This window comes from Lepisma saccharinum, chromosome 8, assembly GCF_977018435.1.
Source record: "Lepisma saccharinum chromosome 8, izLepSacc3.1, whole genome shotgun sequence".
Classification (NCBI taxonomy): Eukaryota; Metazoa; Arthropoda; class Insecta; order Zygentoma; family Lepismatidae; genus Lepisma; species Lepisma saccharinum.
Genome location: NC_139236.1, coordinates 89548519 through 89692697, shown reverse-complemented (window position 1 = coordinate 89692697; position 144179 = coordinate 89548519). Strand labels below are relative to the sequence as shown.

General features: G+C 37.1%; 1 protein-coding gene across 1 annotated transcript; it reads left to right on the top strand.

The window, feature by feature from the left end:
* The first annotated feature begins 57993 nt into the window (after positions 1-57993).
* LOC145991290 (transcription factor grauzone-like) lies at positions 57994-123377 on the top strand. The gene is made up of 7 exons (XM_083127280.1): positions 57994-58267; positions 59562-59783; positions 61929-62401; positions 63509-63712; positions 64843-65259; positions 70361-70550; positions 113183-123377. Exons 1-7 carry the CDS (start codon positions 58133-58135, stop codon positions 113330-113332), a joined length of 1791 nt encoding a protein of 596 aa, XP_082983406.1. The 5' UTR covers positions 57994-58132; the 3' UTR covers positions 113333-123377.
* Positions 123378-144179: the final 20802 nt, after the last annotated feature.

The following is a 144179-nucleotide window of genomic DNA, read 5'->3' as shown; positions in this document are numbered from 1 at the left end:
CTTGAATATACTAGTTGCTGCTTATGAGAAAATTAACCCTCCCCTCGATAATATTAGTAAGTATAAGTACCGCAGATTCGATAACTTAAAAAAAAAGAAGAAGAAAAGAAAAAAAGCCGCGACATAACGCCAGCAGAGACATCTAGCGATATGGACGAAACTGATCAAAGCAAGAAGAGAAAAATTCCTTTCATTATATTCCATCCGCTAGCGCCTCCAAACGGCATCCCCTTGATTTAAATAATACCGTTCCCCATCCAGAAACAAACATCGTCTGGAGATAATGATATAGACTTGTCTCCATAGCAACGTCATAACATTTTTACGGATGCTTTTATAATCATTAGAGTGAACCTATCGTCAACCTCTACAAAATTCTAATCGTAAAAATCACTCAGTTTGGTTTGATATTGTAATAAAGCCAGTTATTAGCGGACGGCGAAGTTGAAACTTGTATCTCTTCAGTTCTCTTTCATCAATTTAATACGAAGTTATGAACATCCGACAATAAAATTTCCACATTCAAATGTTTACTGAAAAGTCCAACCCTTCTCTTCCCTCCCCAGACGGTATAAATGAATAGGGATTAGTCCACAGAGCTTTCCCAGGGGCATTTTAACGAAGATAGTTAATCTGTTAATTTCATTACAATGATGAGGCAATTTACACACGGCTAGGCCTTTATCTTCAATTTAAGACCCATGAAAATGAGGAGAGTTTTTTCTGAAACCTTGACAATTTCCATTCTTCCGTCCACATTTGCATTTAATTCAACTCTTTTTCTATAAAACCAGTCTTACGCGCTACAGAAGGATTGAGAAATTCAACGTGTCCGGTGTGTATCATACGTTTGGTTAAGAAAATGGCCTGATGTTCTTTTGGAGAGTTTCCGGTAAACTGTTCGACAGTGCTCATATCTTTCAGTTTTCACAGCTATAACTTAGTTAAGGCATACCTGGTTATTTGCACGAGGGTTGTTCAGTAAGTAACGCGACGCATTCCTTCACACTGGAGGTTTTGTTGCTTTATTTATCGTCTCTCAAATTTTGTCATCACAGCCAATGGCGATCACAGAAAAGGAAGGATTATGGACGTTATGTTCTACTATTGTGACCCAACTTTCAGGAGAAAAGAATGTCGTACACGTCAAAATACGATGTAGCAATGTCTCCCTTTTTAAAAGTTAATGACCAAATTATTCGGACTACTTCAGAGTATACTACACGCACTAGCGTACGCAAGATTTTTTTTTTCGAAAGGGGATGGAATTGTAAAGGTGGACACTACGTAGCTGCATTCAGCGGGAGATACAGAATAAAATATTTCGTAATTAGCACTTTTAATTATCATTTCCAATGTTGTTCAAAGACAAAACGATAGAGGGGGGTCATTTTCAGGGGGGTTACATTTAGCACTTTGGTTCTTCCGAGTTCTCTACTGCATTCATTTGAAAATATTTTTTTGCTCGAAATTTTTCGGAGGGGGCTGTTAGCCCCATCAACTCCCCCTGCGTACTCCAGTGACTACACACACTACGAAAATCATAACGTCTGGCCACTCTGCTGAAGTTCAAGACTCCCGAGATTCTGTTGGGTTTGCCTTATCGCACAACGCGAGGACAACCTTGCGTCCTGACGTCAGATGAGGAATGCGTACGTTGTTAGATTACGTCTATGTTTGGTTCTCTTAGCATAAATACACTGTAAATGTGTTATAAATGTGTTATTTATGCTAAGAGAACTAAACCTACCAAGCCAAGCCTAACCTAACAACTAACATTAGCCTAACAATGAAAGTGTTCCGTAGTGACGTCAGACGCAAGGTCGTCCTCGAGTTGTGTCGATAAGGGAGACCCAATTATTCTGTTGCCTTTCTTGTAAATCACAGTTGCAGTATACACCTCAGATAAATTCTCTAAGTTACAAGTTGAAATAACCATTACAAAACTTTGAACTGAAGTTAAATAATGGAAGAACAAGTTCATATCCATAGCATATTCGCATCGCAATTCATTTTAGCTACCGCTTACCCTAATATTTTTCCCGCCAAGTTCCCATACACGGTGCACACTTGACACCCTTCAACCTGTACTGTGCTGACACCTGTCGGGTTCCTAACAAATTACTCACAAGATAAATTATTGACGAGGTAGATTGAAAGCGGTGCGTGATCTTTTTTGCCAGCGATCGATCCTACACCACAGGGGTCCCTAAATTTCAGCTCGCGAGATAACTTTAATTAAAAATAGGTAATTAAAAGTTGCTTGGGTGTTACTATTGATGTTTCGTATCAAACTGCTCTCTCTTCTTTTCCTCCTCTTACAATCGCCTCCCTTCATCCGAAGCTCTTGTTTCCTTTTTCGTGTTCTTTTGTTGTGGATGATTAAATAGGGGGCGCTGTTGGATAGTTATCCTGAGGGTAATTTTCTTCAATACAAAGCAGGCATCCAGGAAGAAAGCTCAAAGCTTCAGTCAAGAAATTTTCCTGATAAAATTGCGCAAGATTACGATTCACACGTTGAAAGTTGTTTCGGTTATGTGAAATTTACACACTTCACATTTGAAACCCTTGGTTCTAATGCCTAAATTATATGCTTTTATTTTATAATGTAAATAAGCGCAAAAGTAGTATTATTTTATCTATGTTAACTGCAAATTAACAAGGTCCTTTCCTTAATACATAAAAGATGTATCCTCCGAAGAATTTGTCAATATGCTTTTGTTCTCTGTAATTATTAAAGATAGTATCATGTTTACACCCTAGAATCTAGTAAGTAATTTGGCCTTACAAAATGGCCGTTAGAATAAGTTTATTTCTCAAAAAGTCAGTAATCTAGCACAACATATGAATTTTTTGAACGCCCGAAGCATACGGCGACGATAGATTCACACAATAAGATCAACCAATACCGTTGAACTTTAGGCACAAATAACAAGAATGGTACACTTACCACGCATTGGGCGAATACGACGCCCTTGACATCTACCGAGTGGTGACAAATTCCAAACAACATAATATTTTTTTGAAGATGCAATTCGACTATCATTAAAACTATTATGCGTTTTAAAATCTTCTATGAAACAACTGCGATTAATCAATCCATGTGAACAACTATAGCATTCCAATAAAATATAATGTGCAAAAGTTTAGTAATCGTTGGTGGCGTCAACTGACGAGAAGAATAAAAATGCAACATCTACGTTCGCTTTTATGGTTCAACTGAAACACTCAGTTATAGATGAAGAAAATGTGGTGCAACATGACGAAACAAATTATATGTGTATAGATAACCAAACCGTAGTAGAAAGAAATGTTTATTATTTAATACAGAACACAGCAAAATCCGCAATAATGACGATAATTGTTTTGATGAAAAGATTCTCTCGGGCTATCGACCAGGTGAGTTGTGGAAAAGATTCCAAGCTTTCGAGAGCTAACGTCACTCATCTTCAAGGTAGAAGTGAAGATGAAGATGAGTGACGTTAGCTCTCGAAAGCTTGGAATCTTTTCCACAACTCACCTGGTCGATAGCCCGAGAGAATCTTTTCATCATTCGTCGCCAGGAAAGCTTCAAGACTTAGGCCTACTTCATAATTATTTTATGCAACATAATATAAATTTACAACACAACATGGGCACACATTTTACTTGCAACTTACACATTTATTCACGTGGACTTTATCATAAGAATTCAGTTTATTTCTTGCATTACTGTTGTAAAAATCGTAAATTAGTTTAGAGATGTTAATGACGCATAACAAAAAAATCTCTAGAAAGCTACGCGTTTCAATTATAGAGTACGTATTTTCCATTTCACTGGTATAATTGACCTCTAGTGATTCTACATAGTAGACAGACTACCTACGTACAATTCTGTTGTTAATTGTTGAATATTAAATAAACGATTTCGTAATTGAAATTTGCTTGAACCTTTCACGTTGTTATAACTATTGATAATTTTGTTGAGAACAAAGAGCTTTACATGACTCATGAATAGCTAAACTTGTTTTCGGATCAAATCGAAACCGGTTTGACAGGTTTCCTGTACTTTTTCGAAACGCATTGCAACCTTCCAACAATATTCACCAACACCACCAATCCATTATTGTGGTTCCTGGCTGGTACTCCAATACGTCCACCACCCACGCGATGGTGCAGTGCAGCAATAATATCTTAATGGGTGCTCGCTTAGTGCGGGAGGCGCATATCAATAAGTTGCTAAGTGACCAATTCTAGTTCGTTTCCGAGCAATTAATCCCGTAACCAAGTTAATCAAGGTCCACTTGTGTTTCTACGTGTTCGTTTCATGTCCAATTGAAACCCAATTTGGTAAAATAATTGCTCGCTATTCGGAGGTGTTGCAGGCGGGAATTAGAATATTCGTGGGTGAAAGCGTGCTCGTTTAAAATTGACAGCTTTTATACGTTCCCCGTCACTGTTGGGGTTTTACGATAAAACTGTCAGAATATAGCGTAAATGTATAATGGAATTGTCAGCTCTTGAGTGCGAATGCAGAAATAGCATTGGTTCTGATTCAGATCACCGAATAATCGGTCAGTCTTGGTGTTATATAATGTTTGTCTACGTAAGTAGGAAAAGGGTACACGCTTTACGAGGTAACATCATGTCATTAATCTATAATTGTTGAATAAAACTCGCACAATTCGAATTGGCTTTTAAACTATATATAAGATACGAAAAATCTAGAGTAGTGCTACAGAAGTTATAAGCCTGAGAAACAGAATATTGAGTGTACTTACCAACACTGGACCAGTAGCAGTGCTGGATCATGAGTGTCTGGCCATACTGCAACAGTCCTGATAAATGATAAATGTAATCAAAATCTGAGGATTCAACTACAATCCATTGGTCTAAAAATAGACGTTTTTACCACCTTCCCTACCACTGCCTGAATTTGAAATTCTGGCATTGTATTAATTTTGCTTAAATATTGTTTATTTATTTGTCCCTTATATATTATAGAAGGCAATGTGTTGCCATTGAAATGAAGTTGAATGCCTGACATAAAATTGCATGTGTAGTACGTACAGTCACGCACACTTCTGGGTTGTAACGACTCCATTTACTTTAAATAGTATCGTACAACCAAGAAGTGCCCGAGGTTGTACAAGGGAAGTGTGTCTACCCTGCGCCTTAGGGACAATCATATCGATATTTAAAAGAAAATAGTTGCGAGGTCCATTTTCAGGACCGTAAATTTAATACTAACAATAAAGGGTGTGAAGGAGATTCAATGTAACATGTCTAATCCCTAAACCAAGTACGTATGCTAATAGTTCGAAAAGAACTGTAAAAAAAGTGATCAAAATTACTTTTTACGTTCATCATTCTGTCCACAGACCATATTTACTTTCTGACGCGAAACTTGGGTTTGATAACATTTTGGAAACAAACTTTGTGTATAATAAAGCAAAATGGGTTCTCTTGCGGAAAGAAAGTCTCGACGGTGTATAAAAGCAAGCGTTCATTCGATTCGTCACGCCTTATGGAAGCGCTGGTTGCACTTGCATTAAAAAAAAACACGCAGAGAAAGAAAGAGTGAACGAGCCGTGATAACAGGCTCGGCCTATCTACAAAGAGATTTGATAATATCATTTTGAAGAGCTACATTCCACTGGGAGCTTGCCATCTCTGTTCCCTGTACATTACCTAAAACAGTTCCATTGTTATTTGCTACTCTTCTTAACGATGTTAAACCATTTTGTCGATCCTTGTTTGCGGGACCAACTTTGTTCATTAGAACGTGGAAAATAGTTCCAAAAAGTTTCCACTATCTGATAAAGCACACTTAACATCTCGTAATTCTGTCAATTAATCAGAGCTCTTGGAAACATTGAAAGTAACTGACTTGCATTAAATATATTTTCACTTCGAACAACCGTAGATCAAATGTAAATACAATCATATGGGTAGAGAAACGTATATTTGGTGAAAAAATATAAGCAGACTTACAACAAGAAGTATAATTCAACATCTATAACGCGATAATCTTGTCTTTCCAGCAATGCTTGCATTTTTCTGGGAAAATTTATAATGACGTTTTGTCGGACGTGCAACTAAAGACAATGCACAGTTTACATAATAGGCTCGTTATTATGTTATCTGACGACTGTGTGCATTTGTGTACAAAATTTCTCCTAAGTATAAGCAAAGTGTCTGTATATACACAGTTGTGACAAATATTTAATCTGTATTTCTTCAAAGAGACTGGTCGAAGTCAACTCTTGGATAATATTGTACGGTAAACACAATGATAATTAATTAGTGAGAATATGTAATCAATATATCATCCTCGAATTAACTTAAGAGGTGTTGATATTGCCGTACAAAATGGCACCGTGACTAGATTCATTCTTCTGTTATAACAGTCATCTATCTGGCCGAATGTAAGATATCGTTGGCACCACAGACATCTAGTTTCAGATCGGAAAGGGGGGTTTAATAAAACTGCACATCTTATTTGCGCAGAGCAAGTGACTCTCGTGGTGAAAGCTTCGGATTACTTGGGATTCGAACAGTGCATACAGTCTCCTCGCAAAATAGAAGTTTTATCTTTCTCTGGGCAATATCTTGGTATTGTATTCTACAGTATGTGACAATTTGTAGATCTTGATAAATATTGTTATTGCAGTCAATTACTGTTGACTAATGGTAAGAGGATATTTTTTTCCGAGCTTGCACTAGAAGTGTTATTATTGATTGATTGATTTTACTTCGCTTTCCTGCCACTTTTGGCCAATCCAATGAGGATTGGAGATGAAATTGATGAAGGGACACTCACAAAGAACACCCATGAACAGGTTTGTATTCGAACCCCAAATTAGAATTAATGAATGAACAGTGCATCCAAAGTATGAGTAGATATTTTATATTTTTGTCGTCAATTTCTCTGTATTGTGTTCTTCAGTGTGTGACACTTTGCAAGATCTTGGTAAATATAGTTGTTGCCGCTGCAGTGGACAAATTGCTTTTTCTTAGAGAAGACTTCGCCATTCCTTTCACATGCAAATCTCCTTGAAAGTACCAAAGCTTAATTTTCGTGCAGTAAGACATTGAAACTGTGGCTCTTACTGTCAAGCGAAGTGTGGAAGTCCAGCAAGAAGTTGCTACAATACAATTACGGCGCGTGGCAGAAAAACCGAAAGATTCCACAGCCCCGCACGAGATTTAACATCTGACCTACTTCCGCTGGGGACTGAAAAACACAATGTGCACCACCCGTGAGACAGCAGCTGCTCCTTAAATCTTGTGTTTTTTACCCTGGCATCTTTCGGGCCTCGAAGCGAGGCTCATCAACTTCAGATTTACTGCATCCGCGCCTTTCCGCCTTATTACATACGTCACGAGACGAGATATATTACAGCGCGGTATGACGTCATCTCAGCGCTGAACCAGTAACAAAGGCCTTCCGTACGGAATGAGGATCTACAACCCGCATAACAATGTGCCCTTTCAGCCATAAAGATGTTGCACTTCGCACAAGTAGTCTTGCTTCCACGAAACCTCCTTGGATGAAAGCAAAATTTTATAACAGGATTAAATCTGGACAAGAGCTTCTTATGCACGATAACGATTTTTACTTTTGGATTAAGTATTGTTATGTTTTTACGTACTGTGTTCAAAATAACAATGGATTTTCTTTAGCAGCGAAAATTAACGTTGGAAAAAAGTGTTATTTTTTCACGACGCCTTTCTAGTTCTTTGGGTTAACTGCGATGATGAATAAGATAAAATAGATCAAAGAACACAATGAAATACCCACCCGACCTCCGTGACGGAGTGGTTAACTCAGCGCTCTACGACGTCAGAGGTCCCGAGTTCGAATCCCGGCCTAGGCATGGGTGTTTCATCAATTCCATTATATCACTCATCATCGTTGTGATTATCCAAAAGAGAAAGAAAAGCGACGTAAAATAACCCAATTCAATCAACAATGAAACATCCGTACCGAGGGGACGTATGAAAATTAGGCAGTAACTACATGTTGCAACTTGCAATACAAATAACAGTATCCATTTTGGTTTATGAAAGTAGGACACTGAACTTTAGTACCAAATTTTGAATTATTTATCTTGAGAAACCTGAAAGTGTGTAAAGCCAATACAAACTAGAAAATAATATTCGAAGAATTACCACCTCACGACTGTAACTGGGAAACGCCGTAATGATTATATAAAAACAGCACCTCAAATCTGTTCGCAAAAGCTCTTAATCATCTTGCACACTCGAACGAAATAAATATTATCCTCGCTTATTGAAATGGACAGTCATAATTCACCCAGACTTTCAAAGAAAAATAAGCCGTTGTCCAACCTGTCTGCAACAGACATTGCCATAGAAAATTCGGCAAGGATCAGACATTCATAATATAGTACAGTGAGGTGCGGAAATGTTACCAATAAAATTGTCTATCACTGTGCTCATTCATTTTTCTCGTTTAATCTGAGTAGCGGCGATTGGGAGGCAAGGACAAGTAACTTTTCTTCAAAGACAAACGCGTAGCATCAAAAGAGACCATAGTGCCGGCCAAGAAGTGGCAAAAAGTTGAGGGGGGAGGGGCAACTGACCTCACCTCCTCTAATCGCCGCCACTGGCTTGTATGGATGTAGAGGTTGACAAATGCTTCGTTAGCGTTATGTACGGTATTTAATCTGTGCCAAAGAGACGTTACCTGAATCCTTGTTTCCAACTACTTTAATCGACAGTGGCGCAACCACAGCAAAGGGGGGGGCATTGCCCCTCCCCAGCCTTGGACGGAAATTAGTTCTAGGGAGGGGGGCAAACATAGACGGCTAAGTGTACCTGCAGGGTGCAATTACCGCCCACAACTTCAAATTTTATGCAAATAAAAACAATATTCGTACAATTTTCTTGCTCGCTTCCCTGGCAATTCCTTCCTTTCTTTGTCTTATCAAGTTCAGGACGGTTGTATGGGGAGCGGTGGGAGTCGGCCCTGGGCACCGAACGATCTAAATGAAAATAAGTTGTAAAATTGATTGATCGATTTGTGGCTTCAAGTCCGCTTTACGCACAGAAAGGCTAATCGGGACTAGACGCAGAGTTTAAAGTATGACCCGAACCACTGTGCCTCCACCGGGTATCGAACCTGTGACCCCTTGATCACCAGGCGACAATGTTACCACTACACCATCGGGGAGGCACAAAAGTTGTAAAAGAGAGAATGCATTGGCGTCCCAAGAAATTATTTGCGCCTGGAAAAACGAGGATATTTAGCCCCGAAATATGACCACGGAACGCCAAAATATTCTTGCTCGCTTCGCTCGCAGCTTGTGTTCATTGTTCTTTGTAATGCATTGTGAATTCCCAGACAAAGGTTTGAAGTAATTCGATCAATATGAAGTAGCCTGGATGTTGAGCTGTCTTGTTTAAAATCACAAGATAAAAGAGACTTAGGAAGTCAGAGTTGAAATTTCACTTGGTTTAGGACCACGCTATAACCCTAGTATAGAATTGTCCTGTTAAATTTGAATCCTACCATAAGAACTTGAATCGTAAATGAGAAAGGGAAGCGAGCGATACTACGATCCAACTTTTAGGAAATTCATTTTCTGATACGGAAAAGTGCTTTCAAATGGGCACTCCAAACTATTTAGCACAGGCTAAGGATGCTTCCTATGCCCTTCATGTAATTGTAACACCACTGACGTATCCAATTACATCTGACCTACATTTGTGGTTAACTACTAGGGACGTTCAATATATAAGTTTCCCTGTGCTATAAAATATTATATAAAGCAATGCCATTAAAACGAAGCACATGCTTGACAAGCGCCATCCTTCGTCTACAAGGAACAACAATCGATTCGTTATCAGACGTGAAGGCGCATGCGCTCAAGGGCGAAAAGTAAATGCTTGTTCGGAAAACGCGGGCTCGCGTCATAAGGAATTCAGAAGCATGGATGCTAAGGATGTTCTTATGGAATTTTTGGAACGAGGAAGAACAATTAATGCTAACCGTTATTGTCAAACATTGGATAAACTGAAAAACGCAATTCGACATAAGCGACCAGGTCTCCTGTCAGCTGGTGTCATTCTTCTTGACGATAACGCACGCCCCCACTCAGCAGTGCAAACACAACACAAAATTGAAGAATTGGGGTGGAAACGGCTGCCCCACCCTCCATACAGCCCCGATTTAGCGCCGAGTGATTTCCATCTTTCTCCGGTGTTAAAGTCTGAATTGCAAGGTTACCGTTTCGAAACAGATGAAGAAGTGAAGCGTAATGTGAGAATAGTGCTCAAAGCCAGTGCCCTGATTTTCTTGCAAAGGGTATGGACAAATTGGTGCAACGGTGGGACAAATGCCTGAATCTCTATGGGGATTATGTGGAGAAGTGAGGAAGGATCCTCCTACACATGTATGTATAGTTTTCTAATTTATCTTAAAAATAAAAAAAAATTACAGCATACGGAAACTTACATATTGAACGACCCACGGATTAAAACATGGTTACCAGTACTGGACTATGTTCCCTGTTGTTTGAAATTAATAAACCTATCAAACGGGAAGTCACTCGACACTCGTTCACAGATTTCTCCTGAGCAGCCTTTTCATGCAGTGACATTGATAATTCGAATAATGTATTATCAGTTTTAACAATATATGCCTGTAACAGATTCGCATTGTGTATAATAAGTGATCCTGTATTCCCTGTCCGTCCCTGCTTCTTACGTCCATGCTCGCAGTGCAGTAGACAGCGAGGGTCATCGGTTGCCCGCCCGCTGTTGAACTACGCTGGGTGCTGATGGATACCAGAAAGCTTTCTCTTCAGATTGGCGAGGGGTTGGTTCCCGACAACAGCTGCGCGGGGCGGGAGTCGGCGGGTATTTCTTACCATTAGGCCGGGCGGGTCCTGGGCGGGCAATGGATTACATTTGCAGACCTCTATTGTATAGCTATTACGACGAATCAAGCTTAAACTCAAATTATACGTCAAGGAAACTAATATTTCCTCTTTCGGATTGTCATTTAATGTAAAAAAAATATATAAGCTACACTAAATTGCAAATGAGATGTCGATCGTTGAAACTACAGCGCATTGAATAACGTAGTGTGGAAAACGACCCAAGAAACTAGTTCCCCAGACGGATGATAAACATAGATGGCAGTGCGATCAATGTCGGTGCTAATTTTCTTATGAAAGTAATGCGGCTTTGTTAGTTTCTGGAATATATTATGTAGATTTGTTTGTCTTGAAATGCGGTACGTGAATTGATGGAAACAGTTATATTTGTGGAGTGATTTGCAGTCACGAAACGGCATTAATTTGGAAAGAAAAGTAAAATAAAATTAATAAATAAATAGCATGCGTAACAAGAAGAAACATCGCAAGGTGATTCCGGACGTAAGGTGTTGGATTGTGTACTAGATTTTTATTTTTCTATGTTATTAGAATATAAATAGTATCCTGAGAGATATTTCATACCGAGGCGACAAACCACAAGTGTCGCTTGGAAGCGAGCAGTCCGTAATCAATGCAGCCTTTCGAACCGTAGGGACACAAGCTCTGACTGCACAGTTTCCTCAAGGAGATTGCGCACCAAAGCGACACGCGACAAACGATACGAGGATTTCACACCAAAGCTACACGGGTCCTTCGGTTCAAGGCAACTTTCATACCGAAGCTACACATGTTGCTTGGAAACGAGCCAATCAGGAGCAACATTTCACATCGTAGCGGCATGACGGGAAGCACAGACCAGCGTTCGGTTGGTAAAATCCTCAAGCGATAATTGTCGCGTGCCGCTTGTCGCTTTGGTGCGCAATCTCCCTAAAGCAATATAATCATTGCATCGCCCATGCGCGAACAACAAACCACGGCAACATGTTGCAAGCTATTGAGGAAATGGCCCAGTTTGAGCGACGCACAAGCGACAAAGCGACACGTGTGGCTTATCGTGTCGCCTAGATCTGTTGTTGTAATGTGCGGTTTATCGTGTCGCCTATCTGTTGTTCGCACAATTAGCAGCGAACGCTTGCCAATAGACTGAAGGCACCATGTCGCTTGTCACTTAGTTGGGAACTCCACCTGTAGCGCGTCGCTTCGGTCTGAGCACCCTTCCTTTAAGGAGCTTTCCAACCGAAGTAACAAGTATTTATTTATTTATTTACCAGAGAATTCCAAATACAGCTTTGGCCATTTTACATTGGAATGTAATAAGAATGGAAATAACAAAAAATAACAATGTAAGTAACAATAAATAATAATAACATAAACTAAAATACCTAATTTTTCCCCTTCATACTTCGCGTTTGTGCATACATACATTTGAGATAAAGTGGATTACATGTTGTTACACAGTAGCTTTTTAAAACGTGACTGGTTTACAAAAATATTAACTTGGTTTGGTAGGGTGTTGTATTGGCCGCGAATACGCCATATGAACGTATCGTTTGCTGTTAGAACCCTCATGTGCAATGAATGCTATTTTACAGTCTGGAAGTGTGTCACTAGTGTGACAGTGTGAACATCATGTGTCGCTTGTCCCATTGGTTTGAAAGTTTCCTTACACTCATGTCGATGGCACTAAGAAAGTGTTGTGGGGTTCCCCTTGTCGTTTCATGCAATCATCATTATCATCATCGCCGCGACTAGTTTAAAGCGGAAGAAAAGAGACAGTAAAAATCAAAAATACAAATGCTTCAGTGTGTATATCTTTAAAAGAAATGATGATGATAATAATAATGAACCTAATTCATACACAAACATTTAGTTGCCAAGAACATTCCACGCGTATTTTTTCTCCCGTATTATTAACGAAAGTATGACTTTAACAGGACGTGATCGACTGTCTAGAATGTTCGTTAATATCTTCGCGACAACTGTACCAAATATCATAGCAATTATCACCTTCATAGAAATGCTTCATGTAAAAGAATCAGACGTTGCAGCGAAAACTCCATTTACTTTCATTATAAGCAGACGAATACCAAGCACCGGGATCAACACCAGCGCCTCTAGCGGTATCCTTTCTGAGTGGAACCTGCCAGAGAGGCCAAAACCGTCCGTTTTCCACACTACATTATTCAAGGCACTGTAGTTGAAACCAACCTTATGAATTCTATGTAAAGTGAGAACTGGATATTAGTATTAAGCAGTTACTATAACTTCTTTTATCTATCGCCCTGCCAACTGGAGGAGTATTTCAAATTAAACATTTATTTTTGTGTGGCGAGAATATAGAGTTTTCCATCCATGGGAATCCACGCTGCAATTTTTTTTTAACATTCTGTAGCTGCTACGTCATCATTTTCACTTCCAGGAGTGCAGTGCGCCCCTAACAAAGCCAGTGAAGTGTACTAACGTGCAGCCGACGAGGGGTAGAAGTCCCTCGCCACCCTCAGATCAAAAGATCACACTCGACTCATTTCTTGCCGAGCAAACACAGCCATCAATAAAAAGTAGGCAATAATAGAGTAAAGAAAGTTATAAGGGGTGTGAAACGAGGGATGGAAAATGTAAGGAATGATTGGAATTCTCGACACTTCAGGTTGTGATTTGACGTATGGAGGGGGTTGTTAACTCAAATAATGAACCTTCCTGTGCTAAGGCATCTTTCTGTAATGTATGTGTTGTTAGATTGACTCTCGTGCACCAAGGATGGAACACTCGATTCTATTCTATTAACGGTCCAGTGGGATCCATGATTATTGCCGTGCAAATTGTCCATGACTATTATCATTATTTTTTTATCTTACATCCTATGTGTTTTTAAGAGATGGATTTCTATGTATGCTGGTGCAGAAGTTGTCAACAGCTTGTTTTGAGTTTTGCATTGATTCTTGAAGCTCTTATTGGGTCAAATAAAGTGCACGAACATGGTGATGGACAATTTGCACGGTAATACTCATGGATCCCATCGTACAAACGTTGAAACGCTTACGCTACAACAGATGGCGGGTGAATCGATTAAACGAATTATAATTATTTGATTCAAGGGTCAGATTTGGTATACTCAGTAGGCCTATATGTCAAATCACAAACCCTGACACCTTCTGTAAACAAAACTACCTGCATGCAGAAAGCATTGCAAACTCATAGAAGTAAAATAATCCACACGAAAATCCAGCGTTGTTACAGGATTCATTACGTAAGGTAAAACAATGGCAAATTTGTAGTATGGGATACCTTGCCGCAAATGACGTCTCACTTTAAACCGAATGCTCTTTCTTTTTTTAATTATTGCTTCACCTTTATGGTTAACTCTTTGCACCAGTAATCATTTCCCATAAATTTGGCTTCTTTCTTTGAATATATTTTACTTGCATTTCTTTAGACATAATGATATAACATGGTAATGTATATTTCTAAGGATGATATAGATAGGAGTGTATTTGAAATTTGTTTGTACATTTCATGTAAATTGTATCTTATATAAATAAAAGGTGTCGGGAAAAATGCGCCCGGGAAAATTGCGCTCTCGCAATAAAAGTGGGAAAAATGCGCCCTCTCAAGAGTAACCACAATCAAAAGTGGGAAAAATGCGCCCAGCACACACAACCTTCACCAACATTATAATATGTTGATTAAAACAACCTTTACGCAGCTTCCCCTCACACTTAACACAGGCTTGGGACTGTCAGGAAAGAGATTTTTTTAAAAGTACAGTAAAAATATTCATTTTTCTGGCGTGTTTAGAAGCTGGAGATGATGTCCGTTGTCATATTTTTTTTAAAATTTTACTTTTGTAATTTTTATTTTATTTCATTAAAGTTTTTATTTACATTTGTATTTCCATTTCTTGTGACCTCCGTTGACGATCTTTTACTCCATTTTTTGGGTGTACGCCAGACTTCTCAGGCACTTGGTAAGGTCCTTGGGTGTGCTTGTTTTGTACGTACAGTATGTAAAATTTTGCTAATCTGTTCATCTAGTTTTATGTACGTTCGTTTCCTCTTCGTTCCTTCCAAACCGATGCTAGCCCTGTCATATTTGTATCCGCTGTTCCGCTTCCTGCTTCAGCGTCTTCAGAAGGGTGTAGAAGTTGGAATGAAGTCGAACTTTCTCTTGCAGCTTATTGTTCCACCCTTCGACAGCATTGTTCGTGCGGTGCTTTGCATCTCCACAGTGCCTCACATCAACTGGTAGATTTGGATTTTGCAGCCATTGTTGCACAAAGTAGTCAAGAAACGCTGTCAGTTTCTCTCCTGCTGGCTTGTCGTGTGTGCTGGGCGCATTTTTCCCACTTTCTAATGTGGTTACTCTTGGGAGGGCGCATTTTTCCCACTTTTATTGCGAGAGCGCATTTTTCCCGGGCGCATTTTTCCCTGATTCAAATAAAATATATAATGGGCATAAACAGCCATATGCATTGCTGTAAGTCCAATAAATATATTGATGATGATCAAAACAAGACAAAAAGTTCGTAAATTTATTGCGGTTGGAAACTTTGACAAGCATCCTAATAACGATTTTTGTTCCGCCAAATATAGTGCACTTCGTAAAATAACTTGGTGACATGGCAAGGCAAGATAAGTGTGAACATTTTGTAGTAATATAACTTTCAATGAGCTTAGAGATTTGTGTACATAATGATATTTTATAGCATTGGTTATTTTCTAAAAATAATCATGTGAACAGCAAGGAAGTAGTGCAACTTAGTAATATTGCCTGACTTAGCCTTAGAAAAATAACATGCCGAGTTCTATGCGTGAGGGAAAGTCTCCGTGTTCTCCCAGCTTGTTTTCAAAACACCAGCAAGGACAGCCTTTGCAAAGGGGCGAGAAACAGATTCTACTCAATATTTATGTAACGTTCTGTCAGTAGTATCCTGAGAAACCAGTAAATGAAGTGGTTAAGTTGGTATCCCAGTGCAGTGGTGTGTCAGTGTCTGCAGTTTTAAGGGTTATGAAAGAGAGAATGAACGGGAAAGTAACAATGTATGCGGCTGCATATTCGTCTGATGTTTTGAGAACGGGTTCTCACATTCAGAGGCTCTTATATAAAATGAATAGGTGCGGCGAACTATGAGTGTAACAGCAGATGATTGCGGTCATGGATCAGCTGACGCGGAATGATACATCGAATCGGTGAGACCGTTTGTTTACAGAAGGTCTCGGGGATGGTGATTTAGACCTTAGGTCAAAAAGCGTCAAAATTGCAATTTCTTGATATAATTGGATCTTATCCACCATTTTATTTCTCTACATTACTATTTTGTCTGAGAAGAGTTCTGCTGTAAGTGCTAAGTCTACTACAAATTGCTCTGGCAATAAATGAAACACTAAAGTTTTGTTCCTAAAAAATTAAGGCTGAAACCATCGGGTGCAGAGGGAATTGGTTGTTATAAACTCTCATTGGTGCAGCTTTAAAATAAAGTCGCTGTAGTAAGTTGCGGGTACGATCCCAAGCCTGGATATTCCCTGTGATCGTCTCTTTATTAACTTGACAGACAACTGTTTGTCATGCATGTTGGGAGATCTTGTCTATCTCATTTTACCATTCCTCTGACCAGATACAACTTTTGATACAAATGTTTTCAGCTTTTTGCAAAGAGCAGGCCTTTTACACTGCTGCTGAGAAAGTTTTTGGTCTCTTCTTTCCCTTTTAATGTATTGTGTATGTCCTGTGCAGGCCCCTTTAAACTTGCACTCAACCTTTCCAAAGGCGCTATTTACACCCCTTTTTTAAACATTAAGGTAAGGGTTTTAGATAAGATGATTTTTCTTCGTATACATAGAAGCGTGCAAAATGGCCATGAATGCCCATGCTCCCAAAATGTTTAATTAATTCATTTAATGTAATTATCAGGGTGCGAAATCCTGAGAGGGACAGGGGGGAGTCCCCCACCAACAATCTTGACCTCAAAATTCCCCCCACCAAAAATTTCCCGGGGGAAGAGTTTTTCTTGTAACAACAAAATACGAACCAATTGGTATTTACTTGTTATGTACTTTACTAAGGATAATATGGAAAAAACACAAAAAAGTGAGTGAAATGCTCTCTCTCTCGTTCAAGAGATTATTACTCTGTCTACACCAATAACAATATGCGTGCAATAAAAGAAGAATGCAAGTCAATCAAACACAATTATAAATTATAATAGTTTTGTATTAATACAAAAACTAAAGTAAAGCTTGTACATAACAAAACTATTTCGTAATTTATTGACATCTTTAACCAGATAGTAAAGGAATCAATTTGCTACTTTCCATATATTTGATATATATATAAAAGTAACGAATTAATTACTTTATGTGTAATTAATAATCATGTTTTTAAAAGTATTTAGTAATTAATTGACTTTTATATTTAATAACATTATAAATACCCATATCATAATAATTTATGTATGTGTGTGTGTGTGTAGCCTATATATATATATATGTGTGTGTGTGTGTGTGTGTGTGTGTGTATATATGGGGTGTAGATTAAGATCATCTCCCCCCCCCCATCAGTTTTCAATGATTTCGCACCCTGCTCAAGTTCACCGTTGCGAATGGTCTAAACAGGCAGAAAAGCGACATAAAATACGAAAATACACAAAACCTGGAATCAAGTCTTACGGTCAACCTCCAATTACAATTCCTCGGCACGCCACTGCATACAACTGATATTTTAGCCATTAAAATTTAGCGGTTCCCCCCTGAAATACTCCATCCTGGTCTGGAACATTGAACCAACAGTAATACTGCAACAAGCCACGATCCAAGTTGGTCGTTTCGTATTAATTCTCGTTCGTACCGAACAGAGCAGAAATACATAAAACTGGAAGCAAGCAATAAACCGCGCCAAATCCGAGTTAATGAGACGGTGGCCCATCCTTTGTTTATTGATCTAATTACGATGCCGCACAAAAGGGCTTTCCCATCTTCGATCAAGCTATAACAACGGATTTCATATCTCCACCCGACATCGATGTCGTTTACTGACAAGTCCCCCCTCAAAATCCCTCGCAAAACAAGGAAATTTTTGTCCTTTCTGTGTCTGAAGAGGAAGATCTAGAATTCAGCTCAAAACGGCACCCAAGCAGTCATTTACGAGCAATTCTACATCACAACACGAAGGTATCGTTTTTTTGAAAGTTTACACAATTACCACATAGCTGATCGATTAGTAACAATTCTTAGTAATGTCTACTCATTGAAGTGTCGTTTCGACGCTACGAACACTAATTTTATCCTTAATATATGCATCCTCGCAGAACGGAATCATGGGTGCCACTGACAGTATTTGTTTCCCGTCAGAAAACGTTTAAAAAGCAATAATAATAATAATAATGTTATGAACACAAATTCATGCCAGCAGGCCAGTGGTGCCTTTACGCGTAAACAACGATAGTCTACATTCTACACGCAGATGACGTAATCTATGTCAACAACATGGCGAAAGATGATAACTTAGCAAAGGGCGACGTGGAAGTAAAACAAAATTATATTGCGTACAAGTTGCTGATGTGTGAGAACTTTTCATGCTCTTCCATCCAAATTGGAACAATTTCTCATCTAGGAAAAACCTAACATATGAAATATTCTAGTGTTTTTGGGGAAAAGACTAATTTCGTCGCATGACTGCCATCTGTTGGCTTTTTTGCATACTATTTATCTTCTTCCATAGATGATGATAGAAGAGAAGAGAAATTTTGTTGTGAATAGGATTCTTGTCAGTTCGTTGAGAAACAATATAGTTGAAAATGTCACTTTCCTTTCATGAAAGCCTTGAAAATTAATTTTAATGCACTTTAGATTGCCTACGTAGTCTATGTAAACTACAACCCAATGTAATCTACGCGTAGATTACGTGCAGTGACGTGCACTGAGGAGTAGCTAGTCTAGCAGAGATAGATCAATCAATCTCACATCTCGAATTATATTCAAATCACAATATTTATTGTCTTGTTAAAGCCACCACAGCTCGTACGCAACACTTTCGTTTCAACACGCCTCTCGTCCATCGGTGTTCTCCGCGGGCAAAGCTGGCTGGATACCCTAGCTCGCTCTTCTTGCGCCAGACCAGTTTTCAGGTAGAAACGGCCGGCCCAAGGAAAAGGAAAATTTCTACCTCTACCTCTCTTGTCCCCTCGCCCCCCGCTGCAATGGTTGAAAGCCCAGGCTTTCAGGTCCCCCAGTCTATCTCCTATAGGACAGATAGGGGATTGGTTTTTCATAGATTTTTTTGTAAATCCTGTAAAGAACTCAGGGTAAAATTTTCTGCAGTACTTATGTTCTCTATATTTACACAACCTTTTACACGTTGTACAATATGTGCGTATGTATAATATGGGATGTAGTTTTATTATTTATGAAATGGGAACGTGTTATATGCAGACAATGATGTTATGCTTTCTTTCTTTTTTCTTTTACAAATATGGAATATATAATGATTAAATTACAAATATATGCTCAGGCTCTATCTGACTCTCGTTTTAGTAGTGTTTTATTTAAATATACTACTCTTGGTCTCTAACAGTCATAAATACGGATGTATTTATTTGGGCAAGAGAACGCGTGTTCATATTGTTGTTGGTTTGGTTTATTTTACTTCGCTTTTCTGCCACATTTGGTTATCGCGAAAATGAGGATTGAGTGATAATATGATGAAATTGGTTAAGGGACCTCATATGAACAATCCAGGCCAGGATTCGAACCCGTGATGAGTGTGCATTCTTGTCCTATGTGTTGCAGTGAATAATGAAATAATTTGGAATAAAAAATGTATCTCAGAACTCAAAAAGTCAAATGAATATCATTGAAGAAACTACAAAAAAGTGTGTTGTGTTTTGTTACCTGTCACCAAATCAACCAAGCGTGGGGGACTGGTTATCATAGCGCGCTACGACACCAGGATTTCCGGGTTCGAACCCCGACCCAGGCATGGGCGTTCCCTGTGCTCGTCCCTTCATCAATTTCATCGTATCTTCGCAATTAACCAAATGTGACAAAAAAGCGACGCTAAGTAACAAAAATGAAATCAAATCATTGATTGATTGCTCAATTTGGTTCATTTTACTTCGCTTTTCCGCCACCTTTGGTACAACAAAATAGATGAAGGAACACACACAAAGAACACAAATGGCCAATCCGAGATTCGAACCCAGAATCTCTGGCTTAGAGTCCAATCAAATAGTTTTTTACTTTCGAATGTGGGTGGGGTTACGTGTACTTTTTTCTAGTACTCATTCATAATTTTGCAATCTTTTCCTGTTATTGACATTCTTATTTTTTGTAGGAATACTGGTCCTAAAAGGGGGGGTTACCCACACCAACCCCCCTCCCCTTGAGCACGCCACTGACTGCTACCCCAAGTGTCGACGTCACCGCACGTCACTGATTACGTGTAGACAACGCATGTAGACGTAAACTTATAGTGTACGGCACATCACTGCAGCAGAATCATCCACAAGTTCCTCTGTTCGGGCTTACTTCCCCCCTCTCTCAAAATACAAAAGTACGTATATTTCTTTTGCTATCTATCGCCCTTTAAAATATCTTTGGTTAAACGCGAAGATTAAGTCTTTATCTTTCTCATTTTCAGAAGGAATACACACTATGGTGTAAGGGGAAATCATTTTTCTCAAAATTCAGAAACGGGCATGCTCAAAATATGCCTTACAACACAAAAAATTTCAACTCTATTATACGTTATTCCTTCCGGCTTCAATTTTCATTGAGAGATTCAGAGACAATTGGTTATGGAACCACACACAACAGAACACATGTTTTTCTACAGTTTTACGGACAACGAAGTTAGTAATAAACAACGTATATTGATACACTTATAGGTTTAATTGTATCATCTGCAAATACGCTGTTTAAAGAAACAAACTGCGGGAGTACTAAGTGAGGTGAGTATACCCATAGTCTGATGATGTGTCCGCTGTCGAACACTAGAGTAGTGAGCTGTCAATAACTTCGAACATCATATTTTTTTTCCTTTTTTCCAAAGAAAATAAATTTGTTGAGAATTTTTTGCCACTTTTGAAAAATTATTTTAATTATTGACCTTTTGAAGCTGTCATTCTTATTAATATAAACAGAAATTTATTCGATAGGGTGGCTCGCACATATCTGAGCACCAGGAGACAAGAGAAAGGGAATTTGACAGCTTTCAACGCCTACAGATACTCTTATTCAATGCCATAAAACGAACACTTCCTTATGTGGACCAGAATGCACTTAGCACTGACGAAAATTTCATTAATGACAAATCAATGTACAGGAGATCTACGCAGAGAAGATCGGGGAAATATGATACATGCTCTCCCATCAAATTTTGGGTTTTGCGAAGAATGTGAGGCTTGCATATCATGTAGAATTGCTCATCAATAACGGTATAGTTCAGTTTTGGATTGAATGGGCCCGCCCTTCAGAAAAGCTGGGAGACTAAAACAATAGACTGGAGCACAAGTGTCGCCGCCTGGTGGCAATTATGATACGTAACCCAGCGTAGGGCGACTGCGGTTGTTACGATGGCTACAATAACGAGTAATGGTATTTCCAATAATGAGTTCGAAACGTTTCCCTTGCATTAAAATCCGCGCAGGGGCACGCACCACGCGTGGGGGGATGCAAGGAATGGGGTTGTAACAAGCTTCATCCGGAGCTATCGTTTCAAAAGGCCCAGGACTTGGCTATGTGCGACGTCAGGAGCGGGGCGGAGTCGCTCAGAATGTGGAGATTAGAGGCAGCAATGCTTCATTGAAACCAGACACCGTTCGTTCTAGAAAAACGCATTCTTTTTCTTCCCCCTCTTGTAATTCGAGTGGTTTTGTGGAATTCGCCCCCTCACCCCCTGTGTGTGCGTTTTGGAACATCGCCTTCAAAGTCGTTAAAATACTTTTGCACCCTACGAAAATTCAATCAGTGGACCTGAATTGCTGTTTTTTCTAACCATTCTCTTTTTACGGTTTCGCTGTACTCTACGAGCCATTCACGTGACTAGCGAAGGGGGTGGGGTTCTGGACCGTGCTTACTGTCCAACTGACCCCAAGAGTGAGATTTTTTCATTTACAGATTTTTTAAGGTTTTTCAATTGACATGTACACAATAATTGGTACATTACGAATCGATCAATTTGGACACCCCTGAAAATGTCTGATGCTAAGGAGCAATCACTAATTTGTGTAACGATGACTTTTTAGCATTAAAAATTGCATTCGTTGAGGACTTTTCGTAGGACGAAAATTACTTTAAATTTTAATCCAGGCACCAGGGCCTCGTTAACCTTTAAAAATGCAGCATCCACAGTGCAGTGCGTGGAAGAGAATTTAACAGTTAAGTGCTTCGATAATTTGCACTTGGTTAAGGTTAGGTAGCTTTTCTGCTCCTCTTTCTTAATCGTGACGACGAAAATGACAAACTAAATTATGGAGCCGTGACTCAAACCAAGGGTTTATCCAGAATTTTACATCACGAGGGTAATGTAAATTTAGTGAAAATAACCATACATTTGGCACTTGTGAAAAGAAAATAGGGTGTGTAGTTGTGGCATAGTACATGACTGACTCAAACCCTTAACCTTCGATGACGAGAGCGTGAGTCGGCCACTCAACGTGCTAGACCACAGACTTTACGACTACCTTCCGAAAAGGTCATGGATGTACAGTGGCGGCGATTGGGTTCCAAAACTCGGGGGGCAAGGACAGTTTTCCCTTGGTAAACAAGGTTTAGCATAATTGGGGGACAAAAGTGTGGGGGAGGGGGGCAAATGTTCGCCACGCCCCCCTAACTGCTGCCACTGTGCATGTACTATCATTACCTAATCTACCAACCTTGCTTACAACCCGACAACATTGGCCACTACGTTATCGCGAACTCAAATATTTTTTTTTCTACTTCATGTACTGGAGGCAGGCCTTCAGCTAATTTATTACATCAGTAATATATCTTATCAAAAAGTTTTAGCGCCTAACTGTTATTACACCTGATATACCGATAGTTAAGATGGACAGAAACACGAAACTGCTTTATAAACCTGTATTTCACCCTTCCTCTTGAGCATAACGTTTTATTCACTACAGCCACGAAAGCCAAGAGCAGCGGGGTTGATAATAATTCGATGTCTCCTCACAAGATGTCGCCCTACGTTCGTGTCTTACACTGCCATCTTCAGGAGAAAAGGGGAACTCAGAGCAATATCTTGGGCTTGCGAAAATGATAGTAAATTACGGATGCACGAACTCGAGTTACGACAACGTATGTTGTTGCAAAGGAAGGAAAGAAAACCAGTGGCGTAGCGGCCGCCCGCAACTCCCCTTCTGTCTGTGCTCCTGAAATTTCACATAATTTCAGAAATTCAACAGATAGTGTTGCTTGTGAATAATAAATCTATTTACGAAACAGTTGTGGACCACAATGACACAATTAAAAATCTAAGTTCTTTGAAGTGAGCAGTAATGATGAAAGACCCAGTAGCGGCAATAAGGGGGGAGGGTCCTGGGTGTGGCAGTGCCCCCCACTTTTTGCCACTCTTGCCCTCGCACTATGCCAAATTTTATCTATAAAGGGAAAGTCAAGTGTCCTTGCCCTCCCCCTCCCAATTTCGGAACCAATTCACCGCCACTGAAAAGACCCCATCGTTTTCTCATTCTTGTCGGTGAACTTAGAATACGCATCAACAGAGTTTCGTGTACTGTGCGAGTTAATGGGCACCGCAAATAACATCACGACTCTATTTATTTATTATTATTATTTTATGCGGGATATGGTCGAGATTATTCCCAATACCATAAGCATGGGCGTACTGGTTCAGACACAGAGACCCGGCCAACTTGACATGTGGCTACCCTCCGAAGCGCCCTATTAAATTATTTGTTCGCAGATGGACATCAATAGGAAAAATCCTTCATCTCTAGGCACGTATCTAGAAATACATTTCGGGGGGTCCGACTAAGTGTCTCAAGTAGTATTAGCAATAATAGTAATATAATTAGAATAATTATATTAAATTAAATTTAAATAATATTAATTAAATATTAAATTAATTAATATTGTATTATTATTACCCGAGTAGGTAAAATGATAAAAGAATATATATACACAACAGCATGTATTCATTATCTACATTACGTGTAAAGATCGCCAAAAATCTGTATGAAAACAACTGCCCTGGCAAGGAAATTAATGTCAAATAGATAAAGAATTTATTGAACGACAAAAAAGGAGTTAGATCCAATTGTAATGGGAAAAATAGTTGTACGGTGATATTTTTTAAGTTCCGATTACAATTGACGAAAAGAAAAAGTTGCTGATTAATATTTCATGCAAATTATCACAAGTAGTAGTGTGCATAAATCTTTGGAACTCTCCTTCAAAGGTGTATGAGCAAAATTCCTTCTCTTCTAATAATTTCAGCGGAAATAAATAACTATCGATTATACAAATGCAAAACAATTATACACTGCTGGACAAAATAAACCGGACACTTGCATTTTTTTGTGATAACGCATAAATTCTGATTTGAAGACTAACTAAATGTTGCAGAAATTATTGTAAATAAGAAAACCTGAATATATTCAACAGAAAACAAATTAAAATTAATGACTTAGTGGCGTGCCTATGATTTTCAAAGGGGAGGGTACTTTTCCACTTTTTTAGTAATTGCAAATCAGATGTCAAATATTAAGGTGTCCGTGTTTTTATGTCCAGCAGTATATTTTATTTAATTTTAGTTATTTGTAAGGTTTTCGGTGGGTCCGAATTTCCATGGACTCCCCCTAAATAATTCCTTGTTCATCTCGTACTTTTATAGCTACACTGTTGAAAACCTACAAACTGTAAATTGGACACAGTTATGACTTTAGTTGGAGGATTCGGTTGCTCAGCCAGTCGATGCCTTAATGCTACACAAGAAACAATTAAACTTGCTAATTCTTGAACAACTTCGAGCAACATCAAATAGCAAAATTTCGATAATGACCTTTCCAGATTTCCAAAGAATATAAAGTTTAACATAAATAGGCTAATAAGGACTGTATCTACTTGATATTTTCAGGTCGATAATGTTAATAGACGATTAATATGTGCCAACAGCTTTGGGCCTAGTTATGCAAATTTTGCATTAAATAACAGGACATTCGTGTGTGCTGTTCTAAAATCGAATATTTCCCATGCCTTCACATTATACCTAAGTATCAAGGACGTATTTAGGAGGGTGTCCGGACACTACCCCGAAAGACTTACCAAGAAGTAAAAGTAAATAATCAAAATATTGTTTAGCATTTGTTATATAATCGATGGTTTTTTCCGCTGAACTTATTGGAAGGCAAGGAATTTGGCTCATACGGCTTTGAAGGGTTCCAAAAGATTTATGCACACAACTAATGATAATATCCATAAAATATTAATCAGAAACTTTACTTTTCGTTAATTGGATCTAACTCCTTGTTTGGTAATCAATAAATATTGAATTATTTTTCTATTTGACATGAAATTCCTTGCCAGGGCAGTTGTTTTTATGCAAATCTTGGCGATCTTAACTACACGTAAGCTAGATAACTTACATATTTAATATTTTAATTTAATTAAATATAATTATTATAATTATTTATTATTATTATTATTATTGTTATTATTATTGCAACACTTGGTTGGACCCCCGAAATGTATTTCTAGGTGCAGTAGTATGTTTGTTTATATATATGGGAAGCTGAATTTGTACCCCCCCCCAAATGAAAAACGTTCCTGCGCCACTGTCGATGTACGTCTGTTAACACATACTGCGGAGTTTTAGCGATTACTTAAGGTTTTGTTCAATATATGCTTTCGTGGTTAGGTTAGGTTTGGTTCCCTTAGCTATAAAATAAAGTCCCTAAATGCATTCTACTAAGGTTCCGATTTACTTCTACATTCATTCCCACGCTTCTACGATATTTACTGTCGCTTGTCGACGGAGCATGTCTTGTCCATGAGAAGGTAATTTTCAAGGTTTTTTTTCAACATAAATAACTTTTTTCGAGTCCAAACAGTGCTTATTACTTTAAGGAAGGTTCAAATTTCGTTGACAATGATTTCCAGAATTCTACGATAATTAGTCTTTGTGCTAGGAGAAATCATAAAACAATCGGAACCGGTACCCTTTCAAGACATGGAACCCATTAATAAAAGACACATCTGATATCAAGTGCTAAATAAAACGGCACATTTGTTCACTGTAACAGATCTTCGTGAGCTAAAACAAAAAGGAAAAAAAAAAACGTTCATAAGCAACATCATAAAACATGCAAATTTTCCACTTTCTAGAGGAGGTACAGCGGGTGAAGGGTACTAAAGTGAGATGGGAATCGAACCCGGGACACCTTAATTACAATCTGATAGCGCCAACTACTGTTCTACCATTTCTCAGAACTTGAACGTAACGAACATTGTATAAAATAGAATAAGTTCACCTACTAATACAAGTAGCTAAGTGTGCTACTTAACGTACTTGTTTTAATGACAGACATAGTAATGTAGGCTGCTACAGTGCAAGGCAAAGAAAAACTATTACTCTATACACAGAGATCAAGAGTCGACGTGCACACTGTAGGTCCAATCCCGATTAACCTTTCTGTGCATAAAGTGGACTTAAAACCACAAATCAATCTACGTGCATAAATTTTCATTAGCAGGACACAGTGAACGAACTGTTTAAAACTGTAGAATTTGACATATTCACAAATACACATGGCAATGAAGAAAAAATACAAGCGAATAACTTAGTGTAAATATTGTGTATATATATATATATATATATATATATATATTATTTTCTTGTATGCATAGAAAATTATGTTCAACATAACTGAGAAATTTATCCTGTGCTGACCTAATAAATAATAGTAATACGGTTCACCTTTTTTTCGCTGTCTTTACGCCATCTTGGTCAAGCACGTTGAATTGTCGACTCGGTTTGCAAGTCGTGCCTTGTTTTGTGAGTGTCTTTTCATTATCATCTAAATCTTATTAATCCTCGTCGTCGCAATTAGCCTAAATGAGCAGAAAAGCGGGACGTAAATGTAGAAAAAATATACACCTCAGCTTGTCGATAAAGATGAATGAAAACCTGGTGAAACTGATGAAGGGGCAAAAAACACACACGGAAATTGCGTTCATACTTTGTAAATTTGTGCAACTTTGAACTTACCCCGATTTTTCATGGAACACAGGCTCGATAGTAATATCACTACTGAACTTCTTGTTTCTCATGTTAGTCTCTTCATTTTCTTCCACAATGGACACAATATCAAGGAATAATCCAGTCACCATTCGAGAAAAACACACAAAACAATCAAAACTGCACTTGACCACGTTTGAAGTTCCCCTCCTGCTCAGCTCACAGCTGCAGCAACTCGCACGGCTTGTTCGCTACACGGCGCAGCAGCGTTGACAACCTTGCAATCAGAAAAAGCGCTAATGAAACTCCTAAATTCTGCAAAATGCTACTAAATTGTGCTACGATCTATTATTATTATTATCATTATAATAGTAGTTTCAAGTTTAATTTATGCATCTATTTTGGAGTTGTGAGCTTGCGTTATTTATTATTTGTTACAGTTAAACAATATTGTCAATTTCTCCATGACATTAATTGTAATGTTTTAAACAATTAAATGGATTCAATATAGTGTTTGAAAAAGTTAAAGAAAATTCTGATACTAAACGTCCCGTAATGAAATTAGGCGGGTGGCAGAAGTTCGCGCTGTTGCTGTCTCGTGGTTTTCTATCTCTTAAAAAGACTTCCTTTAGTCAACAACATACTTTATTATCACAAGACCTCTTCAAGCAATCTGGCTGCTCTCTCCGATCCACACCTTCACCCTCAGCCATCTTTCTCTGACAGTGCTGCCAGTTCCCCCCGACTCAAGGCACTGTAGATTACACATATGTTACATCTTCCCCTTTACAATAATTCCTTATACACAAATTACTAAACATAATCATGAAGTCTGACTGGCTGTTTTACAGTTCGACCAGACCTGGTTACATACATATTTTTACTGCTGTTTGTTTCAGTCTCAGTTCCACTTTTTACAGAGTTTGGAGATTCTACTGACGTTCTGACATTACAAGGTTCATATGTTGGACACACTACAGATGTCTTGATATGACAAGGTTCATCATCTAAGACATTTTTAAAAATTGGAGCATTGTTAGATTTTCTTAAATGTACCTTATTTCTTCTAAGCAATTGATTGTTTTCATCTCTAACCATGTATGACCTTGGAGAATCATGACTTGCAACTACCTGACCTGGTACCCACACCTTATTCCTCTGAATTAAACAGTTTTCACCAGGCTTAAACTTAGGTCTTTCATGAGCTGACTTATTATAGTAACTCCTAGATTTATCCTGTTTTTCCTTTAGTACTTTTTTTACATTCAACTGTACTTCCGGATTTAATAATTCTTTATGAATAGGCAACCTAGTTCTTACTCTTCGACTCATCAACATCTGAGCTGGTGTTATATCTAAACCAGCTACAGGAGAATTCCTGTACTCTAGAAGAGCTAACAACACATCACTGTTTTGTTCATTACATTTTTTTAACAATGACTTAGCAATTCCTACAGCTTTCTCAGCAAGTCCATTTGATTGCGGATACCTGGGACTGCTGGTTATAAAATTAAAATCCCATTGTTTTGCAAATTTTTTACACTCTAATGATCCAAAAGGCATATTATCACCAACTACAACTTGTGGAATCCCATGAGTTACAAATATAGACTTCAGTTTATCTATTATTTCTGTCGATGTTTTAGACTTTAGTGGCCTAATTTCCAACCACTTAGAGTAATAATCCATAACTACTAGATAAGATCTACCTCCATACTCACAAATATCTACCCCTAACCTTTCAAATGGCAATTCTGGAATAGTATGCGAGATTAATGGTTCTTTACAATTTGACCTCTGATGTTTTTCACATACTCTACAATTTTGGACTAAATTTTGAATATCTGTTGCTAGCCCTGGCCAATATACCACTTTTCTTGCTTTCAGTTTAGTTTTAGCAATGCCAAAATGACCTTCATGCAGTAACATTAGAACCTTTTCTCTTAAGTTTAATGGTACAACTACTTTATGTCCCAAAAACACTAATCCACCTTCTACATGAATATCACTACGTAACTTGTAGTACACTTTTACTTCATCTGGCACATATTTCTTTTCCACTGGCCAACCATTTGTATGGTACTCCATTATTTTACAAAGAACTGGATCTTTTTTGGTGTGTTCACAAAATTCTTGTTTTCGTGATTCACTGATTTGCAAATGGTTGGTTACACTATGGACAACTTCTGCTAAGAATGGATCACTCTGTACTTTGTCCTTTATGAACGACCTAGACAACAAGTCTGCAATGTGCATATTTACACCTGGAATATACACCACATTCAGATTATACTTCAACAATCTCACCTTCATCCTTTGTAACCTATTTGACATAACATTTGCTACATATTTCTGCATTATAGAGACTAATGGCTTATGATCTGTATGAATTTCAGTTTGCCTACCATAAATGTAATAATGAAACTTTTCTACTGCAAACACAATTGCTAACATTTCTTTTTCTATTTGAGCATATGACTTTTCAGTCTCTGTTAGACTACGAGAAGCATACGCTACTGGTCTACCTTCTTGCAATAAGCAACACCCTAGCCCTTCACTAGAGGCATCGCACTGAATGACAACTTTCCTTTTGTCATTAAACACGGCTAGCACTGGAGTTGTAGACACCTTGTCTTTTAACTTCCGTAATGCTTGACTATGATGAGGTAACCATTGCCAATGAACTTTATCTTTAAGAAGTTCTCGTAGTGGAGCTGTTACAGTAGACATACCTGATATAAACTTACTTAAGTAATTCACCATACCTAGAATTCTTTGTAATTCTTTCCTACCTCGGGGTTCCTCAATGCTGATAATGGCTTTGACTTGTTCTTGATCTGCCTTTATACCTTCTTTGCAAAACACATGACCCACATACTTCACTTCACTGACCTTGTATTGTACTTTTGCTGGATTGAATTTTATATTCAACTTTCTAGCTCTATCTAACACTTGTTGCAATATTATATCATGCTCAGTCTCACTTTTTGCAGCGATTAACAAATCATCAAAGTATATACTTACACCTGAAATATCACCAAAATTCTTTTCATTGATTTTCTGAAAAACCTCCGGTGCTATTGACAAACCAAATGCCAATCTAGTAAACCTGTAGCACCCAAAAGGAGTATTGAAGGTACACAATTTACTTGAATCTTCATCTAACTCTACATGGTAAAATCCATCTTTCAAATCAAGTACTGAATAAAGTGACTTGTTACTTAGCCTTGCACTTAACTCTTCCACTGTTGGTATTAACACAAAGTTTCTTTTAATGGCCTTATTCAAATCCTGAGGATCTAAACACAACCTTAGTGAGCCATTTGGTTTTTCAATAATTACTAAATTACTGACCCATGCTTGAGGATTCTCCTCTTTAACTATTATACCTTGTTTTTCCAACACTTCTAAGCTGTTCTAAAACATCGACAGAAATAATAGATAAACTGAAGTCTATATTTGTAACTCATGGGATTCCACATTTTTTACTTGTTTCACTTTACACCCAACTGCAAAATGATTATACCCATTACACTTTTTACAACGCTTACCAAATGCTGGGCATGCTGCTTTTTTATGCTTATAACCACACCTCTTGCACTGATATACTTCCTCTTCATTTTTCTTATTCCTGTTCGTCTTATTCTGGTACGACTTATGAGGATTTACCACACCTCCTACTGGACGAGTTTCTTCTTCCTTATGGGCTTTCACGACCATCACAGCATTCATACCTGGATTCCTATTCTGAATCGTGGTTGCTTGTTGCTTGCTTCTTTCTGCTGAACGTCCCATTTCCACAGCTTTTTCGAGTGACAAGTCTCCCTCTCGTAACATTCTTTCTTGTAGGCTTCTGTGATGAACACCCAAAACTATACGATCTCGGACCACGCTATCTGCTTGGTCACCAAAATTACACGACTTTACCAGTTTTTTGAGATCAGTTACAAAATTATCGAAGAACTCTCCTTCACTTTGTACACGAGAGTTGAAAACATACCTCTCCACCACAGTATTTTTTCTCGGATTTGCGTAATTTTCATATGCTAGCAAAACGTGTTCATAATTACTCTTGGACTCTTCCGACAAACTAAAAGTACTCAACAAGTCAACAGCCTCCTCACCTATTACATTAAGTAATATGGCAACTTTTACGTCACTAGACTTCGTGTTATGCCCTGCCGCTTTCATATATATTTCGAAGTTCTGTCGAAAGCGACGCCAGTTTTCACTTAGATTACCCGAAAGCTGCAATTCCTTGGGAATCTTGGCCGATTCCATGACGGCGAACAAAATTCACACGTAGGCACTCAACTCACCCGTTCTTCCGCCTGTCTGAAGCCCGAGTTTTATTTTCGGTTCGCAACATTTCCACACGACTGCGCCATGTCTCGTGGTCTTCTATCTCTTAAAAAGACTTCCTTTAGTCAACAACATACTTTATTATCACAAGACCTCTACAAGCAATCTGGCTGCTCTCTCCGATCCACACCTTCACCCTCAGCCATCTTTCTCTGACAGTGCTGCCAGTTCCCCCCGACTCAAGGCACTGTAGATTACACATATGTTACAGTTGCCACGTCGGAGAACAGCCCGGTGTGTTCGGAGGTTTAAGAGAATGATAGATCTCGTTGTAGAGATGGCTTTTTGTAATCCATGTGATGCAAACTGATAGTATTTGCTCGAAAGGTCAGGGATGACACAAAAGTGTCCCGGAGAGAGGTCGGTCTGTCGCTGGAACTAGGCAACACAGCCCGGTTGACGTTGCCACACAGTGCGCTGGAACCAGCGACTTTTGTCCCACTGCTTTGCTTTTCCCACACGTGGCACCAGCGCAATTCTGCCCAGTCGCCTATTTTCATGACCGTGCGTTTTGTAACGCCGGCCGGCTTTGTTTTATTTTCGACCCCAACTTTCTACAGATTTCCATTAATAAAATGTTTCTGCTGAACTAACTAAAGGAGGATAAAGAAAAGATTAAGAGAAGATCATGGACCAGGGGGTGGCTGGGATAACTTGCCCCCGGATCTGCATACTTGAAACATATTTATCATTATCATTATGCCAAATCCAGGGGACAAGATTCCAACGAAGTTCAAACTGTGCTAGGGTTAGCACCATTATGCTAGGGTTTGCATCCCTGCGGCGCAGGGAGTTGGTGAATGATCACATGACTGGACAAGTCGGTTTCCTTAGCTCTGTGGCACGTAGACAGGTCACGTGACGTCCGTAGAGGTGCTCTTATCACACAGGTGTCTTATCGTGAACTGACCATGGGTCGCGAGATTGAGTTGTTTTGTTTACATATTGACTTCACTTCCTTGTCACTTTTGGATAATCGCGATTATAAAACACAGTTTAAACAGCTAAAAAAAAAATGGTGACAATATTTTCGGAGTAGATTCAGGCCCGTAGCTAGAGGGGGGCAAGGGGGGCAACTGCCCCCCCCTGAGAGCCTGCTTTGCCCCCCCCCTGTGAAGTATACAGAACACAATCCAACCTGGTATTCTCACTAATCTTTACAATTATATCCTGTATTACTGCAGCAACTTAACATAGACACTTATTGATTTTGTGATTTAATTAAGTATGTGGGATTCCTAATAATGTCATACTAGGATTGGGGGGCGGGGGGCGGGGAATCCCTGCCTGATTCAGACTTCGGGAAATTATTTCGTAATTTTCAGTATCTAGAACAGTTATGACATTTTGAGAAGTCTTATATTAAAGGTCCCTAATGTGTTTGAATGTTTTTCTTGGATGTGTTGCTATGAAGTTTGAACTACTTAATTTTTTGTTTCCCAAGTCTACCATTTGGTAATAGTGATTCATGCAGTAGAGAGAGGGAATGGATATTAATTTTTTGTTACTTAGCGTTGCTTTTCTGCCACTTCTAGCTAATCGCGACAATGAGTGATGACGTGAAATTGATGAAGAGGCACTCACAAACAGTGCCGCAACCACAGGGGGCAGGGGGCATTGTCCCCCCAACCTTGAACGGAAGTCCATTCTAGGGGGGCAAACATTTAAGTAAAAAAAACAAGACTATTAGCAGAATCTAAGATTAGTAGGACAAATGGATATTCAAGATGGAATTAGTTTTTTCTTCCAGACGGGCAAGGGAACTTGCAGGGGAGGGACACAGAGGGTCAATTGCCCCCATTGGTTTCAAATTTTCGTAAAATTTTCTTGCTCGCTTCGCTCGCAATATCTGCTATTGTTTTAGTCCAAGTTCAGAGCCATAGCTATGGGGCCAAAACGGTCTAAATGAAATAAAAAATGTGTTAAAGAAAGTGCCATGGTGCCCTGTGAAATTATTTGCACCCTAATAAGTTAATATGTTTTCAGTTTGAAAAATTTGGATCTAAAAATGTTCTTGCTCTCATCGATCCCAATATGATTGATTTCTATAATGAATTCTAAATTACCCGAGAGAGAAGTAAGATCAAATATGTAGCTACTTCAGACTGTTGCTGATAAATAGTTTTGTTTCAAATGCACGAATAATTCTTTTGAGGAAAAAGAGACAAAATTTGTATTATTTTTACTGTTGATTTGTTATGAGGCGGATAAGTTAATTATGTAATGTATTTAATGTATTCTCATAAATAATATACTGTATATATTAAAGAAACTTTGAATGCATACACAATTTAGCGTTAACATGTTGCATACTTATGTATTTTCTTATTTTACGTCGTACCATGTTGCATGAATAAAATATATGTTTTACATGAAAGTAATACATGTTATATGTACAAATAGGATTATGTTCATCATGCATTTTGTGTCTTTCAAAAATACAGTTGTGTGCTTGTTTTCCAGTATTAGCTAATGTGAAATTGAACGTGTTGGAAAAATATTTTCAAATCATTTGTTCCATCACAAATGCTTTAGCACCGACTTCTAACCCCTTCTTGGGCGATTTTTAATAACATCTTTGATGCTATTATTATTACTACTACTACCACCACTATATTAAAATTATTATTATTTGCATGCTTGTCCTGGTACTGGCCCCCCTCCAGACAAAAAAATCTTGGTTGCGTCCACTGGCGTACGCAGGATTTTTTTTTCTGGAGGGGCTGGAATTGTATAGGTGGATGCTTTCAGTGACGCAAACTTATAGGGGTCCGTGGTAACATATTTCACCTAAGAATTTGTCGTGTTATTATTATTATATTTGTTATTGTTATATATTTTCGTATTAAAATCAATAAATAATATTTTTAATGTTTAATGGAAGGCCTGTGTTGCTGCAGCCATGAACCTTCGGGTTTAAGAAGGCTAGAGAGTTAGTTAGTTAGTAAATAATATTTTTAAAATAGCGAGTATGGTGCGTATTAATATCATAATACGTAAAGGTAAAGGTAAAGTGTTCCCCTGTGCATAGCACCACGCCATGAAGGCGTATAGGGGGTGTGGGAGTAACGCCCCACACTTTCTTGATCCGGTCGTGAGTGGGGGTGATGTGATCAGCATCACGCCCCTGACCGCCTTTACCCCCCAGGGTTTCCCCCAGGTACCCATGTTATTCGACGCTGGGTGGGCGCCGGGGCCGCTTTCACCGTTAGAAAAGTTCCCGGATTTGAACCGGCCGGGGATCGAACCCGGGACCTTTAGCATGGTAGTCAGACGCGTGAATAATACGTGGAAGGTAGAATTTGAGATTTTTGAAACTTATAAGAATCCAATGTTTTTCAAAATTTGGCATCCCTGACTGCTTTCTAGTGGGCGGCATACACAATAAGATATATCGTATATTTACAACTTTCCACTCTCAAAAATGTCACCTGGGGATAATTTTATAGGGCTTGAATTTACCACTCTGGTTTTTCCAGAGTTTATGATGCTTTTACTTGAAAATGTCAATTTTTCAAAATTTATGAGGGGGCTGTAGCGTACGCCAGTGGTTGCGCCTCTCCTCACAAAGAACACTCATGCCCAGGCTCGAAACTGGGACCCTTGGCTTCGTAGTGCGTTGTGTAACCATCCCACCCTAGAGGTTGGATGGTGAAAGATGTAGGACAGCTTAGTTAGTATCAAACTTGATGAAAATGTGATAGTGTTTCACATTTATTATTTTGGTTAAAAAGCGACAAAATTTGTAGTTGGATTCTCATTAGATTCCTTTGTGCGTAAAAATCTTGCATACTGGAAACTAGAGGGAAACATTATGAAGCACGATTTGTAAAAAGCTCCCTTAATCAGCTCTACAGAGAAACTCAAAGCTGTTGGTACATATTAATCGTCTATAAACATTATCGACCTGTAAATATCAAGTAGATACAGTCCCGACTAGACTTTATCTTTGTATTCTTTGGCAGCCCGGAAAGATCATTCTCGAAATACTGTTATTTGATGTTGCTCGAACTTTTTTTGTTCGTTGGAGTTTCAAGATATCATCCCTTTCCTGTTACTTATAGCTTTTGGGGGAGGGGGGCAAGTTCACCCTGCTATATCTGCCAATGCGACACAATATATTAAAAATTTGCCCCCTCTGTGATTGACTTTGCCCCCCCCCCCCTACTAAGAATTCCTAGCTACGGGCCTGAGTAGATTCTGAAGAATATATCGACATCAGTGACGCGAACGAAATCGAAAAACATTGGGCGGGGTGCAAGGACGTATTTATGGGAGTCCAGGGGGCCCGGACCCCCAGAAAGACTTTCCAAGTAATGAAAATATACATGTTGTCATTTATTGCATAATCGATGGTTATAATTTCCTCTGAACTTATTGGAAGGCAAATTGGAATCATGGAGCTTCGAAGGACAGTAGCAGGCACGTAGCCAGGATTTTTTATTTCGGGCGTGGCTCATCCCTTATCAGCAGGGGCGGTCCGTGACTTTTACAGCAAGGGAAGCACATTCGTAAGAAATTTTAAATATTATTATTATTATTAATTAACGCCTCCTTTATGAATTCTTCTACCACTAGATTGTAGAATTCATCTTCTGTATTTTCAATTCAGTTTTAGCAACTTCTTCTCAATTACTGTCCTTGGGTATTTCCACATTAACTGTGAATTCGGTGAAATTATGAAAAATATCGTTCAGCACTAGCACTAGACACGGAAATTGTTTAAACCAACGAACTTAACTTGAACAATTCAAAAAAGGTTTTTGTACTCTCACCGAGATATATTAATCTGAGGAATAAGCGACACTTAGTTCACTTCTGTGACAAGCCATGTCAAATGTTGACCATAACTCAATTTCAAATAATAGAAAGTGTCTTCAGGAAAACTTTTTTTTTTAGTTATTGAACCGCGCTGATTTGGTCAACTGTTAAGTATGATTTTTAAATCTATGTGTTTCATACAAATTCCAGAAATAACGCACATGAAATTCACTGGGATAACTGACAACACAAAATTTGCTGTAAATAAAGAGAAAAAATATTGCAAAATATTTTTTACGCGGATTTAGTTCGAAAGAAACTGATGGCCGCGTGCACCAACGCCGATTATTTCGAAGTTCAGATGAACGAGATCAATTTTAATCCACTCTAAATGAACTTGGTTTAAAGATTTGCATTGCACCAACGAAAAACGACGTTCACGAGATTCCGTTCAAATGATCCGAGATTAATTTGTAAGGCTATACCTGATTGGTTGGCTAAAACGAATGGCAATCAAGAACACCACCGAGTACTGGGATGTGTTCAAGTACCAACGTGTAGGAGAAGAAAGTAATTCGGGCCGCAAACTTATCTGAATTTGAGAAATGTACTGATCAACCTTGTCGACGAGTACAAGGATGTAGTAGGGTGTAAAGAAATAATAATCTTAAAAAAGAACTGACGGCACAAGACAAAAGGATAAGGAGAAAGCATGGAACCTTCTTCTACGGGACTTCAATGCCTTACGAAATGCATTCGCGAGAGAACAGCGTACGCTGAACCTCGCCCACTCAATAAAGATATTTTACTATTATTATTACTGTATTGTGGTAAGTATTTGAATTTTTCATTTCTTAATTCTTATATATTTATATTGTCGTGTCGTGTAAATAGCCAGTAACATGTATTTTCGTAAATTTATACAATCGTATTTCCAACACCATGTAGCAATATCGTAACATTGCTCTGTTCTAATTTACCTTGCACTTGCACATATTTTGTGTTCTGGGATAGGAAGTACAGTATTTCGACTTTGCATCACAGAACCGCAAATTATTATTATTATTTTGGCAGTTTTTAGTTTACATAGTTCTCGAATTATTAGCATTGTACATCCAACATCTCTAGCGTTTGCACGCCCTCGATATCACTTTCCGCTTTTTTTATATTAAAAAACAACTGCCTGCAGTCGAAGCGTCAGTATCGTGAACCAGGATCAGACACCAAAACGGTCGCGAATGGCCGATCACAAGATAAACTCGTATTGATGTTCCTAGATCGCGATCAAGTGTTGAACCGTCTTCGTGCAATGGAATTTTACAGTGATCCTTTCCCGATCCGAGTTTAAAATTTGATCTTCGTTCGTGCACACGGCCATGAGAGTCTGGAATGAGTAGCGGTCATTCGTTCCCCATGCCGAAGACAGAGCCGAAGATCCACGAAGAATGCCGAATGCTCCCATTCCCTTTGCCGAGGGTGAGCGACACGGACACTTATGGTCACAGATTAGCTTATGGTCGTCTGCTGACACATGTCTCGCGGTTTTTACAACAGCCCTTAGAAGTATATATGCGACTACCTAAGAAAAGTTTGAATGGAAATGTAAAAATAAATTGACGACATAAAGACAGTAAGGGAATGACTCATTCCCTTCATTCCATGGAATAACGCGCATGCTTATCAGTACAGGCGTCACCAGAAATATTTGTAGAGGGGGGTAGGTCAATGATAAAACTTGATTGGTATAATTAATAATAATTTTTATTACTACGGTTATAATTGTCATTTTACAATAATAACTACTATAAGTTATTAAAAATTAACCAATTTTTAATCCAATTGTGTTATTATTATTATATAAATGGAGACTTTCCTACTCGATCCGCCGTATGAGTGAATATCCAACACAAGTGTTGTTCATTATTTTCTTACATTTTGTGCAGTTAGTGTACTGACATTCATAGTTATTGCATTTTGTTATTAACTTTTGCACATTCCGTTAAAAAAAATGGCTTTAAAAAATAGGGCCAAATTTTACTCATAAAGTGTAGCTATATTAGTAGTATTGATCCGCGCCAAGGACTGTTTGTGCCCACGGGCGTTTATTATTCGCAATTTATTCGCATGTACTTATAACTAATTTGCACGTACTTAGAACTAATTCGCATGTACTTAGAATTCATTTGCATGTACTTAGAGTACTTTACATTTATGTATTTGCATGTTTATAACTTTTTATTAATATATAATTATTTATTTTATGAAAAATATGTATATAGAAGGTAATTAGAGGTACTAAACGCTATGCATATGGTTTTATATTCATTACTGCAAAGTATGTAACGTATGAAACTATAATAATTAATGTTTATAGTATTGAAAATAAGTTTTCTATGGTTTATGAACCGCTATAAACGGAGGTAATGGGTGTAGGTACAGGTCCAATTACGATTGGGGACGGTCCCGGTACTCGAACCCGCGATATGTAATATTATTAATTAGTACTATGCAGTAATTTCATCATGTTATGAAACACGGTGGTGCAACACGCTAGACAGAATACTGTCTCAGAATTTCGACTCCGCTCTGATGCCAGACAGAGAGAATGAATTAATATTCCACGCAGGTAGAGGAGAAAGGAATTTTGGGGGGAAGCGCGTTCAAGGTCAAATGACGTCACAACGTCAGAACAAAGAAGGAACCTGATTGACCAATCAGAGAACGCGTCGGTAGGTTTTCAGAACCGGTTTTTTCAAGGTTAACCACTATGCAATAACAGGGGAAAGCTATGCAATACTGTAGGGCAGGGGAGGGATTCAACCAGACAACAAAGAATGTCTGGAAATGCACAGCAAGGGTCAAATCTCTGAAGCTATGCGTCGCTTGTAGAACCGGTTTCCGCCGCCAATTAATATTCCGCTCAGGTTTGCCTCCAAGGCACAGGACGCTTTAGCGCAGGTTTTTTTTATCTGTACTATGAAGAAGGGAGAGCTATTAGGGACGGGGCCTACAGTTTTCACCATTTGCTTTTATCACGGGGTATCGAACCTAGGACCCTTTGATTATTGATTTAGGTAGTAAATGTATGTTACTGTGTGCTATTTAACTTAATTTTGAGTTTATTTTTTACCAAACTTTGACTTTATGTCAAATCTTTTACAAGTTTTTATGTATTTTTACCAAAATAACACTATTTATACTATTCAGGCAACATTTTTTATTAAATTCTGGACTCGCAAAGATATTTTTACAACTTTTTAACTTATTATTTTACAATTTTATGTTAATTTTTTACCAAAATAACACTATTTATACTATTCAGGCAACATTTTTTATTAAATCTTGGACTCGCAAAGATATTTTTTCAACTTTTAACTTATTATTTTACAACTTTATATTAATTTTTTACCAAAATAACAATATTTGTACTATTCAAGCAACATTTTTTATTAAATTTTGCACTCACAAAAAACATTTTTCAATTTTTAACTTATTATTTTACAACTTTATGTTAATTTTTACCAAAATAACACTATTTGTACTATTCAGGCAAAATTTTTTATTAAATTTTGCACTCACAAAAAACATTTTTCAATTTTTAACTTATTATTTTACAACTTTATGTTAATTTTTACCAAAATAACACTATTTGTACTATTCAGGCAAAATTTTTTATTAAATTTTGCACTCACAAAGACATTTTTCAACTTTTAACTTATTATTTTGCAAATTTATATTAATTTTTTACCAAAATAACAATATTTGTACTATTCAAGCAACATTTTTTATTAAATTTTGCACTCACAAAAAACATTTTTCAATTTTTTAACTTATTATTTTACAACTTTATGTTAATTTTTACCAAAATAACACTATTTGTACTATTCAGGCAACATTTTTTTATTAAATTTTGTACTCAGAAAGATATTTCTACAACTTTTTAACTTATTATTTTACAAGTTTATACCTATTTTTGACCTAAATAACACTATTTACACTATTCATTAAAGGCTTTTAGTTACATTTTCGGCACACAAAGTGTGTGTTCTCAACTTTTATTTGTTTATTTCTCAAGTTTAGCCTAATATTTACTCAGATAGCACGATTTGATCGTGTCTTTTATTACATTTTGGACACACACACACACACACACACACACACACACACACACACACCCCCCCCCCCCACACACACACACACACACAGAGAGAGAGAGAGAGAGAGAGAGAGAGAGAGAGAGAGAGAGAGATTTTTCCAAGTTTACAGGATTATTCTCCAAGTTTACTCAAATAACACAATTTAAATGTCTTTTGAATTATATTTTGTACACATGAAGTGTGTTTCGTCAAGTTTTACCCTTTTATTTTACAAGTTTAGGCTTAATATTACTCAAATAACACAATTTAATCCAGTCAGGAAGGATTTTTTATTATATTTTGGATGCACAAAGAGAGGTTTTCAACTTTTTTATTGATTTTTTGCAGGGTATGTATTAATTTTTATTTATTTTGTTTTGTATCATATATACATTTACAAATTTTTAACTTAGAGTTTAATATTTATTTAATTTTTTCAAAAACACAAAAGAAAAAGTACTTTTAGCTAAAATGTAAGCCACAGAATATATTATTATTATTATTATTATTAGGGTTTACTGATTTCCACTATGCTATTTTTGGTTCTGTATTTCTATATGTATTTCTTTAGGTCAGGTTACGCCTGCTACGTAGGAAAGTTTGTTTATTTTAGAGTTTGCTGAGTATTTTGTTACTCTTATACTAGGTAAAGTTTTCTAAATATACCAGGTAGGGCTCCATCCATATACTTTTGTTTTTGCTATTTTGGAGATGATGCGATCAGCACCACTCTCCATCTGCTTTTTATTTTATGTACCCAATATTATTTTGAGGCTTAGTGAATTCTAGAGCCTATTTATGCAGGAGAGAGGAGAGAGGATTTGAAAATTTTGATCTCAGATAACCCACAACTATTTGTCAGAGTATTTTAAAGGATATTTTATACTTATTATGTGCCACTAGAATATCAAAGCTGGCTTAATTTTTATGTCTGTAACGCATTTATTGTATTTCTAGCTAAGGTTTACTGGATAAAGTACACGAAATGTTTATCATTTCGACTATTTGCTTTTATACGAGGGCAATTTTTTAGTGTAACGAAAATTATTGTGTGTCTATGAGGTCTGAAACCCCTTTACCGAGGGTCCATATTTGGACGCTTACCAACATTGTTTCTTTTTTAAAAAAAATATATATAACCATTTATCAATATATTCTCAATTCACAGGACAAGACGAAGTTCATAGACGACTGACTATATGGACCATAGGTCCACTTGCTAAATTTTTTACTATTCTAGAAGAATTATTTAGCTTTATAGCCTTTTTCAAGGTATTTTTGAAGTATTACTGGCTTCTTTGGGTGCATCAACACTTGGGTTATTTCCATTTGGTTTATTATACGAGGCCACAATCACTATTTGAACACTGAAATTCTCTGATTGAAACTAAAACCTTAGGCTGTAACTAGAGACTTAGCATGTATATCGACAATTTATAGGACAACACGAACCTTACAAAGGATTATAGGTGATGTAGGCCCACACGCCAGAGCTTTGTTAATCTGCAAGAAGCATTTACAGCTAATATTACGAGGAAATGAGGTTGATTTTTTACTGTTTCACAAGAATGCTATTTTTTATACACCCAATATTTGCTTTTCAAGTAACTACATGTACCAGAAGCAATTACAGGCCAACTCTAACTAGACTTCGACTTATTCTATATCAGGTGCTAAATTTATAAAGAACTATTTGTATATTTCTGAGGAAGTACGCAAAAGCAGATTACCCGATTAAAGTATCTGAAAAACATATTTTTCTATGGAAGTATATTTTTATTGACTGGATTATTTAACAGATCAAACAGGAAGACTGCAAAATTCATTAAATGTAGTTCTATAGTATAGGTGGTTTCAGAGATATAAAAAGAACAAATATAAGATTTCGCTTTTTTTTTTGCTTCTGAGGCTAATCGCGACGCTAAAGGTAAATGGCCAGGAAATGTAACGGAGGAGAAACAATCCCAAAAGTTATGGGCTGCATGTTAGTTAATACCACAGAGATATTACAGTAGGTGTAGGTTCTTCCACCAGAACATTTCTATCATAATAATACTGGTTATGCTGTACTGTTAGCTAAAGATGCTGATATTTGAGAAACTTAAAAGCTTACTCACGACTTACTGTTGCACAAGATCCGATGACAAAATTTAAAAATTGTTATCGTCCAGACAGGGACTCGAACCCTGGACAGATAGATTAAAAGCCTAACGCTATACCAACTAAGCTATCTGGGCACAAGGTATTCTTTTTTTGAAAAGTTAGTTATTTTAAGAAATATATTGAAACACTTGAGAACACTTTTGGTCTTTTTCGACAGAGAAGGAGACAACATTTCTAAATTTTTACAGACTGGGTGTATTTTTCCACTATAGAGGCCTTCACTATATGTAATTCGAAACGCTAAAGTTCAGCTAGCTTCCAAAATTGAGGTAAAGATTGTGTTTGACGAGATTAACAAGTTACAATTATATCCAGTTACGGACAAATAAAGCTAAAACTCTCAGATTTACTGTACTAGCAAAGTTTAGTAACATTTTCTTCACTTTAGTACAAATACCAAAGAAATAGGTATATTTTATTTATAATTTGACAAAATGTACTAGTATTTAATTTACAAAGTTAGGTAAAAAGCAGTATTTTTAAAAAATATTGTTACTGCCTTCAAATTTTATGTTATTTAGCCACTAACAACTGATTTACACTGTTTGGCATTTTTAAATAGGAAAAGAAGGAATTATTTGTTTATTATTTTTACTTTATATTTATATTTATTTAAGAAAACAATTCTACAGTTTAACTTAATTTTAACAAATTGTTACTAATTTATATATCAAAGTTATGTTATTTAGAGTGTATGAAGGCGTATAAAGTTAATATTTGTACTTATCAGTTCAACTAACAATTATATTTTACACACAAAAGATGATGTTTACAGTTAAATTACTTGAATCAGAGAATAATATTTTACAGTAATTGATTCATTCAGCACTAGTCAGTACTTTTATGCATCAGAAAGTTTTCTTAATTTTCTATTACGCATGCTATTTTGGGCTATTCTTAAAATGTATTTCTAAGACAAACTGGTTTAATTTTCTGCTTATAATGCAAAGTTGACATAGTTTTCGCACAATGCATTGTACATTTGTTATATTCTCTACTTACAATCCAAATATTATGCTTATTTAATGTATAACTAACTAACTCTCTAGCCTTCTTAAACCCGAAGGTTCATGGCTGCAGCAACACATGCCTTTCATCTGTCCCTGTCCTGAGCAAGATCTATATACTCCTTTCCTTCCCCACCAATTTCCTTTAGGTCCATCTCTACATTATCCCTCCATCTTTGTTTTGGTCTTCCTATTGATCTTTTACCATCAGGTTTCCCAACAAGAATCCTGTATACTCTTCTTTCCTCTCCCATTCGTACCACATGATCTACACACCTAAGTCTTCTTGATTTAATCATTCTAATAATATCTGGACATGAATACAAATTATGTACTTCTAATTTATGTAACCTTCTCCACTCATTTGTCTCCTCATCTGTTTTAGGCCCAAATATTTTCCTAAGGATCTTATTTTCAAATAGTCTCAATTTGTGTTCCTTTTTCAATCTAGGGGACCAGGTTTATTTACTGTATTTAACTTTTATTTTTTTGTAATTAACAAAAATTAAAAGCTTATACTGTAGTTATTATATCTTTTTCTATCAGTACACGCAGACAAACACATGTGTACACACTTTTATGTAAATAGATATGCCTTTTTCAATATTTTAGTATGAAGATTGCACTTTAGCTATTTAAGCAAGGGTAGGAAAGGTAGGATTTCTGAGAATTTGTTGCAGGATTTTGTTGTCCAAGTATAGATGAGAACTGAGCTGGGAGACTGTTTTGAACCTTTTCATGAGAGTTTGCATGTGAACTGTATGCAAACTGAGCACTATTGACTGTGCATGCTTCTAAGTTTTGCTGTTATTTTACATCAAGTCTCTGAGACTGTAGACAGTTTTCCCATTTCAAGTAGTTTTTATTGATTGTATTTGTATATGTTTTGGGGACTTAGCAGTTTTATGTTATGAGGCACTTTGTTGTAGAATATTTTTACATGATTGTTTTGAGATATTGAGTGTCTGCTGTTTTACTTGTAATTATTTTCCTTCTTGTGTTGTGTATTTGACTATATTTTGTCCAAGTTCGTAGTATTTAGAATAATTGTTATTGACTTGTGGATGTAGGGAGTAATAATCCTTTGCAAGATGCCCTATACTTTAGTCTGAATATTATTCTTAGTGTTCACTTTTGAAGCCTTAGTATTCTGGTAGTATTATTAATGTAGAGGTAAATTAGGCTGAAACGTAGGCATTTTTTCTGATAAATTATACTCACTTAGTTGTTTCAGCAGGTAGAAGTTGCATGATGGTTTACTGCTGATGATGTTCATTTGCTCTTCTTATGTACTACGTATGATGTAGCTTACTTGAGTAACTGGAATTTTCTACTGAAAAAAGGATTGCTTGTATATTTTATTCCTATGTTGTTGAGTTTGTCCATAAGCAAGCCATGTTTTTACTCAATCCTATGCCTTGGAAGAATCTAGATATATTGTGTTTGCAGTTTTATGTTTCTCTATAACTTAATTTTAACAAATTGTTACTAATTTATATATCAAAGTTATGTTATTTAGAGTGCATAAAGGCGTATAAAGTTAATATTTGTACTTATCAGTTCAACTAACAATTATATTTTACACACAAAAGATACAGTTAAATTACTTGAATCAGAGAATAATATTTTACAGTAATTGATTCATTCAGCACTAGTCAGTACTTTTATGCATCAGAAAGTTTTCTTAATTTTCTATTACGCATGCTATTTTGGGCTATTCTTAAAATGTATTTCTAGGGCAAACTGGTTTCATTTTCTGCTTATAATGCAAAGTTGATAGTTTTCGCACAATGCATTGTACATTTGTTATATTCTCTACGTACAATCCAAATATTATGCTTATTTAATGTATAACTAACTAACTCTCTACCCTTCTTAAACCCGAAGTTTCATGGCTGCAGCAACACATGCCTTTCATCTGTCCCTGTCCTGAGCAAGATCTATATACTCCTTTCCTTCCCCACCAATTTCCTTTAGGTCCATCTCTACATTATCCCTCCATCTTTGTTTTGGTCTTCCTATTGATCTTTTACCATCAGGTTTCCCAACAAGAATCCTGTATACTCTTCTTTCCTCTCCCATTCGTACCACATGATCTACACACCTAAGTCTTCTTGATTTAATCATTCTAATAATATCTGGACATGAATACAAATTATGTACTTCTAATTTATGTAACCTTCTCCACTCATTTGTCTCCTCATCTGTTTTAGGCCCAAATATTTTCCTAAGGATCTTATTTTCAAATAGTCTCAATTTGTGTTCCTTTTTCAATCTAGGGGACCAGGTTTATTTACTGTATTTAACTTTTATTTTTTTGTAATTAACAAAAATTAAAAGCTTATACTGTAGTTATTATATCTTTTTCTATCAGTACACGCAGACAAACACATGTGTACACACTTTTATGTAAATAGATATGCCTTTTTCAATATTTTAGTATGAAGATTGCACTTTAGCTATTTAAGCAAGGGTAGGAAAGGTAGGATTTCTGAGAATTTGTTGTAGGATTTTGTTGTCCAAGTATAGATGAGACCTGAGCTGGGAGACTGTTTTGAACCTTTTCATGATAGTTTGCATGAGAACTGTATGCAAACTGAGCACTATTGACTGTGCATGCTTCTAAGTTTTGCTGTTATTTTACATCAAGTCTCTGAGACTGTAGTCAGTTTCCCTTTTCAAGTAGTTTTTATTGATTGTGTTTGTATATGTTTGGGGGACTTAGCAGTTTTATGTTATGAGGCAGTTTGTTGTAGAATATTTTTACATGATTGTTTTGAGATATTGAGTGTCTGCTGTTTTACTTGTAATTATTTTCCTTCTTGTGTTGTGTATTTGACTATATTTTGTCCAAGTTCGTAGTATTTAGAATAATTGTTATTGACTTGTAGATGTAGGGAGTAATAATCCTTTGCAAGATGCCCTATACTTTAGTCTGAACATTATTCTTAGTGTTCACTTTTGAAGCCTTAGTATTCTGGTAGTATTATTAATGTAGAGGTAAATTAGGCTGAAATGTAGGCATTTTTCTGATAAATTATACTCACTTAGTTGTTTCAGCAGGTAGAAGTTGCATGATGGTTTATTGCTGATGTGTTAATTTGCTCTTCTTATGTACTACGTATGATGTAGCTTACTTGAGTAATTGGAATTTTCTACTGAAAAAAGGATTGCTTGTATATTTTATTCCTATGTTGTTGAGTTTGTCCATAAGCAAGCCATGTTTTTACTCAATCCTATGCCTTGGAAGAATCTAGATATATTGTGTTTGCAGTTTTATGTTTCTCTAAGGTTTCAGCTATGTAGTTTTTTAAACTGTGCTATGGGTGTGACTACTGATTTCTCTTTCTGGATGCCATGTTGGTTTCTGTGTATTCCTCTTGCTGTTTGAATTTGACTTAGGTTGTTTGCTTTTTTTCTTAGATCTTTATTTGTTTATTTGTTCAGTATTTGTTATTTTTTAATATTCTTTTACATATAAAAATTCAAAGTACATTGTTAAAGTCAAAGTGTGTTAAAATTCAATTTTTCAAAGTTAAAGTTTTAAAAATACAATTTTCTAAAGTTAAAAGTTATAATAGTATATTTTTGTTAGTAGAAGTTTTTTTACAAGGGCAAATTATTTTGTTGTTAATGTAAAATTTGTTAGTTAATGTAAAATTAAAGTAATTAAAAATCAATTTTTCAAAGTTAAAGTTTTAAAAATACAATTTTCTAAAATTAAAAGTTATAATAGTGCATTTTTGTTAGTAGAAGTTTTTATACTAGAGTAAATTCTTTTGTTGTTAAAGTAAAATATGTTAGTTAATGTAAAATTAAAGTAATTAAAATTAAAAAAAATAACAAATACTGAACAAATAAACAAATAAAGATCTAAGAAAAAAAGCAAACAACCTAAGTCAAATTCAAACAGCAAGAGGAATACACAGAAACCAACATGGCATCCAGAAAGAGAAATCAGTAGTCACACCCATAGCACAGTTTAAAAAACTACATAGCTGAAACCTTAGAGAAACATAAAACTGCAAACACAATATATCTAGATTCTTCCAAGGCATAGGATTGAGTAAAAACATGGCTTGCTTATGGACAAACTCAACAACATAGGAATAAAATAGACAAGCAATCCTTTTTTCAGTAGAAAATTCCAATTACTCAAGTAAGCTACATCATACGTAGTACATAAGAAGAGCAAATTAACATCATCAGCAGTAAACCATCATGCAACTTCTACCTGCTGAAACAACTAAGTGAGTATAATTTATCAGAAAAATGCCTACATTTCAGCCTAATTTACCTCTACATTAATAATACTACCAGAATACTAAGGCTTCAAAAGTGAACACTAAGAATAATGTTCAGACTAAAGTATAGGGCATCTTGCAAAGGATTATTACTCCCTACATCTACAAGTCAATAACAATTATTCTAAATACTACGAACTTGGACAAAATATAGTCAAATACACAACACAAGAAGGAAAATAATTACAAGTAAAACAGCAGACACTCAATATCTCAAAACAATCATGTAAAAATATTCTACAACAAACTGCCTCATAACATAAAACTGCTAAGTCCCCCAAACATATACAAACACAATCAATAAAAACTACTTGAAAAGGGAAACTGACTACAGTCTCAGAGACTTGATGTAAAATAACAGCAAAACTTAGAAGCATGCACAGTCAATAGTGCTCAGTTTGCATACAGTTCTCATGCAAACTATCATGAAAAGGTTCAAAACAGTCTCCCAGCTCAGGTCTCATCTATACTTGGACAACAAAATCCTACAACAAATTCTCAGAAATCCTACCTTTCCTACCCTTGCTTAAATAGCTAAAGTGCAATCTTCATACTAAAATATTGAAAAAGGCATATCTATTTACATAAAAGTGTGTACACATGTGTTTGTCTGCGTGTACTGATAGAAAAAGATATAATAACTACAGTATAAGCTTTTAATTTTTGTTAATTACAAAAAAATAAAAGTTAAATACAGTAAATAAACCTGGTCCCCTAGATTGAAAAAGGAACACAAATTGAGACTATTTGAAAATAAGATCCTTAGGAAAATATTTGGGCCTAAAACAGATGAGGAGACAAATGAGTGGAGAAGGTTACATAAATTAGAAGTACATAATTTGTATTCATGTCCAGATATTATTAGAATGATTAAATCAAGAAGACTTAGGTGTGTAGATCATGTGGTACGAATGGGAGAGGAAAGAAGAGTATACAGGATTCTTGTTGGGAAACCTGATGGTAAAAGATCAATAGGAAGACCAAAACAAAGATGGAGGGATAATGTAGAGATGGACCTAAAGGAAATTGGTGGGGAAGGAAAGGAGTATATAGATCTTGCTCAGGACAGGGACAGATGAAAGGCATGTGTTGCTGCAGCCATGAAACTTCGGGTTTAAGAAGGGTAGAGAGTTAGTTAGTTATACATTAAATAAGCATAATATTTGGATTGTACGTAGAGAATATAACAAATGTACAATGCATTGTGCGAAAACTGTCAACTTTGCATTATAAGCAGAAAATGAAACCAGTTTGCCCTAGAAATACATTTTAAGAATAGCCCAAAATAGCATGCGTAATAGAAAATTAAGAAAACTTTCTGATGCATAAAAGTACTGACTAGTGCTGAATGAATCAATTACTGTAAAATATTATTCTCTGATTCAAGTAATTTAACTGTATCTTTTGTGTGTAAAATATAATTGTTAGTTGAACTGATAAGTACAAATATTAACTTTATACGCCTTTATGCACTCTAAATAACATAACTTTGATATATAAATTAGTAACAATTTGTTAAAATTAAGTTAAAGTGTAGAATTGTTTTCTTAAATAAATATAAAGTAGTAAAAATACTAAACAAATAATTTCTTCTTTTCCTATTTAAAGAATGCCAAGCAGTGTAAACCAGTTGTTAGTGGCTAAATAACATAAAATTTGAAGGCAGTAACAATATTTTTAAAAAATACTGTTTTTTTACCTAACTTTGTGAATTAAATACTAGTACATTTTGTCAAATTATAAATAAAATATACCTATTTCTTTGATATTTGTACTAACATAAAGGAAAATGTTACTAAAACTTGGCTAGTACAGTGGGATCCATAAGTATTAGCTTTATTTGTCCGTAACTGGATAGAAGTGTAACTTGTTAATCTCGCCAAACACAATCTTTACCTCAATTTTGGAAGCTAGCTGAACTTTAGCGTTTCAAATTACATATAGTGAAGGCCTCTATAGTGGAAAAATACACACAGTCTGTAAAAATTTGGAAATGTTGTCTCCTTCTCTGTCGAACCAGACCAAGAGTGTTCTCAAATGTTTCAATATATTTCTTAACATAACTAACTTTTTAAAAATGCAGGTAACTTAGTTTGTATAGCGCTAGGCTTTTAACCTATCTGTCCAGGGTTCAAGTCCTTGGCAGGGTTGTTACAATTTTAGATTTTGTCATCGGATCTTGTGCAGACTTCAAATTTCATAAGTTATAAGCAATCTAAGTTAATTTTGGGAGTGGGCCAAATTGGTTCCTCATATAAAAAGCAATGACCAAATTGGTCGTAGCGCCTATGACCCTACTTGGGTTCATCCTCCAAAACATCTGCTTCGAGTCTCCGATGCCATGGTGGAGCCCGTTCAGGTTCTACCGCCCACAAGTGCGTTCCTTCGCCAATCCAGCGAAGGTGAGAATAATAGAGCGCAACCCTCTATATATACATTCAGCTCACTGTTGGTCACCCCTTGATCTAGTTATTTTCATGCAATCACCTACATTTAGTGAATTTTGCCGTCTTTCTGTTTGATCTGTTAAATAAGCCAGTCAATAAAAATATACTTACATAGAAAAATCCTGATATAGTTGGATTCTCAAAAATATATACAATCAGTGTTCTTGATACATTTAGCACCTGAGATAGTATAAATCAAAATCTAGTTAGTGTTGGCATGTGTGCTTCTGGTACATGTAGTTACTTGAAAAAGCAAATATTGGTTGTGTAAAAAATAGCCTCCTTGTGAAACAATGAAAAATTAACATTATATCCTCATATCATTAGTTGCAACTGCTTCTTGCAGATTAACAAAGCTCTGGCGTGTGGTCGTACGTCACCTATAATCCTTTGTAAGGTTCGTGTTGTCCTATAAATTGTCGATATACATGCTAAGTCTCTAGTTACAGCCTAAGCTTTTAGCTTCAATAAATGTATTTTAGTCCTCGGAGACATATATTGATCTTAGAGTAAAAAATAAAAATTGTATAATAAACCAAATGGAAATAACCCAAGTGTTGATGCACCCAAAGAAGCCAGTAATACTTCAAAAATACCTTGAAAAAGGCTATAAAGCTAAATAATTCTTCTAGAATAGTAAAAAAGTTTGGAAAGTGGACCTAGGCCCCTAAGCCGTCTGTTAACTTCGTATTGTAATTATATTGTTAAATTGTTATATGTAAGGGGAAAAAACAATATTAGTAAGCGTCCAAATATGGACCCTCGGTAAAGGGGTTTCAGACCTCATAGACACATCATAATTTTCGTTACACTAAAAAATTGCCCTCGTATAAAAGCAAATAGTTGAAATGTTAAACATTTCGTGTACTTTATCCAGTAAGCCTTAGCTAGAAATACAATAAATGCGTTACAGACATAAAAATTAAGCAAGCTTTGATATTCTAGTAGCACATAATAAGTATAAAATATCCTTTAAAATACTCTGTCAAATAGTTGTGGGTTGTCTGAGATCAAAATTTTCAAATCCTCTCTCCTCTCTCCTGCATAAATAGGCTCTAGAATTCACTAAGCCTCAAAATAATATTGGGTACATAAAATAAAAAGCAGATGGAGAGTGGTGCTGATCGCATCATCTCCAAAATAGCAAAAACAAAAGTATATAGAGCTCTATCTGGTATATTTAGAAAACTTTTACCTAGTATAGCAGTAACAAAATACTCAGCAAACTCTAAAATAAACAAACTTTCCTACGTGGCAGGCGTAACCTGCCCTAAATAAATACATATAGAAATACAGAACCAAAAATAGCATAGTGGAAATCAGTAAACCCTAATAATAATAATAATAATAATATATTCTGTGGCTTACATTTTAGCTAAAAGTACTTTTTTTAGTGTTTTTGAAAAAATTAAATAAATACTAAACTCTAAGTTAAAAATTTGTAAATGTATATATGATACAAAACAAAATAAATAAAAATTAATACATACCCTGCAAAAAATCAATAAAAAAGTTGAAAACCTCTCTTTGTGCATCCAAAATATAATAACAAATCCTTCCTGACTGGATTAAATTGTGTTATTTGAGTAATAATAAGCCTAAACTTGTAAAATAAAAGGGTAGAACTTGTCAAAACATACTTTTGCATCCAAAATATAATTCAAAACACATCTAAATTGTGTTATTTGAGTAAACTAGAGAATAATCCTGTAAACTTGGAAAAAATCTCTCTCTCTCTCTCTCTCTCTCTCTCTGTGTGTGTGTGTGTGTGTGTGTGTGTGTGTGTGTGTGTGTGTGTGTCTTTGAGAGTCCAAAATGTAATAAAAATGGTGCCTGAATAATATAAATAGTGTCATTTGAGTAAAAAATAGGCATAAACTTGTAAATAAACAAATAAAAGTTGAGAACACACACTTTGTAAATACAAAATATCCTGAATAGATGAAATTGTGTTATTTGAATAATAATAAGCCTAAACTTGTGAAATAAACAAATAGAAGTTGAGAACACACACTTAGTGTGTCGAAAATATAACTAAAAGTCTTTCCTTAATAGTATAGATAGTGTTATTTAGGTTAAAAATTAACATAAAGTTGTAAAAAATGTCTTTGTGAGTCCAAAATTTAATAAAAATGTTGCCTGAATAGTACAAATAGTGTTATTTTGGTAAAAATTAACATAAAGTTGTAAAATAATAAGTTAAAAAATTGAAAAATGTTTTTTGTGAGTGCAAAATTTAATAAAAAATGTTGCTTGAATAGTACAAATAGTGTTATTTTGGTAAAAAAATTAATATAAAGTTGTAAAATAATAAGTTAAAAGTTGAAAAATGTTTTTTGTGAGTGCAAAATTTAATAAAAAATGTTGCTTGAATAGTACAAATAGTGTTATTTTGGTAAAAAATTAACATAAAGTTGTAAAATAATAAGTTAAAAGTTGAAAAAATGTCTTTGTGAGTCCAAAATTTAATAAAAAATGTTGCCTGAATAGTACAAATAGTGTTATTTTGGTAAAAAATTAATATAAAGTTGTAAAATAATAAGTTAAAAGTTGAAAAAATGTCTTTGTGAGTCCAAAATTTAATAAAAAATGTTGCCTGATTAGTACAAATAGTGTTATTTTGGTAAAAAATTAATATAAAGTTGTAAAATAATAAGTTAAACGTAGAAAAAAATGTCTTTGTGAGTCCAAAATTTAATAAAAAATGTTGCTTCAATAGTACAAATAGTGTTATTTTGGTAAAAAATTAACTTAAAGTTGTAAAATAATAAGTTAAACGTAGAAAAAATGTCTTTGTGAGTCCAAAATTTAATAAAAAATGTTGCTTGAATAGTACAAATAGTGTTATTTTGGTAAAAAATTAACTTAAAGTTGTAAAATAATAAGTTAAAAATTGAAAAAATGTCTTTGTGAGTCCAAAATTTAATAAAAAATGTTGCCTGATTAGTACAAATAGTGTTATTTTGGTAAAAAATTAATATAAAGTTGTAAAATAATAAGTTAAACATAGAAAAAAATGTCTTTGTGAGTCCAAAATTTAATAAAAAATGTTGCTTGAATAGTACAAATAGTGTTATTTTTGTAAAAATAAGGATAAGCTGTGAAAATGTTTGACATAAAGTCAAAGTTTGGTAAAAAATAAACTCAAAATTAAGTTAAATAGCACACAGTAACATACATTTACTACCTAAATCAATAATCAAAGGGTCCTAGGTTCGTTACCCCGTGATAAAAGCAAATGGTGAAAACTGTAGGCCCCGTCCCTAATAGCTCTCCCTTCTTCATAGTACAGATAAAAAAAAACCCTGCGCTAAAGCGTCCTGTGCCTTGGAGGCAAACCTGAGCGGAATATTAATTGGCGGCGGAAACCGGTTCTACAAGCGACGCATAGCTTCAGAGATTTGACCCTTGCTGTGCATTTCCAGACATTCTTTGTTGTCTGGTTGAATCCCCCCTGCCCTACAGTATTGCATAGCTTTCCCCTGTTCTTTCGTACTGGTTAACCTTGAAAAAACCGGTTCTGAAAATCTACCGACGCGTTCTCTGATTGGTCAATCAGATTCGTTCTTTGTCCTGACGTTGTGACGTCATTTGACCTTGAACGCGCTTCCCCCCAAAATTCCTTTCTTCTCTACCTGCGCGGAGTTCCCCTTGTCTGTCTGGCATCAGAGCGGAGTCGAAATTCTGAGACAGTATTCTGTCTAGCGTGTTGCACCACCGTGTTTCATAACATAATGAAATTACTGCATAGTACTAATTAATAATATTACATATCTCGGGTTCGAGTACCGGGACCGTCCCCAATCGTAATTGGACCTGTACCTACACCCATTACCACCGTTCATAGCGGTTCATAAACCATAGAAAACTTATTTTCAATATTATAAACATTAATTATTATAGTTTCATACATTACATACTTTGCAGTAATGAATATAAAACCATATGCATAGCCTTTAGTACCTCTAATTACCTTCTATATACATATTTTTCATAAAATAAATAATTATATATTCATAAAAAGTTATAAACATGCAAATACATAAATGTAAAGTATTCTAAGTACATGCTAATGAATTCTAAATACGTGCAAATTAGTTCTAAGTACGTGCAATTAAATTGCGAATATTAAACGCCCGAGGGCACAAACAGTCCTTGGCGCGGATCAATACTACTTATATTTTGTGACCTCTCACAAAGAAAACTATAGATACATTTTGAGTTGCTGTTTTGTTTGAGTTGCTGTTTTAAGTCCACTTTATGCACAGTAAGGCTAATCGGGACTGGACCTACAGTTTAAAGTGGGATCCGAACCACTTGTGCCTCCACCGGGTATCGAACCCGGGACCCCTTGATTACAAGGCAAAGACGCTACCACTGCGCCATGGGGGAGGCCCAATGGATACATTTTGAGAGCTGTGGACCCATTTATTCTTTGGATTAAATGGTAGAATATAAAAATATATCCTGGTTCCTCTATTATACACCAAACTTTTTTCGATCTGTTTAATCCTGCTAAGGAAGTAAAATTAATTACCACTTTACACTATTTAAATTAGATATTTGTAGGATTCCAGGGGGGGCTTCAGCCCCTTAGCCCTCCCGATGGGTACGTGACTGGACAGTACCATAGATTTATGCTTGCACACTAGATAATATGCATAAAATGTTAATCAGGAACTTTGCTTTTCGCCAACCGGATATATCATTATTTTCTTGTTATTCAATAAATATTCAATTCTCCATCAATTTGACATGAATTTATTTGCCAGGGCACTTGTTTTTATGCAAATTATGTCGATCTTAACTACAGGTAGATAATAATAAATACATGCTGTTATATCTCAATTCTTATTTGGTCTTTTACCTATTCACGTAATAATAATATAGCCTATAATATTAATTAATTTATATTTTAATTCGTATTAATTTAATACAATTATATTTTTTTATATTTTAATTTTAACATTATTATTATTATTATTTCTGAGACACTTGGTTCGGACCCCTCCCCCGCCGAAACATATTTCTAGATTCTTGCCTGATGGGCTGGATTGATCGAATTGATGTTTTAAGTCCACTTTATGCACAGTAAGGCTAATCGGGACTGGACCTACAGTTTAAAGTGGGATCCGAACCACTATATGCCTCCATCAGGTATCGAAACCGAGACCCCTTGATTACAAGGCGACGACCCTACCACTGCACCATCGGGGAGGCTTTGGTGGGCTGAACTCTTGAGATTTGCTGTATAAATTAATACAACACATAACACGTCATAAGCTCTTGTTCTCCCTTACTTTCACAATAATGATATGACCGGGAAGAGAGTAAATATTATAGAATGCTGACAAGAAATCTAACAAATTACTATTAACAGTAATTAAACTATCAAATTATTCAAATGTATTATTATGAAACTGTTTGTTTTGTTAAACGCACTGACTAGTTCTAAAATATAACAATACCAGGGAAATTATTGGGTGGGATTATACCCAGTTGCTCATATCATTTGGTGTCACTGATTGATGTGTTGATAATTTTCACATTTCATTTAGATGATACGTCGTGTCCTTGTAATCAAGGGGTCCCGAGATCGATATCCATTGGTGGTTCTGATCATAAAGTAGGATTAAAACTTCAAAGATTATTTAGATGAGGTTAGTTTGATTTGATTTGATTTAGTTTATTTTACTTCGCGTTTTGTGCCTCTTGGCTAATTTGCGAAGATGGTGATGAGTGATGAAATGGATGAATGGACATTCACAAACAACCAAGCCCGACCGGGATTCGAACCCGGGACCCTTGGCGTCGCAGCGCGATGTGCTAACCACTCGGCCACAGGGTCGGGCTAGATGAGGTTAGTGACGAACCAGTAACAGAGTGAAGAGGCAGGGGAGAGAGGTATTTTCAAGGGCAGTCATGTAACATACATGTAAATACGATACAAAAAAAATGCATGTTTCGGCTAAAATATAATTTGTTGTCTAGTTCTCTTGCTGGTTAGGAGAGTTTGAGGAGGGCGGGCAAAACCAATTTGTTTATTACTATATTTATGAAGGAACATCACAATTTCCTACAAGATGATGAATTCTTCTAAATTTACGTGTTCTTCTGCCACTGCCTAATCACGACTCACAAAGAACACCCATGCCCAGGCAGGGATTCGAACTCAGGACCCTTATGGTGTCGTAGCGCGCTGTTAACTACTCTGCTACGGAGGCAGGCTAGCCTGAAAAGAAATTCCGCCAAGTCGACCTTTTTATTATCTAAAAAGAGAACATGCACGGAAAAGAAGTACTATTGTAACCCTGCGGGATGGTCCAGTTGGTAGGGAGACTGACTGCCATCCACGTTATTCCCGGTATTGATGATATAAGCGACTCTGGAGTTCACTCAGCCTCTATTAAATGGGGGCCAGGGACAACCCTGGGGTGTGAAGGCGGCCGGAGGTGGTGCTGATCACGCTACCTTAAAAAAACTGCTGAGGTCGTGAATGTGTGGGGCTCTACCTCCATATCCCTCTATCTGCCTCCTTAGCACGGTACAGTGGGATCCATGAGTATTACCGTGCAAATTGTCCATCACCATGTTCGTGCACTATATTTGACCCAATAAGAGCTTCAAGAATTAAAATATAACTCAAAACAAGCTATTGACAACTTCTGCACCAGCATACATAAAAATCCATCGCTTAAAAATACATAGGATATAAGAGAAAAATTAATGAAAATAGTCATGGTCAATTTGCACGGTAATACTCATGGATCCCACTATACAATGAGCACGGGAAATTTTATTTTACGCAAGTTAAAAAATTCAAGCATACTTAAATACATTAATTCCTGCATGTGATACTTGAAATATTCGCTTTTCATTTTCAGCATCAATCGCCCTGTTTCTTCATTTCTAGAGTACTAGAAAAAAAAATATTGGTATTTGTTTCCCAAATTTTACTCGTTGACACAAAAGAAAAGGTCAGATGCATGACAGAAAGTCTTTGACTAAAAAATATACAATTTATTAACCATAAATGATAATAGGATCATGCAGTTAATTTCACCTCTTCTCTACTCAAGCATAAACACTTTCTTCCCTCAATAAGAGGAATATTTAATAATTTTAAAAACATTTAATTCATGCCGGCGACTTGTTTTAACAAGGTAAACAGGTGACATTCAATTCACCTTACGAATGTAAATTTGTTCATATTTCTTCCCCCTCTTCAAATCTTGGTTGCGACTCTGATGCAGCCTGGTGCGAGATATATTCTTGAATATGCTTTTGTATGGATCTCTTAGACAGGAGCTTTACGTGTGATAAATCACATAAATTCATCTCTTGCCTTTAGATCAATTGAACACGGCAAGGAAATGCGCTCAGTTATTTCGAGCTACACTGCGCATGCGCTAAGTCATCAACTTTAAGTATTCAAATGCAATGCTGAAAAACTATTTTTAAACAGCCAAGACAAATCTTACGATTGTAAACAAAACATCTGCTTCATGTATGAGTGCACGAAATCATGTTACGTGTTCCGACCAACATGCATAGTCCTACAGAGCTTTGCGCTAAATAAGTACATTAGCGTTGCGCCATATTTAAAATTATATATTCTTGTCTGCATTTCTTACATGCGCCATGATTTACCATCTCCTTTCCAATACCAAAGACACGCCCTCTGCAGTCAAGATTATTGATTAATATCACTCGTATACCGCATTCGCTTGTATGAAACTCGGATGTTCATTGCCCCTGCCGCATTTCGAATGTCACTTATTAACTTTTGTTTAGGGCGAACAATAGACAATCGAAACTCCAGATACCTTTTTTTTTCGTAGTCTAGTAAGAAAATACGGGAAAAGCAAGACCAATGACATGGGGTCATTCAATAATATTGTGAAAAAGTGCCGATTGTGTACAGCAGATGAAGAAAATGGTATCCCAATATTTGGAGACGATGGAAAGAACATGTCACTGGAAACCAAGATTCAGAAATACCTGTCCATAGTGGTAAGTGAAGCATAAACGTCACTTTGACAGTTCATGTCATTCACATGCATATATAGTGCACGCACTTGACAGACAAAGAAAATTTCGTTTTGTTGCACAGTTTTAGAAAATAGGTTAGTGCACTCGTGAAAGCCGTGCAAAAGTATATTTGTTTTCAGAGTAAAAATATTTACGTAAACAGTAGCTTATTTACGTTTTTACGATTTGTGTGGAGAGAGAGAGAGGAATAAACAAAATATGTGCCAGCAACAGGGGCTAATCAAGCAACTGTCTTTAAGAAAAATAAGGTGAACATTGAATGAGAGAGTGGATCGATGTTAAATATGGATGTAGAAATGGTTTCTAAGTTGTCACCGCGACGTGACATATATCGCACTGCACTTTGACGCGTTCATGCCAGAGAAAATAGGCGTTGTGCTATTTACTGGACGTGTGAAAAAAATAACGCCAAATAATTCGAATTCCGAACAATAATAACTTTTTTTTTAGTTCAAAGTAAATCAGTGTGAAATTTTACATGTTTAAGTTTCAATATTTAGTAGTTATTTGATTTTAGCAATCACCAGGAACCATTTTCATTTCTTCTACCCATGCATGTCTACAGCTTTCAAGAAAAAAGTACTGAAGGGAATGTTTTTGTTTCAAACAACTAATAATCATGTAATAAAAATAAAATAAATGAAATAATCAATGTTTTGAATGAAATTATGAACATAATATATCAAATGGATATAAAAGCAAAAATAATGAACATCTAGCCTACTGAGAAAACAAGTGTCTCTGATTGCATTTGCAATTAAATGGTTTTGAATGGTAGTCCTGATGTTTTGGTTGTTCAGCTTTTACCGAGAAGTATGACTTCCATTCATCTCTGTCTCCATACATAAAATAATGCAAATTTTGATTAATATACTTGAATATAAGTAGGATTATATTTTCTAGTAGTTGCATTTATACCAAATTCCAACTATTCTAGTTTACCAGTTGCTCTAACCAAATTATTAAATTAATGTTCATATCAATAAACCTATGATACCATAACTGTACAGGTAGTTTGATCGTGCATCTAGTGGCAGTTCACCTTTTTTAAAACTTAGTTGCTTGCTTGTAAAGTTTGCATGTCTTGGTAAATATGGTTTGTTTCTTTGTGCAGTCATGTGCATTGATGCCATGTCTAAAATATTTAACCTTTGCTTATTTATTTCAACTTTATGCACATTTGTTGGAAGCAGTAATGAAAAGAGTAGAGTGTATTTGAACAACATTTTGACCCGTGCTTACTCCATGCTTGCAGGTAGCAGTAGACGATGAGCTACCAAAAGTTCTATGCACAAAATGTTGTGAGGAAATAGAGAGGTTTCATCAATTTGCACTAAGGGCCTTAGAAATGCAGGAAGTACTGAAGATAATGAGTGGGACTGAGAACGATGAGGCACTGGAAGTGGAGAAAATGACAGATGGAATAGAATTCAAGCTGGAGTCAAGCGATTTTGAAGATGATGAATGCAAAGAAAAGGTAATGATGATAATATTTTTATAACTCATTGTAGTTCCTGTTTCTTCTTCCTCACAATCTTTTGATGATTCTTGGGGATGACTCTGAGATGGCGTTGAAAGCTTAGACAGATTTTTAATGTGTTCCTTTTTGTGCTGTTTTTGTATTTTGTAGGGATGTGCCGAAGCCGATTACAGATGTATGAAAATCGGCCGAAATTGACACATCGGAATCGGCAAAAATCCGATATTTAAACCGGTACAGATTATACTAGAGTTTTTAACATCTAATAAGTTTTATATTCTAGTTTTGTAAGATTTATTGAAAATTTGCTTATGATTCATCATTATTGTAGAGTTTTTGTAATAAAATTATTGCAAACTCATTCAGAGGATCAACCTAACTATAAATCGGAAATAAAACAGTACATTGCTGAACCAGGATCTGCTGTTGTATTGGAAATTCAAAAATGAATATTCAAACCTGAAGCAAGTTTTGAGAAAATACTTGGGCATACCTGCTGCATCAGTATTTAATGATTGAGTGTTCACTGTTGGTGAACATATTTGAGATAAGAGAAGAAGTAGGTTACTTCCTGAAGTGCTTCCAAATCTCATGTTTCTGAAGTTGAATCTGGCAGAACAGGAATTCATTTTGCATTTCAAGAACAAGAACTGCTTGTGTACTAATGTTTAATCTCTTGAGAATCCATGTTCTTCTTAAAGGTTCACAACATTTTGTAGATGCAAATGTACATTCGCATCTCTTGAGAATATATATGTATATACATATGATATTCAATAGAAATGTACATAGCAAATTTATTTTTGTCATGCTGAAAATAACATCCCATTTCTGTTTAATAATCTTATGTATCGGAATCGGTTAAATATCGGCATCGGAATCGGTTCCAAAAATTATCGGTGAGTACATCGGCATCGGTAAATTTTCAGCTTCGTCACATCCCTAATATTTTGTGTAGTGTTTAACTAAAGTTATTTATTTAATTTTAAGGGTGCATATTCATTAAGATATAAAGTTTAAAAAAATCTGAGTGGTGTTCCAGTAAAATTGTTGATTGGGGCATTGACTTTTTAAGAAATTATTGTACCAGGCGTACTGGCCATTATCAAATTATACACGATACAGTTGAAAGCCAGAATACAAATATTTTTTGCTGAACAGAAAGCTAAAGATTTTATCTAGATTTTCGAGAGATGTAGTAATATTTTCTTTTTGTGCTTCATGTGCATGGTCGTATGTCAAATTTAAACATTGAAGATCATATCATACTATTACAGTCTATGTACAAAAAATATAAACATACTGCAGTTATGTGAATATGGATAGAGCATGTAGATATATTTTATAAGCCTACTGAGATATGAACATTACACTCCAAAAAAAATGAAACCACGGCTATGTATTTTAAATTTAGAAACTAGTATTTTGTTCACAGTAGAGACAAATAAAAGCTATGGAACTGCCATATATTTTCATTGATTTGAAATACTTTGGTTGGGGTGACTGAAAAAAGTCATGGAAAATATATATTTCTTTCATAAAACCTGTTTTTTTACACCACTTCTAACACTCAGCATACACTATATTTGTGCATTTTGTGTTGTTCATGATGATTCCAATGGTATTTTATCTTTAAACCTTGTAATTGATATTTAATATATGCAACAATGTGTCTTCACAAATTGTCAATATTAGTTTACATGCTTGAAATAAGCACCATACAATGTGTAGAAATATCGCAGGAAGAAATATAGTGTTTGCTTAACATAACTTGCATATTTTATTAATTTGAAGTATAACAAGTAATGTGCGAAGTTAAGAAAGTATTGGCTGTAGTGCTGATTTTATAATGCTCTTACATGTGTATGTGAGTAGATGGGGACATAATAAGTGTATTTTATCAGTATAATTATGCTTCTTTATGATTATGGTGAGGACTGTCAAGACTAGTGGTGAGTTATGAATGTAGTCACTTATTCAATATATTTTTAACAAATTATTACTTTGTGTAGCTTCGAAAGTTAAATTTAGTTTTAAGTGAGGAAACAAAACATTTCATTATCTCAATATGCATTGGAATATAGATCTTTTATGACTGATCATTTTTTTCAAGGCAAAACAATAGTAACTGAATTTTTACAGGACTTTTGGTGGACCAAAAATGGAGACGATACAGGGATTGTTGAGGTAGAAGTGAAAGTGGACCCCATGCCTTTTATATCAGCCATAGAGTCTACAATGTCGGAAGGTGTAAACGGAGGCCAGGATGCACAAGTCAAGCCCAAGACAACATTAGACGTCGAACTCCAGAGGAGCGAATTGCGAGAGAAAATCGTAGACAAGTCAGAGACCGTGAGCCTGGAGCATTTATCCGCAAGGGGGCTGTGCGTGACGAAAACGGACACTGTGAAGGTGGACAAGGAGCTGGCGGAGTTTTATATTTTCCGATGCAGGGACTGTGGCTCGGAGAGTCCCTCGTTCCAAGACTTTGAGCTGCATTGCTCGGCACAACACAAGAAGCTTCCGATGGTCGAGTGCTTCTGCGGGAAGGTTCTCATCGACAGGTGGAAACTCCTCAAGCACAAGAGTCAGCACACGGAAAACCTACCTTTTGGGTAAATTGTAGGATGTTTGGCTTATTTTAATCATGTGGCAGGTTTAATCGATTCTGTATCTTTATTGGCCTAAATAGACTTTTACTGAATGTCTTGATTTTAGAAGAAAAACCTGATCGCACTTGCCTGTTTATGTACATTAATTAAACCTTCAGCTTACTGTGACTAATTTCTTGGATTTTTCTCACCACTGATGCACCAGTGGTTGAAGAGTAGACAAAACTAAAAATAAATGAGAAGCCAAATTTTTTGGGGGACGGGAATAAATAAATAATAAAGTCATGAATCAAACTAATATAAACCTATACATTTTGAAATGTGATCTTAAAATGTGTAACTTATTAATTAACACAAGTAAATAATTCTTGCACCTGAGTTACCTACCATACATATATAGCTCTACTGGTAACGGTATGAATAAACTTCAGCGACAGTGCATGCAGCAATAATACATGATTGTGTGTTTATTATTCTGATTTAATGATCCATGTTACACAGCAAACGCAAAGAACAAAAACATGTGTACTCATTATTTAAAAAAAAGGTGCCATCATGCCTGGGCACCCTGTATTTGCCTACCCCTGTGGTGGCAATTTCATTCTGCTATCATTTCACGTCTTTAAATCACTTGGACTTATGTAATGAAGTTTAAAGTTTTCTGAATTTGCCATTGGCTATTTTATGCATGAAAATATGGTCTGTTTGTGTCTCCCGTGAGGAGTGTGGATAAGCTAATCAGGACTGTACCTAAAGTGGGATCCAAACCACTATGTGCCTCCACCAGGTATTGAACCTGGAAACTCTTCATTACAAGGCATCAGCATTAGCACTAAGCCATTAGGGAAGCCCTCCTGTCAGAATTACTCACATGGAAATCATATATGTATTTTTTAAATTTAATTTTATGAAAAGTAAATAACCAAACCTTCTCGATGGTGTGGTGGTAGCATTGCTGCCTTGTAATCATAGAGTCCCAGGTTTGATCCTCAGCGGAGTCACATTGCCCAGTGGTTCAGATTCCACTTTGAACTGTAGCTGCTGTCCCAATTAGCCTACCTGAGCAAAAACTTCAAAACAAATTAAATGTCTAATCGTGCTCCTTTGCAGGTGCAACATGTGTGGGAAGAAGTTCCCTGCCCGGCAGCTCCTCGTTCGCCACCAGTATACGCACGTGCCAGACACTCAGGACATGTTCCCGTGTTCCATTTGCAACAAAAGCTTTCAGGGGTGGATCGCGTTCCAGGAGCACCAGATGATGCACTTCCTGAGGGAGGAACACTCTCCCGTCACTTGCAATCTTTGTGGCCAGATGTAAGTAGTTGTTCAACTCTTGAAGTTCTTTAGCGAGACACGAGTTATTTAGATCGAAAACTATTCTCTGTCAGTACTGAAGAACTGCTTTGTTATGTTTTTCAACCCAGTGCACTAGAAATTACTATAATCTTAGCAAATTATCCATATGCCTGTATTCATTGCAATGTTAATACAGGGTGCGCCAATAAGATCTGATGGTTTGTAAGTAAAAATAACAAACGTAGTACACAACATTTGTACATTATTATGTATTCAATAGATTGGGTACATCTGCCATTTGACAGGCAGTAAAAAAAAATCTTTACAACAAAGGCTGAGGTTTTGAAGATGACATCATCCAAGTGGTGTTACTTTCGGTAGACAGGATGTCGTAATTAAATATTTCGTGGGGATTACGATATGGTTTAAGGGCGCAAATGATATGATTGGGGGGGGGGGGGCATGACATGATTTTGGTGGAGGGATGCGCCATTGGCCTTGGGGGGGATGGGCACCCCTGCTAGAGATAACACACTGTAATGTTCATTTTTCATGCTTTTGAAAGGTGTGAGATTCATTTTCCTACCATGTTTTTTCACTAAATGTTGAAAAATGAGCTGCAAAATATGAAATAAACTATTAAACATGAATTTAGAGGGAAGTCTGAATTATCCTGCGAGTTAAGTAAATCATGAAAATTGATTACTTCTGCTGTAAATATTTGAGAAGCAAAAATGGAGTAGTTCTCTGATAACTACATAAATGTGTTATTAGAAGGGAAATGTTAATTTTTTGTAATAAGTGTAGCTTTCAAATCAAATTTAGGATTATATTGACCATTTTAACACCAACATGCCATTTTAGATAGAACTTTTGATCCTGAAATGTGTCTGGTTTTTGTACCGAAATGTTGGATCTCTTGTTCAGCGTAAATATGTGACCCTAACAATCACAGAGATTTTTTTTTGGTTCTTGTCAGAATTTGAGAATGAAAATAAATTATATTTTTATGTGAACCAGTTTTTTGAAGGGGGATTGAAATCTACTTCAAAAATGTCTGGAAAATCCTCAAAAGGTTGGGGGATTTGTTTGTCACAATGTGTGAGAACCTTACATTTATTCATTTTTAATATGCTATTTATTTGTAGATTTGGCAACAAGTACATACTGATGAGCCACAAGGAACGAGTGCATGACAATGTTCTCCAGCCACCCCTTCCTCCTCCACCCTTACCCCCTCCTCCCCCTCAGCCCATGCAACCCCCACCACCACCCCCTCCTCCACCCCCACCCCCACCTCTGCACGAGGCAGCGAACAAACTCCTAATGGAACAGACCCTGCAACAGCAACTTCAACAACAGCAAATCCAGCAACAGCAGCTGCAGCAGCAGCAACAGATCCAACAGCAGCAGCAACTCCAGCAACAACAAATGCAACAGCAGCAGATGCAGGCGTACGGCCAGAGCAGTTGGGGAGGCACCAACGGGGAGATGGGGAGTGCGCAGAATCCATGGGGTAGCTCCTGTGAAATAGGAAACTTTCCTTGCGATGTTTGTGGGAAAATGTAAGTTCCTTTTGCACTGCATTGTGGGGATGTAAGTATTAACCTTTACATCCTTAATGGCAGTTTAAGCAGTTAGCACCACATGACTTCAACTAACATGCCATTTCCCCAAAACCAAAGATATTTGAATCCTGTCTTTTTTTTGTTACTTTGCATACGTATCAGATCCTGCACCGTGGTCTTGTGGTCTAAGGCATCATGCTTTGGGGACAGGACACACGCAGGTTCGAGTCTTCTGAGGGAAGCATAACAACCTTTCTCCCGAGATTTCAGCCTGTGTATGGGACTGGTGGCCATTCACCATCATGACGAAACTGGGAGCTACGAATGAGTAGCATAACCCACTAATGGAAACGTACAACGATTGGGGTTCATTGTGCTGACCACATTTTACCCCGCATCTGCTTGGATGATCGCCCGCCTCTGCTGAGGCACGTGGAAGTGAGACCGGCAGTTGGTATGAGGGTCACTATTTATATTTTGAGCCTAACAATGAAAAAACAGGAATTTGGCATTGAAAACTGCTTTATTGTTTTTCGAAGTATTCTCCTTTATGGTCAATACACTTTTGCATCTGTTCGAACCATTTGTCAAAGCAGTTTTTCCAATCTTCTTGAGACACCTCCATAATATGGTTTTTGAACGCATCAACGGCGTCTTCCGCCGACGAAAATCGTTGTCCATGCAATTTATTCTTGACATTCGGGAACAAGAAGAAGTCATTGGGTGCCAAATCAGGACCGTACGGCAGATGACCCATCAATTCGATTTTTTGACTGTTCATAAAGTCGGTTGTTAGACGAGATGTGTGACAGCTGGCATTGTCTTGATGAAGAATGATCCGACGGCGTTTATTTGTTTTCCGAATTTGACCGAAGACCTCTGGCAAACAAATTGTTGTGTACCATTCAGAGTTGACCGTTCTACGTTCCTCTAAAGGCACAGTAGTTTTCCCGAAAAAACAGGCGACCATTTGTTTCGATGTGCTTCGAGCGCGAACAACTTTTGTTGGATTGGGTTCATCTTGAAACACCCATACAGTCGACTGCTGTTTACGTTCCGGCTCATATGCATATATCCATGATTCGTCACCTGTTACAATCTTATATACGTCTTTTGAAGCACCACGATTGTATTTATTGAGCATTTGTTTGCACCAATTGACGCGAGCGTCAATCAGTGTTGCCAAGGCTCAAAATATAAATAGTGACCCTCGTAGGCAGATGCTTGCCCTCACAGGCTGTTGGCCCATGGGTTATATATAGGGCCCAGACTTTTTTTTTTCGTAAGAAGTATCTACTTATTTTCACTGTGACTTGACGTGACTGTAGGGAAACACCACGACTACATAATACATTTTTCATTCACTTTGGTCTAATGTGGTGAACAAAGGATGATGCTGATACAAATTTCTCTTCCTGGGCCTCCCCGATGGCACAGTGGTAACGTTGTCACCTTGTAATGAAGGGGTGCTGGGTTTGCTACCCTTTGGAGGCACATAGTGGTTCAGATCATACTTTAAATTGTAGGTCCAGTCCCGATTAGCCTTTCTGTGCATAAACTGGACTTAAAACAACAATTCAATTCAAATTTCTCTTCTTTGTTTATTGGGAGGTAAAAATGTATATTTTTAACCTTGGCTTCCGTAAAAAGAAAAAAAAATCTCACTGCTTTGACCCACCCAGAATTTTATATTTTTTTTGTACAACAATTCATACCTGTTATCATTTCTCATAGACTATAAGTAAGGCTGAGCCAATACCGATTTCAGTGTATCAATATCAGAAAATATTGGCTGCATTATAATCAGCCACACTGCCCGATAATTTTCCAGACTCAAGTGTCTTGTGGAGTTCACAAAAATGCAATGTGACACTTTCGTTAAATCTAAATATCCTGAAAACCAGGGTAGCTAAAAATCATGATTTTTATTTTAAAAAAAATCATTTTTGATGATTTTATTAATAAAATCGACTTTTTGATTTAAAAGAAATGCTTAAAATTGCTTGCATGTATTTTGGCACTACATATATCTATTTTTATAGAAAGCCTTTTTCTAATAAGCTGCCCTGTAAAATATTTGAACAGTTTGATTAAAGCAAATAATAAAATATATATAAATATACATCTTTGTGTTTCTGATACTGTATATGTGAATCTGCTATGGAAATGTTTGTTGAGTGTGTTAATGAAACTGTAATAATTTCAGTAACTTTTCTTCCAGTGAAACTAAAACATTCTGAATGTACTATATAATTGTAACTTCAAATATTTTGTCTAGTCTATGTAGCTGAATTTTGGTGATTTTTTAATGAGAGTTTGCAAAATATCATCTGCCATGTTTATTTACAGCTTAAGGATAATGACACTATTTACGGGTTACCATGATTAGTATTTTGTATATTATTCTACACAAAATTTAAGGATGTTTGCAGTTTACATATTATATTTCCTTTCGTATGAGCCTCACTCCATCAGTATATATATTTTGTTTCTTTTTTTAGAGCCTAATAAACACCATTCAATGATTATGAGATAAATGTAACTTTCACCAAAACTTATTCTGGTACAATATCTACAAATTCCTTATGTACATTATTCCATAAATTATTTCTTTAAAGTGATTTAAAGCAGTGATATTTTTTTTTAAGTTACCAGATTTAAATCAACCTGATTTACCTTGCTGAAAACTGCAAAATGCAGAATTTATTATTTTTGCAACAACACTGAGGAGAAATTGATTTTTTGATTAAATAACTACCTCGTGTAAATATTTTAAAACAAATCTGTGGTAGCTAGCTACAATGTAGTTTCAGTGGAAAATATACATATTATAATAATAAATATTCTGAACTACTTTGAATTATTACAATTTTCAAGTAGCAGTACGAGTTCAACTCTTATTATGAGGAACAAGAAACCCAATTTATATCCTGCAGTGTAATTCAAAATGAATGAAATAAATTTACATGTTTAAGCCAAAGAAAGTTTTAAAAGTTCTTACAGTTTGGAACTATCTGCTAGTCTCCCCTACATTTAGAAAACTGCACTTTTTTCAAGGCACATTCTGTTATTTAGTCACATATTGCACAGGTTTGGATGTAGATCCTGGGTGTTGATAGGGACATCCTAGATTGCTTTTATGAAAAGTGAAATGCCAGATTTGTGTTGGAGAGTATACACAGACTGTTATGCACCACTACTCAACACTTTCACTGAGTCTAAGTATCGTGGAAATTATGCAATGTAAATAATTTCAGTGAATTTCGCATGGACATTTTGTGAAAAAAGTGAATTCCATTATTAAATTATAGCTCCTTCAATATTCCAATAGTATCTTACACCACATGCCATTCTTTCACTAAATAGCCAAAGTCCAGTTTAGGCATGTACTTTTCCATTTACTCAAGTTTTTGCCACAACATGTGCGTTTTTCAGGAGTTAGTGTAAGTTTAAAATACAAGAAGTTAAGTTTGGTTAAAAATAGAAGGTAAATCACAATACAGAGTACCCCATCCATATGTGCACCGAGGATTTTTCTATAGGAGGGTATTTTCTAAATGAAAAATGTGGCAAGTAAAAAAAAAAAAAAATTAAAAAGGGTTCTTATTCTCATGTTACAATTTTGGTACGGGAAGAATTGAAGGTCCTACAAAAGGGTGCAACGATTCATGTCTCTTGGAAAGATGAAATATTAATGATTATAATTACATTTCCAAATTAATTAATGGAAAACTTCATGTACCATATTTATTATCCAAAATTATACTAAAGATACGTCATTATGTATTCCGAAACAACTGCTCTACAATTTCTGTCAGTTCTAATTTTAGACATAATAGGTATTTTAATTTTCTTATATTCCAATACGCTGGAGCCTAGTAACCTTTTATGATGAAAATAACATGTGTAATTTTACTTTTAACATGTTTTTTAACGTATGTGATTACATTGTACTTTTTAAATTTGTATTTTTCTTTATTTTAACGAACTTGGTCTTCTCACTATAATTTTTCATGTAGTACACTTTTAATTTTTTAATTACTGTTGTATTAGTCATGTATGCTGTTTTTCAGCAATAAAATCAAATCAAATAAAAATAAATAAATAAATAAATGCTGCTGTGTCCAAATAGTGATCCTGTTATTAGAAAATGACACAAGAATGAGAAATTTTCCATTATAAAATTGTGAGGAAAAGTAATTTTCTGTGTAACATGATGGCCAAAGGGGGGGGTGGGAGGAGATTCTGACCCCTGTAATCCCCCCTCTTTGGTGCACCCATCACTTCTTCGTACTTCCACCCCAGTCTTGCAACTTATTCAATATGCAGCCAGGCAGGCAAAACCAAGGCTGATTTGGTAGAGCAATGGCACAAGACCAGGATTTGAGTTCTGGTCAATTTTTGCATAAATTTGGACATCATAATCTTATCTGACAAGTTATGGCACAAAAAGAGGAAACCTGGGGGTGTACCATGCAGTGTCAGTGCAAGGTGCATTACATTGGCAGATCTATCTGATCTATAAACAAAAGGATACAAGAACACTTATCCGATGCCAAAAAACCCAACCCACCACTGGCCTAGCAAAACACATCAAATTTAACAACTACTAAATCAAGAAAGTTTGCACATTGCATGCATCCTGATTGACACAAAAACCAAGGAAACGCGTGCAATTGTGCATTTTCCTCAAGCTAAATGTTGATAATGGAACGATTCTACCACATTTGGCTCCCACTACTTGAGTACATATAACAAAGTAGTGGCAACGGCCATGGGCGAAACAGTGCAGACCAGAAGCCTGCCAAACAGATAACTAAAAAGTTCCGACAGCGGTCACCGGAACTAATGAGATACGTTTGCACATTTTGTGTGTGTATAAATATCAAACTGCATCTAATATTCCGCAACTGGACACAGCTTTAATCAGGGAAAAACAAAAATATGCATTCCTGTGTAAAATAACTACGTACATGTAAAAAAAATAATAATAATACAAGTACCTCATTCGTGTAATTCATTATAGAAACTAGATTCTAGTAATATGATACTGAAATGGTTATTAATTTGAAATCTAAAATGAATCTTTGTATCGTAGGTTAAAAACCAAGATTTCACTAAATCGACACAAGGAGGGACACCAAGGCATATCCTTCACTTGTCTAGATTGCGACCGGACGTTCAGCACAAAGTACGCCTTGCGCTCCCACAGCCTGGTGCACAGCGACACACGACCCTTCCCCTGCATATTCTGTGAGAAGTCCTTCAAGAGGAACAAGGACCTTCAGGTAAGCTATCTCTACTTTTATTACCTGTTAGAATAAGATTTTGGTCCATGCACAAAATACAGGGTGCCTGAATTTTGAAATTTAGTTCTAGGGATTTTTTTTACTATTTTGAGCTTGGTTGCTGAAATTTTCATTATTAAAATAAATAACGAGTACATGTTTTCTGTATCACATGCATCATTAAATCAGAATAATGAACATTCCATTGTAAATGTTTGCACCATTGCTAGCCAGATTTTAGAATTGCAGCAATGTAGTAGAATTGACCATATATTAGAATGTATTGCATAGCTTTTCATGCTGTTACCAGTAGAGCCTTCTTTAGGAAAGCCACTCCGGTGCAAGTGTTAATTACGTTTAATGCAATCTTGTGTTAATTAATAAATTAAACATTTTAAGATCATATTTCATACCTAAGCTTAGTTGGATTCATGGCTTTGTTAGTGCGTATTTGGGGGGGGGGGGGAGCAGTAAGCAATTTTTTAGACCTAAGCGTCATAAAGGCAGTCACATTGCCCACATAAACGTGCAGTTGTCTTAGATTTATGAAAATTAGATATTAGAATAACTGTATGTACCCCAGAATTTTTTTAGCTCATATAAATATAGTTAGAAAATACTTTTGGCCAAATATAATCGGAAAGTTATTTTATGAGCAAAACATCAACTGGGACTTTGCAGTCTTGACAGGCTTCTGGTGCCTACTTTGTCTGAAAAAATCTTAATATATTTTCCTCACTTCTAAACTAGTGGCATGCCCAGGATTTTCGAAACTGGTGGTATACACTCAAGCCCTCATTTTGCCATTTTTCCTAATTTCGATTTTTTTTTTGTGAATACTAGGCCAAATGGGGGCTATGAACCCCATCAACCCCCCCCCCTCCTTGCACACCCAAATGTTCTAGACAGCTTTTTTTGACGTAGGGCTATGGCACAAAGATCGATATTGATGAGGATATTAATAGGTGACAGGCAGAAAAGTTCTCAGATGTAGACACACCCCTGCCCCTTGGCCTAGTATTTTTTTAAAAAAGACTGTTAAAAAAGGTGGGAAAGATAGAAAATAAGGGCTGGCTACTAAAAAAAGAATATGTAACTATCCCCTTAACCAAAATCCATGGCACACTACTTATGGCAGGTCAAGAGTGATGACACTTTTTATTTACTATTTCTTGCTCATTTGTCTTTTAATTTATATATTTGTCTTGTGAGGAGTATATTATAAAATGTGTAACAGGTATAGCCTGTGTAGTCCCGCAACTCCTTTGCACTCCCGCATGGAGGGCAGGGGCAGAGTGGAGCATGCTTCCTTATGGCCCGAGTTGAAAGGAAGAAAGGGAAGTTGCACATAGACTTTTCGCCAAAGGTTCTTTTCCTTGTTCCTTGTGATCGCTCTATATTTTGTAGATATTTTGCATGTAAGTGTTGAAGGGAGTATATATTTTGTAACTAAGCACCATCTTATACACATCATTTGTCTGTTTATACAGAAGATGTTAGTGCCCTATCAGGACTTTCATGTCCCATTAGTTGTAATTAGTATTATTACAATGTCAGATGATTTTTTGTTGTCAATCCTGCCAAACGAAGTCTTATCCATACATATAAATGTTTCAAACTGCCATTTTGTTCCATAACAAAAATTCAGGCTATAAAGGGTTAAATGAACAAAAATACAGTTACCAAATCACCACCAGACCAATCCAACTTTAAATGGGGATGAAGTAACCAAATCTGTGTGGACATATTTGGTCTAGGAATTAATTTGTGCGGTTGTTACACACACATTGAAGCTGTAGTTCAAACACAAAATACATAAATACTTAAGAAAAATATTGTCAATCGCGAGCCACCACTTTCGCCCATCTGTCAGGCAAGTTACGGATTCCGTGGCGAAAGAAGTCCTCATCCTTTGAAGCGATCCAGTCAGAGACCCATTTTTCGATATATTCTGAAGAAGTGAACCACTGTCCAATCAAATCGTTATTCATGCAATCGAACAAGTAGTAGTAGTCCGAAGGAGCAACGTCTGGTGAATACGGCGGGTGGGGTAAAACTTCCCATCCGACATTTTCTAAATAGGTTTTGACCGGTTTTGCGACATGTGGGCGAGCGTTATCATGTTGGAAAATAAGTTTATCATGTCTGTTCTCCCATTCTGGTCGTTTCCTGGCCAGAGCTTGCTTCAAACGCATTAACTGTCGTCGATAACGTTCTCCATTAATAGTTTCACCCGGTTGCAGCAGCTCATAGTACACCACACCTTTCATATCCCACCATATGCACAGCATAACCTTTGCACAGTGAATATCTCGTTTCGGTTGTGATGGACCTGATTCACCTGGCTTCACCCAGGCCTTTTTTCGTTTCAGGTTCTCGTAATGGATCCACTTCTCATCGCCAGTAACAATGCGATGCAAAAACCCCTTTCTTTTCTGTCTTTGAAGCAGCAATTCGCAAATGGTTTTTCGTCTTTCAACGTCTCTGTTTTTCAATTCATGTGGAACCCAATGTGACATCTTTTGAATCATTCCCATGGCTTTGAGGCGTTTGGAAACTGTTGTTTGATCAACGCCTAAAGCTTCTGCAAGTTCTTCCTGCGTTTGACACGAATCCTGATCGAGCAATGCTCTCAATTCTTCGTCTTCAAATTTTTTTGGCTGTCCAGGTCGCTCTTGGTCTTCCAGGCCAAAATCACAACTTCTAAACCGTGCAAACCACTTCTGACACGTTCGCTCAGCTAGCGCATGGTCACCATACACTTCCACCAAAATACGATGACTTTCGGTAGCACTTTTCTGTATGTTAAAGTAATGAAGCAGAACACCCCACAAAAACACTTTATCTGGCACGAACTGCGCCATGTTCAGTTGACTACAAAATGCTGTTGTTGTCGCGTCAATCAACTGCCCTATACTACGAACGATGCGTGCTGACAGGAGTTTTCAACGCATGTGTGGATATACGGAACTGTGGGACGATACGCTCGTTACGCCATCTCTTGTCCAGGCGCACAAATTAATTCCTAGACCAAATACTTGCCACTGTTACCATCACTGGTCCCATTGTAATATCACTAGCAGTGATAATTTTCACATGGAATGGACAAAAAATCAAAAGAAACTATGGGTGGCTCAGATGGTACATAAGAAAGAAAGAAGGAAAAAATACTGTGACAAAAACCACCTTCGAAAGGCCAAGACCCACCAGGTTGCTTTTTGTTGCGTGATATGTGATCAGAGTGAGGAGCTGCTGTGGTCTAGTTGTTAGGGTGTGTGACTGCCACACCTGAGACTCGGGTTTGATTTCCAGAGTGGCTTCTCTAAGGTCGGAACTTTTTCAACTTTGGGGTTCACTCAGTCTCAAATAAATAGGTACCTGCGAGGGAGGTAAAGTTGTCCGGAGGACATGGTTCATGGCATAGAGCAGAGTGCACGGGAAACTTTACTACTTTACTTTACCTTACTTATGTCGTCAATATATTGAGTCCCATTACTTATGTTTTCTGACTTTCGAGACCAGAATCCACTACTAATGCTTTCAACCAGGGTTGTTGAAGGTCCAGGAACTCATAAATTCCAATGGGTTCTATTGGGTTTTGCTGCAGGACCGGAATCTTTTTTCTAACAAAATTTAAATTCTGTACAAGTTGCGTATTGTTTCATTGAAAAAAGGTTTCTGGACCAAATGTAAATTGAGCTGGAAAAAATGTTCCTGGACCATATTTAAATTGATCTGGTAAAAAGGTTTGTAAGCAAATTGAAATACTTTACAGATAAAAAGTAGGGATGGGACCGATTAATCGGTACTCTATCGGTATCGGCCGATATAGGCATATCGGTGTATCGGTTTATCGGTAAAATTACCGATTATTTTACCGATTTGATATATCAATAAATATGTAACAATTTAGTGCATAATTCTGCCATTTTGTTGTAATTTTTATGGATAATCTCCATGCCCTACTTTCAAAAAAAAGTAATTGTCTAAATATGCAACTCCTTTTGCACTGCAGTCACCTTGAAGCATACATATATTAAGGAGGTCAATGAACCTTTCAGGTTCTTCAAGGACCATTTCTAATTTTATATCGGATCGGTAGAATATCGGTTATCGGTATCGGTAAATTTTATATCGGTACTTTATCGGTATTGGCAAAAATTTCATATCGGCCCATCCCTAATAAAAAGGTTCTTTCTTCTTCTTTCCTGGCACTACACTACTTTTGTTTTCCTTCTGATGTACTGAGACTTCATATGTTTTCCGGGTCCAAAATAGCTTATACAGAGGTTGTTTCCGATCTATGGTGACGAAATTGCACACCTCTTGCAGCACCACCAAGCGGGAAGAGAATGAAGCAGCCAGTGGTGTGGGCACGTTGGACCATTGACTGTGCGTGACAGGTGTGGTCATTGCATATCGGGAAGAATACTGCCGAAAATCAGTGCCTATTGGGAGGGTTACGTATCTGCACTTTCCGACGTAAACTACAGCGAGAGTGCCGTTATAAAACTGTGCAAGGAGCGTGGATTCACTGTGTCCAAAAATGGCATGTCACGGGTGTTGAAAGGGGCAGGTAAGGTGAGGCGTGGGATGATTCCTATGGGGCAGAAACAGGCCAACCCCCGGCCTGCCACTAAACACACACCAGCTACAATTCGGGATGTCCGGCCGCTGGTCATCAGGGAGAATCCAGCCACACAGAGAAGTATCGCGAACCGGCTACAAACATCACTGAAGACAGTGCACACCATCATTCACCACGATTTGGGTTTGGAAAAGTGACGAAAAGGGCATGTTCATAAGCTCAAAACAAGGTGTCAAGTCGCACATCTCGCTCAACCTGCCTCTTCCTCCAAAAAATGGCAGATGAAACTGGAATTCGTGCCATTCGTTTCAGAGACATTCCAGTGAAGTCACCTGATGCCTCACCGATGGACTTTTGCGCCTTCAGCCTACTGAAACGAGTCTTGTCTCACAGGGGACCCCGCACCATTGAAGGGCTATGGAAAGCCTGTCAGGAGGAGTGGTTGAGGCTGGGCATGACTACACTTCGTGCCAGTCTCCTACAGTGGAAACTTCGCTGTCGGGCAATTGCCAAGATGCAGGGATTGTGCATGTCGATGGTGGCGACATGGTTTCTCTTAACCTTTTGAGTCCCAAGGCCATTTTCACAAGTAAGCCTCTCGGTCCCGAGCCGATTTTGAGCAAAATGCAGAGTTTCAATTAAATGAGTGTAGATCGGAGACTAATTGCCCTAGAGAGATGAGTGATATACCATTGTACGCGGAATGAACCAGAGATTCAGACTATATTAAATTTATGCAAATTCGGTGTATATGTGGTAGGGGGGAGGGGGCTAACTCTCAAAATTCCAAAATTTCGGGGGAAAAAATTTGGTTCCCCCACCCTCCTCCCAAGAAAAAAGTACATGACAGGGTTGACATGCACATGGAAATGATTGCTGACATGTAAGGAACACAAAAATATTTGCATTATCATCATTTGACCAATGTAACTTGAGTTGTACCCCCAAAAGGAATGGTCGGCACACCACTGATTCAAGCTTCAAAATGCAGCGGTACCTTGAAATGACTATAGCTCAGAAACTAAATGCCCTAGAGATATGAAAGATATACCGTTGTACGCAGAATGAATCACAGATTTAGACGATATATAATTTATGCACATTCGGCATATATATGGAGGGGGAAAGAGGGGAAATCCCCTGAAAAGACTTTTTTTTTAAATTATGGGGTTTCGCCCCATCCCCCCCCCCCCCGAAAAAAGGATATGAAAAGTTTAAAATGCACATAGAAATTATCGCTGGCATGTAAGAAACAGAAAAATATTTGCATCATTGTCGTATGACCAATGTAACTTGAGTTGTACCCCCAAAAGGAATGATCGGGACGCCACTGATTCAAGCTTCAAAATGCAGCTGTACCTTGAATTGACTATAGCTCAGAAACTAAATGCCGTAGAGATACGAAAGATATACCGTTGTACGCAGAATGAATCACAGATTCAGACTATATATAATTTATGCACATTCGGCATACATATGGAGGGGGAAAGGGGGGAAATCCCCTCAAAAATTAACTAACTAACTAACTAACTCTCTAGCCTTCTTAAACCCGAAGGTTCATGGCTGCAGCAACACAGGCCTTCCATCTGTTCCTATCTTGAGCAAGTTCTATATACTCTTTTCCATCCCTACCGATTTCCTTTAGGTCCATCTCAACGTTGTCCCTCCATCTTCGTCTTGGCCTTCCTACAGGTCTCTTACCATCTGGTTTCCCAACAAGAATCCTGTAAACTCCTCTTTCCTCTCCCATTCGTGCCACATGTCCTGCCCACCTAAGTCTTCTTGATTTAATTATTCTAATAATATCTGGACATGAGTACAAATTATGTAGTTCTAAATTATGTAACCTTCTCCACTCACCTGTCTCCTCATCCCTTTTAGGTCCAAAGATTTTCCTAAGGATTTTATTTTCAAATACTCTCAATTTATGTTCCTCTTTCAATGTAAGGGACCAAGTTTCACACCCATATAATACTACAGGCAAAATTACTGTTTTGTATATTTTAACTTTTAGTTTCTTAGATATTAAACGAGAAGACAAAAGTTTATGAAGAGAGAAGTAACATGCATTTCCTGAATTAAGCCTACTTTTTATTTCCTCTTTAATATAATTTTCATTTGTTAATATTACTCCTAAGTATTTGAATTTGGAAACTGGTTCAAACGAGTTGTTATCAATAATTAGATTTTGATTATTACCTAACACTTGGTTTCGGCCTGTAAGCATATATTTAGTTTTCTCTTTGTTAACTTCCAAACCTATCTCTTTAGCAGTTTTGAAAAATATTTTAGCATTATTCTTAATTGTATTCACATCATCCCCCAGTAAGTCTACATCATCTGCATATGCTAACAACTGAGTCACACCATTTAATTTTAGTCCTTCTTTAGTTTCTTTTACCTACCTTACAGCATATTCTAAGGCAAAATTAAAGAGCAATGGAGATAATGCATCTCCTTGTTTTAACCCATCATGAATTGTAAATTTGTCAGACATATTATTACCCACACGAATTTTACTTTCTGTTTCACTGGTGCATATTTTTATCATACTAACAAGCTTCTTAGGTATTCCAAACTCTACTAATATATTATATAATTTATCTCTTTTGACCGAATCATATGCTTTTTTGAAATCAATGAATAGCTGATGGACATTTTGATTATATTCCCACTTTTTTTCAAGTGTCTGTCTGATGTGAAAAATTTGATTCGTAGTTGATCTGTTACGTTTAAATCCACATTGATAATCACCTATAATTTCATTAGCATATGGGGTTAGTTTTGTTAAAATAATGTTAGACAATATTTTGTATGTTGTTGAGAGTAGAGAAATTCCACGGTAATTATTGCAGTTCATTTTATCACCTTTTTTAAACACAGGAACAATTATGGATTCTTTCCACTGTTGAGGGATTTCTTCTTTATTCCATATTAAACAAATTAATTTATGAATTTGACATATTAATGAATTTCCACCATATTTAATTAACTCAGCTGGTATTAAATCAATGCCAGGTGCTTTGTTATTCTTTAGCCTTTTAATAGCATCTTTAACTTCCGTCAAATTAGGTTCTGGAACTAAAGGTTCTGCTGTGTGGACTTCATTTACTTCTGATTTATCTCCTACATGGACATTTAAAAGGTCATTAAAGTAGTTCTTCCATCTATTTAGAATATCGCATGGGTCAGCTAGAAAATCACCGTCTTTATCTTTTATCAAGTTTACTTTAGGTTGCCACCCCTTTCTAAATTCATTTACACCTTTATATAAATCTCTGATATTTTTATTTTTGCTGTTTGTTTCAATTTCGTCAATTTTGCTTTTCAAGTAATCTCTTTTTTTACTTCTAAACGGGCGGTTAACTTCTCGCTTTATTCTATTATAATTGCTTAGATTTGTATCATCCGAGTTATTTAACCATCTAAGTCTAGCCTGATTTCTTATTTCTATTAGATTATGACATTCATTATCAAACCACGGCTTACTTTTTCTTGGTTTATGGTATCCTATACTTTCTTTAGCTGCTGATTCTATTGCATTACGTATGTGCTCCCAATTCTTATTTACGTCTGTTTCATTTATATTTTCATCATCATTTAAATCCTGCAAAACATCAAATCTATTTGGCAGTTTAATTTGGTAATCTTTCTTAATTCTTTCATCAACAAACTTTCCTGTATCAAATTTTATAACTTTTAGATTTTGTTGCTTATGATTTATCACTGAGAGTCTTATTCTTAATTTAGCAATTACTAAATAATGGTCACTGGCACAGTCAGCACCTCTATGTGTACGAATGTCAATTATACTAGTATGCCTTCTCTTATCAATGAGAATATGATCTATCTGATTATGAGTTTTACCATCTGGAGAAGACCAGGTATATTTATGGATATCTTTATGTTTAAAAGTGGTACTTTTCACAATTAAATTCTTTGAGGTTGCAAAAGTAATCAATCTTATACCATTATCATTACTTAATTCATGAAGACTTTCTTTACCAATCGTGGGTTTAAATGTCTCTTCTTTGCCAATCTGTGCATTACAGTCACCTAACAGAATTTTCATATCATACTGAGAAAATTTATCAAAGACCTGTTCTAACTCTGTATAAAAATCATCTTTATTATTATCATCTTTATCTTCCGTTGGTGCATGTATGTTTATTAAAATAATTTTACACCACCTACCCTGTAAAACTGCATATGATATCCTATCATTAATAAATTCTACTGTTTTAAGAGCCGAGATAATTCTATTATTTATGAAAAAGCCTGTTCCAAAATTATGATTTTCAGTACCACCATAGAAAAAAGTATAATTTTTAGTTTTACAATTCCCTTCTCCTGGCCACCTAACTTCCTGGACAGCTACTACATCTAATTTATACTTCACTATCTCATTAACTGTACACTGAAATGCCCCAGGCCGGTAAAGGCTCAGAACATTCCAGGTGCCTAATTTAATATCCTTATTCCTAATGAAGATCTTATCCTTAGTCCAGGGACCTCCCAAAGTAGTCCCCACCCGGAGATCCGAACGGGGGACTATTTTACCTCCGGAATATTTTACCTTGGGAACATCCATGGCCTTATATTTCTGTTTCTTGACATGTCTTTTTACAGTGCAGAGTTGTCAGCTCTACGCCTAACCCCCAATATGAATGGAGGAACTACTACACAAGACAAACACAAACATATTAGACAGCACAATTACTACACAAGACGAACACAAACACATCAGACAGCATAACTACTACACAAGACACACACAAACACATCACAACTATAACACAATATAAACATACACACACCACAACTACTATGCAATATAAACAAACAAACAAACAAACAAACAAACACAAACACACACACACACACACACACCCCTGTTTTCCCACCCTGCATTAAGAGGAAGCTCGACTTTTCACGCCAAAGCGAGGAAGTTTTAAAAGTGCTCTGATTGGACTGAGATTTTTACACGTAATAGAGCTACTCCCGAGGATACTGGTAATATGGGTGTGGCTGCTATACACTCCACGGAAGTTGAGATATTGACAAAGAATGTGCGGACAAGCACAGCACCCCCAAGAGAGGAACGTGCAAACTTAAGAGTATTGCGAGGAATCGTTATTCATTTGTTCTTTCTTAGGTCACACACTGTGTTGACGAAACGTTATGTAAGAGGAATCTACAAGCACCAAACCCCGAAGCGAGGAACCAACTAAACACAATAGTGTTCGTAAAACGTGAATAGAGAGGAACTACATGATGATTGGCGGTTGATTCGAAGCGCGCGCTGGTGTTTGACGGTCATAACTCGGCCCGCATTGGCTGCGCTAGCTGTCAGTAATCTGCCGTCCATCACGCGGCAACCCAAGCACCGCCCTCCATAGCAAAACATATGGGAATAAATGTTGCAACAATGTGCGAGAGCATCTCCGCGCCAAAAGGGGTGGAACAAGCTGGTTTCGGATGGCTTAGTAACGGTGCAAGCGGTACGACAGGCAAGGAACGTACGGTTGCCATTTTCTACCTCGCGCAATTAGTCGACGTAAGGTGAAAGGAAATAAATGCAGGCCCGTAGCTAGAGGGGGGCAGGGGGGCAAATGCCCCCCCCCCTGCGAAATGTACAGAACACATTCCTACCTGGTATTCTCACTAATCTTTACAGTTATATCCTGTATTACTCTAGAAACATAACAAAGACACTTATTGATTTTGTGATTTAATGAGGTGTGTGGGAAATAAAAGGAAATAAATGGGGAGTTGTATCTTAGGGAGATAGACTAAATTGTGGTAGAATGAAAAATTATTTTTATAAAAAGAATATATTTGAATTTTCATCACATGGACTTGTTACTTGTTTGGGTTAGTTCTTAACACCGCTTTATGCACAGAAAGGCTAATCGGGACTGGACCTACAGTTTAAAGTGGAAATCGAACCACCTTGCAATGTGCATCTACCACCACCATTGCATGGCATCAGATACTATTAATTCGATGGATATTGTGATGCGTTGGAGGCTGATTGCTGTTAGTATTGTCATTTGGGATGTCTAGATAAAACTTCTGGCCATTTAAGCCATGGTTGAATTTTCTTCACTTCGATTGGAACGCCGTTAACATAAAATATGTGTACCGTCACGTTGACCTAGAAGATGATCAGATGAGAGAATGAATGAAAAGTATATATGAAATACAGGGTGTTTCACTCGGTCTCGGCCAAGGAGAATCCTGATTTCGGACAGAAACCTAATTTCAAATTTCTCTTTTTCTGCATAACCACTAACCATTTGTAAGCTGCCACTTACAGCGATTTGATTGAAGATAGTTTTTGAATCCGAACCTGTGCATGTGAGCAATATTTTCAAGGGTTCGAGACAGTATCGCCCTGTGTCTGGGTATTACACAAACTGTTGTCGAACGATGGAGAGGTGGTCTCGACACATTGATTGATTTATTTGCTTTATTTTACTTCGTTTTTTGTGCCACTTTTGGCTCATTTGAGAAGATAGGGATGAGTGATGATATGATGAAATTAATAGAAGTAAAACATTATCCTAAAGCTGACGCCACGAAAATAGTCCAGTCAAGGTCACACCATCTACCTACAGTTTTTTTCAAATAAGCAACAATTTCAACTGAAAGATTTATACGCGATCAAATAGAACGTAAATTATAGCTGTTGTCTACTCTCACGGCGGACGATCTATATGCTGGCAAGAAAGGTGGGAAGCGAGGAAAATTCAGCAGACCAACCCGGCCACAGCGTATGCGCCTAGACTTACGACGTCGCGGGAGGATGTGCTTCACGCACCTGCTGCGCAGTGTTGCCAACAACTTGAACGTAAAAGTCGCTAGAAGTCCTTAGAAAATCCGCTAGAAAGTCGCTAAATGAAATGTAAATGCTCTAGAAAAAGTCGCTAAATCAAATGTACTTTTAAAAAATAGCAAAAAGGTGAAAAAAATCTAGTACTTGCCTATAAAAACAATATTTCCTCGTTACTTTCCTCTTCCTCTGAACACTGCACTTCACACTGATTACCGATGTCAGATACTAAATCAACGAGAAAATGCATTGCAAGAACGTTCTTTATTATTTCTGTGCACTTGGTTTTATGCAGACGAATGCATGCTGCACTGCAGCTGTCACCAAAGCTTTTCATACATAATTCGGACAAGTGATTCACGGTTAGCAAAGAACAGTGTTCGGCAACGAATAAAGCTACACCAGCTTCAGCACTAGAAGTATTTAAATTTTCCGGTTTGATCTGTATTTTCTGTTGTTCTGCAGAACAGAAGTAACCAGATCTGACTTTATGTTTCTGTGTTTCCGAAAGTTTTTTTCGATCAGTAGCTTTGGCATACAGATAGTTCTACTTTGCAGTACTTAAAGTACGCTTTCGCCGTGTCACTATCGACAGGCGCCAACCATTTATAGAGTTCTCCCCACTCCTTCCGGTAATGTTGCTTGTATTGCGGTTTTCCCATACTGGACACTACCCTGTCCTGGCCTGCGCACAAATCCACACACGAACTTTATAATTTACACTAGCACTTCCTTTGTCACCACACACTACACAAAAAACTCCAATCTGAAGCCACACACGACGCGACCGCGAAGTCAAACGTTCTGTTTTATAATAACTCAGCCGCAACGGAGCCAGGAGAAGTATCGGATAACAATGAGCTGTGAGCAGTGATGTTTACAAACATCACAAACCTTACTGGAAAAGGGGATACGCTTTGCTTCGGTTTCTCTTTGCGCATCAGAAGCGAATTGCGAGGGTGTTTACGGCGACAGGGGTGGGCACGGGTGGGCGCTTGCCCACCCAAAAATTCCTGTGCCCTCCCGATTGCCCACCCAATCTAATTCAATAAGTACATATACTTGGATATATATGAATGATTCAATAAATAAGTGTATTCTGGTGTTCATAACATGTACATTTTACTTGTGAATATTATCTTTGCTAGAAATGTTCACATATCATCTTATATAAAGCCAATTTTCTCATTAGAAAGTGAAAGTAATTACTAGAGCTATTGAAACAAAAACTGTAATCAAATGAATACTTCCATGATTAAAAACAGCTAGTAGGCTTTGGAGGCTCAAAAGTTTGCAGGGTATGATCAAGATTAGATCAGAATTTAGGGTAAACTTGAGAACTGCAGCTCCGGGCCTTCACTGGGTAAGACTGCTTTGAAAAGTACCACATAATGAAAAAAATTAGGAACTTCGGATGTGGTAAAAAATATAATAACAAACCACACCATGTAACTTGGCAAGAAGTTATAACTGAAACTGTGTAGAGGGGATTGGAGTGAGGCCTTGGTGCTGTAAGCTCCGGGCCTCCACATACGTATATAAATCCCAACCTGGAGATGGTTAAAATAATCTCCAAATAAACAAATAATATCATCTAAGCGTTACTTCTCCAGCAACACAATAAATTATTTCGACTTTTTGAAATATTATTATTATTATTAGAATAATTTAATCAAGAAGACTTAGATGAACAGGCCATGTGACACGAATGGCAGAGGAAAGAAATCTTTACAGGATTCTTGTTGGGAAACCTGATGGTAAGAGACCAGTAGGAAGGCCAAGACGAAGATTGAGGGATAACGTTGAGATGGACATAAAACAAATTGGTAAGGATAGGAAAGATTGGATTGATCTTGCCCCGGATAGAAACAGATGGAAGGCTTGTCTTTCTGCAGCCATAAACCTTCGGGTTTAAGTATGCTAAAGAATATAGTATAGTTTTAATTAGCTCTGCATTGAAATTCCAGAAGTGTACTTCTTTTTTATTTCATTACAATTTCTATATACCTGTTATCTTTAAATATCAATATGGTATGCGAAATATCAACTTTATATTCGTTCTACTAATAAGAACGAATCACAATAATCACTACAATACCGAAATGAATACATTTTAATAAACCACTTATGTATGGAAAAAGCTACAGAATTATCCAATTGCTAATGACTGGCTTATCATATTTATCCTCTTTCGGCACACAAAGTTTGCCACACGAATCAGCCGAAAATGTCGACAGAATCTGCAGATGTAGCTGAAGTAAAGAAAAAAGTTATGTCACGAAGTATCCAAAAGGTAAAAAAAAAGGTAAAGTGCTCCCCTGTGCTTAGCACCACGCCATGAAGGCGTATAGGGGGTGTGGGGGTAACGAGAAGACGATTTTGTTAGTTTGTTTATACGCCCACTTCTATGCTCAGATGGGCTAATCGGGACTAAACCTACAGTTTAACATGTAGTCCGAACCAGTGTGCATTGTGCTTCCACCAGAAGAAGGGGAGTTCAACACATGACGTCTTCATTATAATGCGACAGCGTTGTGCCATGGGGAAAAAAAATATACAGACAGAACTCGCACCAAACGTGTCATTTTATCACCACAGAAGATGCGTCCATTTTGAGAAGGTGATTGCCTGAGACAAATTGAGACTTTCGGAGAATAACGTCATTGTTCACGGAATTAGCTGTCTTGATCCACTAATGAAACACTGTGCAATTGAAACTACCACCTCAACTTTATAAGAGGTACGAGCTAATGAAACTCCATTTTTGGAAGAGTAAGTCGTGGTTGATTTGTTTTATTTTAAGTCATTTCAATTGTGATTAGATGAAAGTAACGAAGGGGGAAAACAAATACATTCTGACACTCAAAATATAAACCCTCATAAATTATTACTTTGACAGTGGTTCCAGGCGCCAGGGACTCGTTGCCCAGGGTATGCTGCACAGGTTGACATTCTAGTGTATTCGAAATGGTCACGCCATACAACCCAAGTCATCTATAAAAAATAGATGAATTATTGCTGTTACGGTGATCAACGTCGATGAATTCCTTGTGTCCTAAATCATTTTGTTACCTCAAAAAAGTTCATGTAACCATACGTGTGTTGTGTTGCTTCTCCCGCATTAGATACATGAGAGTTCAGAAAACGAATAGCAACTTAGCTAATAATCTCTTCAATTCTGAACAGATTTTTCAATCTCACTTGTTTATTACATATGAGTGATATTTTGTCAAAATAGCCTTTCATTAGCCTATGAACACTTCATTGACAATGAACAAAGAATTGGATTTCCGTGTGTGTTTTAAATCATTCCTAATAAGACGTTCATTTTAATCCAAACATTCAGTGGCGGCGATTAGGAGGAGCGGGAAGTGGGGGATGCAGTTCCCCCGCCACATTTTGCCACTTTTTGCACCCGTACTATGGCCTACTATGCTCAGGAACATGTCTTCAATTACGAGAAATTTCACGATTGTCTACCATCGCACTTTCTATAACTGTCGCTCCGGCTGCCATGGCGGAGTGGTTAGCACATCGCGCTACGACGCCAGGTGTCCTGGGTTCGAATCCCGGCCTGGGCATGGATGTTTGTGAGTGAGTGTTCATTCATCAATTTCATCATGTCATTACTCATCCCCATCTTCGCAAATTAGCCAAAAGTGGCACAAAAAGCGAAGTAAAATAAAGCAAATCAATCAACCAATCAAATCAATCTATCACTGTCGCCAAATACATAAAATCAAGTATGTGCCTTGCATTTGCAACACAAGCTTAAACCTAATTCACATTTATTTCACTGTATTAACATGCTTGAAATAATGTGGTTAGAATGTATGGCTGCACATGCTAAATACTTCCTTGAAATAATTGTGTCCATCAGAGACAAAGCGAAAGGAAATGGAACAAGATGGGAGGATAGATTAGAAAAGAATAAAGAGGAAAACAGGATAAGGAAAAGGAAAAGATGTAAGAGGAGAATCGGGAGTGTAAGAGAGAGGATGATACATACGACTTACATACACACATATACTACTATATATGGTCTTACATTTATACTGCCCACACTAATCTATCAATATGGCGCTTCTGCCCACCCAGTCGAAAATTTCTGACGCCGTCCCTGCTTATTCAATAACTATGAAACGGTATTTAGACGTACCTACGCATATATTTTGTGAATTCTCCAGATTAGTTGCTAAAGAGCACACGAAGTATCCAGAAAAGTCGCTCGTCACTTTTTCACGTCTTTTGTCGCCAACTAGCATTACAAATTAGCCAGGTTTAGCGACTTCTCGCTAGAGTTAACAACACTGCTGCTGCGTTTCTTATCGCTCTGGGTTGGTCGCTTCCCCGATCCCCACTTCTCTTGGCAGAATGTAGAGCGCCCGCCGTAACATTAGACAAGAACTATAACTTGCATTCTAATTGATCACCTATACACTTTCAGTGACAAAAGTTTGTAATAAAATATTCAAATTAATTTTGAAAACAAATAGGCTACAACGTTTTTAGCGTAAGATGTCAGCTATACTTTATGGTTCATTTGAACGAATTTTGCTGCGCATTGATCTTGCGCGCTCGCTACCTGTGGCTTTTGCCAGGCTTCATTTACTTACTGGAGATGCAAATATTTCCCGTAACTCTACAAAACATTATATTTGTCTCTTCCACAGTAAGAATCAACATTCTCTCTCTCTCTCTCTCTCTCTCTCTCTCTCTGTAACAACGGCGGCGGACGATTAATCATCTAGGAGTGCGGAAGGGGTACGGAATGAAATGTATGGAGTACGATGTTAAAAATATAGAATGCATGAAACCTTTAGCCACTACATCAAATACTAACAACTTTTAGTATGTTTCTATGAATATATGTCAATGAAAGTGAAGACTTCTGTAGGAACTAACTTAATTTTTGTATATATGTGTTATTTAGCATCGCTTTTCTGCCATTTTAGACCAAACAGGAAGATGAGGATGAATGATGATTAGATTACATTGATGAAAGGGAACTGAAGGCCGGGGCTCTAACCATTGAACTTCAGTGACAATATCAAAAGTACACCACTTATTGGACTGTGCCATCGAGGAGGCACTTCATTTTTGCAAGTTTTTTTTCTTTTTACCACAGCCAAAAACCACAGGCTATGAAATTCGAAACGAACAAATCTTGTTCAAGGCTGGCCATGGTATACTATATTGTGTACAACGCTATAAGTTACAATCATTGTTGTTTTTATCAACAATACTGAAAAAGAAATATACTCACACTAAGCTACAGGTAATTATCGAAAGCGACAAACAAAAGCAGAAACAATTCTTAACAACAATGCTGACGGAAAAGATACAGCAGCCGCTGATCTTTGTAGAGACCGCATTGAAGTAAATGTAGCTTTCTAAATTTTTCGTTGTCTGCAAGATTCTTGAAAATCTTGTTAACCTTTGCAGTGATTATTTTATTTTGCTTTCCAGTGTCCTTTCGGGACGCTTCACTTCCACCGGCTAATGTTCCACACGTAAGAGGCTGCTCCTCAATCCTCAATACTCAGTGGCGACGATTGGGTTCCAAAACCAGGGGGCAAGATACCAAAACTTTGGGGGGGGGGGGCAAAAACAGTATATTTCCCTTTGTAGATAAGGTTTAGCATAGTGTGAGGGCAAGAGTGGCGAGAAGTGAGGGGGTAACTGCCCCCCCGCCCCCTCCTAATCGCAACTACTGTACTAATACTAAATAGATAACCAAATAGCCCTTTCACAAAACAACATCGAAAACGAAACCAACCGCAAACGTACGGTCACGGACACTTGTAGGTTGTAATGATTTAATTCAAAGTCAATGGTATTGTTATAATCCAGAAGTGTCCCTGACTGTACAAGGTGCAAAGTGTCAACTGAGCAGCTTAGAACAAGCGAGGCAACCTAGAAAGGCAAGGGGTGTGGAGGAGGCAAGGGGAAACTCCGAAAGCGAATGTTTTAATGCAACATAATACCCAGAAAAGAATATTCCCTCTTGTTTCTCTGCACTTAATTTTTATTTCACTAGCGTTATTGCTGCATATATCAGAGACGAAGCCTCTTGATTTTTTTCCAGAATAATACACGAGCTTAATACATCCCGTGGCGTAACAATTCTGCACATGGTCTACAAAGATGTCAACGGAAAGTTTAAAGCTTGATGAAAACCTTTTATAGGACTGTCTTCTCGACATCTGCGATATCAAAGCGTCAAGAATGATAAATAGAAAAAAATCGACTTTGGTAGTTTTTGTTCCTTTTGTGCGGTCCTGGAAGACAATATGTGTAGTCATAGTTAAAGCCCGCTTATTTCTCTTTTGGTGGAGCCCTATTTCAAATCCGTGGGTTTAGCTGCTTGGACGTAACATCCATTCCAGTGATAACTTGCACTTCTCCAGCATTCAGCATCCCAAGTTGACCACCGCCTGGAATTTCAGGATGCGGAAAGGGCTTCAGGACTGTTGATATGTTGTTTTGACATCAAATAGAACAGATGTATAAATTTTCAGATTCACACAATGTTTGCAAGATTAGAACCTAAATTGACGGTCTAAAATGGAAAGTTAGTCTCCTTGGCTGCCACAGTCGTTACAAAGCTATCAAGGAGCACTTATAGGCGCGAAAGAAGAGTCCCTTTTAATTTTATTTTTTATTTTGTGCGAGACATGAGAGTGTATAGTTGTGTTTGTCCCATTGTACACTCGTAAATGCATTCTCATCGTCACTCCAAGAGATAAAAAACAACGAAAATAACTGAAGAAAAAGAGAGAGTGTCGAGAAGTTTCGACCTTTACAATCGTTGAGGACACGGTGCAACCTAAAAAGACCAATATTGTTAATTGTGTGCATTACCTTGTTTTTGCTGATCGCTGATTAAATTGTTTTTTACATACTTGTAAAATATTCATTGCATATTGAAAACACTTGTTTTGTAAAAATAAAACCAATCGAACGCAGGCTTAGGGTTGTCCGACCTGTGATGGCATGCTGTAACTGCTGTTGGCGTAAGTGAAGAGATTCCTTCCTAGAGTTTTCTCACTAGCCACTGGATTAACTGTGATCCTATATATTTTATACCCTTAGTCCCTTACCGCTGGAAAGAAGTATGCACACAAAAATTACAAAGCAATTCGAACTTTCAGGATTCGTGATTTTGTTTATTTCCCTTCGCTCTTGTGCCACTTTTGGCTACTTGCGAAGATGAGGATGAGTGGCGATACAATGAAATTGATGAAGGGACACTCCTCACACACCCATGACGAGGCCGCGGGATTCGAACGCTGAGACCCCTGGCGACGTAGCGTGCTGTGCTAACCATCATCCGCCACGAAGGCCAGCCTTTCAGGATTCGTCCATTACAGTGTGGCGAGGGGGTTTAAACTTTCACGTTTAAAGGTACGTTCCTGTCGTCAGGAAAGAGATGAGCAGACAACAATGTTTTCTTTCACCCATCAAAGTGGTATAAATCATTGTTGCAGTTTAGTGTAGCTATGCGAAGGTAAACTTCCCTCAGGGCAGAAGAATTCAGACAAGATTTTAGGTGAAAAGGGGGCGGCGCCAAGGGTGCGCGAGTGAGTGCTTGCGCGCCCCTTAATTTTCTTCCGCACCCCCTTCAGCACACCCTACGTTCAACTGAAAACACTAACATTAATACGTAATATTATGTCATGTCATATTGAGGGCCGAATGATAGGTTATTATTGCATGCAACAGGCAAGCACTGAAAGAGGTACCAATACTTTTCTGTACTTGCGGCAGCCTCTGTGAAGATCAGCGGTCGTTTTTCTTCTTTCGTCAGCATTGTTGTTATCAATTTTTCTTCTTTTGTTTCTTCATGTGGTCTGTTCGTGGTTTTTGATAATTGCCTATAGCTTAATGTAAGTTATATTTTTTTTCTTTTTTGCATTGTTCATAAACGGTTTGTTTTCCGCCTACTTGTTCTTCCTTACACTGGAGCAAAAAATTCAGGTGCTTTTAAGGTATCACCTCATCAGGTCGTGCTCTGGAAATTATTTAATGCGAGTTGAAACATGAAGGGTAGTTTTCTTCTTAATACGTTCTGTGTATTTGTTCCACGTAAAATGTCCAGCAAACGTACCATTTCAAGCTTTCTCAAAGACTGTTAAGAAGAGGCCCAATGTTCACGAAGAAATTTTACAGTTCGTTGTTGGGGATAGTGAGGCAGAAGGGATTTTAAAGATGACACAGTTCCTGTGCCCTTCGCGTTTTGTCTTGTGGCAGACGGTGCCTTCATTGGTTACATTGAGAAGGTTCAAAAATTGTCTTTTTAAGGGCAGGATGGATTTATTTTGTATTTCACTACTTTGTTCAATAAGACTGCAACGTGTATCTGAATGTTTACACTGCATGATATGACCACTTTCTTGGAGTAGAAGACTTGATACATATCATCATGGACGTCCAGGTGGAGGGCACAGGGTGGGGGCTAGGGTAGCATCCCTGGAAAATGAATGTCAGTCTTAAGTTATATATTTCACACGTGTATTTTAATTTCACTCAGTAATTTATGTTAATCAGTAACGGCGATTAGGGATGCAGTTGCCCTCCGCTTTTTGCTATTTTTGCCCCTGAACTGTGCTAAACCTTTATCTACCAAGGGAAAGTAAACTGTCCTTATCCCTCCCCTCCCCCCACAGTATTGGCACCGGGCTCCCTCAGTTTTGACAGGTTGCATGCGTGTTTCATGTTTTCCTTATTTTCAGAATCGCACCCCCTAACTTTCTTACTGCAACCCCTCAGCAACCCTAGATGAATAATTCTGGCGCCGCCGTTGGTGAAAAGGGATCGAAACTGCAGAGATATTTGAAGATACAGTCGTTGCATATTAAAATCAAGCTGAATGGAGGCACGAATTATCAGTTTTTCATAATTACATATTTCAAACTTCTTACTTGGGAAAACCGTATTTTCTTCATAAAGTTTTGTGATCGTGTTTTAGTTTTTCCTTGGATAAATGGAAATTTTTCATAATGCAAAGGGAAATTATACTTTCCACTTTTTAAAACATTTGTTTGTTTTCTAAGTTACAATTTACGGAGTTCGGTGATTAATAATGTAATGAAATCCGAGTGCTCGTGTTCCCATCATCGCGGTTATCAGCTTAAAATGAGTTTGAGTTTTTGTTTTCAGTCCACTTTATGCACAGAAAGTCTAATCAGGTCTAGTCTTACAGTTTAAAGTGGTATCCGAAACAGCATGTATCGAACTCAGAACCTCCTGAATACAAGGTGACGACGTTACCACTGCGCCATCGGGGAGAGGTCTTGGCTTAAAATTCGAAAGATTCCTTGGTAAAGGAAACATTCTCTCTTTCAAGTTTTCATGTCCATGCCTATGTGCGCAATTTAAATGTAAGTACAGAGAAGCTCCCAATGTTTCCTTTTCTCTCTACAAGCTACTCGTGAAGAAAAATATAAAAACCATTAACGTCAATAGTCATTTACAATTTAGAACAAGCCTTTACATGACAAATTGCAGTTTGATTTATTTAAATTGTGTGATTGACAAAAATCAGTGTTTCATGTAACTTTTAAAATAAAAGAAATATACAATAATGCACATAAGTAATTTGTGGATATCAGAATCACTTGTGGTGAAAATACATTAATTTCTTAATTTCAATAGTTTTTACTTAAAGTGGACTTAAAACCAAACTTAAACAAAGAAACAATTTCCAGGGAAAATTAAGTGGACAAATTATATGTACTCATGGAGTTAAACTCGTAAGAGTTATGAATGCAGCACTAGCCCCCCTCCCCCCCCCCACCTTCCCAACAGATGCATAAAATCAGCTTAAATGTGAACTCCTTGGCGTCGCAAGGTTTTTTTTTCGTGAAAAGTCCTCTCCTTAATTAATTAACTGCCATATTAATGCTAAACTTCGTCACACCTTTTGCGCTACTCAAATACTCTGAGTTTTGAGATTTTTTTTTTTTTTTTTTATGTATACGGATAAAAGTAGTCAAGCTACTTTCGGAGGTATGTGCTTATGCCCTGGTACCTGAAAATTAACCCAGGGCGTCAGTTCCGTGAATTTTTTACGGATTCCCCCGCTTTTCTTTGATTCATCCTTGATTTCCATTATTTTTTTAATTACAATAATTCACTGTGACATTGGCAAGAATGTCCCAGTGTGAAGAACCAAATTTGTTCGGTTTTCCTGAACAAATTTGGTTTCACATCATTCTACAAGGTAAGAAGATTAAGATTCACGCAAACATTTGCACCGCACTACAGTGACAATGATTCATGGATTACTGACAAAGTAAATCGGCAGGCTTCCTTTGTAACTAGATTTCTCGGAGACATTAGATGTCACACAACAATCGTAACATAACCCCCCACCTTTACTGTTATTGGAGAGTTTGGCTGGTTGTTTCCATCGCTGCATCTCACCTTTGATCAAAGCCGTGCCGCCTGAAAGTCTCCCTCCCTTCTTTTATCTGTTCAAGCTACAGCCAGGGCATTTGAAGAGGTGTTTGTTTTTCGTTATGGGTACTTCGTATGTGGGCTGCACAGGAGTGCGCAGACACTCGGATTAGGGGGGAGGGGGGCAAAAGCCCTGATGAGAATCCAGTCGGGGAAATTAAAACCTCATTCCATATAAAAGGCACATACTGCCGAAAATGCAGTTGGATTAGTTAAGTTAGATTATTTTACGTCACTTTTCTGCCACTTTCGGCTAATCGTGTAATCGTGACGATGCGGATGAGTGATGATATGATGAAATTGATGAAAATCACTTACAAAGAACACCCATGTCCAGACCGGGATTCGAACCTGGTGTCAGAGCGTGATATGCTAACCACTCTGCCACGGTGATAGGCGAAAAGCTGTTTTAGTATTAGATGTGATGTGCTATGGTGGTTTTGCAAGGAGATATATAATTGTAGAGTTGAAATTATGGTCCAAAGTAACGGAAAAAAATAAATTCATCGATAGACATCCCCTCTCCCAACCTGACAATAAACAGCACAGTCGCTCACATACAGTCTGTCACACAGCGTACAACTGAGTGATTATTTTTGCACTCAATTCTCAGAAGTATTCTAATAGTACTTTCCTCCGCAAACTGTGTTTTCAATTTTCCATTAATTTTCTTACACCAGCACCATTGAACAACCATGATAATTCTAGGTTTAGATAATAATATATTTATAAATTTAATTATGCTCATTAGCAATGATTCTTCAATGCCCTTATAATAATTAACAAAAATTAGTGTGTCTGAATGAAATTATGTGTGAAATACATATAATTTAAGGTGGACATTCATTTTACAGTGGGGTGTTGGCCTCCCTTGCTCCTCCTTCCGGACGTCAATGGTACCAGTGATTGGATGCCAAAACTTGGGGGTGCAAGGAAAGTTTACTTTCTCTTAGTAGACAAGGTTTAGCTCCAAGAGGCAATGTTCCGGGTGCAAAAAGTAGAGGGGCAAATGCCCCCTTGTCCACTAATCTGCAGAATTTTAGAAAAAAATGTACATGTCGCATTTGACGTAGTATCAGAATCATTCAACCACCTAAGTATGAAGGAGTGCTAAAAACAAGAAATTTTCCGGAATGTTAATGACAATAAATTTGTTAGAGGATAAAGTGGGAAAGTCCAATTACATAGTAAATAACGTAATTGCTTGGAACTCTCATTGACATGAAGATATTTCGTTTTTCTTTAGTAGTATAATATTGTCGATAAGATTCCTCTACACTAAATTTCTAATCTGCAGTATTAAGGGGCAACTCCCCCCCACTCCTTTGCCCACTCCTATGGTGGGCTGTACTCTTGAGATTTGTTTTACAAATTTATACAACACATAACTAGGGCCCGGGACTTTATTGTTATAACATATTTTTCATTTGGCATCGAATCGAATACTTATCTACGCTTATATGATGAAAATCAGCCGAAATAGACAAACTTGACAAGGCATATTTTAACATATTTTACCAATTTCGCGTCTTTACAACATATTTCTTCAATTTTCTCATAATAAGACATATTTCTGTATAATTTCGTAATTGTCTTGCACATAATCGGTTATTTTATAATTTATTCTTCGTACCTTTAACGCAACGGATAGTTGATATTATCGATGGTAGTATAATTAAATTAAGGACAAAGAAATTAAAAGAAGATGCGTTTTTTTCTTACCAACTAATACAGAACAATAATACCCCCACCCTCGTTTTTTTTTTATCCCGCGGCAGTTGATAGCCTTGCGAACATTATTGAGGAAAGAATGTACTCTGTCATTGTTGTGCATGCACAAGACTCACAGTAAACAAGTGTCAATTGTTCTCATTTGTTTACCTTCTTTTCGCTTCTCACAACAATCAGTCAAAAGCAAAAATAGCATTCTGTACATTACAGCCCCTTCTGTATCGCAATCGAGTGCAGGAGTTTGAAGATATTTTTCGTTGGAGCCAGTGTGTATACCAGTGTCCTGCGGTGATATCGACACTTGGGGTAGCAATCAGTGGCGTGCCCAGGGAGGTTGTTGTGGGTCATAATCCCCCTCCCGCCTTTAGGGCCCAGTATTCCTAAAACTAGAACGTCAAAGAAAGGAAAGATTTGCAAAATGAGGAAGGACTACTGAAAAGAAGCGCGTGTTAATCCCACCTTTCGAAAATCCAAAACATGTTGATTTGACTATTAAGCCAGAGATCCCGGGTTCGAGCCCTTACTTTGCCATGGGTGTTATTTGTGTTTGTTCCTTCATCAATTTTATCGTACCATCTTGACGATTAGCCAAAAGTGTAGGAAAAGCGAAGTAAAACAAACCAAATTAAACAATCAATCAATGATTTGATTTATGCTACTTAGCGTGGCTGTCACATTTGGTTAATCGCGAAGATGGTACAATACCATGAAGTTACATACCTTTTGTTAAATAACAAAAATCAAATAAAATCAAAAGGAAAATAGATTAAAGAGAATTATGTAATATTTCAGGAAACATAAGCAGCATGACTTTTTCTTTGCCAAAGAAGGGTGTACTGGACCCTGTGCTCTTTTAGTTATAGTTATAACCCCCCCCCCCCCCCCCCCGTACGCATCCATGGATGTCCTGATTTTCTGTTCAGAAAACCTGGTCAACCTGGTGTACGTACAAAATAAAATTGGTATCTTATTCTGAACAACTGCGTCAAATCTCCTCTGATTTCATGCCGCGTGCCGCCTCTGTTCGTTGTCTTCTCTGTGACACCGCCGCGCCGCAATCCCCTTTCTCGCAATTCCAGACCGACCGCCGCCATATCCACCTATCCTGTTGCGTATTTGTGTTTTTGTGTGACATTGTTGTAGCTTGGTTACGTACAAATCAACTGTATTTTATGTTATAGGTATAACACAGAATTACCTATAAATGCATTACGTACAAGTAAAGGTTAATTAACACGTTTTAAAATTATATTTTCCCAAGACCTAGGTACAGTAATTGACGTATAAAACCGAATTACGCAGAACTGAGTTACGTATGAACGAATGTGGATCGTGACAGCTACGTTCAGATTGGGTTCGATTGTTGGGCAGAGTAAAACACCCAAACAAACAGGCTGATCTAGAATAGGATATCATATTGTTTCAACTTGATAATTCATAGTTAATTCAAATCACCAAATTTCGTACTTGTAACTAATAGTTTCGAAAATATCGCAACACCAAATATACCATGTGATATCGGTTTGGTGTTTGATTTCTTTTTTACCTAAACCTATCCAATCATTAATTTTACCTTTACACCAAGCACCATTAAAGTGTTTATCGAACCTATTGGTAAACAGCTAATAAACACAAGAAACCAACCAACACAATAAACAGCGTCTAAAATAGAGGAGTAGCGTAACCAAAATCTCTCTCTTTTCTGTCCGGTTTAATTGATTGATTTGGTGTTTTAAGTCCACTTTATGCACAGTAAGGCTAATCGGGACTGGACCTACAGTTTAAAGTGGGATCCGAACCACTGTGTGCCTCCACCGGGTATCGAACCCGGAACCCCTTGATTCCAAGGCGACGACGTTTCTGTCCGGTTTAAGTACTAGGGTATAATAATCGGAGGTTGAAATATTCAGCTAATGAAGATTTTTCTTCTAATCTGGTAATTCGCTTTCTACTTTTCTAGTGATTAACATTTTATGTTGCAGTTGCAGATGCATAAAAATACATGTTTGGTTGAAAATATATTTTAACGCCAAAAAGAAAACTTATGAACTATCGGTCATTCTTAACGCGTCCTCAGGGCCTCCCCGATGGTGCATTGGTAGCGTCGTCGCCTTGTAATCAAGGGGTTCGGGGTTCGATACCCGGTGGAGGCACATAGTGGTTCGAATTCCACTTTAAACTGTAGGTCCTTACTGTGCATAAAGTGGACTTAAAACACCAAATCAACCAACGATTTGTGAAAGTTTTGATGAATTTACTTACTTTTATAGCTCGTAATGCAAGATAGTACAGTTATTCAAAATTTTCTTGTGAAGCAATACATTTCAAGCCCGATGAGACGCGGCAAGAAATTTAATAAAATTCCAGATTGTTTCTTGCAGACAACAGGAGCCTTCTAGGCGTATGTCCACAATTTAGATGCGAAGAAAATCGTAAACATCAAGAAGTTTTTACTTGCATTTTGCTATTTATGGTCAAAATTATATGTATACTGGTTAATTGCGGCGATGAGGATGAACTATCAATTATGTGATAAAAGAAACACAATCTAAAGGCAGCCACACCCTGACCAAGATGAATATCATGACTCATTGAATTTGCTGTCAGAATTAGTAGGTCACTCCACTAGACACTAAATAACAAAAGGGGAAGTGAGTTACATTTTCCTTCAAAATTCTATTACTTTAAACAAGAAGAGTAAAGTTATATATACCTGTTTCTTCAATTTATTAATATTTCCAATATCAATTTTCAGAATTTTATGGAGTTGATTGTATCAATATATATTTCAATGCATAATAATTAGGATTATTAAAGTATAATGAAAGCGTTCGTTATAATTGAATTGAATTGTTGTTTTAAGTCGACTTTATGCACAGAAAGACTAATCGGGACTGAAACTACATTTTAAAGTGGAATCCGAACAACTATGTGTTTCCACAGGGTATCGAACCCTGGACCAGCGATTACAAGGTAACCACGCTGCCACTGCACCATCAGGGAGGCCCACACAGACCTATTATAAGTCTTGAAGTAAAAATCATATGTTGCAACAAAAGCGAACTATGCATGCAAAAACAATAGTAATTTCTCATACACACATTCTTCGTTTGGCAACTTCACTCATTGCCATACCATTTCTTCCCTCTAATCTCTTCAACGCTGTCACTTACATTGTACTTAATTCCTAGCCATACAAGCGATTTCAGGATTATTGTGTTTCTGCACAGCAACAACAAGAGAAGAGGACCTTGGGGAATACTGCACACACTCAAAAAGCCAAAACATAGATATCAACTGAGCAGACGGTCCCACGAATCACAACTATTGCCACTTTCAGGTGAATGTGGAGGAGGGGATATAAATTATATACGTATACATACGTATATAAACACAACTGTTTATTATTATTATTTTATTTATTTGCTTACTTAAACGTCCTCGTTGTTCCCAACGGAGAGAAAACCACAACCGTAAATCTTGGTGCGTTGCCACAATTAATTATATACAGAGCATTCCCCAACGTTCGCTTCGAGTCGGCTATTAAAATTACAGTTTTCATATTGTGTACTAACCTTGACTACAGAAGGTGTTGAAAATGATGTCCCTCTGCTACAACACATTCCTGGCATCTCCGAAAGAAATTGGCATTTACACGTGCAAGTTCGTTTACTACTGTAATTCTCCGGATTTCTCGTACAATACTCTCTTTTAACTCACGGATGGTGTGCGGATTGTCTTTGTATACTTTATTTTTTAGATTTCTCCATTTTTCTTTCCACTTTTATTCAGAACTGACCCTGTTACTCTAAACTTTTTTACGAGGTTTAATATAGTGGTCCTATGTGGAACGGGAACACCAGGAAATTTCGTTGCAAAACGTCGTCGCACTTCTCCACAATTCCTCTTTCTGAAGTAACACTCGACAACGTAAATTCTTTGTTGCAATGTAAACTTTTGTTGTGCCATATTAAGCCACAATCTTCAACACACGGACACGACACAACACAACTTCCGAGGGAGGATTATACTGGCGTCAGTCTGCATCGTGAACAGAAAGGGAAAGAGAGCGAAGGCAGGGAGAGCGAAAAAAACAGACTGTAGCGTGCGACTGTCGCGGACCCGTTCACTGTGAAAGACAAGCGCTGACGCCGGGCCGCTAGCCGCCGAGTCTCGTAGCGAATGTCGGGGAATGAATGCTCTGTAGAAGTGCTGAGAGGGTGTGGCATGAAATTTAAGGGGCGCGGTGTTGAAAATAAAGAAAACACGAAACATGCATGCATGTTTTAGCCACTAATTGAAATTCCAATAATATGCCAATGAAAGTGGATAAAACTAGCGAAAGATGTCCCGGGTTCGATACCCGATGGAGGCACACAGTGGTTTGGATCCCACTTTAAACTATAGGTCCAGACTTACTGTGCATAAAGCGGACTTTAAAACTCCAACTGCTTCACTCTTGCTCGGTTTTAGTACAAGACATGTTTAGAAATTTAATTGATTGAGTTGGTGTTTAAGTACACTTTGTGCACAGGAAGGCTAATCGGGACTGGACCTACAGTTTAAAGTGGGATCCGAACCACTATATGCCTCCACCGGGAATCGAACCCAGAACCCCTTGATTACAAGGCGACGATGCTACCACTGCGCCATCGGAGAGGCCAAAAATTTGAAGGGAGGCCAATGACACATGAAAAATTGGAATATTTTTTCCAAGGAAAGGCAAGCAACGTATTTTCCCACGGGATGGGAGGGAATATGTTTCAGAAAATTGATAAGACACATTTGACTTTTTAGCCAATAAAAAAATTGAAAATTAAGAATTATATTTACAACCTTTCTACCTGCATATTTAAATTTGATCACGATCGGACGATTTTTTTAATTTTTTTTTAATATTGTTTGGAAAAAGCAAAAAAACGGCAGTTTTTTTATTCTCAAGACGACTAAAAATGGAAAATGATTGGTTACTATAGCTTAACACAGAATTGAAACAGTCAAATTTTGATGTAACTCGTTTTTATTTAGGTCTACTGATTAATTTTTAATTGGAGTCCAAAAATCGAGTATACATAGCTTTTGATCCGATAGTAGGCAGACAACAAAAACGGTGGATCAACAATGCAAAGGATAACACAAAGCACCTGACACTGAGCTATAGGCATTTATCGACAAACACAGACTACTTGAAACATAAGAAGAAACAATTCTTAACAACAATGCTGACGAAAGAAAGACAATGGCGGCTTGCCTTTATAAACTGCCGACAGTACAGGAAAGAAATCGGGGATCAGTGTTTGCCTGATGTAAACAATAACAGCGGTCTCACTTTAGAACGTAACATTCGGCGCTGAATATGACATGAGACAGCATGGCACTCTAAGAGTTGTTGTTGTTGAGTTGGTGTTTTAAGTCCACTTTATGCACAGTAACGCTAATCGGTACTGGACCTACAGTTTAAAGTGGGATCCGAAGCACTATGTGCCTCCATCGGGTATGGCACTCTAAGAGTTGGTGTTATTGGTTGAAAAATGGGTGAGGAAGAAAATTAAAGGGTGCGCAAACACTTCTTCGCACCTACCCCTTGGCACTGACAAAGAAAGGGTAGTTCAGAATTGCCAAGCGTCTGGTCTGAACGTCTGACCACTCTCCCCCCACTTAAACAGGACAGGGAGGGGGGAGGCGGGCGGCGTTTTCCTTTGGTTCGTTTTTTTTCAAGGGTAGCAAAATACTCATTGCAGTTCATTCCATCAATACTTGCGTCAGTAACATCTCTACAAGCAAAGGACAATTCGATCAAATCTCATACTCTTTTACTTAAAGTAGTTAATATTATTATTATTAATATTAATATACATATTCAAACTTGCAAGCAAAAACGTAATTTCAATCAAGTTCAACGTAAGATTCTTTTTAAGTACACTTTATTCCTAGAAAGGGTAATCGGGATTGAACCTACAGTTTAAAGTGGGATCGGAACCACAATGTGCCTCAACCGGGTAACGAAGTCTGGACCTCTTCATTACACTACGTCCTGGAGAGAGAGATTCTAAAATGGCAAACTTAGGTTTCTCAATGAGTTAACACTTGTATTGTAACTGTGAATAGTACAGAGTATAGAGAATATGAGAATCGCCTTGTAAACTGGCGATATGCAGTGGAGGTGCACTATACACTGGTTCGAATATTATATTATATAACATGTAATATATTATATATTACATCTTATATATTATATGAATAACTTACTTTCTGTCCTCCAAAATCTGGGGGAGAGGTTAGTTCAGTGTAATACGACGCCAGGGTTTCCGGGTTTGAATCCCAGCCTGGTCATGAGTGTCCCTTCCTAAATTTCTTCTAATCACCACACATCCGCACCGTCGCGGTTAAATAAAATGGCAGAAAAGCGCCTCCTAATAAAATTATTGAACACTGTGAAAAAGTAATTCACGGACTGTAACTTCTTTCTTAAAATCTGTCAGCCATAATTCTGTTTAATTACGTTGATTTTAAGAATAATTTTAAAAATATATTTTTTTTTAAATTTATAAAGTGCTTATTTTTATTACAAAGCGAAATGAAATAGAATGTTTATGGATGAATGAGGAAAGAATCTGATTCCAATATTTCAACTGATTTCACAGTCGAATAATCATTACTGACTGAGGGAGCGTAGGGCAGCAGTTGTCCCTCACTTTTAGCCACTTTTGCTCCGCCACTATGCTAAAGCTTATCTATAAAGGAAAAGTAAAGTTCCTTTGCCCAATCCAGTTTTGGAACCCAATCGCCGCCACTGTCGACAGCACCATGGACGTCCGCAGGAATTTTTCCAGGGAGGGGCAAGGAAGGTATTTTTTTCCAGGGGGGGGCAAACGAAGACAATTTTTTCCCAAAAATAGTGTTGTTCCCTAAAAAACATTGCTTAAATTTGAATTTATGGTGTTCATGCAATAATTAACACATATTATTGTGGCTAAAATGAAATTATATGTGTGAAATACATATTTTTTGGTCGACTTTCATTTTCCACGGGGGGGCAACGGCCTCCCCTTGCCCCCCCCCCCTTCCGGACGCTCATGGACAGCACGCCTTGCAACACACACCACCATCCTGAGCCCAAAGGAAATTTTCCTACCTGGCCACCTTTAGTTGTCTTTGTTAGGCTGTGAAGTGGAAGTGGAGACTTGCTACTCCTTGCCGCAGGCCTATCTCTCATCCCTCCCTCATGTATATGCCAGTGTGCGATGCACTGACCATACGTAGGGGACGATTCGTTGCTGCCACTCGAGAAGAGGGAAAACACGTGCCATATACTAAGTTAAATACAATTGAGTCGCCGTAGTTTTCTGGTTTTCGATATCATAGTCTGCTCCAATTGTTCTCACGGTGCCACTGGCGTAAGCAGGATTTTTGTTCTGGAGGGGCTGAAATTGTAAAGGTGTATAGTATATAGCTTTGTTCTAGAATTGTGGGATACCGAATAAAATATATAGACTATCGTACATTTTCAACTTTTCACTCTATTAAAACTGTACTCGAAGACAGAAATGGTTATCGGGTGTCATTTTAACTTTAAGGGAGGTTTGCATTTACATCTTTCCTTTCTGTGAGTTCTTACAAATTTTCATTTAAAATTTGGATTTTCTTAAAATTTCTGGAGGGCAGTAGCCCCATCAGCGCCCCCTGCGTACGCCAGTGCAAGGTGCTATGCCCCACAGGAAATCGAAACCTTTATTGCTCGCACAAAATCATGCGTGTCGTGTTGTTTCAGTGTGAAATCCCCATGTAACGTGCTTCTTGAAAATAAAAATTTTGAACTAAAGCGACACAAGCTGCATTTGTAGCTTGGACTGGACTATGTTCTCAATACGGTGCATCGTGTCACCTGTTTCTGTTGTTCCCGCATACGCAATGAATCTTTTGCATTAGATTGAAGGGTCTCGTGTCGCTTGTCGCTTGGGTGTGAAATCACCATGTCGCTCGGGCCGTGCATCAAACTGACTTGGTCTGTTCACTTGTGCGCGGTGTATGTGATGCTTTAGTGAGCTTTTACATGTCGCTCGAACTGGGCTCTTCTCTCATTGAGAGATTTCACATTGAAGAGACATGTGGTGCTTGAGAATCTCACCAGTCGAACTCGGTCTTCTGGGGCTACCGGTAAGGTGTGAAACGTTGATATTGATTGACTAGTTCCGAAGCGACATGTGTTGTGTGTCGCTTTGGTCTGAAAGCTGCTTGGCATCTCCGTGTTGCTTGTCGCCTGTAACTTTCAGACCGAAACGTCAAGCAACACGTGGATTTCACTCCAAACAGCAAGTGCAAATGACATATGTCGATTGGAAACGCGTCAATCCGCAGCAACGTTTCATAACGTAGCGACAGGCATAATAGGGCTCAGAAACTTGCGTTGGATTGGTGAAATCCTCAAGCAACACGTGTCGCCTGTAAGTTCGGTGTGAATTCTACCTTACTTTAGAGACATGTATTACGAAAAATATTGAAATGTTAGTGAAGAACCTATTCTTATTAATGTTTAACTACGTATTTTGCCATTTTTGAACATATGCATCTGCATTCTAGTGACGAAAGAAACATTTTAAGGGTGGAAGGTATTTCGGGAAGGAGATTGAAGTCGTACTCTTAAATACGCCACTGTCACCACAGAGGAGGAGCAAATTTTTAACGAGTGGAGTAGACGGAGAAAACGAATAGTTAGACCACAATTAAGAACGTAAATATGTATGCTGTTTTTGTACTATATTGTCCTGTATCTGGCTTTTGTGCTTTAGTTAGATTAAGCGCAATCATTTCCAGTATTCTAGCATAGGAACTCTGGTTGAATATTTTGTTAATTAATACAAGAAGAAATCCTACTAGTTTGCTTTCTTGATGAGGAAATACACAAGCATTTCCTACAATATTCTTTGCTCGCTCACACGCGCCCTCCGGCAGATTGCTACAATTCTTCGTTGATATGTATCTTTTCCGAGAAATACGAGACATAATTGCCCAAAATCAAACCGATATATTAAATACGGCTACTATCACACAACGAACCTTCTCCGAACGGAATCGTGAAGCGCCGTTAACATTTCCCATGTAGGCAATGATGTAGCAACGCTGCATTCTCCAGCGTTGCAACTTATGCAGCACTGCGAACAATGCAACGTTCAGAGCCGTCAGTGAAAAATGCTGAGTCATGTAAGTTGAGGGGGAGATCCGACAACGCTGTTCTCTGCAACCGCAGGCCCCACCCCCTACGATCTTCCTCGCTCCGCCTTGACGTCACCGCTGATGTAGTTCCGCAATTTTTCACACACTGCAGATGTCTCTGGCGTCGCACAAACGACACACACGTTGTGTGTAGGTGATAAGCACAGAGCCCCGTTGAGAGGAACCGATAAACACCTGATACACACGTACAGGCACAATGCCCCGAAAAGAGGAACCAGAAAAATGCACTGTTTTGTAGCATAACTCCGAGTACAATTGTCGGACTTTGTTCTATCTTTTATCAAAATATAGATCTTGATCCCCTTCGTCGATTAATTCCAAGACATTAAATTTTCCTTTACCGGTTCGGCCATAATATTAAATAATGTTCTTTCTCGTTCCGAGGAACCACCAAAATTAACTCGCAATGAAAAAGTTCCTCTTAATGCTGGTAATTTTTCTGATCTTGTTCCTCCTAATGACGGGTACACACACACACACACACACACACACACACACACACACACACACACACACACACACACACACACACACACACACACACACACACACACACACACACAAATCATTATTAACAGGCAGGAATGAGATGGAAAAAATAATTCCGACAAAAGCAGTAGGTAAGCAGAAAAAATTGTTCTATATGTACTTATAGATGTGAAAAAAATTCAATTCATACAAAATACAAGTGTGCATCAAGTTGATATAAAAATTACACAATCGGAACCTGGGTCAAAATAAATATATATATATAAAGGTTTACCAATGTTAAAGCAAATATGATATAATGTAAACAAAACATTAAAAACAAAATTGTTGATGCGCAACAAAGGAAAAAAGTACTCAATGAAGTACTATGTAATGAATAGTGTTATGATTAATAATTTGCTTTGCACGGTGTATTGTTCAATAATGATGTGGAATTGAGGGCTTGGTTGGACAAATTCTTTGCGTCAACACCAGGAGGTTTCTATCGCCAAGGCATCGAAAAACTTATTGACCAATGGGAGGAAGTTGTAAACAACAATGGAGAATATATTATTGATTAATTTGTTGTAGTTTTCTTTCGCCTCAAATAAATTTTCATTAGTTAACATAAACAACGTAAATAAACTTATATTTCGCTCTCTTTGATATGACCCCCTTTAGCACATATCACAGCTTGACATAACTTCGGCATTCGTGCTTAATTCTCGTTACTCTTTTATGTACATACTATTAGAAGCGTTCAATCAAGAACAACGTTCAAGCACGTGACAAATATGGTTTGTTTTGTGTGAACACATCGGATTGTGAACTAAGTAACTCGTCTAACGAAAATCACCACTCTTGATAGTAGAACGGGTTCCCTTTACCCAAATGCTGCTCTAATTGAATTTTGTTTATTTAATTGCAAATAATATTGCAACAAAATGCAGTTGCAAACAACAGACATTCTGATAATTGAGATTTTCTCGAACTTAATACTAGTTGAACTCTGAAAAGGTTTGAGGACTTCCGAGAGCTAACGCCATCCATCTAGAGACTGAAGTGTATTGAAGAGCGCAGACAGCAAAGATACTGCACGTGATTAGTCTGACACCTACAGTGCAAAGTCTTAGCTGGACCTTTCCCCTCGCCAGCCAAACTCCTTTCGATAAACCGTTATGATATTGCAAATTCTGACAAATGACATCGACTTAGAATTTCCTTCCAGACTAGCATTCGCGTGAATCTTCGTGTGGTCCGCTCTCGCTGTCGTCTAGATATTCACAATAGTTATGTAGCCACGAAACTATTGTGAATATCCAGACACCAGCGAAAGCAAGCGTCATGAAAATTCATGTGAATGCGCTGGAATCAATTCCAAGCAGATGTAATTTGTAACTTGCAATATCATAGAGGTTTATCAAAAGAAGAGTAGTACTCGGAAACGGCCTGACTGGCGCAGAGATGGGTGGACTGTGAATGAGTAAAAATTTGGGGTGCGTCGGCACATATGGCCATTTTGCATCCTTCAAAGTATACGAAGAAAAATCCCCTGAAGAAAGGTTGTAAAGACAGACAAACACAAAACATTAACAAGGTAAGAAAACCTACTCAGAAACAGTGGAAAAGGCCCGTGCTTCTCAAAAAGTTAAAAGCATTACTTAAAACATTGTCGTCATATACCAACATGGTTAATAGATCGTTGGGAAGGTTAAAATTCTGTCTGAGGACACTAAAATCATCACATTCGGAAAGGATGTGTGTAATGCACCTCGCACCCTGAAGATGAGAAAGATGTTCTCTCGCTGGTCAAGGTCGACAATCGCGAGAGGATCCTTTCATTACTCGTCTCCAGGAAAGCCTCAAGAGGTATTTAACACTAGTTTGGTTCATTCTACGAACCTTCGACCTGCAATGCTTCGAGCATTTATTGCGAAATTCATTGCGAACGGTCCGTTGGATCAGTAGAGTGACGACGGACCATGACTGACAGGTTTTCAACTTTGAGCATCCTCGATCCGAGAAACTCGGGAGACTGCGGTCACAGATTCAGCCGTGGGAAAGGCAACAAGTACACAGGGACTTTCCTTACTAACTCGGAGCACAATATGATTATTGGCCTCTTTCCGTAAAGGGCTCTTAACATAAAAGTCAACCGGGGGATGCTAAATCACTCATCCGAATGCTCAGCGTGACGCGATAAATTTCACTCGGGAGGCGCACACACGGATATTATATATCACCAGGCAACTAAACCCGACGATGCACTTTCGCCGACGCACGGAGCAAGTGCGCAATCTCCGAAAGCTCGTAAAATGCATTAAACTCCTTAGTTTTGTCATCTGAATGACTGCGGACGATGAAGACGCGACAGGAGAATGAGTGGACGCGGGAAAAAAAAGAAGATAGTCGGAGTCGTGGAATCAATCAACCGACTTACGCAGTATCGGCAACGTTAAGTCCTCAAACAACCTGTTGCATTAGCGATGCGCCATGCGTCTCGAAAGCCATTCTTCTCCTCCTTACCTCGAGCTCGTGGAGATAAATACGTTTCCAGTGACGTTTCAACTAAAAAGCTTTACGAGATGACCCGAGGCGACTATCAGCTTCGAATGGTACCATCAGCGCACGTTGTTACCTTCAAGGATTGCGTTTACGTCCACAGAGAATCAACGGAAGATCAAGTCCAAAGGCATCCATTGATTTTTCCTGACCAGTAACGCATTAGAACGAATGGTTTTGGAAAGGAGTGATTTTGGGATGCAAGGTGTTTAATGCCTTTTCTCAGGGAATGGGGAAATTGCCGACAAGGGAACTGTCTAGTTACTGCCAGGATGATAGTTACGGACAATTATGTGAGAAATGGAAGTGTTGTCTGGCAGCAAATGGGAGTATTGCATTGAGGCACAGTTGGGAGAGAACCTTACAAGAGAGATTGGGAGGTGTTGGCCGTGCCATGTGCAGAGAAGGGCCGTTGTTGAAAATTACAATGCCACCTAGAAAGGTACTACTCATTTTCTATAACAGCGAAATTTGCTTTCAAAATAAATTTGTTTTCAGAAATTGTGCCGATAACCGTTTTTAAACACAGTTGTTGAGTAAAGCAAGCATACAAGACACGAAAAATATAAGTTATAGATTTTAATGTTAAAATTAAATGTAACGATTTTCACTTAATAATTTCGTCAGCCGGCTCCGTGGGCGAGTGCGCTAAGTGGTCGAGTTTCGATTTCGCCACTGAAGGTTTTTTGTTCGAATCCCCGCCAGGGTGTTCTCTTGAGTGTCCTCCTCCTTCATCAATTTCATATAATCATAGCTTAACCTTATTGTCGCGATTGGCCAAAAGTGGCAGATACGCGACAAGAAAGAACAGACAAATGATTTAGCAATGATTTCCTTGATTTCGAGCAGATAAAACCATCAACATAGAGAACAATTCACCAACTAACGTTTATCAGACCAAATACCATCTACAATGCATACCGTCAATCATTTACCACAAATCACTAAAACAACTGAAGTGATAAAACTACTATTTGTGACTGACCCAAAGACGTTCATTTATTTCATGTATTATTTATTGTTTAATTTTGCGTTTAACATGCGTTATGATATTTATGTTGTTATCAATTACTATTTTGTTATGTTTCAAAAACGTTGTAGAGTTAATAAGATGTATAATTAATTATTGATAATGTGAAATTGCGATGTATAAATTTCTATACATATTTTGAGCATACCAACGAAAAGCAAAAGAAAGTAGTAGATCAATAAGTGAAAAATATATTGAAATTATATATAGTGACGTCCGAGTTTTCTTTGAATTTAACAAACTGTAAGTAGATTTGGATAAAGATAAATACTAGGATGTTTCGTTGAAGTGTGTGTGAAAGACTTGCTTCATATTATAAACACACAGAAAAATCAACCGAATAAATCAACAGTATCTTCACCGTGTCCAGGAGAAAAGTTAAGCTCCGTATCCTAGCGATTGAAGTGTATTGTTTATGAACACCGTCACATATTGGTTGGCTCATTATTCTTCGCCCTAGAGCGTTAGCGACAATCGGAAAAAGTACAAACGGTGAAGCTTTTGTAAATGAAGTTTTACCTTCTTCACATGATTTCAGCTGGTAGATTCTGAGCAGTCTCGAAACGAAGATCATCAAAATCCCCTCAAAAATACTTTTCTTAAAAAAATTGTTTCCCCCCTCCCCGAAAAAAAAGTCAAAATGCACAAAATGCAAAATTTATGCAAATTTGGCGTATATATGGAGGGGGAAGGGAGAAAACCCCCCAAAAATATTTTTAAAAAATTGTCACCACCCAAAAAATGTCCTCGCACTTGGGCACAAAACGACATGCACAACATTCACGAACGAAAAGCTAGAACGCAGTGAAAAATGAACACCGATTCTTGCAGCTGCTTGAAATTCTATTTTTAGACAATGCAGGGTAACCCCTGTCGCAACTTGTGGGCACTTGTGCTAAAAAAACAAAGGTTTACTTCAGCGCCCTTCGAAATTCCATTCTCACAACGCAGATTCAGCAACCAGTCTTCCCCCTCCTCCCATCCCCTGCTTGCACCCTCAGGGAAAACTTTCATTTTGACATCGGATACTGATAAACAAGCTTCCTTCGAAAGCAGTTTACAGGCGGGAGTGAAAAGCATTGCTTTAGAACAACAAAGCTGGTTTTACTTTGTCAGCAAAAATTTGACCTTGAAAAGAGACGCAAAAGAGAAGCCCCTTTCTCCACCTTCCACCCTCAATTTTCATGAAGACAAAAAAAAAAAGCAAAAAACATTTCTGTTAAATACATGTGTTAGGAACAATATAACAAAAAAGATCGAAATTCTAGCCAAAAATAGAAAAGTTATAACGTAAAAACTACGACCTTGACACAGCATCTCGATCGAGATGCTTGGGACAGTGAGGCTTACATTTGGGTATCTCGATCGAGACGCTTGGGATCCAAAAGGTTAAAGTAGGTGCAGTTTGAAATCGTCACCATAGATCGGAAATAACCTCTGTATTTGCCATACTTATCCTGTGTTTAATCTCTGTCAGAAAATCTCCCTTCTCCGTTATATATGCGCCAAGATATTTAAATTCCCGAACTCTCTCAAAAGAGAACCCGTTAACTTCAAAAGTTGCAGTAGTAGTACACACTTTAGTTATTTCCATATATTTTGTTTTAGTTGCATTTACTGGGAGCCCCATTTTTTGTGTTGCAGTGAGAAGGTTAGCTACAGCTTGACGTAATGCTGTTGTTGTTCTGGTTATTATTACTGTATCATCTGCATATGCCATAATTTGCACGTATTTGTTTATTATGGTTCCACTAGTTTCTATGCCTGCTTCCCTGACAGCCTTTCTAATGCAACATTGAATAGCATGCATGACAAGGCATCCCCTTGATGCAATCCTTGTTTGGTTTCAAATTCTTCTGTCGGCTGGTTTCTTATTTGTACTCTACAACGTACTTTTTTAAGGGTCTCTTCTGCAAAGTTTGTTAGCTTCTGTGGGATGTCAAATTCCCTCATGGCTTCGATTAACTCCCTCCTTTTCATGGTATCATATGCAGATTTAAAGTTTATGTAAAGGTGATATGTGTTTATTTCAAATTCCTTTGTCTTGGCACATATTTGTCTGATTTTCCCTCTCTAAAGCCACATTGGTAGTCACCTATTATTTTATTTACATATGGAGAAAGCCTTCGGAACAATATATTAGAAAAAAATTTGTGTCCAGTGTTAAGTTTGCTAATACCTCTATAGTTTCCTGTTTGCAGACGGTCTCCTTTCTTATATATTGGGTATATGATACCTTCCTCCCATTGTAATGGAATTTCTTCATCCTTCCCATGAAATACCTTCCATAAAGTTTCATCATCTTAGCTGTTATTTTGTCAGATCCTGGCGCTCTGTTGTTGTTCATCTTTGCAAGGCTAGGTCCGTCTTTTTCCTGTTCATTCATTTGGATGTTCGTGGCATTCTGATTTTCTTCCCTATCCTGTATCTGTCCTTGCTCCCTTTCATTCTCATTCTGGTTCTGGTCATTCAATAGTCCATTAAAATGTTCCTGCCATCTGATTATAATATCCTGGTCATTGCTTAACAGTCGTCCATCCTTATCCTTACATATATATGCTCCTGTTTGGAATCCTACTTTCATTTCATTGACATTTCTATAGAATCGTCTACTTTCTCATTTTGCATTAAGTCCTTCCAGTTGCCTCATCTTATTTTCCTCATGCTCCCTCTTCTTTCCTTTATGTATTATCTTTTCTATCTTCCTCAATTCCCTATATAGTTCTAACTTTGTTCTTGTAAAGTAGCTATTTATCATATTTCGATAGGCTTAATTTTTCTGCCCGTTTAGCTCCCTACACTCCTCATCAAACCAGTCACTACGGTTTTGTTTCTTCATTTTCCCTATTTCTTCATCAGCTACTTTTATTATTATGTCTCTTATGTTGGTCCACCCCTCACTACTACTGCTATTCATATCACTTTCCAATTTCCTCAACCTATCAGCAATCTTTCGCTCATACCTTTTTCTTCCGTCTTTTTCCTTTAGTTTATTTACGTCATATCTTGTAATTTCACTTCGTTGTCTCCCTTTTATACAAGATATTCGGTTTTTAACCTTAGCAATAACCAGGTAGTGGTCTGTATCCGCATTAGCTCCTCTAAAAATACATACATCTAAAATGTTAGATTTGTGTTTACTATCTAAAATTACATGGTCTATGTGATTACTTGATCCCCCATCCGGAGTTCTCCATGTTGCTTTATGTGTATCTTTATGAGGATAAATGGTGCCTGCTATGATAATTTGATGTCTATTTGCGAAATCAATCAGTTTCATTCCTTTATCGTTACTCTCGTGGTGCAGGCTTTCCATTCCAATCACTGGTCTAGGCCAGGTTTCCTGGCCTACCTTTGCATTAAGATCTCCAAGGATTATTTTAATATCAGATCGAGAGCAGGAATCATAGGCCCCCTCCAATTTATCATAGTAGGCATCCTTTTCATCCTGAGTTTTATCCTTCGTTGGTGCGTGGGTTGTTATCAAGCTGCAGTTATGAAATTTTCCTCTAACTTAAAATACAGGTTCTGTCATCTATTGCCTTAAAATCCATTACAATATTTTTCAACTTCTTCTTTATTAAAAACCCTGTACCAAATTCATGTCTTTCTCCACAGCTATAGTATATTACTGTATCTTTTTGCTCCAACACATCCTTCCCAGTCCACCTTACTTCCTGTAATGCAAGAATATCAAGCTTGTATTTATTGAACTCTTCGATAAGGTTTCTTAGGGCCCAAGTTCTGTATAAGGATAATATGTTCCATGTTCCTAATCTCATAACCTTTTCCTTGCCTGTTCGTCTTACATTTTCCAGTCCGGCTCTGATTTGAAGGCTTCTCAACAATTGGTGTTCTTACTGGGAGGAATGGTCAGGATTTTCCATTGGGGTTTACTCCCCTAGAGAGGCTGGCTTCGCTACATCTTAAGAATCCTCCCTACCCTTGGTTTCCTGCAAGGCAGCAGGGGCAGTGCTTATTTAGTGGCGGCACTTCCTCGCCATGTCACAGTGTTGTCAGCGGACTTTTCTGGGATTTTAATGGGGATGGTCCTGCCACCGGCCAACCCCCCCCCCCCCCCCCCCCCCGACCCTGGTAACACTGCCACCTTGATCCAGGACTGCTTATTTGGCATTGCCTTATTTGCAGCTAACCACCATATCTGATGGCTGTTCGCTATCTGCCACCTGCAACCTGCCCAGTAGCCGAGGCTCGCCCTGGGAAAAAGGTTCTTTACGGTCCAGAATCCATTTGCGCTTTCTGATTTTCTCTCCTGGACCGGAATTGAATTTATTTAAAATTCCTGAATCTTTAACAACACTGCTTTCAAATAGGCCCCCAGTTAGTGTGACGATCTTAGGGCCATGAGTTTAAGGGAGTTTTCCAATTTTTGGAATCGAATTTATGGGAGATTTAGTTGCGATAAGTTTTCAGCGTGGCATCACTCCAACAAATGTTAATGGAATTGATAATACTAATCAAAGGAATTAATTTACATTTTGTACAATATACAAGTAATAATCCGGAATAAAAATTTACAAATTTGCATGTTTGTTTCTTAGTCCTAACCTACATGCATTTGTCCACTAGCATGAATCAACTACTGCACAGGCACATCACCTGTTAATGTTTACATGAGCACGTGAACACTCGTGTATATGTCTTAAATTAACGTACATATTAAATGCACACACACATACGTATATTTATTAAACAAATACTATCTTTGATGTACGAGTATATACACACAACAACTTCTTTCATGTCTGATAACTTTTCTAGATAGTTGGTAACACTGACTCCCACAGTGTTCCACGGAGGGCGTTGAACACAAGTGCTGTGCGTGTTGCATAGAGCTGACAGCTAATGGGCTGTTGGCCACTATACCCCGAAGATGTTCACTTTCCTGTGCGAACACTGATGCAAGCTTCAATACTTCTTACATTCGGCACCAGAGTGCAGCATAAACGAGGCATGTCTACGGTGACTTGAAAAGGTCTGTGCTACATCTGCAAACTTTAGCAAGAATTCTGTAAACCTGGCAAATTTTAAGGGGGGAGAGGGACAATTTCCCCTAGGTCCATCTTGTATTACTTCAAATGTAGCGTGATTTTGGGGGAAAATTGTTGAAAATAAATTGAACTGTTATTCTCACTTTTTCAATTGAAGATGAAATTACAAGGGAGAGAGAAGTAAATCTGCATTCAGTACAAAAACATTATTGTGAACACTCGTATGCAAACTGCACGCGACGCCACTGCTACTGCTTGATATGATGTCACTTTTGTCTGCTGAATGCTAAGCATGCAAGATCCTGCAGTCGACTTGAAACTTTGTATATGTCGCCAAACTAGTATTATATCGAAATGAATTTAAATTTTGCGATCTTGATGGTTAAATAAATGTATGGGAGATATAGAATGTCAATGCGGGAGCCGGGGAAATAAAAAGAAAGCTGTAATATGGTAGTTCCCAGGAAATACCTGAGAGTTGGTCATTCTACATGCAGTTGCCCTCACAATACTGGGTGAACACCGACATTTGTTGAGCTCCTACTGGGAATTGAACTTGCAATGACACAATGTACCGGATTTCAGTCTTCGTCAAATCTGCATTTTTCACAAAGTTCATACAATAGAAGTAAGTATAATTTGTTTGAAGTTTGTTTTTTTACTGATTATTTGACATAAATTTGCCTAATTAACATTTTTTTTATTGTTTAGTTTCACATCAATCAGCACACAGGGGCACGACCCTTCAAGTGCCCTTCGTGCCCCCGAGCCTTTGCAAGTTCAGGGAACTACTATTGCCACCGACGGAAAGTGCACACGGATCAGCTGGCGCAGCGCCAGCAGATGCAGGCGGCCGTCTGAGGAGGGACAACGAGGACTGATGGAGTATGCTGGTAATCATGGTTGAGGTTTGTTACGCATTTGCCTGTTTCTATATCTTTATTGATGTTAGTGTTTGTAACATTTACATTCTAAGTGAGAGTCAAAAGAGTGTGTAACGGAAGGATTCTTATTTGGACGGGAGAGCGAGAGTTGTATGTGGTGCTTGTATCATGTCTAATTTATCTACCCCTGTATTGATGTTACTTTTTTTTTACAATTTGCCAGTGAATATTATTATGATTTTAACTGTTGAAAAGGTATTTTATATGTGCAGGTACATAAAAAGTAGGAAATGAGAACAGTGTAATGTATATTTTATCTAATGATATCTGTTTGGCGGTTACGCGGAGATAGATAATTTACTCTGATAAGCTTGCTTTTCATTTTTCCGTGCAGCGAAGAACATTTGCACGGAAAAATAAAAATAAGTTTATCAGAGCAAAATGTAATGTATGTTTCTTTTAGTGCTTACAACATTTACCACATGTCAATAAGTCTTCATAAGAATATGCATAGTAATATTAACCTATGGCGCAACACTCTCCAGGGCCGGCTTCACTTCCACATGCCTCAGCAGAGATGGCCGATAATCCAACCAGTTATGGGGTGACATATGGTCAATGTAACGAACCAGTGGCATGCCCAAGGGGAGGTTGGTGGTGGTCGTATCCTGCCCTCCTGTTTGGCCCAGTGATCCTAAAAAGAGAACGTCATATGCAGGAAAAGAGGCAAGATTATGGCTGACTACTACAAAAAGTATCCATACTCCACTTTTGAAAATCCTGGGCATTCCACTGTGATAAGTCCCCAATCTTCATTGTAGGTTTTCTATGACTGGGTTACACTACTTATTCGTAGCTTCCCAATTTCCACCGGTCTCGCACACTGACTGATATCTCACGAGAAAAGTTGTGATGCCCCCCCCCCCCCAGGAGACTCAAACCGGCATGTCTCGGGTTCGATACCCAGTGATGGCACATGATAGTTCGGATCCCACTTTAAACTGTAGGTCAAGTCCCGATTAACCTTTCTGTGCATAAAGCAAACTTAAGATGCCTATTCAATCAATCAATGAGTCAAAAACCTGATGCCTAAGACAGTATGGCCACAGTGCGGAACTCATAAGAATATGAGCGTGATTTAATCTAGTAAGAAGGCAAAGTACATTACAGACAGGGTTGTACCAGGGCTATCACCCACCCAAAAATAAAGCTGGCTCACCCTATCATAATGATGTATGAATGGGAAAGTTCATTTTTTGGATCCACTAATAACAATATGTACATCAATATTAGGAGTGAGCCGATGCTAATTGGTTTGCAACATTGTTTGCACATCTTGCAAGCAAGACTATCTGTTTATGCCTGTTTAGTTTCTACTCTTTTGGAACAACACATTAAATACCCGTGCAGAACTAGGTTGTGTTGAATGATAAGTACAACCAAGTATAAAAGGTTGTTTCAATGAAATTGAAGTTTTTGTTTGCTATAGATATTTTCCTATATGGTGCTGCCAACATTTATTTATTGTCAGTTGTTTAACAAAACAATATCATTTTTCAAAACTGGGATTGGTGGAATAAATGACAACTTAGTGCATTTTGTAAAAAATAGAGATCGTGGTTGCTGTTAACACACCTGATTTAACTGTTACATCCGGTGTGGGGTACCTGACTTAGCCACATAGCAATGAAGAGCTAAAAACATCCATATGGAGATTAACAGCTTTTACATTGAGACGTTTGAACATGTTTCAATTCACATTCTCGGCATCTTTGAGTGTGAACATTGCCAAGGTGGTCAGTCATCTGACAGACATAATAATATCGAAAACATGAAGGTTGCCTGGTTCTTTCACAAAGGGCAAAGTATAATATTGCAATTCTTCTGTTTGTGATATTTTTCTCATTAAAACAGGTTCCATTTAAAAATGCCTACTTTATTGAAACATCCCGTTATCAATGAACACAAACATATGGTCAATTTCTCATCTAAAGAAAACATATCATCTTTGTTTAGTATTCACAGCAAAATTTAAAATTTCACAATCAGATTTACATCCTGTCTGATGTTAAATAATTCCTTTGGGCACTATCCCTTATAATAAGAAATATTTAAAATTGATAGCAAATTGATGTAAGTACTTACCAACTGCAGATCACCCAATGAAAGTCCAAATATGGTTGTGGATTTACCTGAAAAGAAGTGAAGCCATCACTTCAGTTTGAATAGAGAGTTTAAATTGGTTAATTCCATTACTGCTTTTTAAAATTAATTCCAAACTAAATATTTTGTATATTGTAAATACTGGCCAATGCCAGTGAATCTGTTTTCTCAATTTTATTTTCCTTTCGAAAAACTGTTACGATATTTCAAAATAACGAAAAATTAAGCAAATATCTCGACAGCAGCAAAAGCAAACAATACTTAGATTCACATGAATGCTCTAGAAGGAATTCTGTCTGGCTCCTTGATGGTGTAGTGGTAACGCCATCGTAACCGAGGGGTCCCGGGTTTAATACTTGGGTGAGGCACATAGTTGTTCCGATCCCACTTTAAACTGTACATCCCGTCCCAATTAGCCTATCTGTGCATAAAAGTGGACTTGAAACAAAACCCAAATAGAAGGAATTCAAAGCAGATATAATTTTTTAAAATTGGAATGTCATAGCAACTTTTCTAAAGGGGAGTGAATTTTGAAAACTGCTTTACAGCTGTCAGCCAAAGGTGACTTAAGTGTCCAGTAATTGGAATCACACAGAGCAGTTATTTTAAGTCTATAGTGTATCAAGTACATATTTATTTCCCCAATACCTTGAATGCAGCAAAACATGTAAGCCTCATTTTAATTTAATAATCTTCCAGTTTTTTTAAACCTAATCTTTGAATAAAGTTGACAGCTGGTAGATTATTTTCAAGAATATCATCATGAACGGCATATCCCACTCCTTGGGTGGAAATTTTTATCTTACATTTTTACAGTACAGCAAGTTCCAACGAGGATGGTGGCAGTGGCCACTGAAATTAATAGAACAAAGAAGAAAAAACAGTTTTGTGGATCAAGTGAGTACTAGTTTCTCCATATTTATATACTATCGCGTCTCTTTTCCCAATTATGAATACATTTTTAAGTTTTATAAAAAATTACAACAAAAAAAACTTACCTGTTCTCATTTCCAGTAGACATGCAACATATTAGCACATAATTTGTTACGTACTATGAATCTAAACATTATTACATCACAGTAAAGTTAAAAAATTTAATGTTAATATTATGAAACAAAATATTTAAAAGCTTGATCAGTGTTTTAGTAACAAATCAACTTAACTACCGCAAACAATGTTTATTTTTACTTCATATTTCTTCAGACTTACAAAGAACTGTGTATATATATATTATTTTTAATTTATATATTCATCAGTGTATCTTTTTTGAAAAGAACAAAATCACCTGGGTAAATGAAAAAGAGCATATCGGTGATTTTCAAAGCTTTTTGCATGTAAGTAGTCACCTGTGTGTATGTATTTTTTATACTCTTAGGTGCAGTATGAATTTTTTTTATCCTCTGCTTCAAGTAGGTAATAAAAAAAAAATTCTTCAATTGTGTCTTGTCACACAAAATATATTTAAAAGAGTCTGCCTCGACATAAATGAGGAGAAAACTTTATTCAATGCAGGTCTAAGATAAATATATTATATATACATATAGTTCTGAACGAATAAACTAGTGATATTTTCATATAACTATTTCTATTACCTTGCGCCTTCATTTGTTTTAGACAAATATTCCTTTTACTATTAGTATTGTTGTCGTTAATTGATGTCGTTTGTGTCTGACACAATAACAAGACTTGTGCTATGCATGCAGCTAAAAAAGTATTATAAAATAGATTTTTTAATAATGTATTTTTATTTTAAAATGTATTTATTTCTATTGTATTATTTTGGAAAGTATATTTTCTAGAATCATGTATTTTGATAAAAGCAAAGATTTTTCATAACTAAAATAATGTGCTTAATTAAAATGTTTATAGATGCCATGTTCATCACTATGACATCAGTGTTTTTTAATTATTAATTGTCAAGTTATTTGTGCACTAATGAATTGTAATGTGGTTGATTTTTGGATTAAACTGATATCTTTTCAAACTGGTATTTGAACTTAGTAGTAATTTAAAACTATTCAGACTCATCATTCTATTCTCAGTTGGAAATTAGAATTTTACTTTGGCACTTATGGAAGAATTATATTTTTACATACTCTGTTAACATGTTACTTACTGTAACTGTACAAAGTCCATTAATGTAAAGAAGAAAAGTTGAAGAAGAACTTTCCTAAATGTAAAATGCAAAAAAATTGCTTAGTGCAAACTGTATTTATTTGAAAAAGTCGTGAATGCCAGCAAGGGTTTTCATTCCTCGTAAGACATACATTGAAGTCGAAACACATTGATTAATGATAATTTATATTAAGCTTTATATAGCTTAATAATTGGCCTCAAGATCTAGATACAACTGCAACTTGTAGCCTAAATCCTAACTCAATACTTGGAAACTTCTTTTTTTCTAATACTCATGTGCATTTAGAATTTTGGTTTAGAATCTAAATAAATGTGCACCTTAGGCAAAACTGTACTTCTATTTTCTATGACTGACAGCAAACAACAGCAAAGCATACTACACAAAGATTTGTTTGAATCCTCCAGATGCAATTTTTCAGAATTTGGAATACCTTTACAGTTTTATCAACCAAGAAGAATTTTCGAAAAACTTTTGCAAAAACAGGCTAAAAGTTGAACACGACCTTAATGAAACCTTGGGCATTTTGAATAATTTTGAGAATATTGAGATTTTTCACCTGAGGTACCTGGAACCAGGCAAATAAAAAAATTACAGCACAAACAAACTATTCAGGCTTCACAATTTCTGGATCCAGAAAAAGGATCTCAATATCATTGGCAATTATGTGTATTCCCTAGTTTCAGATACCTGTATAGATATCAGTTTAGTCCTTTTTTTTTAAAATGTGGTTATAGATATTTGTGGGTAAGTTTACAATGATGAGTATACTAGTAACATTACTGTGTTTTCCTGAAATCGCATTTAAACTTCCCGATGGCATAGTGGTGTTGTCACCTTGTAATCAAGGGGGGTTCCGGTGGAGGCACTTTGCACAGTGGTTTCGATCCCACTTTACACGTTAGGTCGAGCCCCGATTAGCCTATCCGTGCATAAAGTGGACTTAAAGCAACAAATCAATCAGGCTGTATGACATGTTTTTGTCCACTATCATGAAACATGCATTACTAGATCATCTATGTACTTGCTGTAATGCAAACATTAATGTAAGGTAAAGGAAAAGTTTCCCGTGCAACTTGCTATGCCATGAGGCATATATAGGGGGATGTGGGGGTAAGGGCCCCACATTTGTCAATCAATTTTGGAGGTGATGTGATCAGCACCATGTCGTGGCTGCCTTTAGTCCCCCAGGCTTGCTTTCCAGGTACCCATTTATTTGAGGCAGGGTGAGTCCTAGAACCACTTTATACAGGGACAAGGCCACCCCAGGAATCGAACCCAGGCCTTCCACATGGCAGTCAGATGCCCAATCAACTAGGCTACCGCAACCCCAATGCAAACATTGCCACAGTCAAATTCATACTAACATGGCATAAATTTAAAATGCAGCTATTTAGTTGAAACTAAACTCTTGAAATGGCCTGTTTGGTGTGACTTCCAACTGAAGCAATTAAATTTATACCCTTTTTACAGCTAATTTTCCCTTCCAAACAAAACTACACGATTGGCCAATAAATATTGTCTTCCGTTTATTTGATTGGTAATATGCTGCAGAGCCAGAATTATGGCCTTGCCATATCCCCATCTATCATATGGAATATTTAAAAAAATGTCCTGATTTATTATAGTTAGATTTTGTACATATAGTAAAATCAGAAATGGCAATTACACAAGTAGAAAACTTTTAAAATTTAACTCAAGAAAACATCTGCCTGGATTGCGACCTACAAGTAGTTGGCCATGTAGTGTTGCAATTTTGGCTGGTATATATTTATCACTAGTAATACAAGTACCATAAGAAGCAGTGGATCTTTTGCTCTTTATAATGAGTATGAATTCCATGTTTTCAAGTTACATAAATTACAATATTTTTGGTACAAGCTGACCTGTAAGGAAAGGAAAGTGATATTTTACACCTTACACTTTAGTTGGTGTAAAGGTTTCTCTTAAGTCTGTTTTAGTCTTCCTGTTCCTATTTCTATTTATTTATCTAATTATTTTAGGTAACCTTTTTTTATATAAACCTTATTAATTATTTATGACCTGAAATTTATATATGTTCTAAAGTCTAAAAATACCAACCAAGACTCTTTTCAGACAGTAAATAATATCAAATTGTACCGAATTTTAAATTTAGAGATTTTATCTGGTAAGGTAGAAGATTTACGTAAAGCACAACCCTTCTCATTACGATATTGTGTTTAACGTGTAGAATTTGTATTACAGGACAAATTTAGTTATTTGGTGTAATCAGTATGCATCTGTTAGTATAAATATATTTTGTGAATAATGTTAGTATGTATTTTTCGGACACGTCACCAATTGAACATTTTTATGTAAGTATGTTTGCCTCAACCAGGGGTGTCCAAACTCAAGTAATTTGTTGGGGGCCATATTACATTCTACTTATGCTGAAGGAAATGCTTCATACACAATTATAGATTTTATAAGTGCAATGTAAGAAACCCTGTGACCCTCAGGCTGTAGTTTGGACATCCCTCGCCTAAACATCATGTATACAATAATTGTAAAGCACAAACAACTGCCAAGTCGTAACGTAGTGCTTATCAGGAAACTCCACGCTGCCTCTTTTGTAGATGGATGTTTATTCAATGCTGTGATTACAATGTATACTATCAATGTTTGCAGGGAAAATAAGTACCACTTTATCTAGCACTCAGGGCTACACGATTGTGTACAATCTGGTACCTCATTCAAAATCTCATGGCAAGTTTTTATGGATCAACCTATGCATTTGTGCATTAGAACAGATATTGCCTTTCACCATAAACAAGAAAAAATAACATTTCTCCCTTTGGCACAGAACAAGGGGCTGTAGGGAATCGTACCGATCACTAGGGGGTGGATTTTTAGGTAAAAAAAAAATATTTTTGGCTTCAGAAGTCTGTCATACTCGGTAGGAGTATCAACCATACGGCTGCAATGTAATCTATAAATTCTTATTTCACATAAAAATGCATAAATTTACCTTTAGCACATAAAATACATATTTCTAGGGAAATATAAAATGTACACATTTTAGACATTCCAGACAAAATAAGGTTTCCAAATACTTTGATAAATGCATATATTGGAGTTAATGCATAAAATAAAATAAATGTTTGCTAGATTTATTGAAAGATGGATGTTTACAAAGCCTATATGCAAATCTAAGCTCTTTGTGTGGTGTGATAGAAAAAGTGGAAACTTGCACACAAATGCTTTGCCAAAGAGTGAAGGACTTTAGTACAGTTGAAAGGAAATCGAGGTATCAGAGACTACATGCAAGTGCTTAAAGACAAATTCCGAAGTCTGGAAAAAACAAACAAACATGGGGTATCAAAAACTGTGTAAAGTTGCTCAGGTTCTGAAGAGTGAACATGTAGGTGAAATTGATTGTGTCAGTATGACACCCCACACTTCAAATATCCATGTCTGACTATGAGTGCTGTGGAAAGATCATTTTTACAATACAAGTCATTGTTTAGATATATTTGTCATGCATTTTCAATGCATAGTTTGGAAATGTGCTTTGTTGTTCATTGAAATCAACAGAATGACAGTTACTAGTGTACAACTGTCACTGGTGAGTTTCTATTTATGTGACAAAATTTTGAAAGAAAATATATTTTTACTTTGTCACATAAAAAATAAGTATTTTTCAGTTTTTTAGCACCTAAAAATCCACTCCCTACCGATCACACATATTCATGTGATGGAAGTTGTATGTTACCTGCAGTTGGTGTATGTATTTGGTTGTAATAGAACCCATTTTCTTCTTTATTCATATTGACAATCATGCAAGTTGTTTCCCATTGTAGTTTTGTTCCAAAACTGCAAATTTTAAACCATTGATCAAAATTTTATGCAGCAAATATCACCCAGTAATCTGTTTAGATTAGCTTTATATCGTAGAGGTGTGTCTTGTCACATTCTTGATGAGGGCCACACAAGAAGATAATCAGCATCATAATGTACTGCCTTAATTCATTATGTATCATTTGGTATGAGTGTGGTTGGCCCACTATAGGCATTATGTGCCATACTCATAGTTCAGTGTAGGAATGCATGTTGGAATCCAAATCTAATTCCAGTAGGATTTGAATCATGAATTCAATACCTGAATCTCATTTCATGGATCTGATATCCAAATGTCAAATCCTGAAGCCTTGATCCGGTATCAATTTTGATTCCTGAATCTGACATCCGAATCTCAAATCTTGACTCTGATTTTTGAATTTTATATATATGATATACAAAACTTGAGCCTTGAGAATTGATACCAAAATCATAAATCTAAATTCCAAATCTTGAACCCTGTATCTGATATCTAAACCCCAAATCCTAAATTTGGTATCTATATCTAGAATTCTGAGTAAGATATTCCATTCCTAGATCTGGAATATGATGTCAAATCTTTAAATATTTGGATCCATCCATCCCTCTCAAGCTTAGACCATCATATATTCCTCTAATCAATTTTATATCTTGCGTGCTAACAAGAGGTTCTACATAGGTGAGATACAGGCTTGACAACACAGTTAATACCATTAGGAACACAGTATATACCTCCTCAATTCTTCTTCATTCTGGTTACACTCCAACCAGCCACATAAAAGGAATGACATTTGCTGCTAAGAACTCCACCAAAATCTCTGATCAGTTGAATGCCCATACAAGCAGAACAACTCGAAGAATTGAAAGTTCTTGAGGAAGATAACTACATCAGGGAAATAGGTAGGGTTCAATACTGGACTCTGACGACGTCGTTTGGCAGCTATAATGGAACAATTAACTGCTAAAGCCGAGAACGTAACCATTGATTCAATAGCGAAAAAATCAAATGTTCACTTAACTTGTGTTTTTCGTACCACACGACGAAATAATGGAACACACAATATTATTTTGGTTAAAGCATTCTTTCACCTTCACATTGCCTTGTCTCTAATGTGTGAAGCTATTCGTTTAACACACATAAACATGATTGCTAACAAATACATCACTTCTTCATCCCAATATGACAAAATGTTCACATTAGTATTGTATGGTAGATTCGTGTAGATTGTAGAATTCATGTGCTAATCCAAATCACGATACATACTGTGGGGTCGTGTGAAAATTTTTAAGTACCAACATTTCCATTTATAGAAATCAGCTATGCAATATCTTAATTTTTAATTAACAGGGGGAAATAGGGGTTACAACATATACAAAAATCTATGCAAACTCAGGTTCAAATACTTTGCACTTCAATACCTCGAGCAGTGCATTAATACTATGTACGCTACCTCTAGTGCAAAATATAATTCTTTACAAGAATAAGTTGTTCTTACGATTCTCACGATCATTTCGAAAAATGAATCAGAATTAAACAGACAATAGTAAGAAATATGCAAATGAAACCAATCATACAGATTTTTCCATCAGATTATATTTTTACGTATTATTATTTGCAGATGTGCTTGCTGGTAACGTAAAATACCTCATACTGTTGACTTGGCAGTTGTTTGAAATATAAAGTATCGAACAATTGTAACCGATAACTGTTGCATTATTTGTAATAAAATGTTGATGAACATGGCATTTATTTTTAAATTTTGATTTTATGTGAAAGCAACAAATGTTAACAAAGAAGAAGTGTCCATGACATGTTTTGATTTCAGTATTAGCAATTGTATACTATTATTTTTTATTTGCCTGTATTGTAGGCCATATTATAATAAATTATTACTATGCATAATAGTTGTGATTTCATTTCTATGCATCCCTGATATTAATTCATTCTTAGAATGCTAATTATTTGAGCTCCCACATAGCTGAATGTTTAGCACTCTTGCCTTTGATGCAAGAGGTGCTGGGTTCAATTCATTGGGAAGAAAAAACAAGATGGTGTTGATCTGAGTGAGGTCAGTTAGGGTGCTACCTGAAAGCAGTAGTAGTGGATTCTTGTCTCAAAGGCCAGAAAACAGTGGGGATCCATGGGGTCTGAACCTCCTCCTCCAAAAAGGCCTACCAAGCACTAAAATTAAATAATCAAAATAAACTTGTTGAGTATTTGTTCTATAATCAAGGTTTATTTATTATATCTGCTGAACTTTCACAAAGTAAAGGATTAGACTGGGGCTTTGAATTCATAATACCTAAGATGATTTGTGCCGTCTACTACTTGTAACAATGTACATAAAATACACTGGGGAACAGTGAAATTGCGGCACAGTGTTTGAGAGCTAATTTCGGGCGATTTCATGCTGCTGAATAATGATATAATAATATATTTCCTAAATTGGCTCTAATTTATGAAATAAATGCAACTAAACCAAAATGGCGGAAACATAAGACATACATATAAATGAACTTCCAACAACAATTTAATATTTCTTTTTGTGATTACAATCATTATTATAAAAATAAATTTATATAGGCCTATGATCATAATAATTAAGAAAATATGTACACAATGAAGTAACAAACTATGTGAAACGTTTTCTATACGATTTCCTGGTGTATTGCTTTTTAGGACAATCGCTCTGTAAGCTCCAACAGTAGTCGGCCATCACGTGGCGATCCCACCGTCCCTGGTTCTTTTCTTCCATTATAGTTATATCCTGATGGAACCTTTCTACCTGTTCTTCACTAAAATCACCAAGGTTCTCAGGGAATCTGTCAATGTGGCTATGTAGAAAATGTATCTTCACACTCATATTAGCTCCCAATTTCTCAAACTTTTTCAACATATCGTGGTAGTTTTCTGCTCTGTGTTTCCCCAAAAAGTTTTTCACGACGAACACAAAGCTCAGCCAGGCCTCAGATTCGATGTAAGACATGTAAGTTGTAAAATTGGCATCATTTATAAGTGTACGAATTTGTGGTCCGTCAAAGATTCCTGCCTTCAATTTTTCAATACTTAGTCCTGGAAAAGTGTGGCATATATATTTGAAACAATCATCACCTGTATCTAAGGCCTTAACAAACTGTTTTATCAACCCAAGTTTAATATGCAGTGGCGGAAGGATGATTTTGTCCCTATCTATCAGTGGTTCATGAATGACATTAGCTTTTCCCACTGTAATATTTTCCCTTGGGGGCCAAAACTTTTATCGTCCAATGCTTTCCTCTACCACGACTATCCCACAAACATAGCAAACAGGGATGTTTTGTGTACCCACTTTGCTGTCCTAGTAAAAATTCACCATCTTCAAATCCACACACACGAGCCACTATGTTCAGCATATTCAATTTTTTTCTAAAACCATTTTTATGTTTTGGTATTCTTCCTTAAGCTTTGTTGAGTGTCCGATAGGAACTGAACGATGTTTATTACCATTGTGTATTAAAACACATTTCAAACTTCTTTTAGAACTGTCCAGGAATAAACGCCAATCCTCTGGGCGATATGTTGATAGACCTAACAGCAGCAAAAGCTGAGGAATATTGTTACAATACACAAGATCATTGTCTTCGCTAAAGTAAGGATGAATATTGTGTTCTCTTGTTCTATATGATGTTACAGTAACACCAGGCTGAAGACAATGTTTTTCTCTTAGTCGCGATGCTAGAATATCAAATCATTTTTTTGACAAATGTAGGTCACGAATCAAATCATTCAGTTTGCCTTGGGAGAATGCTTGCGGTGTAGAACTACATCCTCCAAAATCACTTTCGTTTTTATTGTCACTAGCACTTTCATCTGATATCTCAACGTCATCATCGATATTTTGCGAAAAGGTACATACTGGTAAAGGTAAATTTTCACTGTGCAGTATTGGCGGCTTTGCTGACTCTACATTAGGGTACACCCAATTACGCTTTTTGAATCTATCCATGCCTTTAACATTTACAGCACAAAAATAGCAATCATTAACATGATTTTTTGGTTCACTCCATGTCATGGGCACTCCAAATTTCAGCCCCTTTCGTCCGCCATGGCCCCAATAACGAAGTGATTCCAAACAACTTTTGCAAACTATATGTGGGACCCATTTTTTATTCTGTTGTCCCAGATTTTTGGCAAAATAAGCCTGATACAAATCTCTCACTACATCCATGATATTTCTTCTCTGTGATGGTAGACAATATATTCCACATATATAGCAAAAAAAAAGAAAAAGGGTTATTGAAACACTTACTACGTGAGGAACTCATATTTCCTATGTATTCACATGAAACTCATTTCGCTTAGTTATACAAACTACAAAATTCAACATTAAGAGATATATTGCCTAGCAATGCTTCATAAGTTGCCTAGCAACAATTTACAAATAAATAAATAAGTTTCTTAATGGGAATTTCAGCCAATTATCAAATTTTGATATTACCGAGAAAAGCGTGGAGTAATTTTACCTCCTACATTTTCCATGGTGTGTTTATTTTTGTAACTGGAGTCAATTCAACTGAACCAATCATACAATTGGCAATCACAGCTGTTTTGTGTGCTGAAACTGTTATTAAACTTTATGCCACAAAATAAAATATTTTTTTTGTTCCCCAGTGATATTAATCAGGAACTTCACTTTGCATCAACTGGACACATCATCATTTTTTATTCAATAAATATTAAGAGTTTTAATTTTTTACATTAATCCCTTGCCAGGACAGTTATTTTTATGCAATTTTTTTGCGATCTTAACTACATGAAAGCTAGATAATGAATATATGCTGTTCTAGCTCCATTATTATACAACCTAACCTTTAAACCTAATCATGTAGCTAGCGTCCATGGTGGAGTGGTTAGCACAGCATACTATAATGGCAGTGGTCCAGGGTTCGAATCCCACCATAGTCATGGGTGTCCCTTCATCATATCATCACTTATCCTCATCTTTGCGATTAGCCAAAAGTGGTAGTAAAGCGAAATAAAATAAACCAAACCTAATCATGTAATAATATAAAAATATTAATTAATTTCCGAATTTTAATAATTGTTATTTTGTAATGTAAAGTATAATACATTACATTAATGTATTAATTACAAACATGTAGATATACAAAGTAAAATGTGGTTATTTTAAGTGTTTTTTTATTTTTCATGAGGCATTTCGTCCTGGTTTCCCAGAACTTTCTCAAACCAAGACAAACACGCACACACATCACCACAAGTGAAGTCAAAAAACACAACCACAAACATCTCGAAAATAAAAAAATCGAGTGTTAGTCAACCAGAAGTGATCATCTATGCTGATAGTCATGGCAGAGGAATGGCAGAAAAAGTGAAGAGTCAGCTAGGCGATGTTTCAGTGTTAGGTTTTGTCAAGCCAGGTGCAAAAATTGGGCACATTGTAAGTAGCCTAAAACCTCAAAACAAAGAAATCAGCAGCTGTGTAGTGCTAATCGCAGGTTCAAACAATGTAGCATGCAATGAGGGTCACGATGTGATATATACATTGGAAAAGAAACTACCTGAAATAAGAAACTCTAAAGTGATCATAGTTAATATACCAACGAGATACGATCTCATACCGGAATCTTGTGTTAATGTGGCCATAAAAGAGACAAACAAGAATATCAGACACCTGTGCAAAAACTTTAGTAATGTCAATATTGTTGATGTAAGCAGGCTAGAGAGAAACAATTTCACAAATCACGGCATGCATCTGAACCGATCTGGAAAAGAAAAGGTGTCAAAAGCAATAGGTACGGTGATAACTGAATACATTATAAACCAAAGAAGAAAGTGCAATCCTATTGAACTGAAATGGCACCCCATAAATAATCAGGGAAGTGAAGTGGTAAATGGAAAGAAATATAGTGATGTGGTAAATAGCGGAAAAGTCTGTCTTGTGATGAATGGTGAAAAATGCAGTCAAATGGTAAGTGATAAAAATGGTAGTGAAGAAAATGAAGATTACAGTGAAGTGAGAAAAGATGAAAAAGACAAGGAAGTGGAAAATGATAAAAGAGTTAATGTAAAACAAAAAGAACCATCTGCACGAACATCCGATAGAATAAGGAGTGTTCCGGGCAAATTTAAAGATGATTTTTTATTGTAAAATGTAAAAATGCAACAAATATTGTAAATGTTAAACCTAAGGAACAAGGTCTTACACCCAATAGTTTCTCTCAAATGAAAAAGAGAGTTATACAATGCAATATTGTGCATCTAAACATTCAAGGTATTACAGGCAAAGTGTTAGATTTAGAAATGCTCCTAACCGATGAATGTTTAGATGCACATGTACTGTGTGTTACTGAGCACTGGCTGTCCAAAGATGAAATTACTTACCTTCAAATTCCAAATTTCCACCTAGCTAGTTTCTCATCAAGGTCTCTTAATAAAACGAGGGGGAACAGGCATATTTACAAAAAATGATATAATTGCCAAACAAATTGTCCCCAAAACTGTGAGACCTATAGAAAAACATTTTGAAGTTAGTGTTGTACGTCTTGCACAATACAATTTAATAATAGTATGTTGCTACAGAACGCCTGATGCAGACTATACAATATTCATAAAAAATCTGTCAGTATTGTTAGATGAATTAAAAAGTTATACATGTGAAATTTTGGTATGTGGGGACCTAAACATTGATTTTCTAAAAAATACAGGACGGAAACTGCACTTTGAAGCCACAATAAACACTTTTGGCCTAAAGCAAATTGTAACTACACCCACGCGCATAACGAAAGAGACACTCTCCCTCATAGACCACATGTTAATAAGTGTACACTCAAAAGAGTTTCAATGTGAAAACATATCAGTCCACTTCTCCGACCATGAAGCACAATTTTTATGTCTCACATGTAAAAGAGAAGCTCCTGAATATCATAGAAAGCCACTAAAAATGCAGAAACGTAAATATGATGAAGGTTCTATACTCATGTTTATTGGAAAACTAAACAGCGAAAATTGGGAAGATATTTATAACTTACCTTCCACAAACGAAAAATTTAATCTCTTTCTGAACAAAATTATCTTGTTACACAATGAATGTTTTCCACCTAAACAAGTAAACATATCCACCGAGTGTAAACCATGGGTCACAAACGGAATCAGAATCTCAAGTAGAAAACTAAAAATGCTCCATTCTGAAAGTAAGGTGAATCCCAATCCATCTTTTCTGAAATATTACAAGAGGTATAAGCAAATATATAAAAATGTACTCCACCAATCAAAAATTAATCATAATGACCGTAAAATCAATAATTCAAACAATAAATGTAAAACAATGTGGGAAATTATAAGAAATGCATCAACAAAACACCAATCTTTAGGTAATAATATGGTGATATGCATTAATGGAAAAGAAGTCCAACATCCCCCTAATATTGCGAATGCTTTCAATGAGTATTTTGTAAATGCAGTTCCAAATAGAAGGAATGGGTTTATGGCTGCTCCAGAAGAATGTTCTACACACATAACAGTGAATGACAAATCCTTGTTCATTTCCCCCATTACTGAACAGGAATTAAAGATAATCTTCAGGCGTATAAAAAACAAACGATCTTCCGGCATTGATGAAATACCAGACTTCCTAATTAAGAAATGTTATAGTTCCCTATGTCAACCATTACTACATATAATAAACAATTCCATTGAACAGGGTATTTTCCCAGACAGGCTAAAAATAGCTGTTGTTAAACCATTACTGAAGAAAAATGACCCAAAGGATTTATCAAATTACAGGCCCATTTCCCAACTCTCAGTCTTCTCAAAAATTATTGAACATGCAATAATGATGAGAGTAGAAAATTTCTGTAGTAAACACTCAATCTTAAGCTTGTCGCAGCATGGTTTTAGGTCCGAACGAAGCACGAAAACAGCGTTAGCAGACTTAGTAGAATGTGTCACACAATCTCTGAATAATTGTAATCACACGGTAGGAGTCTTTTGTGACCTATCAAAAGCTTTCGATTCTGTAAATCACGAGATATTGCTGTGGAAACTTCAAAAACTTGGTATTCGTGGACTACCACAAAAGTGGTTTCAATCTTATCTTACCAATAGAAAGCAAATTGTGGAAATCGCTCACACCACAGCAAAAGGATACGTAACACATCAACACTCCACCATGAAAAGTGTAACATGTGGGGTGCCTCAGGGAAGTATTCTTGGTCCTCTTTTGTTTCTTATGTACATAAATGATTTACCAAATGTTATACCTGAGGCAAATGCAATATTATATGCTGATGATACAAATATTATAGTAACAGACACTTCCAAAGATGCTCTACAATCTAAGGCTAATAACGTATTAAACAAATTAGATGACTGGTTTTTAAATAATAATCTACTCCTCAACAGCAAAAAAACAAATTACGTTACATTTTCTACAATCCAAACCAGAAACCAAATAAGCCTCAATCTAATATCTGGGAATACACAACTAGAGCCTAACAAAAATTCAAAATTTCTGGGTATCATTCTGGATGAACACCTTAGCTATACAGAACACATAAACACGCTACAATCAAAATTAAGTAGTGTGTGCTATGCCCTTCGAGAAATGGTAGACATCTCAAGCACCTAAACTGTCAAGTGCCTTTATATGGCAAACTTTGATGCTTTACTAAGATACGGTATTATGGTTTGGGGTAACAAGGGCCACTCCAATGTCCTTTTTATGCTTCAAAAAAGAGCTATAAGAATCATAGCTGGAGTAAAGAAAACTTATTCATGTAGAACTCTTTTCCGTAAACTTAATGTGTTAACTCTCCCCTGCATATACATTTATGAATGCTTAATTTATGTTAAGCAAAATATTTCCAACTTTGCCACAAATGAGGAAATACATGGCCTAAACACAAGAAATAAAGACAAACTTCACATAAAACACTGCCGCCTCAACTTATGTAAGAAAGGTCCCTTAAACTCTTCCATAGATCTCTACAATAAACTACCACAAGATGTGAGGAAAGAACCAAACTTGATGATATTCAAGCACAAGATAAAATCAATGCTTCTGAAGCATGTTTTTTATTCTATAGCTGAATACATGGAAGCGGCTTTTACATAAGACAAATGTACATAATGTAGTATAATCACATATTATTCTTGTAAAATTAAATGTCAAATGAAAGTGGGTAATTAGTATATCTTCTCATGTTATATTTTTTTGTGATTTTGATATAATAGCAGAGTAAGACCCAATTTTTTACAATTTTTGGCTATATATTTTGTATTTGTAAAATCTATTAATGTACCTGTATTGTAATGTAAGTATTGACATGTCCTATATTACCATGTACTGTAATTTGTACACACCGGTAGTCCTTGGACGCAAATAAACTAAACTAAACTAAACTAAACTACATGACTTGTCACTCGACACTTGTTTTGTGTGTATGACTAGTCATGTAAGGTTGTGTGTTGTGTTATGTGTGTGTTTATCTTGGTTTGAGAAAGTTCTGGGAAACCAGAACAAAATGTCGCATGAAAAATAAAACTGACAATAAAAAAAAAACAATACTTAACCGCATGTTATTTTCCATCCATAAAACGTAGTTATGCAAACCTTTAAGAACAACCTAAACAAGATTATTATTATTACCGGTATTTGATACACTTGTTTCGGACCCCTCCCAAAATATATTTCTAGATATATGGATGGAACTTGAATGCACCAACCACACGCCACCCAATGCAAAGCCACTTGAAATCTTGGACCCCCAAAAGACTATTGCAGTATGGGACTAGCATTCCATATTTAAAGAATGGGTTAATTTTTGTAAGATACCAATTCACATGCTGGTGTATCAAATACCTAACAAGTTAATTTTCCTTCATGGTTCAGTGTCGGTTAGGACCACAGGGAAGAAATAGCAGGGATGGGTCTCCACTGAGTTATTCGAGAGACCTCGCAATCAAAAAAGCTAGTACAGTTTCTTTCGTGTGTTAACAAAACTAGCAATTACGAGTGTCCACCACGTAAACTCATCAAATCGATAGCTCGATAAAGGAATTGGGGACAGCACCAATGGTTGACTAGAGTTGACCACCCAAAATTGGCTTGCCCAGCCTGTCAAAATGTTAGGCAAATTTTGTAATAATAATAAAATAAAAAGTGTGCACATAATGATGAATATGATCAGAACCTTAAGATACGAATGCAGGATCTCCATGGATTAGTGTTGTTTCAGATGATGAAACTGATAGTGATGATTAAGGTAAGGCATTTAATGATATAAAATTGCAATTGTAACCTAAACATTATAATAAAAAAGACCCAATATTTTAAAGAAATGACCAATACTTTTTTTAAACATTTTTACAAAGTTGCTTAACAGGCAATATGCAATACATATAATGCATGACAGCACAAAATGTTTAAATTTACTATAACTCATTCAGGAATTTAGGGGATGGGGGTAAAACCCCCTGGACACATCCTGTAAGTTACTCACTGATTATTGCAGAACTGGTAAATACCACGTGAGGCACCTAAAAGTACCACCTGAAATAGCGAAGAAACCAGAAACAGTAGCGATGTGAGGTTTGCGGGAAACAATAATATCAAATGGGGCTCGTAAATCGGAGGTATTGGGTGGGTCGAAAAATATCGACAAATGGGGCATCTGGAGCAAAGTCATATTTTTTTAAATGGAACGATATACAATAACATGCATAATATAAAAGAACACACGCAGAGAAACACAACACCGTTGGTCTCATGCATCTACTGCACATAGGAACGAAGATATGGCCATGTGAAAATATGTAAACGAACTAACAAGTGGCCCACTTGACCGTCAGTACCACGGCATGTAAGACTTCTCAGGTGCCTGACAGAACTGCCTTTACGCAGAGCAAGTTTTGATAGCAGGTCCACGAGATCGTGTTAGTTCATAGCAAGCAGTCGTAGTGGTAAGAGCGAAGATTATGGTGTTCACAAACATAGAAAAAGTGGACATGATCCTGATTTATGGGGAATGCCGAAAGAATGCCTCAGAAGCCTACCGTGTGTACGCAGAGAGATATCCGGACAGACGACAGCGATCTTCACGTCTGTATGGTAAGTTATTTATTAAATTAAGAGACACCGGAAGTGTAACACCACGAGCACGTGTGCTGAACAAGCCAACTACAGGTGAGGCAGGTGCAATAAATGTTCTCGCCCCTGTTGCTGTGAATCCGCACGTTAGGTCCCGTGAAATTGCCAGGGATGCTGGGATGAGTCAGCGAAGTGTATTGCGCATTCTGCACACACACAAGTTTCACCCATATCATATCTCCCTCCATCAGGAACTACATGGGAATGATTTTGTGGACCGTGTTCGGTTTTGCACATGGTTGTTACGACACGACACACCCGATTTGTCACGTATCCTCTTCACTGACGAGGCAACTTTTACCAATCATGGAAATGTCAACCTAAGGAACATGCACTATTGGTCGGTGACAAATCCACATTGGCTTCGCCAAGTGGAACGCCAGCGCCCATGGAGTGTGAACGTGTGGTGTGGTGTAGTGGGTGAACATCTCATTGGCCCTTTTTTTATACAAGGGACACTGAATGCTGACCGATACATACAGTTTTTACAACATGAACTGCCTGTACTATTGGAGGGCATACCACTTCAGACAAGGAGTGACATATGGTACCAACATGACGGGTGCCCAGCTCACAGTGCAAGACGCGCTACAGCACGTTGGATTGGACGTGGAGGGCCTGTCAAATGGCTGGCTCGTTCCCCAGATTTGACACCGTTAGACTTTTTCCTGTGGGGAAAGCTGAAGGACATTGTCTACCGGGATGTGCCAACAACTCCAGAGGATATGCAACACCGCATTATTGCAACGATCTTTGCGTGGGCGCCTCGTTGCCTGTATCGCAGCTCACGGCCACCACTTTGAACACACACTTTGACAGGTTTTCGCTTCTTACGCAGTGGTTCTTCGACATACTGTCATGGTCATTTTCATTGTGCTGTAACACTGTCAAATACATGGTGCTGACGATGTCTACTGTATTTTTTCTTCCTTTAACACGTTCTGTCTTCATCTTGTCCAATGGCTTCCGACATCTCATACTTGTATATGCCGTGGTACTGACGGTCAAGTGGGCCACTTGTTAGTTTGTTTACATATTTTCACATGCCCATATCTTCGTTCCTATGTGCAGTACATGCATGAGACCAACGGCGTTGTGTTTCTCTGCATGTGCTCTTTTATATTATGCATGTTATTGTATATCGTTCCATTTAAAAAAATATGACTTTGCTCCAAATGCCCCATTTGTCGATATTTTTCGACCCACCCCATACCTCCGATATACGAGTCCCATTTGATATTATTGTTTCCCGCAAACCTCACATCGCTACTGTTTCTGGTTTCTTCGCTATTTCAGGTGGTAGTTTTAGGTGCCTCACGCGGTATATGCAATTTAAAAACAATTTACAATAAATGATTTATTTTATCCTGTATTCACTAGGTTGAAGTGGGGGTGATGTTATCCTCCCAGATAAGAATTTTTTCATAAAGCATCACCCACGATAATTTGACTAAAGTTCCCCCACCTACTGCATTGTCTCCAGGTCAATACATGCAAGCATCACCCCTCCCCCCAGCTAGGAATTGCCACTTTGGGCACTGCCTGTATTTTCTTTGTAAGCACAAATTGCAGTGACTTTTCACAATAAATCTGAATATAAACAAACACTTTGAAAAGTAAGGGTCTACTGTAGGACTACTTTGCTTCCTGGAAATGGTGTTTCCTTATTTGTGGAAAAGCATTAGCAAGCAGAGATATTAAGTAATAAATAAAATCTCAAAATTGAACAAAAATGCCATTGCCTTCCAGAAAAATATTGAAATTGCCAAGACCATTCTCTTGAAAATGATGAAACATTTAAAAAATGCCCAAACAAATGTATTTATAACCAAGTATTTCATGATACATGTTTCAAGCAAGCAATCTTTGAAACTTTTTCTTAAGAAAGATGCAAAATCATCAATAGCCTTACCATAGTGATTATCCTTAAATTTGAACTCATTAGTGTCTACTTCCAGATGGGAGTGTGTTTGCTATTATATTTAAAACTTCATATTAATGAATAATAAATTCTTGTTTCGATCAATCCCATATTAACAATATAAAAGGAATGTAAATTTTGTCCAGACTATCAATTCGATGAGTAGGTAAGCAATTGGATTAAGGTATTCATCACATTTGATTTCTGTTTATTGTTCTTATTTGTAATTAGACATTAGATGAGAGCAGTGTTTCCCAACCACCGGGCAGCAGCCGGATACCGGGCACTAGGTTCTTCTGAAATTTGTCATTATAGTTTGCACAGCAATTTTCATATACATATTGTGAAGTGGAAAAATTCTGATTAATTGAAATTTTTCGTTGTCTAAAATGCAACATGCCACTGAAAATTAACACTTACCAAATTACTTGAATGATGTTGGCCTGAGAAAACTGCAATAATTCATTAGATTCAGTCGATGACAACTGCAGGGTGGCCCACAAAATTATCCCCCCATTTGTTTTCTATTTTTTTCGGATCTGAGATGAGGAATCACATCATGTGTGTCAATAGCAGTTGCAGTAGTCATTTGAAAAGTTGTGCAATGATATGTGAAGCATAATTCAGGATGCTGCCGCTAGGGGCTAGAGTAGACAATATGATGGACAAAGGAAGACTTACGACGCAACAACGATTAGCAACTGTGCTATTTTTTAATGAAACAAAGAGTATTGTTGTGACTCGGAGGCATATTCGTGCACATTTCCATACTCGGTGGGCCCCCTACAGAAAAACTATACACAAATGGCATGAATAGTTTTGAATGGAAGGAGCAGTATTGGAATCGAAGCATGATCATTCCAAACCTGTGAGTTTGCCTGAGAATATTAAAGCTGTTGGGAATCGCTATGCAGAGGAGTCCCGGCAATTCGGCTACAAAAGCAGCAATACAACTAGGGATAGCAAGACGCTCTGTTCAACGGATTCTTAAAAGTGATCTCCATATGGATCCGATCCATAGAAGATTACCATGGTGCAAAAATTCACAAATTAACACAAATAGCAGAGAATAGCCTTCGTTCATTGGGCTGAAGATTACAATGCAACACTGAACAATGTTTTCTGTCGAGGCACACTGTCATTTGGATGGTGTGGTTAACCAACAAAATGTGCGCTTTTGGGCAACTGAGAATCAATGAGTGCTTCATGAAAAAGTTAGCCAAGCTTAAAGTGAAATTACGAAACTCTGCTATAGGGTAACTGGTAGCATTGGTGTTCTCTTGACTGACAGTAACAATAACAACGGCGGTCATATTGAGCATGTATTGCAGTAGTACATTGTCCAAAGTGTAACCTTTTTTGTGATATATGTTTCATTGAAAGCTTCTTTATAATATAGTTTATATCCAGGAACAAAATGTGTGTTATTTCATGCACCACCCTGTAGTTTAAACCTAATTTAAACCTATTTGTCAGCAAGCCTAGACATAATCGATGTATTACACTTTATGATTTGTCATAATTTATTTATTAATACTTAATTTCATGGATATTTAGGATTGGAGCACTGACTTTTCAAGATAATTTACCAGTCTCACGAAGGTTGAAAATAACTGTACTAAGGAATATGAGAAGTACGTATTCCACTCCTTCTTCTTTTTTTTTTTAAATATATATTTAAAGTTCCATGTGAGAAATAATGTGTTGTATATCATGGCCAGACTTCAAAAGGCATTCATGGTAACTCTATCAGACATCCATTAGGATATAAGTTAACTAACTAACTAATTCCCTAGCCTTCTTAAACTCGAAGGTTCATGGCTGCAGCAACACAGGCCTTCCATCTGTCCTATCTTGAGCAAGTTCTATATACTCTTTTCCATCCCTACCGATTTCCTTTAGGTCCATCTCAACGTTGTCCCTCAATTTTCGTCTTGGCCTTCCTACAGGTCTCTTACCATCAGGTTTCCCAACAAGAATCCTGTGAACTCCTCTTTCCTCTCCCATTCGTGCCACATGGCCTGCCCACCTAAGTCTTCTTGATTTAATTATTCTAATAATATCTGGACATGAATACAAATTATGTAGTTCTAAATTATGTAACCTTCTCCTCATCCCTTTTAGGTCCAAATATTTTCCTAAGGATCTTATTTTCAAATACTCTCAATTTATGTTCCTCTTTCAATGTAAGGGACCAAGTTTCACATCCATATAATAATACAGGCAAAATTACTGTTTTGTATATTTTAACTTTTAGTTTCGTAGATATTAACGAGAAGACAAAAGTTTATGAAGAGAGAAGTAACATGCATTTCCTGAATTAAGCCTACTTTTTATTTCCTCTTTAATATCATTTTCATTTGTTAATATTACTCCTAAGTATTTGAATTTGGAAACTGGTTCAAACGAGTTGTTATCAATAATTAGATTTTGATTATTACCTAACACTGGGTTTCGGCCTGTAAGCATATATTTAGTTTTCTCTTTGTTAACTTCCAAACCTATCTCTTTAGCAGTTTTGAAAAATATTTTAGCATTATTCTTAATTGTATTCACATCATCCCCCAGTAAGTCTACATCATCTGCATATGCTAACAACTGAGTCACACCATTTAATTTTAGTCCTTCTTTAGTTTCGTTTACCTTCCTAACAGCATATTCTAAGGCAAAATTAAAGAGCAATGGAGATAATGCATCTCCTTGTTTTAACCCATCATGAATTGTAAATTTGTCAGACATATTAATACCCACACGAATTTTACTTTCTGCTTCACTGGTGCATATTTTTATCATACTAACAAGCTTCTTAGGTATTCCAAACTCTACTAATATTATATAATTTATCTCTTTTGACCGAATCATATGCTTTTTTGAAATCAACGAATAGCTGATGGACATTTTGATTATATTCCCACGTTTTTTCAAGTGTCTGTCTGATGTGAAAAATTTGATCTGTAGTTGATCTGTTACGTTTAAATCCACATTGATAATCACCTATAATTTCATTAGCATATGGGGTTAGTCTTGTTAAAAGAATGTTAGATAATATTTTATGTTGTTGAGAGTAGAGAAATTCCACGGTAATTATTGCAGTTCATTTTATCACCTTCTTTAAACACAGGAACAATTATGGATTCTTTCCACTGTTGAGGGATTTCTTCTTTATTCCATATGAAACAAATTAATTTATGAATTTGACATATTAATGAATTTCCACCATATTTAATTAACTCAGCTGGTATTAAATCAATGCCAGGTGCTTTGTTATTCTTTAGACTTTTAATAGCATCTTTAACTTCAGTCAAGTTAGGTTCTGGAACTAAAGGTTCTGCTGTGTGTACTTCATTTACTTCTGATTTATCTCCTACATGGACATTTAAAAGGTCATTAAAGTAGTTCTTCCATCTATTAAAATATCGCTTGGGTCAGCTAGAAAATCACCGTCTTTATCTTTTATCAAGTTTACTTTAGGTTGCCACCCCTTTCTAAACTCATTTACACCTTTATATAAATCTCTGATATTTTTATTTTTGCTGTTTGTTTCAATTTCGTTAATTTTGCTTTTCAAGTAATCTCTTTTTTTACTTCTAAACGTGCGGTTAACTTCTCGCTTTATTCTATTATAATTGCTTAGATTTGTATCATCAGAGTTATTTAACCACCTAAGTCTAGCCTGATTTCTTATTTCTATTAGATTATGACATTCATTATCAAACCACAGCTTACTTTTTCTCGGTTTATGGTATCCTATATTTTCTTTAGCTGCTGATTCTATTGCATTACGTATGTGCTCCCAATTCTTATTTACGTCTGTTTCATTTATATTTTCATCATCATTTAAATCCTGCAAAACATGAAATCTATTTGACAGTTTAATTTGGTAATCTTTCTTAATTCTATCATCAGTAAACTTTCCTGTATCAAATTTTAGAACTTTTAGATTTTGTTGCTTATGATTTATCACTGAGAGTCTTTCTCTTAATTTAGCAATTACTAAATAATGGTCACTGGCACAGTCAGCACCTCTATGTGTACGAACGTCAATTATACTAGTATGCCTTCTCTTATCAATGAGAATATGATCTATCTGATTATGAGTTTTACCATCTGGAGAAGACCAGGTATATTTATGGATATCTTTATGTTTAAAAGTGGTACTTTTCACAATTAAATTCTTTGAGGTTGCAAAAGTAATCAATCTTATACCATTATCATTACTTAATTCATGAAGACTTTCTTTACCAATCGTGGGTTTAAATGTCTCTTCTTTGCCAATCTGTGCATTACAGTCACCTAACAGAATTTTCATATCATACTGAGAAAATTTATCAAAGACCTGTTCTAACTCTGTATAAAAATCATCTTTAGTATTATCATCTTTATCTTCCGTTGGTGCATGTATGTTTATTAAAATAATTTTACACCATCTACCCTGTAAAACTGCATATGATATCCTATCATTAATAAATTCTACTGTTTTAAGAGCAGAGATAATTCTATTATTTATGAAAAAACTTGTTCCAAAATTATGATTTTCAGTACCACCATAGAAAAAAGTATAATTTTTAGTTTTACAATTCCCTTCTCCTGGCCACCTAACTTCCTGGACAACTACTACATCTAATTTATACTTAACTATTTCATTAACTGTACACTGAAATGCCCCAGGCCGGTAAAGGCTCAGAACATTCCAGGTGCCTAATTTAATATCCTTATTCCTAACGTAGATCTTACCCTTACTCCAGGGACCTCCCAAAGTAGTCCCCACCCGGAGATCCGAACGGGGGACTATTTTACCTCCGGAATATTTTACCTTGGGAACATCCATGGCCTTATATTGCTGTTTCTTGACATTTTTTTTTTACAGTGCAGAGTTGTCAGCTCTACGCCTAACCCCCAATATGAATGGAGGAACTACTACACAAGACAAACACAAACATATTAGACAGCACAATTACTACACAAGATGAACACAAACACATTAGACAGCACAACTACTACACAAGACACACACAAACACATCACATCATAAAAGTAACATTATTAATAACAAATCTCACTATTCCATATTTATTTTTATATATATATATATATATATATATATATATTGCCTACAACCTCCAACAATATAAGTTATTATCGATTTCTCAAGAATTCAACAATGAAATTTTTAAAATGAAGAGTTAAGTGACATATATTTTCTGAAATAACATAAACCAAATTTTCCGTTGATGGTAATGGTTATTTCTATTCGTTCCCTTATTTATTTTATCATTATTTAATCCACATTGGTGGAAAGTAACATAAATAACCAAAATAGAAGTAGCGAATAATTTTATTTTATTTTTATTTCATCTAGGCAGTCGTAGTTTAACTCAGGAGCCCCCTCTATACCATTGTCACATTGAACTATGTAAAGGCATAAACTTTATTGGGAGCAAGGATAGGACGAAATCCATATGCTGTTGAAACATTTTCTAGTTATTTCATGGAGTCTTCGCTACACATGTAAGTTATTATTCACGATACACATACATTTTCTTCCCTTTTTGCTTTTGTATTTGTTTATCGCTTTATTTCTTTCTTTCATTTTTCCAATTGCTAAAAGGAGAGAAATGTAATGTAGCCTGGAGTTGTACTTGTATGTTGAAAAGAGAAAAATTCTAAGTACACGAACTTTTATGTTCTATTTCTGTCGTCATCTTCTGGCAGAATGTCAGCTTCTTTTCCCAAAATGAACTAAAATTAAGGACTCATTTCCCGTGATGCTCACTTGGAAATATCTCCGAACTGCTTAACCACATATCAGGGTCAACATTGAAGGGTTGATCAAACGCAATCGATGCCAATAAATTTAGTCACTCACTATAGAATTTTCTAATGCAGCTTATTGTTATCGTTACTTTCTAAACTTGAAAGTTAAGTTTCTCTTGTCTGTGTTTGAATGTACGCGAGTTGAGGGCTTTTTCAGCGGTTCCCATGTTTTCTCATTTGGCTGGTACAGTCACTGTCAATAAAAACGGGACACCTATATCCTGAAATACCCTCCTCCCCGCAAGGTGCTATACGTGTTGCCTAACTACGACGATAAGTGGATTTTAATAGCAAATTTTCAACGTCAATTTCTACCACCGCCATAGGGTTAGGCAACACACACAACATCTCGCAGAGAAGCGAGTATTTCAGGTTATAGGTGTTTTTTTCCGGTGACTGTACATAGTAATGTTATGGCAGTACGAAACCTCTAAACTCATGACTAAAACTTCAAGCGAAATAGGTTACCCAAAATTGGCAAAAGAAGGCTAAAATTTCCATTCCCCCCAAAAAAAAGCTGTCTTTCTTGAATCTCTAGTATGAACCCAACTGTATCTTCAAACACACGTTTTGGAAACACTGTTTCGCCTGCTCGCATAAGTGGCCAACCAACCTGTGACATTGCCTTCAATACTGAAGTTGTACGTTTCAGGACATTTCCAGCGTCTTATCAAATATACTCTCGCGTATAAGTAGTGCACGCCGTATAGAGCAGCTTGCGTTCTTACTGATTTGTTTGCGGTTATTTGTCCCACTTGAAATTGTTCATCAAAAGTGAGTCATATCGTCCAATATCAGATTGTTTCTTAAAACAAGGGCAAGGCCAAGGCCCATACGTTAGCCGTAACGAGTTATCTAACACTTCACAGCTTTGAAAACTGAATGAATGAAACAAAGTTCGGAATTTATCTAATCTAAAGGTAAGTGACGTCACTCCCACCAGAATCGGAATTGTTTGTGCGCAAAATGTTTCACGTTTCTTTGAACCGTTTGTTGGTCATCGAAGGACCAAGAACAAACCCTACGACTAAGATTTTCCTGTAAGATCTCTTTGAGAGTCAAAGCATCATGTTATGCGTAGAGGAGGAAGGACTCCCAGACCCCCCCTCCCAAGAGAAGAGGACTTAATGTTCTTGAATATAACAGGTCACTTATTTTGCTCCAATTTTTCCTTCCCATGCCGGCGTTCAAAATGGTTTCTAACAGTTTGAACTGTGAGAAAGCTGTTACTTGATTCATAAAAATAACAGCCATATCTATTTTTGTAATAGGCCTACATCTAGTGAGCAAAAATAACAATTTGAAGAAATTTTTTAAAGTAGACTTGTGAAATTCAAAGGAGAAGAGGAGAAGGATGAAAATAAAAAAAAAAAAAAAAAAAAAGGTAAAGTGTTCCCCTGTGCATAGCACCACGCCATGAAGGCGTATAGGGGGTGTGGGGGTAACGCCCCACACTTTCTTGATCCGGTCGTGAGTGGGGGTGATGTGATCAGCATCACGCCCCTGACCGCCTTTACCCCCCAGGGTTTCCCCCAGGTACCCATGTTATTCGACGCTGGGTGGGCGCCGGAGCCGCTTCCATCGTTAGAAAAGTTCCCGGATTTGAACCGACCGGGGATCGAACCCGGGACCTTTAGCATGGTAGTCAGACGCGTTACCGACTGAGCCACCGCGGCCACTATATAAAAAAAAATACCGTATTCAATATGTTGGGTTCGCCCGAGTTCGGAGCTCATGACTACACCATCTTCTGGAAACTGAATGACATGAGTGTGAAATTCGATACACATAGGGTTAGACCAATTTCAGTGACAACACGGACGTTCAGAAAAGCAGGGTGAGGCTATAGTGAACTGTTTCTTTGGAAGGCGAGAGTCTGCTGAAAATTACATTTCACATATGTAATTTAGTTTCCATATGGTGAACCCTGCCTTTCTTTCGTCTCGAAGATGACTCTTTCTTTTTTTGGGGGGGGGGGCTCATTGCAAGTTGAAAATCCTTACTTCGTTCGTGCTCGCCTCGAGTAGACACAAGGAAAACATTTATTCAAACAAACAAACAACAAAAAAATAACATGTAACTTATCTGTAACATAACACCCAGCCCTTTAAAATGTGTGAAGTAGTAGGATGGTTAGGGAATTTTGATTTAGAGAAAGTCTGAAACGAGACTAGATTCTCAGACAATAAGTCCCATTATCGTCTTGTCAAGACTCGACGTGCGTGCCTCCGTGGTGGAGTGGTTACAACGCTCTACGACGCCAGGACCCAGGCTTGAATCACGACCTGGTCATGTGTGTGAGTGTCCCTTCATCAATTTCATCATTCACCCTCATCATCGCAACTAGCCAAAAGTGCGAGGAAAGCAACGCAAATTTTTTTAAAAGTACAAAAAAATCGGGGAGGGAGAGGCTTGTCTTGATATTCAAAATCAATAGTTCTACATACAGATGTATAAAATTAATGCCTTGTAATGAAGGGGTCCCTGGTTCAATACCCGGTGGAGGCACAATTTGTTCGGATCCCACTTTAAACTGTAGGTCCAGTCCCGATTAGCCTTCCTGTGGACTTTATACAAAATCTCAACTGAACTCTACAATTATATATTAAATCTTCATTGAACGTGGTGATCAATAACCAAATAAGTGTCACCCGTAGACTTTTCCAAGAGATGGCCGTTAACACTGACGTGCACTGAGGAGTAGCTAGTCTAGCAGAGATAGATCAATCAATCTCACGTCTCTAATTATTTTCAAATCACAATATTTATTATCTTGAAGCCTCAGTTCATATGCAACATTTCTTTCCACGTCTCTCGATGTGATCAGCTGGCAAGGCTGAATACCCTAGCTGGCTCTTCTTCCGCCTTACCAGATCCAGGTATAGACAACCGCCCGAAGGGAAAGAGAAGATTTCTGCCCAGGCGCGGAGTGTCCATGTAAGCCGTGTAAGCCGGGCTTACACTTTATTAATTCTAGTAAAATGTATGTAATTATTTGGCAAAATTCGTAAAAACTTCAAAGTTCATCTCGGCCTGATACCAGTCTTCGAGATCCTGTTTGTTAGATTGCAACACTTCACACCAGATGGCACATGAGAACTCCCGCCTTTTGCTTGGGGAAAGTTGTAAGCCGTCTGAATGTTGCCTTACAAATTTCTGACCCCGAAGGAGCAGTGCCTACCGTCGCCCACCGTAACTGGAAGGAGAAGAACAAGGAATATAGGGAGAAGAGCGCGTCGAAACCCTACGGGCAGAGGCTTACAGCAGCGTTGCAAACCTCATGTTTAGAAAAAGTGTTGTTCATGGACGTCCGCAGTATTTCTTTCCACCAGGGAGGATTAAGCAAAGTATTTTTCAGGGGTTGGGGTAAACTAGGTATATTTCCCTTCTCAAAATATACTAATTCAATTTGAAGTTAACATTTTTCTGCAACGCCCTTACAATAATTAACAATTTGATGTGACTGAAATGAAATTATATGTGTGAAAATGGTTGACATTCATTTTTCAGGAAGTGCCTCCTCCCCTTGCCCCTTCTGGACATCCACGGTGTCGTTTAAAGTCCGAAATTATGCTACATACTACTAAATTGTTCTGGGATTTTCATATTATAAATATTAATTTATAACAAAAACAAATATAAATTTGAATGGTTCAACCAACGACATGGGTTCCACGTTATGTGAAAAGTTTGAGAAAATTCAACCACAACGAAAAGCGGCCCTGTTGTTTTATTTATATCTCCAACTTACAAACTACTTTTTAAACTTGTGCGAGATTTAGCACCATTATGCTTGGGTTGGCTTCAC

What these genes read in the sequence shown, in the direction of transcription:
- LOC145991290 (XM_083127280.1), top strand. Translation starts at nt 58,133, where the DNA reads ATGGGGTCATTCAATAATATTGTGAAAAAGTGCCGATTGTGTACAGCA. An exon ending in ATGATGAATGCAAAGAAAAG is followed by an intron (nt 59,784 to 61,928) that starts GTAATGATGATA and finishes GAATTTTTACAG; the next exon opens with GACTTTTGGTGGACCAAAAA. An exon ending in TGCGATGTTTGTGGGAAAAT is followed by an intron (nt 65,260 to 70,360) that starts GTAAGTTCCTTT and finishes TTTGTATCGTAG; the next exon opens with GTTAAAAACCAAGATTTCAC.